General features: G+C 41.6%; 1 protein-coding gene across 3 annotated transcripts; it reads right to left on the minus strand.

Moving 5' to 3' along the window:
* Positions 1 to 14,795: 14,795 nt before the first annotated feature.
* SCN10A (sodium voltage-gated channel alpha subunit 10) lies at positions 14,796 to 120,483 on the minus strand. Of its 3 annotated transcripts, none has more exons than XM_045089153.1 (27): positions 120,217 to 120,483; positions 118,446 to 118,573; positions 115,349 to 115,429; positions 83,977 to 84,105; positions 83,335 to 83,426; positions 81,038 to 81,229; positions 80,548 to 80,614; positions 76,750 to 76,891; positions 76,411 to 76,608; positions 75,527 to 75,697; positions 72,073 to 72,366; positions 69,706 to 69,817; positions 57,674 to 57,912; positions 55,320 to 55,493; positions 44,616 to 44,975; positions 42,621 to 43,067; positions 41,136 to 41,273; positions 39,354 to 39,477; positions 38,144 to 38,298; positions 34,813 to 34,986; positions 30,441 to 30,563; positions 28,979 to 29,263; positions 28,211 to 28,264; positions 27,278 to 27,415; positions 24,884 to 24,988; positions 19,333 to 19,603; positions 14,796 to 16,564 (listed from the first exon to the last, which is right to left on the minus strand). In XM_045089153.1, the coding sequence occupies exons 1-27, from the start codon at positions 120,481 to 120,483 to the stop codon at positions 15,351 to 15,353; spliced, it is 5,874 nt and encodes a 1,957-aa protein (XP_044945088.1). In that variant the 3' UTR covers positions 14,796 to 15,350. The 3 variants fall into 3 exon arrangements, with proteins under 3 accessions (XP_044945088.1, XP_044945087.1, XP_044945089.1); XM_045089152.1 differs by having other exon boundaries at positions 41,136 to 41,276; XM_045089154.1 differs by lacking the exon at positions 72,073 to 72,366 and having other exon boundaries at positions 41,136 to 41,276.
* Between the last annotated feature and the right edge of the window lie 1,413 nt (positions 120,484 to 121,896).

The raw sequence follows: 121,896 nt of genomic DNA on the forward strand, positions 1-121,896 counted from the left end.
TTGATTTCTGCTCTAATCTTTATTATTTCTCTTCTTCTATTGGGCTTAAGCTTTATTTCCTGTTCTTTTTCCATCTCCTTTAGTAGGAGTAAGGTTAGGTTGTGTATTTGGGATTTTTCTTGTTTCTTTTTTTTTTAATTAAAAAAAAGATTATTCATTCACTTATTTGACACAGAGAGCAGAATAACTGAGAAAAAACACAAGTGGGGGGAGGGGCAGAGGGAGAAGGAGAAGAAGCCTCCCCACTGGGCAGGGAGTCTGATGATGTGGGGCTCAATCCCAGGATCCTGGGACCATGATGCAAGCTAAAGGCAGACATCCAATTGACTGAGCTACCCAGGCACCCCTAGACTTTTCTTCTTTCTTAAGGAAGGTCTGTATTGCTATAGACTTCCCTCTTAGGACCACCTTTGTTGCTTCCTAAAAGCTCTGAACTGTCATGTTTTCCTTTTCATTTGCCTCCATGTATTTTTAAAATTCATCTTTAATTTTATGGTTAACCCATTAATTCTTTAGCAGGATGCTCTAATCTTCATGTATTTGTGGTCCTTCCAAATTTTTTCTTGTAGTCAACTTCAGGTTTTAAAGCATTATGGTCTGAAAATATGAATGGAATAATATCAATCATTTCATACCAGCTGATACCTGGTTTGTGACCAATATGTGATCTATTCTGGAGAATGTTCTATGTGCACTTGAGAAGAATGTGTATTCTGCTGCTTTAGGATGAAATGCTGTGTATATATCTGTTAAGTTCATCTGGTCCAGTGTATCATTCAAAGCCCTTGTTTCTTTGTTGGTCTTCTGCTTAGATAATCTGCCCATTGCTGTGAGTGGGGTGTTCAAATACCCCACTATTACTGTATTATTATCAATGAGCATCTCTAACTTTGTTAACTGGTTTATATGTTTGGCTGCTCCCAAGTTAGGGGCATTAATATTTACAAATGTTAGAACTTCTTGTTGGATAGACACTTTTATTATGAAATAGTATCCTTCTTCATCTCTTATTGTAGTCTTTGGTTTAAAATCTAGTTTGTCTGACATAAGGATTGCTACTCTAGCTTTCCTTTGATGTCCATTAACATGATAAATTGTTCTTCATCCCTCACATTCAATCTGGAGGTGTCAAGGGTCTGAAATGAGTCTCTTGTAGACAGCATATTGAAGGGTCTTTTTATTTATTTATTTATTTATTTATTTATTATTATTATTATTTTAAAGACCCCATTCATTCATTTGACGGACAGAGATCACAAGTTGGCAGAGGCAAGCAGGGGGGGTGGGAATCAGGCTCCCTGCCAAGCAGAGAGCCCAATGCGGGGCTCAATCCCAGGACCCTGGGATCATGACCCAAGCCAAAGGCAGAAGCCTAACCCGCTGAGCCACCTAGGCACCCCTGAAGGGTCTTTTTTTTTTTTAATCCAATCTGATACCCTATATCTTTTTTTTAAATTTATTTTTTATTTATTTTCAGCATAACGATATTCATTATTTTTGCACCACATCCAGTGCTCCATGCAATCCATGCCCTCCCTAATACCCGCCATCTGGTACCCCAACCTCCCACACCTTGCCCCTTCAAAACCCTCAGATTGTTTTTCAGAGTCCATAGTCTCTCATGGTCCACCTCCCTTTCCAATTTCCCTCAACTCCCTTCTCCTCTCTAACTCCCCATGTCCTCCATGCTATTTGTTATGCTCCACAAATAAGTGAAACCATATGATAATTGACTCTCTCTGCTTGACTTATTTCACTCAGCAGAATCTCTTCCAGTCCCATCCATGTTGCTACAAAAGTTGGGTATTCATCCTTTCTGATGGAGGCATAATACTCCGTAGTGTATATGGACCATATCTTCCTTATCCATTCGTCTGTTGAAGGGCATCTTGGTTCTTTCCACAGTTTGGCGACCGTGGCCATTACTGCTATAAACATTGGGGTACAGATGACCCTTCTTTTCACTAAATATGTATCTTTGGGGTAAATACCCTTTGAATGGAGCATTTAGTCCATTTCCATTCAGAGTAATTATTGAAAGATATGAACTTAGTGCCACTGTATTACTGTCAAGTCACTGTTTCTGCACATCGTCTCTGTTCCTTTCTGATCTTTGTTATTTTTGGGCTCCCTCTCTGTTTAAAACATCCCCTTTAATATCTCTTTCAGGATTTTTTCACAAATTCCTTTAGTTTCTTTTGTCCTGGAAACTCTTTATCTCTTCTTCTATCCTGAATTACAGCCTAGCTGGATAAAGTATTCTTGGCTGAATATTTTTCCCATTTAGCATACTGAACATATCACGCCAGTCTTTTCTGGCCTGTCAGGTCTTTGTGGATAGGTCTGCTCCCAAACTTATGTTTCTACCCTTGTAGGTTAAGGACTTCTTGTCCTGAGCTGCTTTTGGTATTTTCTCTTTATCTCTGAAATTGCAAGCTTCACTATTACATGTTGAGGTTTTGACCTATTTTTATTGATTTTGAGGGGGTTCTCTGTGTCACCTGGACTGAATGCCCGTTTTCTCCACCAGATTAGGGAAGTTCTTGTCTATAATTTGTTCAAATAAACCTTATGGTTCCCCCCTCTTCATCTCCTGGGACCTCTATTAGCCAGATACTATTTTGTTTTATGGAGTCACTAATTTCTTAAAGTCTCCCTTAGTGATCCAGTAGTTGTTTTCTTCCACTGCTCATTATGTCCAAAAAAGAACAAAGAGAGAGAGAGAAAAAAAAAAAACCACCAATGCAACAACAGGGAAAAAACAAACAAACTAGAAGAAAAGAAAAACAAAACAAAATAAGAAAAAAATCAAACCAGAAACAAAACAGAACAAAACAAAATACTAGATCTTGGGTGTATTTTGGTCTGCTTGTTAAAAGAAATGATCCCAAAATAAGAATGAAAGAAACATACACACACACACAGATACACACACACACACAAAAGTAAAAAAAAAAAAATACAATGAACAGAAACCAAAAAGAAAAAAAATATAATGTATATATAAAAATAGTAGGTATTATAGAGGGCACGGATTGCATGGAGCACTGGGTGTGGTGAAAAATAATGATACTGTTATGCTGAAAATAAATAAATGAAAAAAATTAAAAAAGAATTGAAAAAATAAGAAAATAAGTTGAAATAAGCCTGAAAGGCCAATGAATAACTTAAAAACCTGCAAATGTTATATACTGTTTTCCCTAAGAGCTGAGGTTTCACAGTTCTCTATGTTTGGTAAACTTGGTGCTAGCAGGTTGTTCCTGCTGGTTTGTTGGGGGAGGGGCCTGTTGCACTGATTGTCAATTGGTAGAGTTGGGCCTCCTTTGCCAAGAGACCAGGCTCCAGAGGCTCCAGATTGCACTATGTGGCACTGTTTGCTCCCTGAAGACTTTGGACACTGATATGGGGGATGAGGAGTCAATCACTTTTGACCAGTTTCCCAACAGACTGGGTATTCACCCAGCCCATGATAGAACATTTTTATCTCAGGCACGTGACTGAATTTCACATTGCTAAACTTACAGACTCCTATAGCTCAGACCCACAGTGTTCCTCTCAGAGGAGGGAATGATGTCTCCCTGTGCTTCTTCCTTTTTCTGGGCTCCTGATGGGAGAGTGGTCACAGCTTATGGAAACACCAAGCAGAAAGCCGATGCCTAGACTTGCTATTTTCAGCTAGCTTCCCCACTTTGATGCTTGGGAGCTCTATCTCACTCAGGCACCCCTTTTCTACTTGTGACTTCAGGGACCCTGAGACTGCTCTGTGCCACATGGGATTCCACCCTGCTTTACCACCTGAGTACCATTAAGCCAGGAATGTCCCCCACTGTAGCACACTTCTAAAAGTTCCAATTTTGTGATCTGTTGATTCTAATATTTTGCGGTAGCCTTCTTAAGCTGTATCTCTCCCTGCTGCCATATCCTCCAGTTTATCACCCCGATTCAAGTCTCCGCACCTCCTACCTTCCAAAAAGTGGTTTATTTTCTATTTGTAGAATTGCAGCATTTCTTTTCACAGATCTTTGATTGATTTTGCAGGTGTTCAGAATGATTTAATAATGATCTAGCTGAATTTCATGGATTGGAGGAACTTAGGGTCCTCTAATCCTTTGCCATCTTAACTTCTCCCCTCCTGGATGTTTTGAAAGTAAAGTTGGCATGATTTGCTCATCTATTATTCAAATAGTCTTCAATTGAAGCTGGATGCAATAATTGGACAAAATTTTGGACTGCCTTTCTTTGGGAGGAGGGGGAGTGTATTTGTATGTAGGATAGTTACATTATGTTAGGAAGGTGTTTCGATATTACATGTCTGGAAAAAAGTGATATTGGGTGACTCATGTGTGGACAGAGTGGATGGTTTTTGTTTTAGCCTGTTCATCATCCTTTCTCTCTTCTTATGACCACAGAACTTTTCTATTTGGAAACCGATCCCAGCTCAGCTTGTGGCTTTCAGGGTGAACATATGATCTAGGAATAGTCAATGAGTTGCTTGTCTGGATATGGCATTTGCTTAAGGAAAGGGGTATGATAAGATCTGGGCCAGGGACATGCTTCCCTGGGAATTTTGCTAGAATTATTGGGAAAGAGTAATTTCCCCTCTTAGATCACAGATGTAATCTGTGACTTGCAGAATAATCTTTTGCCACTACATGGAGAGAGCATGCTTGAGAATGGAGCTAATATAGAAGAAAGCAGAACCCGGAAGGAGAGACATAATATCCTGATGCATCATTTGAGCTCCTAGATCCAGGTAGGCCTGGATCCAACTGTATCTCTTGCCTTCCTGTTAAATGGATGAAGATATTCTTTTTCTTTTCCCCATAAACTAATTTGGGTTGGATTTCTATCACTTGCAACCAGGGCTAATAATATTCCATCAGTATGCACAGGTAAAACAAAGTACTTCTGTACTGTCTGGTGAATAGCTGATGCCTTGGGTGCTCCCTACCTTTTCCCCAGCTTTCCTGGCCTTCTTTTGGGACCTCCCTCTAAACTTCTTCTAGATGCAACAACTGAAGGGTTAGTACCTGGCACAATAGCGGGGAGAGGGAGGGCCGAGTTGCTGCCAGAAGCCTGCTTTAGCAATATGGTCAGTCCTGATTGGTGCCCTATGCCAGGCAGGTTGTTAAGTATTTTAATATCACCCATGATACTGTAAAAAGAATTTATAGAGGTACAAAATTTTGTTCTCATTATGATCATATCACTCCTCCATTTCCTGCTGTGATTGGTTCACAATAGTTCAGTTACATTTGCTCAAACTCTTCATCCACTCACACATTTCCTTCATCTTTTGCTTTTGGTATTCCTTTTCTCTAAAATTTCCTTTTTTATTACTCATTATAGGCAGTCCTCAAAGACATTGCATGTTTGGTTCCAGACCATCACAATGAAGTGAATATAGTAATAAAGTGAGTAAAATTAATTTTTTGGTTTCCCAATGCATATAAACCTTATGTTTACACTATATTATAGTCTAGTAAGTGTGCAATGGGATTATGTCTAAAAAAGTACATATTTGGGCACCTGGGTGGCTCAGTGGGTTAAAGCCTCTGCCTTCGACTCAGGTCATGATCTCGGGGGTCCGCATCGGGCTCTCTGCTCAGCAGGGAGCCTTCTTCCTCCTCTCTCTCTCTGCCTGCCTCTCTGCCTACTTGTGATCTGTGTGTCAAATAAATAAATAAATATATATTTTTAAAAGTACATATTTTAATTAAAAATACTTTACTGCTAAAAAATGCTAACCGTCATTCCAGCTTCCAGTGAGGCATCTTTTTGTTGATGGAGGGCCTTGCCTCAATGTTGATGGCCACTGACTGATCAGGGTAGTGGTTACCAAAGGCTGTGGTGACTGTGATAATTTCTTAAAATAAAACAACAATGAAGTTTGCTGCATTGATTGACTTCCTTTCATGAATGGTTTCTCTGTAGTATGAAATACTGTTTGATAGCATATTATCCACAGTGGAACTTCTTTCAAAATGGGATCAGTGTTCTCAAACTTTGCTGCTGCTTTATCAACTAAATAAATATAATATTCGATATCCTTTGTTGTCATTTCATAAATCTTCACAGCATCTTCACCAGAAGTATATTCCATCTTTATTTTAAAATATTTATTTATTTATTTTAAAGAGAGAGAGAGAGTGCAAATGGGAGAGTGGGGAACCTTGACTCCCCAGTGAGTGTAGGGCCTGATGCTGGGCTTGATCACATAACCCATGAGATCATGACCTAAGCCAAAATCACAAGTCAGATGCTTAACTGACTGAGACACCCAGGTGCCCCATTTTTTTTTTTTTTAAGATTCATTTACTTATTTGAGAGAGAGAGAGTGAGAGAGAGAAAGAGAGACAGAGTTGTAGGAGTATATTTCATCTTAGGAAACCACTTTCTTTGCTCATCCATAAGAAACATCTCTTCATCCATTCCAGTTTTACCATGAGATTGCAGCAATTCAATTTCACCTTCAGGCTCCACTTCTAATTCCAGTTCTCTTGTTATTTTGACCACATCTGCAAGTACAACCTCCACTGAAGCCTTGAGCCCCTCAGTCATCCATAAGGAATCAGCTTCTTAAATTCCTGTTAATATTGGTGTTTTGATCTCCTCTTGTGAATCACAAATACTCTTTTTTTTTTTAAAAAAGATTTTATTTATTTATTTGACAGAGAGAAATCACAAGTAGATGGAGAGGCAGGCAGAGAGAGAGAGAGAGGGAATCAGGCTCCCTACTGAGCAGAGAGCCCGATGCGGGACTCGATCCCAGGACCCTGAGATCATGACCTGAGCAGAAGGCAGCGGCTTAACCCTCTGAGCTACCCAGGCACCCTGAATCACAAATACTCTTAATGGCATCTAAAATAGGTGAATCCTTTCCAGAGGGTTTTCAATTTACTTTGCCCACATCCACCATGGGAATCACTATCTATGGCAGCTATAATCTTATGAAATGTATTTCTTAAATAATAAGATTTGAAAGTCAAAATTACTCCTTGATCCATGAGCTGCAGAATGGATGTCGTATTAGACATGAAGACAACATTAATCTCATTGTCCATCTCCACCAGAGCTTTTGGGTAACCAAGTGTATTGTCAGTGAGCAGTAATATTTTAAAAAGACAGTTTTAAGTAGGTCTCAGCAGTAGCTCTCAATACTGGACTTAAGATATTCAGTAAACTGTGTTGTAAAAACATGTGCTCTCACTCAAGCTTGTTGTTCCATTTATAGCACATAGGCAGAGTAGATTGAGCTTTATTCTTAAGGGCCCTGGCATTTTTGGATTGGTATATGAGTATTGGCTTCAACTTAAAATCACTGGCTGCATCAGCTCTAAAGAGAGTCACCCTGTCCTTTGAAGTCAGGCACTGACTTCTCTCTCACCTTGGAAGTCCCAGTGGCATCTTCTTCCTTAGAAGGCTGTTTCCTCTACATAGAAAATCTGTCGTTTAGTGTAGCCACCTTCATTAATGATCTTAACCAGATCCTTAGGAGAACTTGCTTTATCTTCTACACCAGCAGAAGCTGCTTCACCTTGCACTTTGATGTTATGCAGATGGCTTCTTTCCTTAAATCTCACAAATCAACCTTTGCTAGCTTCAACTGCTCTTTTGCGGTTTCCTTACCCCCTCAGACTTCACAGTGGGTATTATAGAGGGCACAGATTGCATGGAGCACTGGGTGTGGTGAAAAAATAATGAGTACTGTTTTTCTGAAAATAAATAAATTAATTTATTAAAAAAAAAATAAAGAGAGTTAGGGCCTTGCTCTGGATGAGGCTTTGGCTTGATAGAATGTTGTGGCTGGTTTGATCTTCTGTCCAGACTCCTAAAACTTTCTCCATATCAGCAATAAGGATATTTTGCTCTCTTATCATTCCTGTGTTTACTGAAATAGCACTTTTAATACCCTTCAAGAACTTTTCCTTTGCTGTCACACTTGGCTGAAAGATCGGTGCAAGAGGCCTAGCCCATCTTGGTTTTCAACATGCCTTCCTCACTAAGCTTAATAATCTTTAGCTTTTGACTCAAAGTGAGAGATGTGTGACTCTCTGTCCTTTTCATTTGAACATTCAGAGGCCACTAAGCATTATTAATTGGCTTAATTTCAATATTGTTGTTTCAGGGAATAAGGAGGCCTGAGGAGTGGGAGAGAGGTGCGGGAAATGGCCAGTTGGTGGAGCAGGCAGAACACACACAACATTAATTAGTTAAGTTTGTCGTCTTATATGGGCACAGTTTGTGGCATCTTGAAACAATTACAATAGTAGCATTGATGATCCTTGATGACAGACCATTATAACAAATATAATAACAATGAGAAAGTTTAAAATGTGAGAATTACCACAATGTGACCCTGAGACATGAAGTGAGCAAATGCTATTGGGGAAATGGCGCCAATAGACTTGCTGGATATAGGGTTGTCAAAGAATTTCAACTTGTTAAAAAACGGTATTTGTGAAGTGCAATAAAGTGACACACAACAAACATGGCATGCCTCTATTGAACTCCTACTCCTCCTTTTATAATTCAGCTCAGATAATCCAAGTCCAAGATAGAAACACCATAATTCAGAGTAGCAGATAGTAACTACTTCTGTGAGAGGGAGGGGAATCTAAGCTAAGTCATTACTTTTTAAATTGCAATATATACACACAGAAAAGTACATTAGACATGTATGTTTATCTTCACATTTAGTTATAAATGCAACACTCATTAAGAGAACCACCTGTGTGGTGAATTAGAATGTTGCCAAAAACCCAGTCACAAATGCCTCTTTCCCCCTGGTGGGAATCTCTACCCTAATTTTTATGTGGTAATCTGTTTTTTATGTCATTCCTAAACAATATATTTCTTTTGCCTGTTTTTGAATCTCTTTTAATCACATAATATATGTAGTTTTACACCTGGCTTCTTTCACTCAATATTGTGCTTCTAAGATTCATCTGTAGCTATCTCTTAACCATTTTCATTACTGCATAAAATTACATTTGTGAAAACATACAACATATTGACTTATTCTATTGCTGGTGAACATGAGGTTCTGTCTAATTTGTGTCCATTATGAACAATGTTGATAAGAGGTTTTCTTGTACGTCTCCTAGAGTGTGTGTGCATAGATTTCTCTAGGTTTCCACTTAGAGTGGAAAACCTGAGTCATAGGTATAATGTATCTTTAAGTCTTCTAGTAAAGTGTTTCTCAGGATAATTGTGACAATTTAATTACTTTCCAGTGGTGTAGTTCTTGTTGCTCAACATCTTTGTCAACAGTTGTTATTTGTTAGACTCTAAAAGCTTTGCAGATCTGATAGATGTGTAGTGGTATTTCACTATGGTATTCATTTGAATTTCTCTGATTACTAATTAAGTTGTGTACCTTCACATTTCTTGGTTATTCAGGTTTCTTTTTTTGTGAAGAAACCATTTTGCCATTTTTTTTTTGCCATTTTTCTACTGTGTTGTGTATTGATTCATAGAAATCCTTTGAATATTACACTTTGACTGGGTCTAAATATTTTAAATATTTTTTTCCACTCTAAAGTTTACTTTTTCACCTTTTAACAATCTATTTTAATAAACTTTTTAATGATCTATTTTAATGAACCGATGTTCTAAATTTTAATGTGTTTAAATTTATCAGTCTTTTCCTTATTCTATGTCATGTAGATTTTTCCTGTATTGTCTTTTAAAAGCTTTATAGATTTGCCTTTCACATTTACGTACACTTGAATTTGATTTTTCAAGTACAGTTTTTAGTAGGGATCCAATTTTGTTTTATTTCTTGTGAAAACACTATTGTCCTATTACCATTTGTAGGAAGGTCATCTTTTCCTCACTGCTATGTTATGCCATCTTTGTCATATACTAAGTGTCCATATATGTTTGGTCTGTTTCCTTTTGTTATTGATTCTCAGCTAAATCAGATTATGGTCAGAAAACACACCATATCATTTTAATTTCCTGAAAACTTTAAAAATCTTATTCTATGTCTAGTTATAATGACTATTTTTTAAAATTATCCCTAAGAACTTGAAAAAAACCCATGTATTTTGCAGCTACATGTTTAATATTTACATGGTATATCTTTTCCCCTTTTTTTACCTTTTTGATAATCTTAGGTTGTAGTGGTGTCTTTCTATAAACATTATTTATTAGAATTTAAAAATTCTGTCTTACAATCATTGCTGATTTTTTGAAGCACATAGTCCATTTATATTTAATACAATTCTTGATATATTTGTGTTCAAATATATTACATTTCTTTGTCTTTTGAACTCATTCCTCTTGCTCTTTATTTCTCTTTTATCTTCTTTATTATCTTACTTTTTTTTTTAAAGGTTTTTTAAATTTATTTGACAGAGAGAGAGATCACAAGTAGGCAGAGAGTCAAGCAGAGCTAGAAGGGGAAGCAGGCTCCCTGCTGAGTAGAAAGCCCAATGTGGGGCTCGATCCCAGGACACTGAGATCATGACCTGAGCCGAAGGCAGCGGCTTAATCCACTGAGCCACCCAGGCGCCCCATTATCTTACTTTTTTGATTGTCTAATTATTTATTCATATATTTCCCCCATCCTATTTTGGAATATACTCTGTTTCTGTTCTGCTTGTGGCAATCCTACTAATTAATTCATGAATTCTTAACTTATCAAAGTCTAATAATAATGCAAACTTTTATTTTCCTTTTGAATAAAAGTAAGGCTTTAGAGCCCTTACTCAATTCACATCTTCCCAACTTACATATTATTTTAGTCTAGTATTTATCTATCATTTTCATTGTTTTCAATTGGAGGGGTGTTTCAAAAAACTTAGCTTGTAACTGCTGGAAATCTTGGGATTAAAAAAAATTTTTTTAAATTAATCTCAGCCTATGTTCAGCTCCAGGCTGAGGATGTGTCTTACTAATTTTTGCATCCCCAGTGCTTAAGGAAGTGGCCTTTTTTAAGGCAAATGCTCTAGCAGAGTGATTTCTGCCGACATCTTCCCATATGTGTTGGCTGAATGTTCCTGAATGCTCTTGGCCATCTATATCTGCGTGTTACACAGTTTAGTGGATTAAAAAGTCAGGGTAGAAATGTCTGTTCATGTCCTCTGCCCATTTCTTGATTGGATTATTTGTTCTTTGGGTGTTGAGTTTGCTAAGTTCTTTATAGATTCTGGACACTAGTCCTTTATCTGATATGTCGTTTGCAAATATCTTCTCCCATTCTGTCAGTTGTCTTTTGATTTTGTTAACTGTTTCCTTTGCTGTGCAAAAGCTTTTGATCTTGATGAAATCCCAATAGTTCATTTTTCCTTTGCTTCCCTTGCCTTTGGCGTTGTTCCTAGGAAGATGTTGCTGCAACTGAGGTCGAAGAGGTTGCTGCCTGTGTTCTCCTCAAGGATTTTGATGGATTCCTTTCTCACATTGAGGTCCTTCATCCATTTTGAGTCTATTTTTGTGTGTGGTGTAAGGAAATGGTCCAATATGGCCGACAGACACATGAAAAAGTGCTCCATATCACTCGGCATCAGGGAAATACAAATCAAAACCACAATGAGATATCACCTCACACCAGTCAGAATGGCTAAAATCAACAAGTCAGGAAATGACAGATGCTGGCGAGGATGCGGAGAAAGGGGAACCCTCCTACACTGTTGGTGGGAATGCAAGCTGGTGCAGCCATTCTGGAAAACAGCATGGAGGTTCCTCAAAATGTTGAAAATAGAACTGCCTTATGACCCAGCAATTGCACTATTGGGTATTTACCCTAAAGATACAAACGTAGTGATCCAAAGGGGCACGTGCACCCGAATGTTTATAGCAGCAGTGTCCACAATAGCCAAACTATGGAAAGAACCTAGATGTCCATCAACAGATGAACAGATCAAGAAGATGTGGAATACTATGCAGCCAATGGAATACTATGCAGCCATCAAAAGAAATGAAATCTTGCCATTTGCGACAACATGGATGGAACTAGAGCGTATCATGCTTAGCGAAATAAGTCAAGCAGAGAAAGACAACTATCATATGATGTCCCTGATATGAGGAAGTGGTGTTGCAACATGGGGGCTTAAGTGGGTAGGAGAAGAATAAATGAAACAAGATGGGATTGGGAGGGAGACAAACCATAAGTGACTCTTAATCTCACAAAACAAACTGAGGGTTGCTGGGGGGAGGGGGTTTGGGAGAAGGGGATGGGATTATGGACATTGGGGGGGGGTATGTGCTTTGGTGAGTGCTGTGAAGTGTGTAAACCTGGTGATTCACAGACCTGTACCCCTGGGGATAAAAATATATGTTTATAAAAAATAAAAAATTAAAAAAAAAAGTCAGGGTAGAGGTGTCTGGGTGGCTCAGTCAGTTAAGTGTCTGCCTTCTGCTCAGGTCATGATCTCAAGGTCCTGGGATTGAGCACTGAGGGAGCCTGTTCCTCCCTCTGCCTGCCACTCTCCCTGCTTATGTTCTCTCTTTTGCTTTCTGTCAAATAAATAAATAAAATCTTTTTTTCTTTTTTTTTTTTTTTTTAAGTCAAGGTAGTGTTTATGGTGGAGACATTTTAAGGATCCTGCAGGTTCCGGATATTTATACAGTCAACACCACTGTTCTGTCTCTTGTTTCCTTTCAGCACTTAGGTACACTCACATAATCTGGATCAGAGAGATTCCAGTGCCATCTCCTATGGGTGATGCTGAGGAGCTAGCTCTGACTCTCCATCTGCCCTGGATCTCTGAGATTTGCTCCTATCTTGTAATTGGACCACCAGGTGAACTTTGAAACTAGATCTCATGAAATTTTCGAAGGCTAAGCCTGAATTTGCACCGAATAAATTTCTGAAAACTGTGCAATGCACTCTGTATATATTGTATCACTTTTCCAGTAGTTCCCATCATAATTTGGAATATGTGTCTGAATGGCATTAAATGTGGGGTGTGTTAGTTTGCTAGGGCTCCTGTAAAAAAGTACTACAAACTAGGTAGCTTTATATAACTGGAGTGTGTTCTATCTCAGTTCTGGAGGCCAGAGTCTGAAATCAAGATATTGATAGGGCTGTGCTGTCTCTGAAGGTTCCTGAGAAGAATCCTTCCTTGCCCTTTTCTAGTTTTGGTACGTGCCAGCAATACTTTGCATTCCTTGGCTTGCAACCACATCACTCCAATTTCTGCCTCTGTCTTCACAAAGTTGCCTTCTCACTCTGTGTGTGTGTTTTCACATGGCATTCTTCTCCATGTGTGTTTATGTCCAAGTTTCCCTCCTGTTTTAAAGACATTCATCATTGGGTTAGGGCCCACTTAAATCCAGTATGACTGTGTTATAATTTGATTCATCTGCACTCTATTTCCAAATAAGACCACACTTGCAGGTACCATGAGTTAGAACGTCAACATATCTTTTCTTTGGCAGAAGGAGTGTGTGTGCACAGTTCAACTTACAGCCTGGGGCAAAAAATGTATCAAGAATATCTTCAAGAATAATATCATCTACTTAATAGAACTAGTCTGATGATTTGGTACATTTAATTCTTCCACATAACATAAAAATAAGCCAGTCTCCAAGCTCTCTGTCTATCCAGCTGTCTTAGATGGCATTTTCATTTACTGCATGGGATTTAGATGTTGAAGAAATGGCACAGTCAATATCTGTTCTCCCTTGTTCGGTGGAACCAGTGAGGAAGAGCCATTTTGTTGAACTCATCCTTAAGATACAAACCGTACATCTGGAGAACATCTGATTTGTACAAAGACAACCCAGCCCTCAGATATTCCATCATAGCCTTACTAACGTACATCTGTGGGTACTGACCAACCCCACAAACATCTTGACAGCCTCCTCAGCCTCTGAGGGGCTAACAGTGACAGAGAAAGGAAATCAAGATTTCAGAAAATCTGTACCAATGAGGCATGTATGGTGGACTAGTATCTAGGCTTTGTAATTATATAAATGGGAGCTTTTATGAAGTGACCAAATGTCAGTCAAATTGACCTGATCCTTGTCATTGTGGCAGGAAATGTCCCAAAGGCTAATGCAAGATCATGGCTGTCATTATGATCCTTTATATCCTATGTTGTCACAAAACTCCTTGCTCTCCTTCATCTTAAGACCCACCACATTCTTTGGCCTGAATATTATTTCCTGACAACAAATTCTCCACCTGCTGCATAAATCCAAGTAATCATATGGGGGCTTAGTTTCCATTATCTCTTGTGCTTAGAGCATGCTTGTCATATAATAGGTACTTAATAACATTTGTAGGATATATTTAAGAAAAGAGTGACCATACTTTTTATCTTTCAGACCATCTTTTTCAAAATGTCCCTTTTCTTTTGATTATACTAATTATGGAATCGTGGCCAAAGGGGAATGTGAAAACCTTCCTTATTAAGGTCTGACTATGAGATGTGAAACAGGTTCTGGAATGTATCCAAAGCTACCACTTTAGCTACACAAAAGAAAAGTCTGGCCATTATAACTTCAGGAGAGAGTGGTTTCCTTATTTAAATTGGTGCAAAGCACCACTGAGTTTTACAAAAAGAAATGCAAGGGCCATAGAGAATGTCCACTTTGTCTCCCACCTCCCACCACTTTTACAAGTGTGGAAACAGGTTCAGAGGGGAAAGAATGTGGTGCAGGTAGCATGCTGTTGGTGGAATACTTAGGATTAGAACAAACTTTCAGGACAGCGCTCCCTCCTGCTCCACCCAGATTCAAGCTCAAACTGCAAAAGAATAATAGGAACACTGAAAATGAAGAAGTGATTTATGACACATGTCAGTATTACATTAGATTTAAAAATGGTGCTTTAAGATGTAACATTGGTCTTGATATACTTTTAAAAATATTAATTTTAATGGATATCTCAAAGGCCTTTCATGACATAGACCACAGGTATTTCCTTGGGCAGGAGCAATTGTCTGGCAGCTGTCAACATGCAGTCATGCAAAATTCTAAATAACATTGTCATTCTCAGTGTGGTGTTTCACAGAGGAATAAACTGGACCTTCAGTAACATCCTTGCCATATATCTTTGGTAGTTCTGGTCCTGAGAAGTTTATCACATTAAATGTAAGCTCTGGGCACAATTAAAGTAAAAGGACCAGGGACATTTTCTGGAAAGTAAGAGAATACATCATCTGATATTGAAATTCAAAAGGATTGTCACAGTGGAGATGTTCTTGGCTTCTGACCCTGTTGGTTTTGAGGGCTTCTTCAAAGGTGGGCACCAAATGCATTCTCTGCCCAGTTCTGACACTGTGACTGGTGGCATGCATTGGTGAGGTGGTAACTGAGTGCCACCTTTAGTGGGAAAGAGTTATCACAGAGCAGAAGGTCACACCAGAACTGGTTAAGTCCATGCCATAGTGTCCTCACTAGGGCCCAGGGGCAGTTACTTTTTTACTGATAGCTTCCTCTTCATTCTGCATTGAGCTAGATGTGCTCATGTTGACTCGATCACTAAGGCCTCTAGTGACACTATCATAGGATGGTGGGAAAGATGTGGTAGATGCAGTTTCAGATTTGTCTGGGAGTGTGCAATTTTCATTTGCCATGAATGCAACAAAGGCTTCATCTGGGGGAGACATAGCCTCTTCCTCAGCCCTTGGCACATCTCGGGGGTTGGAGATTGTCATGGAGCGGTGTAACACATAGCTCCGATAGGCCTTTTGAATGACAGTAGCTGAAATGTCTTCCTGCTTCCATCGGAGGGTAGTTGCTATTGGTTCATAGGATGTTTTTGAAACATTAGTTGCCATAAACTTCTCTTCAATATTTGCCTTCAGAGAATCCAACTCCCCAGATTCTCCCAGAACATTCTTAGTGAAAGCAAAAAGAATGTCCAAACAGTGAATCTTATCTCCAGGGACCAAGGGTAGGTCCATCTGGATTAATATATTCTGATTGGGTTTTGGAATTCGCAGGGGGCCTGAAAGGGTGTCTGCAAAGTCTGAGAGGGCAGAAAAGGTAATAAATTGAGTGGCCTCTGGGTCGAACTTCTCCCAGGTCTCATAGAACATGTCAAAGTCATCCTCACTCAAAGGTTCACTGCTTTCCTGCGTGGCCACATTGAAGTTCTCCAGAATCACTGCAATGTACATGTTGACCACAATGAGGAAGGAAACGATGATGTATGTGGTAAAGAAGAGGATGCCCACGGCGGGGTTCCCACAGTTGCCCCGGGAACCATTGCTGTTGGGCAGATTGGGGTCACAGTAAGGGGGTCCTGTGTTGAGGATAGGACTGAGGAGGCCATCCCAGCCAGCTGATGTGGTGATTTGGAAGAGGCACAGCATGCTGTTGGCGAAGGTCTGGAAGTTGAACATGTCATCGATGCCAGCCTCCCAACTTACATGGGGGAAGCTGGCCATGCCAAAAATGGAGTAGATGAACATGACGAGGAAGAGCAGCAGCCCTATGTTAAAGAGGGCAGGCAGGGACATCATAAGGGCAAAGAGCAGTGTGCGGATTCCCTTAGCTGCTCGTATCAGCCTGAGGATGCGACCAATTCGGGCCAAGCGGATGACTCGGAAGAGTGTTGGGGAGAAGTAATTTTCAAGTGACGTAAGAATTGCAGAAAATACCAGGCCTTTAGAAGAGAGGGAAATGATCTAATTAGTACTTGCAAGCTTGAGCCCTGACAAAGCTGGCTGCAATCATACTCTCCAATCTCTGCTCTGTATGGATCCCCATGTGAGCATCTGTATTCAAGGACTCTGGGCCTTCTGAGTCTTGCATGGTGGCTGGCATAAAGTGGGGGCTCCGTATATGCTCATTGCATAAGTTTTTTCTCTCTCAAATAGGTCTCGTGCTTCCCACCATGTTCTTATGTTTCTTTCCCTCCACCCAGAATGTTTTCTTCTCAGTCTATGGTCAAAGCCCTGCCTTCTGCAGCCTAGTTTAATTGGAAGTGACTACACCATATTTTGCATGTACACAGCCCTTGTCTGCTTCTGTCTATGACACAGGCTCTACTCTTGCCTGAGAATTCAGCCTTGAGACATGACTTTTCCTCCACCTTTTCCTGGTCCTGTGCTCTGCAAAGGCCAGGATCCCCTGTGATTCATCTCCTCATCTCCTACTGTGAAGATTGACTCAGTTCCTGGCACATGGTCCTGGGAATAATTGTACAGAGCTTGGTGTTAATTATAAGGGGGTCTGAAGAGTCGGGCAACTTGCTGACAGCTAAAGTAGACTGGCTTTGAATGGCCAGCTGTCTGCATAATGGCTTTTATTTGTTTCTTTCATCTCCAGCTGTGTTTGAACTCTATGTTAGGGCCTGGAGATGGGCTTGTTTAGGGTCAGTTATGGTCCTCCCAATCCCCAACTATGAACAAAGTTGGAAAGATGAAGAATGTATATGTCTCTCTATATGATATTAACTTGAAGATTTGTTAAGCTTGATCTTGGGGCTGTGGATCCCTATAAGGACCATGAAAGATTAGGTGAAGTTAGGTCAAACAGGATTCAAAACCTCTCAAGACAAATGGTGAGGAGCGTGGTGGCAAACTCTCTCTCCTTGCCAGAGTTCCCTTGACCCTCTTCCCCTACTTGCCTTTCATCATATGAATATGGATGGTCATAGTATTGTGTTGGAAAGAGGAAGGAAATGGGAAGAGATTTTGGGAGTAATTATAATATTGTATTATTAAAAACTTTATGAAAGCCCCTCTCTTAAAGCAAATTTAATTAGGATGTATATGTCTATATAATCTACTAAGATTCTGCCAGCCAATGAGTCTACATAATACCTTAAGGGAGTATGAGTCTTTATACTTGTAATAAATTGTTACTCAGTACATGTCTTGCTAGTGGGAAGGGAGAAAGGGAGAGAGGGAGGGCAGAAGGATTAAGAGGTGGGTTCTTTCGCTTGTTTTCCAGCAGTCTCTATGACTGATTTCTATCCAGTGGATTGTGTTGCTGTGTAGGTCATTGGAACTGGTAGTTACAGTGTCGCCATCATAGAATGGAGTACTCTGAGTGTATTTTATTTCTATAGTGTTGATATGGCAGTCACATAAGCAGGCTCTTTTCTCTATTATAAAGTCAAAATGATCTTTAGAGTTTCTCAGTTTGGAAAGCAAACACACAAAACAAACCTCCCACAAAAAACAGCAGCAACAGGAAAACAAAACAAAACAGAAAACAAAAATAAACATAAACTTCCCAAACGAACAGTCCAAGGCTGTATTTCAGCAGCGGGGTGGAGAGATTAAGTTCTGCCAAGTTGTATTTAGATGCTATTAGCTCTTGATGGTAAATCAATGGAAAATTAAATCTACAGCAATGTTTTGACATGAAAATTAAGCAGGTCATGATATAATAGGTCAGGATATATTTATAATGCCAAGTAAATCCGGTGCACTGGGATTTGGCCTTTGTAGGGCCAGACTGTGCCTAAACTACAAGAGGGCTAAGGACATTCTTTTGGTTGTTGGTAGAAGGCAGCTAACTCATTAGAAGAACATTAGCTAGGTCTAAATTCAGCTCTATCCTTTACAAACTATATGACCTTACCCAATTTTATTAATCTGTAAGGCTCAATTTTAAAATGTATAAAATGAGGATAATGACATTCCTTCAGAGAGCTGTTGTGAAGATCCAAGGAACCCGGTCTAGACCTCAGAAGTCAGCAAACTCTCAGTTGTGGTGGCTCCTTTCCCTGCTTTAACATCTGACTTTATGAGTTTTCTCTGAACACCCATTGGCCCCCACAATACCGGGTCTATTCAACACCCAGACTAGGCTCTAAGAGCACTGATCTCTTGGCATTGATTCTTTGACTTGTCAAAGATTCTTTGACTCACATTCCCTAAGTAGATAGTTATATAAAGATTTAATTGCAGATTCTTGACTTAAGAATCTCCTTTGAATAGTTTTGGTTGAATACTCTTTGAATACTCTTAGTTTTTACTCACTCTTCTGGCAACCACCTTCTTTTCCAGAAAGCATTTAATGACTCACCTCAAATCATACCACCCATTCTCCTCTTTGAAGACCATCAAGATAAGGCCCACTGGAAATTCCATCATATATCATCTGGAGGAGTGATTGTCCCTATCAGCCCCAAAGTTCAGGCAATGGGGTATGCACACAGTGGGTGTCTAAAAACACTTTGTGATAGCATGGAGAAGGCCAATGGAAACTCTCCCTTTCACAGAGAGGATAGGGACATTTTAAATCTGCCGCTCTTGGAAAGCAGCAAATACTGGGCTCCTCTAACATATAATGTATATTGAAAAAGTTTGTTGGTTGTCCTCTTGGTTTTGAAAAAAACAAAAAACAAAAAAAAAACCAAAACCACCCAAACAACTCAAGCAGAGTTTGGGTTTCCCCACCACCTGTAAGCCCACTTACTTCCAATGGAGAGGACCACGACAATGAAGTCAAACACATTCCAGCCATTGGTGAAGTAGTAATGCCGCAAGGCAAACATCTTCATGACACATTCGCCCGTGAAGACAGCCACAAAGAACTGATTGATTTTGTTAAGGATTTTTGTCTTTTCTTCACTCTGCTCATCAGTCTCCACCATCATGGTGATCATGTTGAGGCAGATGAGGACCATGATGACAATGTCGAAAGCTTGTCTGGTCACAATGTCAAAGACAAAGCCCTGGTACTTGTTCTGGGAAAACAAGAGATGGTCCATCAGTGCCTTTCTGGCCAATATACAAGGGGCATCTGGAGAGGCTGCATTCTCCATAGAAGGCTTTCTGAAACCTGTCTCTTACCTTCTTCACACCACATCCAAACAGAAGCCAAGTCCTGTCCTTACACCTTCCAAAATCTTATTCTTAGTTGATTCTACTTCAACTCTTCAAGTCAAGTCCTCATTGCCTTTCCCATCCCCTTGAAGTCACCAGGCAATTTTCCTCATTGGTGGACCATTTGCAAGCTCTTCCCATTCCATCACTTGGCTATCTGAATTCCAATAGTCTTGAGTATCTATTTTTCTTAAGCCCCACTCCTTCCAGGGAGATCTCCCTAATTTCCTAATCACATCGCACTACATTGCCCATTTCCTCTCTCCCACAGCCTTTGGTCAGACTTGAGTTCTAGCATTTCGTGTGTGTTTCTTTTCTTCTCTACTAGAGAGTGGGCTCTTTGAAGATGGGACCATGTATTATTTAACATTCAGTTCCCATAGTTTCTACATAGCACAAGTTCAAGAACTGCAAACCCAGTGGCTGCTCATTCTCCCCTACCCTACGTATTCTAGGGCAGGAGGGTAGGCCTGGAGTCCTTCTTGTTTCCCACTATAACTTTCAGACCTTTGCTCCTCCTGCATCTTGCAAAACCCTTCCTCCTTTGAAGCTTGTGTCATCTAGGTAGTTTACCTTCACCTCTTCTTCATTGCTGCCACTTACCAACCTCCTGATCCTCTGGCTTCATTACTAAGGAATGAGGCTTTTAGCCAGACTTGCCCACTATTGGTTACTTACTCTTGGTTCCTTAGATAAATCTCTAATGACCTAGCTCTTCCTAGTTTAAAGAAAAAAACTTCCTGAACCTTACATCTCCCTCCAGCTACCACCCTACTTCTCCCCCCCACTTTCACAGCCGAATTCTTGAAGGCATTTTCTGTAATCACTGTTCCCACTCATTTCTCAATTCACTCCCCACATGGCTTTTGTCCACATTCTGTTACTGAGATGGTTCTCATTAAGATCACCAATGACCTCCAGAATTTAAGTACAAGGACACCTGTTTGGCATTGCTTGCCACACCTGCCACCCTGAAACTCTCCTTTCTTAGTCTTCAACATGCCTTACTTCCTTGGTTCTTTTCTTGTCTTTCTTTTTCTTTTTTTAATTAATTTATTTTCAGAAAAATAGTATTCATTATTTTTTCACCACACCCAGTGCTCCATGCAATCCGTGCCCTCTATAATATCCACCACCTGGTACCCTAGCCTCCCACACCCCCGCCACTTCAAACCCCTCAGATTGTTTTTCAGAGTCCATAGTCTCTCATGATTCACCTCCCCTTCCAATTTACCCCGACTCCCTTTTCCTCTCTAACACCCCTTGTCCTCCATGATATTTGTTATGCTCCACAAATAAGTGAAACCATATGATAATTGACTCTCTCTGCTTGGCTTATTTCACTCAGCAGAATCTCTTCCAGTCCTGTCCATGTTGCTACAAAAGTTGGGTATTCATCCTTTCTGATGGAGGCATAATACTCCATAGTGTATATGGACCACATCTTCCTTATCCATTCGTCTGTCGAAGGGCATCTTGGTTCTTTCCACAGTTTGGCGACCGTGGCCATTGCTGCTATAAACATTGGGGTACAGATGGCCCTTCTTTTCACTAGATATGTATCTTTGGGGTAAATACCCAGGAGTGCAATTGCAGGGTCATAGGGAAGTTCTATTTTTAATTTCTTGAGGAATCTCCACACTGTTCTCCAAAGAGGCTGCACCAACTTGCATTCCCACCAACAGTGTAAGAGGGTTCCCCTTTCTCCACATCCTCTCCAACACATGTTGTTTCCTGTTTTGTTAATTTTGGCCATTCTAACTGGTGTAAGGTGATATCTCAATGTGGTTTTAATTTGAATCTCCCTGAGGGCTAGTGATGATGAACATTTTTTCATGTGTCTACTAGCCATTTGTATGTCTTGATTGGAGAAGTGTCTGTTCTTGTCTTTCTATCTATTCTTTTTTGAGTCTTCTTCATGCAACCCTTAGATGTTGGAGCACCTCAAGGCTCAGTCCTAGGCACCCTTTGCTCTTCACTCCATTCTTTCTCTCTTAGGAATCTCTCCAACCTGTGAATTGGTATCTGTGTGATTTTTGCTAATTTTATTTCTATGTCACAGGACTATAGTCTCTGAGGGAAGGAATTTTTTATGTGTTACTCACTGCTCTTTCCTCAGTGTCTGCAGAGTACCTGGCATGCAATGGATGTTCAATAAATAGATGAATGAATGGATGACAGAATGGACAGCTCTGAATTACCCACACCTCATATAAAATTAGAAGATCACTCTATTGTATACAACAGGCACTTACTGAATGTATACTATGTGCTGGCCTCTGTATGAGTGGAGGCAGAGAGGACCCTGTTATGTGTCTCATCAGGGAGCTCATAGGAGCTGCAAAGCAGACATGGGAAGAAGGGCTGAGACAGAGAATGGGTCTCACTTTATTTTTCCTGGTGAGGAGAGGTTGTTACACTGTGGAGTTAGAGCAAAGAATCAGACACAGGTAGGCCTGGATCTGGGGATAGCTGATGTCCCATGTATTTTCCAGAGTAGGAAGGGGATTGAAGAGCTCCTAATAACTTCAATTTCATCACTGAAAATGGTGAAAAAATAAAGCCCTTTCATGACCACACAACATCTAATTAAACAGAACAGGTGACAACATTACTAAGTTGTGGGCATCCTGAGTATTTGGATGCTGGGGAATGGAGCAGCTTGCTGGCTGCTCTTGGCTTAACCTGTGAGCAGGGTTCACTCCTTTGCAACTCTCAGTGCTCTCAGAGATGTTGAAGTGGGTGACTGATGATGTGAGCCTATTATTTTCCTATATAGTGAAGTACGTGAAACCTGCTTTTAGTAATTTCTATAGCAAGGAATGTTATAGAATAAAACTTCCCAGTTTTGTGGAAGCTGTAGCCTTTGCTATGGATGAAGCATACAATTTAGAACTTGAGCTTTGCCAGTGGTGAGGTGGAGTGAGTATGTGTATGTGTATCCCAAGTTGGCCCTGCTATGAAATGGCACCTATGCTCCTGTGGGGCAGAACTCTTGTGTCAGTGCTCTGTTTATCTGACCAGCTCAACCTATTGGGGCCGCTAAGGGAAGAAGGTGAGTATTTCAGTGCCAATAATCTAGTGAAAAGAGAGCTGGATCTGGGAGGGTGAACCTTAGATAGGAGTGGGAATTTCTCTTTTTGCTGGTGTTTCTTTCTTGGCTCTGGACTTTGAGGAAGGCAGATGATCAGGCTTATCTGACAGGGTGGTGGCTGACAAGATGTGGCCTGCCATATGGCTGCTCTCCAGGAGCAAGGATGGGACGAGACTTGTGGACCCTGGAGAGCAGCCATATGCAGTTGCTGCTTGGGCCCCTGATCTGCTAGTTTTTTCTTTGGGACCCATAAGACTTTAAAGCCTTGTTTAAATGTTCCAGCCTTGTCTTGGCTATGATAGGGGAACAAAGGGAAAAAAGTGTTGGCTATGCTTGGAACAGAGTGTTAAGGAGAGAGCCACGTTCTTCCACTAAAGCTAGGGCAGTACTGATAGTTAATTAATAATATACCCCCTTCCCATCCAAAGGGATGATGACTCTCAGAAACACAGTTAGGTTGTGAGGTCTCACTTCCCTTATCCGTGTGGTGGGCCTGTCTCACTGTCAACCTTGGAGGGTCTTGGTAATGGTTTGATTAGGAGAAATGGTGACTGTCATGATTTTGCCAAGGGATGTCCATAGCACAGACTCCTTAGTGTCTGGTTCAAGTGTAGATTCAGCATTAGTCCAGCCACCAGTGAAGGCCAGCAGGGACTCATCTGCTTGTTTCTCTGTAAGTCGCAGGATTTTTCTTTCCTGAATTGATGCTGATTGGCTGGGCTCAGCCACTTACCTACATCTTTTCATTCTGAGCCTGTTCCTGCTCATTGGACTGGATGACTAAGGGGTACTTCCTGAGACTTAAGGCTCACTGAACCTCAGTTATCTTGATTTGATAGGGATTTGGAAGGAAACCTCTGCCCCTACAGAGGTCTGAACATCCTATCACCCTTCATTATAACACTTCTTATCGGAACCGAGCATACCAATACATTTATGACCACTGTTTCCAAGTAAAGTATATCCAAAGGTCATAGAATTTTCCCCCCCTGCGAATGTTTTCAAGACTATGTGCTCATGAAGTTTTTAGCAATTTATATAAATCCCATACCTTGACTTAGAAATCTTAAAGCCTTGGCCAACAGAATATGTCTCCTTAATTCTAGAAAAAGGTCCTCTCCTTTGTTGTAGGTCTTTAGGCTTTGCCCTGGTAGTGGTGGTTGGAGGGGGTGCCAATGGCATAGTGTCCTAGACACAGCTGTAGTTCTCTTCACAGATACTGCATCTTATCCACAGAAAGGTTATGTAAGTGAACAAGATGTCAATTCCATTCTGATGGCTCAGAAACTCTTGGAAGAGGTTACTGTACATTTCCTACATAATAATACTCCCACTGACAAACCTGTTCATCCACTCTCAGCAGAGGCTAACTAGAGGTTTGACATTTTCCATCTTCTAGTGGAGGACTGAGAGGAACTTAAGTGATAATATGTATGGTTTGGGTGTTGTGTTTCATGGGGTAATGGAGGGCATGTCTCTTAAGGTTTTTGTGAATAAAGAAATCAAAGTGGAGTATAGCTCTAAGTTTTGGTCAATCTTTAAACACAAGGATGGGATAATTTTTGACTCCTATTGACCATGACCATGACCATGACTGGGGCAAGGATTCTACGGGCTTGGGTTTTGGCCATTTCCTATCTATGTACTGTAGGCATGGGGTGGGATGTAGGATGAGGCTGGAGATTCATTGCCACCTAGATCCTGAAGCATAACCACAAAACCGCTTCATCTCAGGACTCTTACCATCTTTAGTATCATTTAGCCTAACCTGCTCCCAATCTTGTGAGTGAACCCTAAACTGGTTGGGGAACTCAGTACTTCCTTAAATAGATATATTTGGAGTACCTATGGAGATATACTCTCTCCAGAAGACCAGAGTTTTTTCTTTAATGCTTCTAATTCCTTGGGCCAGGGAACTCTCATTACATCATCCCCAAATTCAACCCAGTTTTCCCCGTTCACAGAGAGCACTGGCCAACCCCTACCCACCCACCATAGGCATAAGCTATTGGTTGGACTTCCAGACACATTCTGCTCCGGGGCTCACCAGGGGCCGTGGGATGGGCTTCTGGGGTTTCTTGGAGCCTAGCTTCTTCATGGCATTGTAGTACTTCTTTTGTTCCTCTGTCATGAAGATGTCCTGGCCCCCTAAGTACAGGAGAGGATAACAAACACCACTGTTATTAAAGTTACAGGAACTCCCAGGGCTACCAAAATCAGAGTATGCTGGAAAAGAACAACATCTCCACATTCTTCCTTCTCTGCAGAAAGACAATGTCAAGGCCCGAATCAAGCAGTGACCTGCCTAGGTGCCACAATCGGTGACAGAGTGGGTGGGACAGAGCCCCAGCTCTGTCTCCCTGCCTGAGTCTCTGGAACAAAACCTGTTTGTTTCTCTTCCATAAGAACCCAGAGGGGATGCTTGAAAAGAGGGTGGGAAGAATCTGGAGGCAGAACCTAAGGAGAAAGTAAATATTGTTTAAATCTGAGCCTTGCATCCAGCCTGACCATTTTAGTCAAATCCACTGGGCTTCTGGAATCTTAGTTCCTGCCTAGGACAGGATATTCTCTCAGGGCCTTCTGCAGCAAAGACCTTGAGATCCGGCCCCTTAACCCCTTCCTGGAGAGGAGGAGCTAAGGACAGTTACTGCCTTATCCAAGGGTCCTTGGAGAACTCTTTATTGGTTCTCTTGAGTCCCACCATTTGCATTGACTTCTGCTTTACAGTGTCAAAATTTTCACCATCAAAAATGCCTTCCTCCCTTAGTTTTGGGTTTTCTTTGAGGACCCTCTAGAACCCCTTCATTCAATACCTCAAATTCCTGGCCTAATTTGAATTCTTCCCATTTCCATACCATGTTTATGTAAAGTAGTTAATGCAAATGCTTGGGAAATGGTTTGAGATCTCTGGGATTTGAGAGGAGATTTTAGAAAATCTATGGATACAGAGAGCCTTCAGGGAGAGACCTCTCAGTGGGGCAGGGGCAGAGGATTGGGAACACTGGGTGGAGCACTGAAAATTCTGGGCAAGGAGTCAGCATATATAGCCCCAACCCCCAAATTCATCATTGGTTTATCTCATTCTGTTACCTAACATGACCCTGTCAAGGTCTCACTTAGTTTCCTCACCTATAAAATGGAGAATGGGTTGTTTGAGTGGTCTCAAAGCCCTCAAGGGTGTGGATGACATTGATCAGCACTTCATAGCTGTCTTGCTGAGCCCCTCTGGGGTGGAGAAGGGCTGCCCACTTCTTATGCCCAGAACTCTGGCAAGGACTTCCTATAGGTGGGAAGCCTATGCCATTAGTCTTTTATTCTAAAATATAATATAGTACAGTAGCTCCGTCCTAAACTAGGTACTTTTTTTTTTTGAAATTTGATTTATTTATCTGAGAGAGAGAGAGAGAAAACAAGCGAGCAAGAAAGGATGGGGGGGGAGGGGCAGAGGGAGAAGGAGAAGACTCTCCACTGAGTGGGGAGCCCAAAACAGTGGCCTGATCCCAGGACCTTAGGATCATGACCTGAGAAGAAAAGCAGACACTTAACCTACCTTCTTGTACAGGCTTTTACTTTAACCTCACCAGAATCTTATGAGCAGGTATTATTAACTCCACTGAATAGACAAGAAAGCTGAGGCTCAGAGAGTTTTCAGTAATTGCTAGGATCAGCCATCTAGCGAGTGGTTGAACTGGGAATGCAAGCCCAGGTTTGTATGATGCCAAAACTAATCCTGGGCTCTTGGTGCTATACTATGTGACTTATCCATAGGACCCTGTTTTTTCCTCTTGATCTCAGCTTACTTTAGTCTAAAGTGGTGCTTTATTTACCTCAAGGGAATGGAAGGTGTTAAATGAAAGGGTAAATAGAGGGTAACAAGAAAGCATCTTACACTTTTAATGCCCTAACATTTTAATGTAAGTATGAGCGGTTATTTGAGATTCAGTTCCTATTCATCAGAGTCAGCATCCATGGAGGCAAGGGTCTTCCTCCCCATCCCAGGGAGGATTGGGATTCTGCCAACACTGGATCTCTGGCCCTTGTGGAGGCCTCCTGACTTAGTGCTTCTGGGGGTCAGAGCTCCAGACAGAGGCAACAAGTTTTGGAGCCCTTTCTTTACCCTTTGATGTTTCCCAAGGGTTACCTGGGGCACACTCAGCATACCTGGTTCCAACTGGGAAGAGCCGGGCACTCTGGGAAAGAGGAAGGGGACCCGGACAGAAGTGGGGATGTTGTTGACACAGAGAAATGCAGCTCTTCCAGCAGCAACCCCAGGACACCAGGCAGGGGTGAGTGCTACAATCGGGGTGCAAAGGTGGATGTTGGTATAAAAGGCCCAAACTGGGCTTCTGGTCAGACATGAAGGCTAGGGAGTGTTGGCTTTAGTCATGAAGTCAGGTGACAGGGAGGGAAGGATTCATGGAAACACCCGAGCCCCACTTATCTTTTTTTTCTGTTGATTGAAGTTGTCAATTATGACCCCAACAAACAGATTGAGTGTGAAGAAGCCACCAAAAATGATGAAGATGACGAAGTACAAGTACATGTACACATTGTCCTCCCACTTAGGCTGCAAGTTCACCTGTGAATAGACAAGGGGAGGCATGGGGAGCAGGTGGGTATGTTTGTGTTCATCCCTGAGACAAGGACCTGGGTATAGGTGGGTGGTTTATTTGAGAGTCAGGAAGCAGGACTGAGGGATGGGGAGGGTAAACAGGAGATAAACCAAATGAAGTGTTGTTAAGCAGGCCATCACAGGGGGGCAACTGGTACTCTATCCTGTTGGGGTTCTCCAGTGAACTGCACAGAATGAACCTCAGAATTGTACCTCTAAGGGTCTGGGAAGCTGGAGCATTTATCTGCAGATTCCCCAAACTTATCTGTGAAGGTTGCCCCTGTGGACATTCAATCCTTTACCCTTGGGGGAGGGACTCTGAGGCATTGAAGAAAGTCAAGTCTTCGAGAATCAGAATCAGGGCATCAGCTCTGCCCCAGCAGCAAAGTGTCTTTCCTCAGCAGCACCCATCTCCTCCCCCTGATGCCATGACAATATCCTTGTTGTGGCCAGCACCCCACTCCTGCCTCTGCCCAGGGAGTGCTCTCACACACAGGCCTGGAGAGGTTATCTGATATTTTCCTCAGTGGTAAGCAGGAGAACTTGAAAAGCCTAGGGAGTGTGCCCGGTAAGGGAACAGGTGAGGTTGGCTTAAACATTCAAGAGAGGGCCAGCTGGACACTGCTCCAGGGAAGGATAAGGCCAGGCTATTGGGGGACTGCCGTTTTTGGTACCAAAGCCACCTTCATTCCATTTCAAACAGACTGATGTGAGTAGGATGGACCAAAGGGAAGGCAGTAGGCATGGCAGGCTGAGACTCACATCTCGGGCATCAACAGCTGCATACATGATGTCCATCCAGCCTTTAAAGGTTGCCTGGAAACAAGGAGCAGAGGCCACTCAGTGTCTGACCATAGTCTATGCTGAACTTTGTTTTGATTCACTTATTTGTCTGTTTTTCTCATAGAGCACGGGCCCCCTGGAGGCAATTCTCTATATCTGCTGGGGCTAAGCACAGCACCTGGCCCACCACAGCCATTCAGGGATTATTTGTTGAACCAATGCATGAACAAACAATGGGATGTAGGAAGGCGTGGGTAACTGCATGACAAGTGTATAAGCAATTGCATCAAAAACTGATGGATGAAGGCAAGGTATGAATGAATGAATGGCAGTGTGGATGTTTTTGCCTGTCATCGCCACCAACACTTTCTATCACTATAACAGACCTGGAATACAATTTATTACTGTCTAGGAGAGGATCTTCAGTAGAAGACTGAACAGGTGGCTATATCATGTCTATTTTGTACAAAGAGTAAATTCTCAGTTATCACCTGATACAGATGCATTGCAGGCTCATCCCTTTATTCTAGGCTGCCAGCCCACACTTGTCTAATTGCACCACTGTGACATCGCTTTCATGGGTAAGGCCCTGCAGCCTCATGCTCGTCTGTAGGAATGGGTAGTGACTTCAGCTCACACTGATTTCTACCTCTTGCAAAGTCTCTACATGGCAACTTCTGGAAGACCCCAGACCCTCCACATTATAAAATAGTCAAAGGAAGAGACATGGTTGATCTCAGAACTTACCACCTGCAGAAGTGCTAGGTAACCCATCGCAACATTATCAAAGTTGACTTTCACATTGACCCAGAAGAAGCTGCCAGTGTGGTTCTGATCTTTGCAGTCAGATATGTTATTCACAATAGACAAAGGCACAAGAGAAAGGTGTTCATTGGTTTTGTTGATGCACCGCCCAAACTTCCCCGCAAAGAAGTTCACACCCATGATGCTGAAGATGAGCCAGAAGATGAGGCAGACGAGGAGAACATTCATGATGGATGGGATGGCACCCACCAGGGCATCTACCACCACCTGGGGGGAAACGCAAAAGGATTTGCAACCCTTCTTGCTGAATCCTACTTCTGTCTACACTCACTCTGCTTCATGAACCAGTGGTCTTTGCAAGCAGTACGGGAAGTAGGTTAATTAGAGCCATAATTCAGACTCAGAAGACTGAGAGGTACTGGGTAGCTGAAGATGGGTTTAGATCTTCTCCCTAAATGTTCTGGGCAGGTTTTAGGTCTTTCCCCAGGATTGAGGAGATGGATGAACTTACATGCTCTTTTAGGGGTGTGAGTGGGTGTGTTGTGCTTGTACATACAGACCAAGGTGTGCCTTGGCCAAGAATCAGTGAAAATCAAAATCCATATTCACAAACATGCTTATTTGTAAAGCAGCAACCTAGAAATAAAATAAAACAAATTTCAAACTATTTCAATCATAAGTTTCTAGTGTTTGTGAAGGTACAAGTGAATTTTTATAGTCCACTTTTGTTTTTGAAGATACGATGTCTTCTTTGAGTCAATGGGGGAAGAAAACAAAACCTTACTTTCAGTACCTGGAGCCTTTTATAATTAGGAGGAAGGGGAGGGGGACAAAATAGCAATCCCTTGTCCCCCCAGTAATTCAAAGGCCTGGCTTGTGAGCATTCCATTGTGAGAAAGACAGTGAGGACACAGTGGGGGTGACAGTGATGGGCAAGGAAAAGTTTGGATGAAAGGGAAGAATCCATAGGAACCCATGACTACATTGTGTTGGGGAGGATGCATTCCAGTGGATGACAGCCATGGTGCTGAGCTGATGGTGCCACCACATTCAAATGGAGTGTCAGAGGAAAGATTCATTTGTCTTGGAAAAATGAATCATTTGGGGTGTTCTGGAGATCTTGGCAAAAAGGACATTAGGCAGGTTAGGGAGATCGAGGTAAGAGATGTTAAAGCACACTTCACTATAAGCAGGAAAGTGTGAGTCTGAGTGCTGATAGACATGATCTTTGAGTTGAGACGGGGGGGGTGTTCACAAAGAGACACGAAGGAAAACCAGAGTGTTAGGGTATGGCAGTGCTACCAAAATCCCAGTGGGAAACGAGTACCAAGAGCCCACCTGTTGGGGTAGGCCTAGAGCTCAGGTTCAGGGGCATGTGGGGCATGGGAAGCAGGGAAGGGGTACCAAATGCTGCGGACCAGAGCAGTCTGGAGATAGGTCTTACCCGCATGCCTTCGAATCGAGACAAAGCCCGCAGGGGCCTCAGGGCACGGAGGGTCCGAAGGGCTTTGATGGATGCCACGTCAGAATACTGCAGGATTTTTGCTATAAGGCTTGTCAGGGAGATCTGAAGGCAGGCAGAGAGCAAAAGCATTACTCTAGGTTCCAGAGGTCCTGGTAGAAGGAGACAGGAAATCCCTCCCAAACCACACTCTATCCAAGCCATCATCCTGGCTCCCATCTTATTTTGAACTCCAGTGGAAGTTCTAGGGACAGTTCCATTTCTTTCCCTTATTAAAGATTTCATTCATTACTTCTTGAACCTCTGGGAAAGAAAACCTCGGTCCTCCACAGCACCACGCTGTGTTGTGTGGGTGGTCAAGCTCCCAGTGTATTATATCAACCTTCTTTTTCCCCTCCAGAGGCACCAGCCAGACTTCAAAAGCATTGAAACTCTGACTTTCAGAGACTTGGAGAGATGATTTCCTTTGTGGAGGTGGTGCTGAAAGTCTATTTTGAAGAATGCAAAGTGAGTCTCAACTGTATTTGCCAAGAAAAGTAGATGGCAAAGAGTCCTGGTCTCTTTCCCTTCTCAACCCCTGATTTTATTTATTTATTTATTTGGCTTTGGGTCAGTGCTTTGCTAGTCCAGGTCACATTTTCGCCCTGTATAAAATGAAGGAGTCAAAGTTAGAGTGAGTGGCATGGATCTATGAAATCCAGCTTTGACAGGTGGCTGAGATACAAAGACTAGGTTGTATGATTCCCTGTTGGGGTTTTTGTTTTGTTTTTTTAAGTGTTGGACCGAGGGACATAAATCAACATGGACAAATGACCACACCTTCCAGGAGCTTTGAAGGTCCCAGCGTGGTACCATATGCATAGGCTTCAGCTTGCTGGATACTGTAACCCAATTCTGGAAGACCCCAACTGCACCATGACTGGTGGGCTAAATTCAGGCTGAGCTTCTTCTGGCAGCTAGGTCGGGAGATACAACAGACCTTCAGGAAGGAAGGGGTCTCCATTTGGTTGCTAGAGCCTCAAACAATGCCTATTCTCTAAATGCTTATTCCATTGGGACAAAGACAGGGAATGGAAAAAATACCTTTTCTTCATCCATGCAGGGCTCCAGACACCAGCATGTGGCACCCAGCTGTCTGGCTGACAGAGGGAGGGGAGGTTTGAAGCCAGTTTTATGCTGGACCCTATTCAGTCTTTTGCTCAGCCTCCTGGGAAGGCTGCCTCATGTGTAAAATCTATAGCTGGAGGAATCAGGGTCTGGGGTCAAAGCTCTCCACCAAGCCCAGCTCCACTCCCACTGCTCAGGCTGTTAGCCCCCCAACTGGTCTCTAGTATTGCATCCATTCTCCACTGCAAATTTGATTACAATCATGTGTGTCTCTTACTCCCAGAATTCACTGGTGTTTTATCATCCTCAGGTTAAGTCTTAGATTTTTTAGCCTGTATTATTTAGCTGCATACTACTTTTTCAGTCGTATTTCACTCATATATTCTACCTAAGTAAAATTGTTCCCTAAATTTATCTGTGTTTGTACTTTTGCTCAGGGTCAACTTTTAAATAAAATTGCCCCCCCATCCCGCAGTCCTCTTTGCATTTCAATGCTCCTGCTCATTTTAAACCCCACATTTAATGTCAGTTCCTATACGAAGCCTTCCCAACTACCCCACCCCCACAGGCTCTTGTCTCTGTGTCCCTAAGACAATAATTATTTCCAGCAGTGCTCACCACATACCACCCTTATAATAGGTTTATTTTTCTCTGTGTGTCTTATCTGCTGAAAGATTACCGCACAAACTCTTAGAGATAGGGGGTTTTTACTTCTTGGTTTCTGCTCATCCCACAGCACTGCATAAGACAATCCTATGTTCAGTAGTCAAAAATAAACATTTGATAAATTGAAGAAAGTATAGAGGCATGTTGGGATGGATGAAAAGAAGAAGAGAAAGAAGGAAGATGGATGGAAGAGTGTTTGGATAGAATAATGGATAGGACAGGCAGTTGAGAGGAAGGATGAAAGAAAGAAGGACAAAATATGGAAGTATAGCACACTGGATGGATGGAATGGATGAAAGGGAGTAGAACAGATGGCTGAGCGAAATGCCTGATGGATGAATGGAAAGAGATTTAGATAGAATAAATGAATAGGAGAGATTAGAGAATGGATGGAAGGTTGATTGGTTGAGAAGTGAAAGGAAAATGGATGAATGGGTAAATGGGTGGAAAGAAGGAAGGATGGGGGCATCTGGGTGGCTCAGTCAGTTACGGGTCTGCTTTTAGTACAGGTTATCCTGGGGTCCTAGGCTTGAGCCCCACATTGGGCTCCATGCTCAGCAGGGAGTCTGCTCCTCCCTCTCCCTCTGTCCTTCCCCCTTTTGTGCATGGGCTCTCTCTTATAAATAAATAAATAAATAAATAAAATCTTTTTTAAAAATTTTTTTATTTTTTATAAACATTATTTTTATCCCCAGGGGTACAGGTCTGTGAATCACCAGGTTTACACACTTCACAGCACTCACCAAAGCACATACCCTCCCCAATGTCCATAATCCCACCCCCTTCTCCCCATAAATAAAATCTTTTTAAAAAGAAGGAAGGATAAGTAGATGGTTAAAGGAAACATGGGAAGATGGAAGAATGAATGGCTAGGATGATGCTTGTATTAAAGATGCATGAATGAATGAGTAAAAGGTTAGATGATCAAATAGTCAGAGAGATGAACCAAAAGATAGAAAGACAGAAGGATTAATAACCAGTTGATAGATAGATGAAAGGAAGGTTAGGATGAATGGATAAGTGGAAGAGAAGAGAGAAAGAAGAATGAGAATGGATGGAAGGAAGGAGAGGACTGACAGGATAAATGGAAGAAGTAATGATGAACGGATGTTTAGAAGAGAAAAAGGAAGGGTGAATGGCTGGGTAGATGGAAGGAGGGATATGTGGACGGAAGGATGGATGATCAGAAGGAAGAATTAGGAGGAGGATGGATGGAATGAGAGGGTGAGCATTGAAGGTGATCAGGACTTAAATGAGTGAGACGTATGTAGGTAAGAGTGACTATGCCCCTAACAGAGGTGTGAAGCCAGAAGAAAACACTTTTCCTTCATTTGTGCATAATTATTTTATATGCACAAAGTTATCACCTGTGACTCAGATTTCAGGCCTCCCAGCTAATCCCTGCGGTACAGTGTCCTGATGTTGCCAGCGTCTTGGTATCAGGCAAGAAGAGAACTGAGTACACAGACCTGCTGTGGGGGACCTGCCAGCACAGGAGGCTGGACAGAATGTTCTGTACTGGACCCCATCCAGCTTCAGGAGGCGAGCACTGAATACAGACACATTTCCTGACACCTCTGATGTGCAGCCCTTGGTCCTGGTGGCTGCTGGAGTGTGGGAGGCAGAGACAAACACAGCATGAGCCTCCCCCTGCCTGTGGGGACCCTCAGCTGCACCACAGTGAGCAAATAACTCAGGCAGCCATCCTGCAAAGCCTAGAGGGCAAAGACCTGGACAGAGATAGAGGATCTTTGTGGGTAGGATGAGAGAGAGCGACCACTCCTGGCTTTTGGGGGCAAGGAAGGCTCTTAGGAGATTTCACTGAGAAAGGTCTCCTCACAGAAGTGAGGAATCCCAGGTCTAGCATGTGGGAGGCACTTGGTCAATCCCCTTGTGCAGTTGTAAGTGGCCCCAGGTTAATGTGAATTTGAACACATGTGCTTCAACTCAGCATCTCTCCAAAGGACCCTCTGTCCCTTTTAGTGCCACTGGGGAGAAGCTGGTGGGGCAAGCTCGGTGATTCTCCATCTGGCTGCACACATATTGGACGATGCCTAGGAGCTCCTATAAGATGTTGATGCCTGAGCTTCACCTAGGACTGGAGAGATCTGAATCTCTGGGAGTAGCAGTACTGGTTCACTGTACTTTTAAGAGTTCCCAGATGATTCCAAAGTATAGCCAGGGCTGAGGACCACTTAAGCAGAAGATGGGAAGATTCTCTGGGTGATGCAGTCATTGGCTCCCATTTGCCCAGAAGCCCTGTCAAGGGATGCAAGGTCCTAAGACCCTTGAATTCCTCCAGTGTCATCTTGCTTTGGATGTCAAATACGAAGGGCAGTCAGTGGTCTTGTGGGTGGAGGCCTAGGAACTGAGGACTTGACTGAGCATCACCACCGTGCCAGAGTCGTGCACTGTCTGATCTTACCATTCCCCAGTGTGCAAGCTATTCTCAGAGGCCTTGCTAAGAGCTCAAGACTATGGAGTGGCCCATGAGGTGAGGCCATCACTTTCTTGGTGCTAGCAACAGCTATCCCTCAGAGGTGAGGATCCCAAGCTCCATGTGTGCCCATGAGCCACTCACATTCACGATGAGAAAGTCCAGCCAGCACCAGGCATTGGTGAAGTAATTTTTGAAGCCATAGGCCACCCACTTGAGCAGCATCTCGAATACAAAGATAAATGTAAACACCCTGTCAGTATATTCCAGCAAGACCTTCACGGTGGGCTTCTGGTCAAGGTGATAGTCTTCAAAGGCCTGGAGGGAAGAAAGGGAGCAGAATGGTAGGCTGCCTGGACCCACAGCACTAGCGTCCAGTGATAAGGAAGGACCCTACCAACCCTGTCCTCAGCCCCTGGGAGGCTGAACCAGCTTGCCTGTATCATTTTGTTTTTCTGCTTAGGGTACATGTGTGTGGGGTAGGGTTCCGAGGGCCAGTGGAAGAGGCACTGTGTGATACAAACCAGGACCCCCTGGAGCCAATGAGGACTGAAGCCTGGCTTACTCTTTGCAGGGGAGCTGAAAGCAAAGGAGAAAAGAAACCTTCTCAAATTGGGGCTTGGAAGTGAACCAAAGGGATCCTAACAGCAACTTGGTTTAAAAATAAAAGCATCAAAGGATGTTCACAGGCAGCTCACAAAAATGAAAGTAAGAATTGTCCATGAACCTCTGAAAAAGAATGTTCTAGCTCACTGGTAATTAAGGAAATTCAAATGGAAAGAAGATGTCATTTTTCTCTTAAGAGATTGGTGGAGAGAGAAAAGAATGAGGGTAAGGCCAGGGTTGCTATGGCCCTGGGGACGTCCCTCCTCTCCTGCCTAACTGGGAGCTGCAAACCAGCTCAGTCTTCTGGGAGACCAATCTGGCATGAGGGCTCAAAGGTTTCGGGAGCCCAGCAATTCTGCCTTCATGGATTTAGCCTAAGGACACTCGATGTTCTTGGTGCCCCACCCAGACGCCCGTGGAGGGTCCAGGGCAGTCGTCCCCCAGCAGTTGTGAGGTTGGCTGCTAACGGCTGGTGGATGCCCCCTTTTCCTAAGGACCTCCCTGGGCTGAGGCAAACTGCTTCCTCCTGCAGAAATGCCTGGGAGGCCAAATGCCTGGTCTGGGGGCAGCCACAGCCAGTGACTACCCCCTTTGCTTCAAGGTGGCACAGCTCTGTGACAACTTTTTTGCTTCATAGCTCCCGTGGGATCAAGCTGAGGTGGACTGTGTGGGAGCCCTGTCTTCTACCTCCTCCCTTGGTCCTGCCTCCCTCACAGGCTTCCCCTCAGAACACGCCCTCCCTAACCTGCTTGCCCAGAAATCCTTGCTGCAGATTCTGCTTCTAACTGGACCCAAGACCGGAAAGAAGCCAATGTCCTCAAAGGAGTCGACATAGGCTATTCGGTGCTTTTTGGAAGTAAACAGCGGGATTATTTACATAAATGGTGGTGCATTCCCGTAATGGAAAGCAGTGCAGCCACTAAGTCAGATAGTAGGAGTATATTTACTGTGAGAATTTACTGAGAAATTACAGATTGCATAAATGTGGTTTCAGCTTTGTAATATTTATGTATTATATGCATGAGAGAGATGGGAAGGAAGTATACCAAAATGTTTTCAAAGTGAGATTCTCTTTGAGTGATAGGAAAATGGGTGATATTTTTTCTTTGCATCTTCCCATGATTTCCAAGGTTTTTTTTTTTTTTTTTGCACTTTACTTTGTCAGATGAAAACTCCCGTTATTTATATATTTATTTATTTTTTTAAGTACTCAAAGTAAAAGCATAAGGAAGACTAAATTTGGTGCCAGCCTGTTCAGTCCCTTGGGGAAGGAGATGGGGAGGTGAGGGCCCAGCAGCTGGTGCAGGATCTGTACTCCCTGCTGGGAGGGAAGGGAGCAGCTGGGGTGAGTGGAGTAGGGGAACAGAAAGAAAGGAAGGAGCAGGGGAGCATGGAGAAGAGAAATGAGGAGAGGAGGCCCATGGGGAAAGACAGGAGTGGAGGAGGTAATGAGGAAAGCACCTTCTCAACAGCAAATGTGACTATTGTCCTCGTCAAGGAGGACAGGAAAGAGGGGAGGGTGGGGAGAAATCACCCAGCCCCCTCTTGCCCAGCTATGTGGCCGGTGTACCAGAGCTGTACAGAGCCAGCTGGGGCCATGGACAGTCACCACCCTGTGCCCAGCAGTGGACCCTTTCAGATGTTGCCACACCCTCCCCTTCTCCCATGCCAGAGCAGCCTTTGTTCCAGAGACTCTCTTCGCCCTTCAGTCCCTTGGGGAATGGTGTAGTGCTATTGCCGACCTGCCCACCCCCTACCCCAGATCGTGTCTTCTCACCTGCCTTTGCTCCTCCCCGAGGCTGAACCTGTACACAGAGTGGCTTTGGTACCCTTCCTGGGATATCTGGTGTTTAAGTAGGTGCCCAGATATCCAATAGATTGTTTTTAGGGAGTAAATGACACAGGAAGAACAAACCAAGTGAAGACACTTGGAGCCATGAGTCAGGAGAGCGGGCTTCTCGTCCTCCTTTAACTAATTAGCTGGGACCCCAGGCAGGCCCCTTCATGTCTTTGGGCTGTGCCTTCCTCAACCGTAAGAGGCAGACACCTGGGGATGGCGAGTTCCCTCCTGCGTCTACAGCTATTTTGGTCCACTGGGAAGATGAGTTGAGACTGTGCAGGGAACAATCAGAGCCTCCTTCCTTGTCCTCCTTGGCCATTCAGCAAGGGGCTAAGGAAGTGGCTCCTGAGTCAGTATCTCTATGCCTGTAAGGCATAGAGTTATTTAAAGTGTGTTATTTAAAGTGTGGTCTTTGGCCCACGGCCTCAGCATCCCCTGGAGCTTGTTGGAAATGCCAATTCTCAGGCCCCACCCAGCTCTGATTCAGAATCTGCCTTTTAGCAAGCTCCCCCAGGTAATTACATTATGAGAAGTGTGGATATAATGATGTACTGTGAGCCTAGAATAAATAATAGTATTTGCAAGTGGCTTGATAAGACAGGAGGATGGCAATCTTTGCACTGGGCCTTTGGAGAAGGCCGGTGTTTGGTAGGCCAAGGGGGTGGAAAGCCAGGGCTTTGGGATCAGATGGGGGTAGAGGTAGGTTTTGCTACTGACAAGCTGGGTAAACATGAACAAATGCCTCAGGCCCTTTGAGTTTCCATTTCCTCATCTATAAAGTGGATGTATGCCCTCACTGCTTGAAATACTTGCAGCCAGGCTTCACAGGCCAGGACACATGGACCACAAGCATCTACCCTCCCCTGCGCCTAAAGGGAGCCCGTGTGCTGGGCTGCAGCTTCTTCTGCCATTGATTGGGGACTTTCAGGCTAGGAATCAGGGGGAGCTGCCTGCTTCAGCTCCAGGCACTTGGGATTGTGGGAGACCTGATCTGGAGAGCTTTGGGGCAGGGACCCCGCCTCCCCTTACCAGAGACCCACTGCTGAGCAGGATCATGAAGATGATGAAGCTCTCAAACCAGCTGTGCTCCACGATGCGGTAGCAGGCCTTGCGCACCTGCCAGCCCATGGCCCACGGAAACTTGCTTGTGTCCACTTTACAGCAGGGACAGTGGCGAAGGCAGCCTGTGGGGAGAGGTAACTGATGGAGAGGGATTTCCCCTGGGGAGAAAGGAACATTTTTGGTCTGGCCATGCTAGGAAAGCACTCTGCTGGGAAACCCACTTGCCACCCTGTAGGAAAGGAATTCTCCGGAATATGAGAGAAGCTGTACCCCTCTCAGGTAGCCTCTCAATCCTGCCCTTTGGGTGTTCCTCCCTACCACTGGTGTCACCCACACTCAAGTCCTCCCCAATTATCAACCTTCTTGGAGAAGATATGTGTGACCCCTGTCCTATGCCCACCCATTTCTGGAAGCCTGACAAGTCATGGGGCCTGGGTCTGGTACTGTCTGAGGGGCTATGCCCTGAGCCCTTGCTCACCTGAGAGGCCACCACATGGTCAATATGGGGCCTGGGTCCAGCCCAGCGCAGGCCTGTGTGGAACTGGAAACTCAAGGAAGTGTTGTTGCTTTTTAGTTTACAGATTTTTTTGTATTATTGAAGCCACAATGACTTTCATAGTGTGAACTATATGTCTACCCCCTTATTGCCAGCATATCTAGTGAGAAAACAATGTGCTTCTCTATTCTAGACATGGAGGGAAACAAAGAGTAAGATGTGTTTTATACCTTTAGGACAAGATGTGGTGCGTTCAGAGTGCTATGGTCGTGGACATTTGTTCTGCCTTTCAGAGCTACACCGAAGACTGAGGGACATATACATGGCCTGACCCTCCTCTGGTCCTTTATATCCACAAACAAGAGTATTTACCCTTTTCCTGTTCAACCTCAAGAGGCCTGGTTTATTACTCTGAGGTGTTTTTGAGGGTGAGGAGGAAGGCCTGTGCTGAGGTGGCTGGGTCTGACGTGGGCCCACTAGGCTGCTGTGACCGTGGTGCTTGTGTCAGATGCCGGCCCCCGACCCTGACTGGGGGAGGAGGCAGCAAGCAGTCCTGTGTGTCTGTCTTCCATGGACCCCAGGCCATGGCCCCGGACACACAGGTACCCAGATGAGAGCTTGTCGAATGTGATTCTGGCCCAAATGAATGTCAGCACAGGAGTCCTGTGGCCAATGCTTTACCTTCTGTGAAGCAGTCATCTGGCTCCTCAAGGTCGTCTGCCAGCTCAGGGATCTTCCTCAGGATCTCTTCAGGATCCAGGCAGTCCACCGTGCTGCCTTCTGAGGAGCTTGTGTCGTCCTCTCCCTGCAGGGCAGAAGCCCAGGGCAGCAAACTCAGCTCTCTGAGGGCCCCAGTGAGTCTACACATGGTTACTGCAGGTCTGCCCAGCCAAGGGCTCCGAGAGGCAGGGAGAGCCCCTTGGGGCTGGACCCACAGCAACCATCTTTGTGTGTTTGGGGCCTCGCCAGCTGAGGCCCAGAACAGTGATGCTCTCTACGGAGCCCCAGAGGTTTAGCTGTGCGAGGCTTTAAACCTCCAGGCCCCTGATGGAGTGCTGGCGAGAGCCCGAGACACCGTAATTACACCCATAAAGACTCGTGGCATTCACTGGGCTTGAATATTTAATCAGGGAGCAATGCTGTAGGGGCCCTGCTGCCCTCCTGGCAGCTCCAGCCCTATAATATCTCCAGATGAATTCAATTAGGAGTTGAAGCTGCTCTCATATTAGTAAACCTGATAGCTTGGCTAATGGACCCAAATGGTGGGGTGGGTCCCCATCTGTCACTGTCAGGCCCTTCTCTGCCTGGCCGGGGTCATGGACAGAAAAAACCAAACCAAACCAAACCAAACCAAACCAAAACCGATACCCAGCAGCTGTGTGCTGAAAACACTGAGTAGAGATGACTAGCCAGGGAAATCCTGAGAATGTTCTGAAGGAAACAATGATGTCCACATGTAGAAGGTGGCAACCTCACCCGGCAGGAACCAAGTGGCTTCTGTTCCGCCCTGGTCCCCCAGCCCCAGCTCAACCCACCTTCTCCTCTCACCCTGCTGTGGTCATCCCTGCCCAGGGGCACACAGCCAGTGGCTGACATTCCTCAGACTGAAGGGCACGATAACTTTGGGCACAAATGATGTCTTCCTTATCTTTGCCCAGCCCGGTGCCTGTCACGGCGTCAGCTCTCAGAGGCTAGGTGTCAAGTTAAATTCCTGAATTTAATGCCGTGGTACGAACGACACTAAACCTTTCTAGATGCCTCTTCCCTGTAGCTTATTTTCATCAAAGATTTGTAATGAAACCACCAAGTTTCCTTTTACCTCTTATATGACATTCCCAAACCCCAATTTTGCTTCCTGCTCAGGCTGCGTAAGGCTGTCAGTACACTACTCACTACGGACAGCCTCTGCAGAGCACCAGAATGTTTTTGGCTGGAAAAAATGATGTGGACAAAAGAGATTGGGGGTGGGGGGAGTCACAGGGAAGACTTCCTCACCCACAAGTGACTCTGACTTTCATCTGCTGTCTCAGAAAGACACTTTCTCTGTGCATTGTCTTTTGTTCCCTTTTCTCTTGGCTGTCATTTTCTGGGCACTTATTCCATCTCAGGCAGGAACTAAACACTTGACAAGCAGCATCTCATTTAAGCTTCAAAAGAATCCTCTCAGGTAGGCATTACCATTCCGTTTCAGAGAGGAAGACAAGAAGACTCAGAGAGGTTGAAGATCTCATCCTCATCACTGCCTACCTCCTAACTGTGGAATCCCCCTTCCTTCCACTGAAATCATGACGACCAGCCTGGAGGTGAGGACAGACCTTAATAATTCTCGCGCTGAGACGTGAGGCTATGTGCTGACTGTAGTCTGAAACACCACTTCCCCAGCAGCCCCATCCTCTGGCCCCTACCATCCCACCGGTCAGTATCTGGTGGGCTGTTCAACCTCCCAGAAGTTCACATACCTACCTCTGCAGGGACCTGGGCAGCAGCCTCATCTTTCCACTTCTCACCCGCGTGGGAAGCCAGGTCCTCAGAGGACATTCCAGAGCCTGGGCTCCTGGGTGCCATGTGACCCTCGCATCTCCCGACTTGCTGCAACTGCTCCTGCTAGTGAGAGAGGGTCCCATGTGGGCACCTGTGCCCACCCTCAGCTGATTGCTTCTCAGTTTGAAGAGATCTCTCCCTCATAGTCTGCCAGAGATAAGAACCTAATCTCTGCAGCAAAAATACTGGCATTCATACACACGCTTGTGTGAAGTCAGCCTGGAGTCTCTATAACTCTATAACAAGAGTCTTTTTAACTCTTGGCTCCATTACTTCCAAGCCATGTATCAACCTGATCTCCATTTCTCCCACCTGCAAAATTGAGAAGGCAAGATCTACTTTATTCAGTGATTTTGCTGACTAAATCCGTGAATGCTTGGAAAACACTTGGCATGAAGCGTTTGGCTCAATAGATGTTAACCACGACCATTACTACTTGTCCAGAAGTCAGAGAGATAGAGACCTTGGCCATCTGAAGTCCCCCACAGACCCTAAAGTATCTGAAAATGCCTTTGAGTGGAGACAGTCATCATGAAGTTCATGTCGTTTATTCCGGGGATGGTGATGCCCTGCCCTCGGCTGTCACCCACACAAAGGCATGTAAAATATGGCAGCTGATAATAGCAGCTGCTGGAACACAAGAGAAGTGACAGCTGCAGGGGAGGAAGGCTGTGGTAGAGCTACAGACTCAAAGCACAGCTGTCTGAGGCCACTTAGTGGCCTGGACAGCCACCCTGCCTGCCTCTAGACCCCACAGGACCCCTGCCTTCCATACCGTGCCAAAGTCACTGAGAAGAGGTCAGTGAGAGTTGATACAGCAGCTTAAGGTAGTAGGGAACTGTGCAAAGTATTTAAAATTATATATATTGCCAAAAGGCTTAAATGTGCTTTGAATTCTTTGGGGCCCTAAAGAACAAGTGTCATTTCCCTGTGACATCCTTTGTCTGGAAAATCTGGATAAATGAGTCCCATGATGATCAGGACTCCCTATCTGATGAAGATCAGATGAATCTCAGTCTTGGATAACATTTGTTCTTTGGGGAGTCTTGTTAGTTCTTAGAGGAGTCTCATTAGCATCTTAGGCACAGAGCCTGAGTTGGACAAAGTAAGAGGGACAGTTGCACAAAAGACAATCCCAAGAACCTCAAAGTGGTCTGAGACTAAGGTCCTGCCCCTGTTTTCACTTGCCTGGGGGATTCTGACCCTTTTTTCCAGGCTCTGCTCAAAGGCCACCTCCTCCAGAAACTTGGCATGGTATTTGCTTCCTGACATTGGGTGCCCATAGACTTGATTTGCCTGGGGCTCATCAATCTGTACCAGTCTGGATGTTGGGCAACCTCCTTATTCAAATTTTCCTTCTGCCCCTGTCACTCCGGCCTTCAGGCTGTCCCGTGGGAGGACTCTCACCTGCCCTTGAGGGATCACTTCCTGCTGGGAGCTCCGAGCATCCTCCTCACCATCCTCCTCCAGGTCATCAAGGTCAGATTCTCCTTCGGCAATGGGCACAGAGACCCATATGTTAGGGTTGGTGATGAAGTCGTTGTAGTCGTCTTTGGGGCCTCTGGACACTGGAAGCCCTCTGGGGCTCCCCACAGCTGCATCAGCAGCAATGTGGTTCTCAGCTTTGGAGCTGGAGAGTGGGAGTTTCACCACCAGCTGGGGCTCTGTCTTGGGCCAGGGCAGCAGGCAGGGCCTGGTGCAGAAGCTGCAGATGGCCTTCTTGGTACGATGGCCAAATGCCTGGATCCGTGCCAGGGCAACCTGTAGGTTGTTCACCTCCCCATCTTCATCTGGAGCTGCAAGGTTGTCAGCACTGAAGGAGTTCAGCAGCAGGGCGATGAACAGGTTGAGTACCTGGAGAGTAGGAGTGCAAGCAATGATGGCTTGACAAACAAGCTGAGTTCCTCCATAGTCTGCCAGGTTGGCAACCAGCCAGAGGGCAAGACAGCCACACCTGGGCCTCTCTCTGCCTACCCAACGTGCTTTCCTTCTGGGGGGGATGGACAGTTTGAGAGCCACTGAAGGGAGTCCTGGGGATGTCCCAAGCAAACTGCCTCATGTGGACAAGGCTTGGAAACACATTGTCTGCCATAGAGAAGGATCAGCCCTGCTGACCCCAAGGGACATTCAGGCATAGCAGAAAGGAACACGTACAGGTCTACCCTGGGACTGCTGTCATCTGCCAAAGCCCTGGGTTCTTTTCTTTGCCTTGGGGTCCTGGGTAATCTCCTTGCTGTTTCTAACTTCATGTTCTTCTCCAATGAACAGAGAGTGGGGACTCCCATCCTACTGGAATGGTCGTGAAGAGGAAACTACTTGAGAGCTCTAAGAGTGCTCAGAAAGAGAAAATTCCTGCCTGAGGGTTAGGGGCCCCTGTAGCTCTACAGGCATGCTGAGCTCAGCCTGGAAGAAAGGATCTTCAGCCAACCCCCTAACTTGGGAATTGTGGGGGAAGGCATCTTTGGCTCCAGGCCCCAGGTGGGAAAGACTGAAAAGTTTGGGTTTGTTGTTTCATCTCTTCTGGTTTAGCTTTCTTGTGTCTGTAAGACTCTCATAGAAAAGAATCCAAATTGGTTGACTTTCAGGGCAGTAAGAAAGCGGCTTCTGAGGGTCCACATGTCCCCCTACAACAGCCAGCACTGGTACAGCAAGGGTGCCCAGAACCGCAGTGGGTGGAGATAAGCTGAGGTCATGGAGCCAACTAGGATAAAGAAGGGGGGGGGTAATGCGGGCAATTGGCAGAAAGGTCTTCAGTGAGGTGCTCCCAAATGTGGGAGTGGATTTTGTTATTGACATTATGGCATTGCTTGTTGTCCATGACCCAGCTTCTCTCTTTCACCTTGTCTCATCGTGCCCGCCCTCCTGCTCATAGCTAGGATCAGTGTAGCTCAGAGAAATCAGTCAGCTCTCATGGCCCTAAAGAAAAATATCTCCTGAGATCCACTAGAGTGGGGAAGGAAATTTTTCTTCAACAAACAGCTAACAATTACTGAGTTCTTGTTGTGGCCTAGACAATGCATTAGGCAATTTGCATATGTCATCTCCTGTAATTTAATTCCCTGGGTAAACCTATGAATAAGCACTATCTTCTTGATTTGAAGAAGATTAAAGCTTGAGGAGATTGTCTCTTGTGCTGGGTCATCCAGCTTTACTAGTCATAGAGCTGGGATTCTAAACAGGTCTTTCCATCCTTCTCCGATGTGCTCATGCCAGTAAGTCAGGTTACCTTCCTATGGACAGTTCTTAGAACATGCCCCACATGACTTTGCAAAGTTTGAAGACTTACAGTCAGGGAGGTATGATGGGGGCATAAAAATGTGCAGCTTCAAAGCTTTTTAGGACAACCCAGAAGTCTTCTCCATTGTCCCCAAGACAGTGCCCCCAGGGAGGCTCAGCACTTACCACCAGGTTCCCCAGCACCATCACTGTCAAGAAAAGGATGAGGCATATGGATTTCTGGCCAACTTCCATGCAGGCCCACATGTTCTCGATCCACTCTCCACACAGGATCCGGAAGACGATGAGGAAGGAGTGGAAGAAGTCATACATGTGCCAGCGTGGCCATTCTTCATTGGGCGCGGAGATATTATGCCGATTGTCACGGTAATTATCCCCGAGTAGCTGCTTGCCAACCAAAGCGAAGACAAAGACAATGATGGCCAGGATGATGGTGAGATTCCCCAGTGCCCCCACCGAGTTCCCGATGATCTTGATGAGCGTATTTAAGGTTGGCCAGGACTTGGCCAGCTTGAAGACCCGTAGCTGCAGGGAAACAGAGACTGTCAGGTCCTGGCTACTGTTCTCATCCCTTTTACTCAAGCTTTGACCTGAAACCAAAGGTCAGGAAAAAGTACAAGGCAGCTCATTTTATTAAGATGGGGATGCTCCCAGGAAGCTGCTTTTAGAGACCTTTCTTTCTGTCATCAGTTACTTAAAAATATGACCAGCCTTCCATGGGTCCTTATGTATCAACATGCTTCAGCAACTGTGGAAGTTAGGAGTTTTATACTGAGGCGATGGTCTTACCATAGATATTCTATTCTGTAGCCACAGGCTTCCTGAATGTTGACCTATTCTATGTGGCATGATGGAGCTCACAAATAAGTGAGAATGACCCACTTTCAACCTGATGTAAGCTTAGCCTTTTGCAGGGAGGTCAGGACCCACTGTATTTAAGAAGTACTGGTGAATCATATCTTAGGGCAGTTCTCATCTTGGGGCCATGGACAGCATCTGCTACCACCACCAGCTCTGAAATGGCAAGTATATGATTTCATTGCATGTTTGTTTGTTTCACGTTGTTGAATGCTAGCCATGCAGGTGCATGGTGCTGTGTGAACTTGTGGGGTATACAGAGAGAGGTATATGGGCTCTTGCCCTCATGGAACTAGTGGTTTAGTTATGAAAAATAGGCAAAGACCCAAAAAGATTTCATTGTAAACCTGAACATGCTAAGTCCCACAAGGGAGCATAAACACTATGCATATAGATGTGTAGACTTTTAAAAAAATTTGTGTGTTTCTTTAATTTGTTAGAAAGAAATATCTGGGTTCTACTGTCATGGGTATTTATGGAGCACCTAGTAAAAATCGGACTCTGGCGTAGGGGTTAAGATGCAATGCCAATCAGAACAGTGCAACAATAACTTCAGCAGCCACACAACAGTAAGGCCCAAGGGAAGTTTAATCCTCTTATGCAGGAAGTTCCATTCCTATGGGGGAGGGGCGTGCAATGGCCTATGTTCACTTTAGACCCAACCTGAAAGTTATGCTCCTTGTACTGGAAGCAGAGCCTAAAACAACAGTTTTGTAGACTAAACACAGAGGCAGCATATAAGCTCAAACAAACACTGGGCACTGGAAACTAGATGGAGCTGTTTTGTGGAGGGTATTGGGAGAATGCCAAGTTTCCTTAGCAACATCATTGCCGCAGATTTCTACTCTCACAGTAAACTCTGGACAAGTGCAAAGGCAGAGACTGGAGTAGGGCCCTTGCGGGGCACCACTGGAGACAGTGAGGGACACACGGGCATGCTCACTGGCCATAAGCTAAGGACCAGACATGACTCTTGCCTTAATCTAATCCAAGTTTCCACTGGTTCCTTAGTTAGTTGGGGTGGGGGTAGGGAGTTTAGAAATTAATATTAGAATCCTGTTAGGTAGGAATTTGTAGTCCATAATTAAACTTTTGTTAAACTGCAAGCAAATCATGTGTAATTGTCATTAGGGGGCATGAATCGAGTGGTCCTCTATGAGTTCTTTTATTGTCTTTATGGAAGGCAAGAGAACAAGAGCCCTTTACTTGCTGTTCTAAAGATATCTGAGCTTGGGGGCCCTAGTGTTAGCTATCAGTCAACACACATTTACAGAGTGCCTGCTGTAGAGCCCCTGAATGAGCTGGCTGGCTCTTGCTGGTGTCTAGAGTGAGGGGTCCAGGAAAGCAGCCCCACATGTGTCCACGATTCCAGAGAATCTCACCTCTACCTCCATGCAAATGCTTTCTCTGCACTTTGCCCAGCTTAGCAATACATCAAAAATAATTTTTTTTTTTAAAGACTTTCTTTATTTGGGAGAGAAGAAGAAGCAGACTCCCTGCTGAGCAGGAACCCTGAGGCAGAGCTCCATCCCAGGACCCTGGGATCATGGCCTGAGTTGAAGCCAGACAATTGACTGAGCCACTCACGTGTCCCTCAAAAAGAATTTCTTTATAATATCACATAAGATTTATAAATTGTTGCTTTTAAATGCTGCTGAATATTGCTTTACATTTAATTAACCATTTCTCTAGTTAATCTCATAATATAAAAACATCTATTTAGAGGGGAAAAGACTAGAAGGAAATATACCAAGTTGATAACATAGGCATATTTGTATGGAAATATATCCAAATATCTTGGATGTTAGAGTTAAATTTTTCTCTATATTTTCAATTTACTTTAATTAGGATGCTTTACTTTTAGAATAGAGTGAAAAATAAGTCTAAAGGTAAGTCTGTCCTCTACCGGGGAGGTCACCACTTGATGATGAAGTGGACCTTATGACAAATATCAATAGACAAGGTAATATGGTAGACTACACTGGATTTCCCTTGGGTTTTCCTTTCCATCAAAAAGTTCTTTCGTATGCTGGATAGGGATGCCTGGGTGGCTCAGTCAATTGTTAAGTGTCTACTTTTGGTTTGGGTGATGATTCCAAGGTCCTGGGATGGAGTCCTGCATCAGGCTTCCTGCTCAGCAGGGAGTCTGCTTCTCTCTCTCTTTTTGCCCCTCCCCCTCTGTTCCTGCTCTATCTCTGGTTCTCTCTCTCAAATAAATAAATAAAATCTTTAAAAATGCTGGATAATAAAATCTAAAGTGTGTTGATGGTCTATCAGTAATGTAAGTAAATTCTTTAGCCAAAAATTAAATAAATATGGGAATTCAGATGTAGAAACAGATTGTTGAAGTTAGCTTTTTCTCTAAAGACATTTGCAAAACCGAGTGAATCTAGCATAGGTTTTAATGGTCTAATGAAGCATGGAGAGCAGGAAACTTATCTCTGTCTACCATAGAAGGTCTAACAGGAATTTCTTCCCCCTTTTAAGACTAGATCCCAAAGAGCTCTAACTTCCATGTAAAGACAAACCAGAAATAAACCCAGGGGAATGCCAGTAAAATTAAATGTCTAGTCCAGGTAGAAAGTGGGAAACTGACACTGAGAATTTAGATCCCCAATGTGGTGCTCACACAGGATTTTGGCTAAAATTCACACTACTAAGTTGTTTCAACCTGAGAATTTAATTTAGAGAAAAACTACAAAGTGCCTTGCAGAAGTGAATGCAAATACTTTCTGAAGAAACCAGTCTGCATCCCAGGTCTCAAAGCACCTCCATCCAAAAGTGTCAAAGAGTTGCAGTAAAACAAACAAATACATAATAATGAGGCATCATGAGGGAGAGAGATCCAGGATGTGTATGTGGAAACTGCCACTCAATTTCCTTAAGTAATAGAATTATTAGCCAGAGACAACAGTATAAGAAGATATAATATGTTTAAAGAAATAAACCACAAACTGGAAGATATGGTAATAGAACAAAACATTATAAATAATAAGTCTTGAAAAATAACCACATGGAACTTCCAGAAATGAAAAATATAACACAACATTTAAAAACTCTAGGAGGATGGGCACCTGGTGGTTCAGTGGGATAAGTGTCTGCCTTCAGCTCAGGTCATGATCCCAGGGTCCTGGGCTCGAGTCCCACTTTGGGCTCTCTGCTCAGCGGAGAGCCTGCTTCTCACTGTCTCTCTCTCTGTCTGCCTCTCTGCCTACTTGTGATCTCTCTCTGTCAAATAAATAAAAATCTTAAAAAAATCTATGGAGGAGTTTCACATAAGATAGATACAGTTTAGAAAAGAATTAATGAATTGCAGATATACAGAAGAAATTATCTAGAAGGTAGCCAGAAAGACATAGATGGAAAATTTCAAAAAGCCATAAAAACACAGGGAATAGAGTGGGAGAGTTTAATACATCTAATAAAAGTCCAAGAGAAGAAAAAGAGTGGTGTGGAGGCTAGATTTGCCCACATATTGTCTTGGAACTTTCTGGAACTGAAGAAAAGCACAAACCTGTAGATTCAAGAAATCAAAGAATCTTAAGCATTATAAATGAAAAAATAAATAAATGCATAGCTAAACACATACTAATGACATTACAGAGCAGCAAAGACAAAGTGAAGTATCCAGAGAGAAAGGAACAACAGTTAAAATCCAAAGCTTACTACTCATCACTGAGGAACTACTCACACTATGGAATAAATAAATCTTCGATGAACTGAAAAAAAGTAACTATTAATTATCAACTTTCTTTACATTCATTAAAAATTGTGCTTAAAGACACAGGTAAACTGAAGGGCCATCTGTACCCCAATGTTTATAGCAGCAATGGCCATGGTCTCCAAACTATGGAAAGAACCAAGATGCCCTTCAACGGACGAATGGATAAGGAAGATGTGGTCCATATACACTATGGAGTATTATGCCTCCATCAGAAAGGATGAATACCCAACTTTTGTAGCAACATGGACGGGACTGGAAAAGATTCTGCTGAGTGAAATAAGTCAAGCAGAGAGAGTCAATTATCATATGGTTTCACTTATTTGTGGAGCATAACAAATAGCATGGAGGACATGGGGAGTTAGAGAGGAGAAGGGAGTTGGGGTAAATTGGAAGGGGAGGTGAATCATGAGAGACTATGGACTCTGAAAAACAATCTGAAGGGTTTGAAGTGGCGGGGGTGTGGGAAGTTGGGGTACCAGGTGGTGGGTATTATAGAGGGCACGGATTGCATGGAGCATTGGGTGTGGTGAAAAAATAATCAATACTGTTTTCTGAAAATAAATAAATTGAAAAAATTAAAAAAAATGAGTAAGTTGGGAATTATTTATGATTGATTGAATCATATAGCTTGTTAAAAACAAGATAAAATTAAAATGCTTAGCACAGTAGTAAGTCGGGAAGGGGTATATGGAGTGAAAGTGGTCTTGGAAAATAGAGGTTTTAGCTAACTTTTGACTTTAATTAAATAATTCCTAAGGTAACCCCTCAAGAAATACATACAGAGAGGTTCGCAAACTAATAAAGGAGGAAAATGGAACAGGAAAAATTAAACAGTCCAAAATAAATCAAAAATTGAGGAAGAGAGGGGGTACCTGGGTGACTCAGTGGGTTAAGTGTCTGCCTTTGGTTCATTTCATGATTCTGTGCTCCTGGGACCAAGCCCAGCAGGGAGCCTGCTTCTCCCCATCTTTCTGTTCCCCCTCCCCCACGGCTCATGTGCTCTCTCTCAAATAAATAAATAAAATCTTAAAGAAAGAATTGAGGAAGACAGGGAACAAAAATACTAGGACAGATGAAGCAAACAGAAAACCCAAAATATGATAAGCACAAATCCAAACATATCAGTATGCATGATAAAGTAAGTGAGCTAAATGTTTTGGTTAAAAGACAAAGATTGGATTGTCAGAGGTAAATAAGAATCCAAAATCTGACTGTATTCTATTTATGAGACTCATATTAAAACCCTAAAGGTATACAAAAGTCATAGAAAAAAGGATGGGTAAAGATACATCATGCAAATTCTATATCAAAGGAAAACAGAGTCTTTTAATTTTAATATGAGGCAGATGAGGTTTTTTTTTTTTTTAGGCAAAAAACATTTTTTAGGGAGAAAGAAGGTCAATTCTTACTGATAAAAGTTTCACTTTACAGGGAAGATATAACAACTTAAAATATGTATGCATTTAATAACCCAGCTTCAAGATAGAACCATAAGGAGAAACAGACCATGCCATAATCATAGTGGGAGATATTTTTATACACTACCATCTCAGTAATTGCTAGAACAGGCAGACAAAAATAAGCAAGGATGTAGAATATTTGGACTGCACAATGAACTTTCTCTACCTGATGGATATATGCAGAGTATTGTACCCTACAACCGCAGAAGACACCTTTTCAAGTGAATAAGGAACATTTTCAACATGCTGGGCCAAAAGAAAATTACAATAAATTTCAAAGCATTGAGCAAGCTGTGTATGTTCTCTTAAGTGTAATACAATTGAGCTCAAATTTGATGGCATGAAGATAACTAGAAATTAAGAACTATGCTTCTTATTAACCTTTGAGTCAAAGAAGAAATCAAATTTGAAATTAGAAAATATTTAAAACCAAATAATAAGGAAAATTCTACATATTAAAGCAGTTCTTAGAAGGAAATGAAGTCTTCATTGAATATATTGGAAAGGAAAATAGGTTGAAAATTCCATCTTAAGAAGTTAGAAAAGTGTAAAACATGTAGGACGGAGGATGTAATTAAGATAAGATGCAGGATTACTTGAAATAGAAAACATCCATGAAGGAGAAGAGACCAATGAGCTAAAAGTTGGTTCTTTGAAAAGACTAATTAAATTGAGGACCTTTGGCAAGGCTAATATAGTAACAGATGAGAGAAAGCACAAATCACCATTTTTAAGGAAAGAAAAAGGTAACATAAGTGCAGGTGATATAGACCCTTAAAATATAATGGCATAGCACACACGACTTTATGCCAAAAAATTTGAAAATTTAGATAAGGGAAATTTTTAGAAAACTATAACTTACCAAAACCAATTTGAGAAACAGAAAACCTGAGTAGTCGCACAGCCAGTAAAAAAATTAAGTCAGTCATGAAAAATTTTGACCTCAAATGGCCTCATTGGTAAATTCTACCAACCCTATCAGGAGTAAGTAATTTCAATCTTATCCAAAGACTGGGTATAGAGGAAGAGGACTTTTTCTCACCTCTTTTTATGGAAATTAGTGCAACCTTGATAGCTAGTTGCTAACACCTGGCAAGTGCAATGTAGGAAGGAAAATTATAGACCAAATATTACTCATCAATAAGGATGCAAAAATTTTAAGCAAATTATAAGAAAACTGAAACTTCCATTGTATAGAAAAATGTATCATAATCAAGTTACGTTCATCCAAGGAAGGCAATGTTAATTTTACAGCAGAAAATCAATTAATATAATGCACCACTTCAATGCATTAAAGGACAAAAATCATTTGATTATCTTAATACATGGAGGACAGTTGTCTGATAAAATTAAATATCCATTCCTGATAAATATACTTAAAAGAGAACTTCCTAAACCCATAAAAGTTTTGTTCTTTATCTTTAAAAAAAAATAAACATTATACTTGGTGAAATATTGAAAGCAATCTCTTTGAGATCAGGAAAACAGCAAGGATGTCTGCTATTAACACTTTCTTTCAACAGTATACGGGTCATCTTAATCATCACAATAGTGTAGTTAAAAGAACCAAATGGAGAGGATGTGGAGAAAGGGAACCCTCTTACATTGTTGGTGGGAATGCAAGTTGGTGCAGCCACTTTGGAGAACAGTGTGGAGATTCCTCAAGAAATTAAAAATAGAGCTTCCCTATGACCCTGCAATTGCACTACTGGGTATTTACCCCAAAGATACAGATGTAGTGAAAAGAAGGGCCATCTGTACCCAATGTTTATAGCAGCAATGGCCACGGTCGCCAAACTGTGGAAAGAACCAAGATGCCCTTCGACAGACGAATGGATAAGGAAGATGTGGTCCATATACACTATGGAGTATTATGCCTCCATCAGAAAGGATGAATACCCAACTTTTGTAGCAACATGGACGGGACTGGAAGAGATTCTGCTGAGTGAAATAAGTCAAGCAGAGAGAGTCAATTATCATATGATTTCACTTATTTGTGGAGCATAACAAATAGCATGGAGGACAAGGGGAGATGGAGAGGAGAAGGGAGTTGAGGGAAATTGGAAGGGGAGGTGAACCATGAGAGACTATGGACTCTGAAAAACAATCTGAGAGTTTTGAAGGGGCGGGGAGTGGGAGGTTGGGGGAACCAGGTGGCGGGTATTAGGGAGGGCACAAATTGCATGGAGCACTGGGTGTGGTGCAAAAACAATGAATACTGTTATGCTGAAAAGAAATAAAAAATTAAAAGAAAAAAAAAGAAAAAAAAAGAACCAAATGGTATAAGCACTAGAAAAAAAGAAACAAAACTCATTATTTGCATATGATATGATTGTGTTAAAAAATTTGAAAGACTGTATAGATAAATCGGAATTAATGAGAAATTTCTGGATACAAAAGTACTATGTAGCAAAATGTTAATAAAAAACACTCAGAAAAAGACATTTAAAAAGAGATTTCATTTATAATAGCATAATGAACTAGAGAATATCTAGGAATAAATCTAACAAAAGATGGAGAAAATTCCTAATGGAAAAAAATTATAAAACTAGGGAGAGATTATACAACTATTGAAAGGTTGAAAAAAATGGAAAGTGTGCTGTTTTCATAGGTCTGAAGACTACATAATGTAAAGGTTGCATTTCTTCCTAAATTGATGTATAAATTATTACAGTCCCAATAGAAAAGAACAACAGTTTTGTGTGTATGTGGGGATGTAATTTGGCAAGTTGATTCTAAAATGAATACAGAGGTGCAGGGGCTAAGATATTCTTGAAGAAATAAGACGGGGTGGGTGACTTGCCTTATAGACACAGACATGCTCAAGGCAACTGCAGGACTTAAGACATGTGGTATTGCTAAAAGGACAGACCAGTGGATGCATGGAGCCAGGATATCAGTGATGGGAAGGGAGGCAATGCTACTTTGAAGGGAGCAAAAAGCAAAAAGGAAGACACAGCATTTTCATTTCTTCCTTCTGTCCTTATTTTCCTCCTTTCTTTCAATCAACAAGTGTTTACTGAGTTCCTACTATGTGATGGACATTGTGATAGAATAGTAGACAAGGAAACCCTGGTTTTTGTCTCACAGATGATTGCAAACTGTGTAAAACAGATTAATTTGCTGGGAGAATCCAACCTAAAATAATGTGGTCAGGAAGAACCTCTCTGAGGATGTGATGTGTGGGTTGAGCCAGGAGAAATGAGAATGAATGATCTAAGTAAAGACAGGGGAAATCATCCTGGGCTGAGGGAGTGAATGTGCAAAGGACCGGAGGCAGGAATAGTTCTGTTAAGTGTGAGGAGAGGGAGAGGAAGTCTCTTTGGCTGGAGTGAAGTGGGCAAAAGGAGATTGTTTGCAGAGGTAAGCAAGTCTTGATTTTGCCAACCTTGGAGACCATCAAAAGGACTCTGGATTTTGTCCTCAGAGCAATGGGAGACCACTGAAGACTTACTTGTAAGCAACAAAAGATGATAATACTAGGATAAACTGTGTGTCTGTGGTTGGCCAAGGGAGGTATATGGGAACTCTGTGTGCTGTCTGTTCAATTTTTATGAACAATCTGAAACTGTTCTAAGAAATAAAGTCTATTAATAAAAATGATGAAACTGACGATATGGGTTGTGTGAATTTTCTATGGTAATGTCCACAGCTCAGGGTTAGGCGCAACAGAGGGAATATTGGGTTTCAGCTTCAATATTTGATAGGGTTTTGCCAAATACAAAAATGTGAAGGGCTAGAGCCAAAATATTGGTCCTGGCCAATATTACCTCATTAATAAATAATAGCCGTTAAACTAGAGCAATAATAATAAATTTATTTGGCTCTAAATCACTAAAAAAATTGTTTTAATTCCTAACTTCTCAAGTTTCCACATTATGAGTACAGGGCTCTGTAGGCCCACTATGCCCTTCTTTCCATAGGACAATGAAAGACGTCATTTCAGACAGATGTCACCAACTGGTGGTATATGACACAAATGTGTCCCAGGATATGCTTCATTTGACTTTTAGAGTGCCTTTTAAAAAACTGGATTAGTAGCCCACATTAAAGTATCGATTTCTTGTTTCTTATGAAAAGCTGTAAACTAGGACAATAATGGATAGGGACACTTCCTTGGCATAAATCTCCGTGACTCCTATGTAAATGCCCCTCCCTGGAGTCAAGCATTGTGTTGGGTCTGCCTACCTGTGTATGTGGGACAACTATTCAGTGCCAAGATCTCTTGCTTGGCCATCTTTATATCATCATCTGCTTGATTCCTGCAGGCCTTTGAGTTTGCCATCCCAGTGCAGATAAACCAAGCCGGGGAGCTCAGTGCTGCTTTGCTGGCTGGCCCCAAGCAGACCTTCTGGCCTAGAAGTGGATGTTGTGAGATTGCTGGACATTCTCTCTTTCACTCTGTCCTCTCTCTCTCCAAAGATGGACACTGGACCTGGTTGGCTCTAAGAGAATACTGAGGATGTAATTAGCCCATCCTAACATGCCATGGTATGTCAAGGGGTTAGCTCTGTGCCTGACACATTATCAGTGCTCAAGAAACAGTAGCTGCTATGATTATCACTGTTATTGTTATTTGATAAGAGAGCAAGAGGGTACAGTTGAGGGGGACCAGGCCCAGAGTTGAGAAGTCATACCCCACTTTTGAGTAAATAAAAAGGACCGAGTCTTCAGCTTCCTGGAACCATGCCCTGCCTCCTCCACACAGGGACAGGAGAGAAAGAGATTGCTGGCTGCTGAGGTCCCCGAATGACAGCATCTGTTCCCAGAGGTGTGGCTCCATGAATGTGGAGGGAGTCTCCCCAAGTCGCCAAGAGAGAACATTACCAAGCGGAAGGTCCGCAGCACTGACAGGCTCCCCTTCTTGGCCGCACCCAACTCTATCAGGCTCACAGTGACAATGATGCAGTCAAAGATGTTCCACCTCTTCTGGAAGTAGTAGTAGGGGTCAAAGGCAATGATTTTGAAGACCATTTCAGCAGTAAAAAACACAGTAAAGACCTGTGGTTGGAAAGAAGAATCCATCTCAGTAGAGTCTGTGGAGTTAGGGGACAATCACAAGTAGGGCAACAGGGAAATGTCTAGTTTAAAATAAAATAACAAATTACTTGACTTTGTTTTCACTTAGGTTCCTAATACTCTGTGGGCTCTTGAATGACTGCGGATGGAAACACTCAATGTGACAGCACAGAGAGACTCTGGACCAGTGTTCAGGAGCTATGCATTAGAACCCAGGCTTTAGTGTTTTCATGTGAATGGTGGTAGAGGAGGAAGATCGTTAGGATAATAATTATTACATAATTATCTAAATGAGAAGTCAATCTGGTTCAGTTAGTTAAAATCTGGGATTGTGGGGCAACACAGACCCAGAGAAAAATCCAACTTAGCCATGTCCCAGCTTATGAAAGCAGACAGAGTCAATTTCCTCATCTGTATAATGGGCATAAAATGAGAAAATGCATACACAATTCTCAGCAAAGGTCCTGGCCAATATTACCTCATTAATAAATAATAGCCGTTAAACTAGAGCAATAATAATAAGTTCTAAAAGTCTTTCAGCTCCGGGTATCTTTAGTTGTAAAAAGGGCAGGGTTCTGACACTGAGAAAGGTCAAGCCCAGGCTCAGGTCGTGGGAAAAGCAGTAGGAAAGGGAGATAAGTAGGGAAGAAGGATCGGGTGCTATTCTCTCATTTGCTCTTAGCAATGTCTATCACTGGCCTGGGAAAGAGGTGGTTGCATTGCCTTTACACAGAAGGAAAGGCTGGGAGTTTAAGTGATCCGCCTGATACCACGGACTGCAACTCTCTAATTCAAAGCGCATGAACTGAGTGCATTTTGCAGACAAGTGAGGCGTGGTGGGGTGGGCTGAGGTCCTGTGTCCTACTGGGACTGGGTCAATGGGCTCCATCCTCATGGGCTGTGCCATCTTGGGCAAGATACTCAATCTCTCTTAGTCTCAGTACCTTCTTTGGGGCTGTGAGGGTGGTGATAGCCTCACAGCATTGTTGTGTTGTAGAGATAACACTGACAAAGCACCAAACTCTGCCTGCCTTTCTTGCTTTCTTTTTAAAACATGTCACAATGCTCTGTCCCAATGGTGAAGACCTTTTTCATTTCTTGTTACAGTTCTCCAGCTGCAAAATGAGAGTGTGGGCTCTGAGGTCTCTTCTGAAAGACCTTCTGTGGTTTGTGCTGACTTCTCGGAAATAGGATTTTCCTTCTCTTTCCACTTCCCCTCTTCATATCAACTTTAAAGTAGAATGTGGCCTCTCAACCCAGGTGCTGCCAAAATATAATGGCTAGCTATGATGGTTCTATAGCATCCCAGAACCTGCTGGAATCCTTTTCACATCACTGGATTCTGGGAGAAGGAGAGCTTTCTAAGGAAGAGTAGTCACATTTTCCAGAGACTTCCTTTCTACTTAAGTCTGCAGCCCACGAGGAGTTGGAGGAGCGGGATGATCCTGGCAGACCAAATAGGCTACCTCTAGTGGGGTAGACATTGCAGTAAACATGGAGGCAGGATCCTGAGCTTGTTACCTTCTGCTTACTGTGTAGTGAAGTCCAGTATGGATTTTATCTTGTTAAAAGCAAATAATACTAAAAAGAAATAATGAAGGACAACTCAAAGTAACATCCTGTCCAAACCAGATACAAAAGGAAAGTTCTGACTCCCTAGTGCTTTGGTTACAACAGCAACCACATTTCTATGTTCCCTCCCTCCCATTGCCTTCCTCGCTCCTCCCCCACTCTGTCTGCCCTTAAATGATGCCACTGAAAAATCCACCACCATTGTGTTTTGCAGTCATAAAAGCAATAGAACTAGGAGGAAACTTTGCAAGTCCATAGGCTGTCTTTAGATGTGAAAGTGACATTTATCCTAACTCCAATGGAGATGCAGCTGTGATCCAGAGAATTCAAGCGCCTGACCTAAGTTCTATAAACAGGGAGCTAGCTGCCTTTTGGTCAGGACTTTCCAGGTCCGTTTCCCTGTGCTGGTTCATCTGAAAGAAATTTGCACCAGCTCAGCCTGGCTCTCCAGGCTTGACTTCCTCTCTCAGTGCCACCACATCTCCAACACCTCCCATCTCTCCATCAACATCCATTGAATGAAGACATGCTGCCACCCCATCCAAAGCCCCCCACCACGACAGCTGGGCAAAGGCTGGCAGCACACTCACAATGTTGCCTATTTGGAGCATGGCTTCGAAGGCGGCACTCATTCCGTGGTGCTCCATGGCCATGAAGACTGTGTTCACCACAATGCACAAGGTGATGGTGAGCTCTGCAAAAGGGTCTGTCACAATCCCAAAGAGAAGTGTCTTGAGCTTCACCCACATGGGGCAGCACTCCCAGATCAAATACTTCTGAGCCAAAGTGGTCAAGCAGGGTGGGCACCTCCGTTCGGATTCCTCCAATTCTGTATCACAGGTGTGGTCAATGACAGCTGTCAGGCATGTATCCTCTTATGCTGGGAGCCCCTGGTCATCCCCTAAACCTTGTCAATACTAATACCACTGGCAGTTTCTGCCCCAAAACCCTGCTCATGACCTTTGCCTATTTTCTGAACTCCTTCATTCCAGGAAGTGCAGTCCAATCTCTGTCCCCATTCAGTCCCCCAAAGCATGGACCCTACACTTTTTAATTGCCCAACCCCCAAGTCATGTTCTTAGTTCTCCATTTACCTGGCTTAGATTTCATGTCCAGCCATCTATAAACCCCCTTGCAGACACCCTTAGTTCTCTTGCCCTTCTCCACTCCTCTCTTTCCCTGAACATGCAGATTCTTCTGCATCTATACCAACCAGGTAAACCTGGTTAGAAAAACTATACAACCATGCTGACTGGTCCCACTAGCAAGTTATGAGTCCCAGTTTGTCACAGTCCAGAAATCCTGCCATATTTCTCCATTTCAGTCTACTCCCTCAGTCTTCCAGGCTAACATTTCTCACTTCCCCACTATCCTCCAACCTTCCCCTATCTACTTTCTCGTTGCTGACCAGCATCTTTTGATTTCCCTCAGAATATAAAATCACTCACAAAAGAACTTCCCCTTCTTCTTTTCACTGAGTTTCCAAGGAATCTACAAGTTTATCACCATGTTCTGTACCTTATTCAGCACACGAGCTCACTCTACTCCTATTTGTGTACCTGCTCAAGGCCTGTGTCATCCCCTTTCTCTGCCCTCCAGACTATTCTTATCAGCACGTGAACATGCTTTAAGTGTATCTCCACTTTTCAAAAGATAACCCTGGGACCTTTGTAATTCTTCATCTACTGTCCCCTTAGCAACAAAATTCCTTGTAAGAGTTTTCTACATTTAACCTTCTCTAATATCTCACTTCTGTTTCCTCCCTGACCCCTGGAATCAGGCTTTTTACCTCTTCCACATTCAAATAATCAATTTCTAGTTATCCCCTTACTCTGCTCTCACAGCATTTGACAGAATTTGTAATGTTCTCCTCGAAATCCCTTCCAGGACATCATAACCTCTTGGTTTTTCTCCCTTGTCAGTGACTTCTTCTCAACTTCAGTTCCTGTCTCTCCCTTTCCTGCCTCTGAATGTTGGAGATCTCAAGCATTCTCTCCTTGATATTTCTTTTTTCCCCTCTCTAGGTAATCTCCCTGAGCCCCATGGTCTTAAAAAACCATCGCTATGTTATCTGCCACCAGATTATATGTTGAGTTTCTGATCTTTTCCTTAAGCAACAGGCTCATCTCTAGCTGCTTCCATTAAAGCTCCATGTGGATGTGCAACTGGGCCACTTCAACAGAGGGCAACTATAGAGTTCTATCTATAAATGCTCCTGTAAGATACACACTCTGCAGATATGCCAGCCCACGTGGCAAGGAAAGATTCTGTCCATTGATTATATTACTACTACTATTACTACTAGAAACAACTGATAAAATCCATTTTGAAAAACAGTGAGTTTGATTTACCTACAGAAATGTTAAAAAAAAAAAAAACACAACTTCATATATATGTGACCTGTGTGAGTGTGTGTGTGTGTGTGTGTGTGAATGCATGGAATGTAGCAAGAAGGATACATGAGAAACTGAGAGTGCACTGGGACACTGGGGAGCATCAAGTCTCTTTAGTATGAGACAGACATAGTTTTCTTTGTATATGCATCTGTAGTATTTGAATTTTTTTGCTATATATATTTTTCAAAAGAAAGGAACTTATAGAAGTAATATATGCTCCCAAATTTTGCTAAGTTTCATTTTCCTATACATAAATAAAAAATTATGTGTAGTCAAATTTATCCGTGTTGTTCTTTATGTTAACTTGTTTTCATGCCTTGCATTATAAGCCATTCTCATCATAAGATTTAAAAAACACCTATTCACATTTTCTCCTAGTTCTCTTGTAGCTTTACCTTTCCCTTAAAATTTTAGTGCATTTGGGGTTTATTTTCAGTAAGGATTAAGATATTAATCCAGTTTATTTTTTCCAACCTCTGGTTATTTATAAAAATGCTGTTTATTACATAATATCTAATTTTCCAAAGGATTTGAAATTTCATTTTTGTCATAAATTATTTCCATCTATGCCCATATACTTTCATATGCAAGTGTCCATTTCTGTTCCATAGATCAAACTATTTTCACTACCACATTGTTGTAATGATTTATAATCTTTGTAAGCCTTTAAAATCTTCCAAACATTTTGTCAAATAAAGTAAAAAAAAAAACTGAGAAAAAGTAAAGTAAAAAAAAACTGCGTCATATCATAGACAAAATGCTCATTTCATTAACATGTACGAACTTTTAAAAATCAATGAGAAAAAGACCAAACCAATAGAAAAATGATTAGTTTCTAAAAGGAAAATTCAAATGGTTTATAAATATTTGAAAAGATGTCCAATAATACTCAAAATGAAAGAAATGCAAAATAAAGCTATACTAAAATATTATTTCACGGATCAGATTTGCTAAGATAAGACAGTTTGATAATTATGTTTTGGAGGATGTGGGTTGAAAGACAGTATCATCCATTGCTCGGGTGGGTGCCAGTTGATATAGTTATACAGAGCATCCCTTGTTCAAAACTAAAAATGCTTACCCCCATGACAGAGCAATTTCACTTTGAAGCATTGAACCTATAGTGCATGTAGAAGGTGTTGTAGTGACCGTAGAATTTACTTCCCATCAAGAAGGGAATGGCTAATTAAATTATGGCACTTCTATATAACGTAATACTAACAGTTATTGGAAAATGTAAGAATACTTACCTGGAATGATTTTCAGGATATATTCATTAAAAAAATTATGACACAGAATAGCATATGTGATATGCTACCATTTTCAAGGGAGAAGAAAGACTATATATTTTTAATTGAGCATAACAAAATATTTTTGGGAGGAAACACAAGACAACAGGTTTGGACATTTTTTCTGGAAAGGAGAGGTGGGTAGACAGAAATAATTCTCTTTTTTAAAATATGCCCTTTAGTGTGTTTTAAATCTTGTATAACATATTGCCCATTCAAACAAAAAATGTTCTAAATAAAAATTTGATAAACAGATTTTATTTAAATAATGGAGCAAAGAAAGTGTTACTCTTTCCACTTCTAGGAATCAATGAAAGCATCCAGGAGACTGAGAAATAGAAATGCAAATTCTTGGCAATGATTTTGTGGATTTGATACCAAAAGCAAAGTCCACTAAAGCAAAAGTAAAGACACAAGATGACATCAACTAAAAAGCTTCTGCGAAGGAAACCATCAACAAAAGGAAAAGGCAACTTATGGAATGAGAGAAAATTGCAAGCCATTCATCTGATAAGGAGTTAATATTCAAAATATATAAATAGCTCCTACATATCAGTAACAAAAAATCCCCCAAATAATTTGATTTTAAGTGGGCAGAGGAACTAAGTAGACATTTTCTTTTCCAAAGAAGATGTACAAATGGCCAACAGATACATGAAAAGATGCTTATATCAGAAATCAGCAGGGAAATGCAATTAAAAAAGCAATGAGATACCACCTCACACCTGATGAGGGAGCAGGAGGCTGGCTGAGGACAAAGCAAAAGCTGGCGCCTTGCACCCCCCCTCCACCCGCTCCCCTCCATATGTGTAGCATTCCTCAGGCACCCCTGACTGCCATAAAAGGATAAATAGTTAACTTGCTGAGATCACAATCCTGCAAGACAGGAGTCTCCCTTGGTTTGCAAATGTCCTTGAGATTACAACAAAGAAGTTACCTTATCAATAGCCCAATTTCCAAAGACACAGATCTCAGTTCCTCAAGCCCTAATGTCACCCTCCCCTCCATAAAAAACTGAAGGAGGCGGAGGTAGAAGGAAAAGTAAATAAAGTTAAATTTCTTCTAAACCTAAATCTCATGAACAAGGATGCTTGATAGCAGGAATGTGACATTCCACCAGGAGACTCTCAATTGTCTTTACTTGATAGTAACCAAGCCTTCAATATCCTGATAGTATTCTTTGCCCCAATAGCCCTTCTGGACACCCCTTTGTCCTCACCTACCCAACTCCTGTGTATATAACCAACCACTCCTCACAACCCGGGGCAGCAGCTCTTCCTGCCCACAGGTCCTGTCCCCGTGCTTTAATAAACCACCATTTTGCACCAAAGATGTCTTAAGAATTCTTTCTTTAGTCGTCAGCTCCAAACCTCACCCCACCGAACCTGACTTAGGTTCTGGGACTTCATCACACCTGATAAAATGGCTATCATCAAGAAGATTAAGAGACAATAAGCATTGGCAAGGATGTGGAGAAAAGGGAACCCTGGTGTACTGCTGGTGGGGATGTAAATTAGTGCAGCCACTGTGGAAAACAGTATGGAGATTCCTCAAAACATTAAAAATAGAACTTCTATGTTAGTTCCAAAGGAAATGAAATCAGTATCTCAAAGAGACATCTGTTCTCCCCATGTTTATTGATGCACTATTCACAATAGCCAAGATATGGAACAATCTAAGTGTCCATCAATAGATGGATGGATATAGAAGATGTGAGACACACCCACCCGCCCATACACCCTCCTCACAACACGGGAATATTATTCAGCCACAAGAAAAGAAGGAAATATTGGTGTTTACCCTTAAACTTGAGGACATTATGCCAAGTGAAGTCAGTCAGACAGAACAAGGTAAATACTGATGTTACACAGTATCACTTCTACGTGGAATATTAAAAAAAAAAGAGATGAACGTGTGAGGTGTGAGGGATGTATTCATAACCTAGATAGGGAAAGTCTTTCACAATGTATACATGTATCAAATCATCACAATGTACACTTTCAATATTTTACAGTTCTGTCAATTATACCTCAAAAACTGAAAAAAATCTTCCAAAATAATGATAACATAAAAAAAGGATGTGCTGCCCCTCTACTTCCAGAAACCACTAAAGGCATCAAACCTGAGAGACAGAAATGCAAACTCTAATGAAACTAGAAAACATTTGTAAAAATCAAATCACAAGTTATGTGCAAAGGCTAGCAAATACAGGACAGGTCAATCAGAGTACAGGAGAATGCTCCGAAAGGACACTTGGAATGACAGCAATATAAACTGGCAAAGTAGGTTTTCTAAAGCAGTTCGCACACCCTGGAGGCAAAATCAACGATCTCTAGCTGAAACAAAAGCAAGCACTTCCCTGGACCTATTCTGGCACTAAAAAGCACAGGAAGCCGTGTTGCATTAAAAATCTTGCAGATGGGCCATTGTGTCAGGATGCGCATGTCTGTGAGGCAAGACAGGAAATAACTCTGCCTTGTAAACAGCCTTAACTGTTGCTGATCTTGAATGTTTGGGGAGACCCAGAGTCTAAGCGAATCATACACTTGCTAGCTTGGAACATGATCACAGCTCTTTCCCTGAAAGACTCCTACAGAAATTTAAGCCAGAAAGAACATCCTTCCCTTCCTTTGGCTACAATTAAAGATGCCATTTCTCCTATTAACATTCTTCACTTGTGCATCCTTTCCTGTTGCTTCAGGAATCTATTGAATATTCTCTCTTTCCTTTATCTTCAGTCTTTCCCATTGTCACAGATCCTCTCCATTAGCATGTAAATATACTTTTTAAATACTCCATACAAGAAAATAAATAAACAATGCTACTTACACCCTGGTGATGTTTTACTATCTCCTCCCTTTGGCAGGCAAACTTTTGAAAACGTTGTCTATAAACAATATATCCCTTCTCTCCCACCACATCTCCCTTCTTCAACCTCCTCCCATACCCTGCAAATCCTCACTTCTTAGATCACCGAAGACATCCCTATAACCAAAGCCCCTGGACTCTTTTCAGACTTAATCTTATTTGATTTTTCTACAGCATCTTTTGCTGCTTTTGACTTGTCTATTCTTCCTGAAGGAATTCAGACCCCAGGTCTGTATTGTATTCTTCTGGGTCTTCTCCTATTTCTGGACATTCCTTCTCAGCTTCGTCTGCTGAATTTGTCTCTTCTGCTCAATCACTAAACATTATAGTTTTCTTAGAAATCTGTCCCAGGTCTTCTCTTCTTACTCAATTCTTGTGTCATCTTATCCACTTGCACCTTTGCAAAATTGTCTACATTCAAACAGCTTTTAAATATGTATTTCTAGGTCATCTTCATCTTCTAAGTTCTAGACCCATTTATTGCAAATCTGACTTCCTCCTGGAAATTCTTACCTGAATGCCCCAAGGGCACCTGAAACCTGCTATATCCCAGACTCAACTCATGATCTTCCCTCTCATCTTTCCCCAGTGAATCTGAAGGAGCAGGAGGCTGGCTGAGGACAAAGCAAAAGCTGGCGCCTTGCACCCCCCCTTCATCTGCTCCCCTCCATATGTGTAGCATTCCTCAGGCACCCCTGACTGCCATAAAATGATAAATAGTTAACTTGCAGAGATCACAGTCCTGCAAGGTAGGAGTCTCCCCTGGTTTGCAAATATCCTTGAGATTTACAACAAAGAAGTTACCTTATCAATAGCCCTAATGTCACCCTCCCCTCCATGAGAAACGGAAGGAGGCGGAGGTAGAAGGAAAAGTAAATAAAGTTAAATTTCTTTTAAACCTAAATCTCATTAACAGGGATGCTTGATAGCAAGAATGTAACATTCCACCAGGAGACTCCCAACTGTGTTCAAACTATCAATCAATAAGCTCAGCCCCACCCGAAACTTGTTTGTATCTGTCTATAAAAATCCTGCACCGACCCAGCTCTGGACCTCTCGGTGTTATCGGCAACGAGCGCTGCAGAGGTCCAGGTTCAAACCTGCAATAAACGACCCTTGCTGATTGGCTTTGACTCACGTCTCTGGTGGTCTTTTAAGGTGGGGGTAATATTCAATTGGCATTTCAAATCCCACTAAAGTATTCCTTTTACAAGCTGTTGCACCAGTATCCCTTCAGTTGCTTATGCCAGAAACATGAGACCCACCAAGTCCTGAATCTTAGGTCCCTGGGATAGCTCTTAATCCTCCCAATTCCTACCACTCTTACTGTTACCACCACAGAGTCCAGGCACTGCCATCTCTCAGCTGGTTTCCTCCCAACTGGTTTCCTTGCCAACACTCTTCCCCTTTTAATTCCATTCCCTACACGAATTCAGAGTAACCTTTACAAAATGCAAATGTAGCTCCCTTGCCTCCAATCATTTAATGGCACCTTACTGCTCTTAGGATGAAGCCCCAAATCCTTAATTTGGTATAGGAAATTCTGTGGGTTTGGCCCCAGTCCATCTCTCCAGCCTTATTTTGAGCCCCTTTCCTCCTTGCTCTCTGTGCTTCCACCAACCACATCAGGCTTTTTCATTTCTTTAAATACTAAGCTCTCTTCTGCTTCAGAGATTTTGCTGTCCTTTCTGCTTGGAATACTTCCCTAACTCCAGGCTAAACTTACCATATTTCCTTTAGCATCCTGTACTTCTCCTTCGAGACACTCAGCACACTGGTAATAACTTATTCCAAGTCCCTGTCTCCTACTCAGCATGAGGGTAGAGACTGGGCTGTGTTGACTGCTATGCCCCTGCTTCTGGTCTAGTCTGGACAACTGTCCAATCTTAGCTTGTGTGCAAACATTGATGGTTCATGTGCCCTGAGCTCAGTGAATTGCCAAATTCTTATTGGGTTGGGCCAAACTTTCTCAGGCACAATCACTCCCAAAGAGGTGGCCTCTGTAAATTCCAACACAACTTGGACAATGCCAAGTACCCTTCATATATTGTGAGTGTTGTGGGTATAATGTCCGACCAGAGAAGATCAGAAGTCATCTGCACTATGCTCAAGCAACTTTGACCTCTTTGCCCTAATCTGAAGTTGTCTTTACCCAGATTGTCTTAAAAATATCAGTGAGTCTCCTGCTTTTCCTAGTCTATTCTTCCTTGAGAGGAAGTCTGTCCTACCTCAGGATATCTGACCATTCCTTATTCTCTTCCTATCTATCAGTTCAGGTCATTATAATAAGCATCACCCCCAAATGTCACCTTTGTGTGTCACTCTCATTAACCATTCATTCAACAACTGTTTGTTGAATGTCTACTGTATGCCAAGCACTGCTCTTTCAGGTTCTGGAATCTAACCATGAATGGAACAGGTACATCTCTGCCCTCGTTTACTACTGAGTAAATAAGAATAGCCAACATCTGCTGAACATTTACTAAGTGCCAGTTGTGGATCTAGACCCTTTACTTATGCTAACTCACTTAATCCTCAAAAAACATTACAAGATAAGTACATTTTCACTATTTTACAGGTGAGGCAATTGAAGCATAGAACAATTAATGGAGATCCAAAGTTGCACAGCCTACCCTGCATGGCAGAGCCAGGAAACAAACCCAGGCAGTCTAGCTCCAAGGTCTATGTTCTGAACTATCATGCTCTGTTGCTTCTCATCAATTCTGAGACCTCTTTTGTTCTAACCTGGGTTGGGATGTGTTTGGAACACTCTTTTAGTTAATTCTTGTCTCTTTCCTGCAAAATACATTGCATGTGACATTCATCTGTCTGGAACTCTCTCCCCTACTCTCTCTTAAGTCTGAATCCCTTACTTCATTCAGATTTCTGGTCTCCTTAGGGAGAATGGCTTTTTGCATCCACCTTATCTGAAATAGCCCCTCTGTAGTCCTATCATTCCTATCTCCTTCCCTACTTTATTTTTTCCCCTACTTCTTATCATTACCTGAAAATCTATTTTTTTTAAATTTTCTGGCTCCCAGAATGTAAATTCCATGTGTACTGGCTTCTATCTTGTTCACCACTGAATTCCCAGCACCAGAATAATGCCAGACATAAAGCAGGTGCTGAATAAATGGTTGTTGAAGAGTAAATAAATGAAAAAAAAAAAGAGGAAGAGGAAGCTTGAAAGTTTTGGGAAATAAATGAAGAAGCAAGCTGTTTGTATTTAACATTAACTGTTTGATGGCTAATAGCAAAAAGAAAAAAGAATCCAAGCAACTCACCAGGCCAGCAAAAAATTACAGGCATAGCAGCATGTTAACATCCTATGCAGCTATCAAAAATGCTAGGCATATTCAAATTAAAACCACATTGAGATATCACCTTACACCAGTTAGAATGGTCAAAATTAGCAAGACAGGAAACAACATGTGTTGGAGAGGATGTGGAGAAAGGGGAACCCTCTTACACTATTGGTGGGAATGCAAGTTGGTGCAGCCACTTTGGAGAACAGTGTGGAGATTCCTCAAGAAATTAAAAATAGAACTTCCCTATGACCGTGCAATTGCACTACTGGGTATTGACCCCAAAGATACAGATGTAGTGAAAAGAAGGGCCATCTGTACCCCAATGTTCATAGCAGCAATGGCCACGGTCGCCAAAGTGTGGAAAGAACCAAGATGCCCTTCAACGGACGAATGGATAAGAAAGATGTGGTCCATATACACTATGGAGTATTATGCCTCCATCAGAAAGGATGAATACCCAACTTTTGTAGCAACATGGATGGGACTGGAAGAGATTCTGCTGAGTGAAATAAGTCAAGCAGAGAGAGTCAATTATCATATGGTTTCACTTATTTGTGGAGCATAAAATATAGCATGGAGGACAAGGGGAAATGGAGAGGAGAAGGGAGTTGAGGGAAATTGGAAGGGGAGGAGAACCATGAGAGACTATGGTCTCTGAAAAACAATCTGAGGGGTTTGAAGTGGCGGGGGGGGGGGAGTGGGAGGTTGGGATACCAGGTGGTGGGTATTATAGAGGGCATGGATTGCATGGAGCACTGGGTGTGGTACAAAAATAATGAATACTGTTATGCTGAAAATAAATAAAAAATAAATTAAAAAAAATGAATAATATACTACATATTCTGCACTTTTTCCACTTTATGTTTCTGAGAATTGCTTATACTGATACATGTTTATTTTGTTTTTCATTTTCACTGCTATAGTGTAAGATTCCATTGTATGAATAAAGTGTTTTTGTTTTTTTTCATTTCTCTGGAAACAAAAACTGGAAAAAATACTATGATATTTTATTTCAGAATAAATTATTCTTAACAGAAAAAAAAATGCTAGGCATACAGACTCTATTACAATGAAAGTGATTTTGGAGGGGCAGGGGATGGGAGGTTGGGTGAGCCTGGTAGTAGGTATTAAGGAGGGCACATATTGCATGGAACACTGGGTGTGGTGCATAAACAATGAATTCTGGAACACTGAAAACAAATTTTAAAAATAAATAAAAATTAAAGAAAAGTGATTTTAAAATAATGATCAATGAGGGAAAATAATGAGAAAGAATATGTACAATATGTACACATGGTTTTTACTGAAATGTGTACACATTTCCCAAAACACAAACTCATGTATGCAAGAAATGTAACTTAAAGGTTCCCCCTCCATAATTGAGTTCAATATATACTGCAAGTCCCCAACCTGGGAATCTTGTTTTAGTTAATTCAATATCTGCTACTACTTCGCTATCTGAAGTTGTGTCTGAGTTCTGGAGGGCCCAGGGTTCACCAACAGTGGACTGCTGAGCTGGTCCTTGGTCATTGTCAGGTGTATTTTACAAGTCATTGTAGTTCCCATGTGGTCTCTGATGGGAGAGTCACCAAGATGGCCGTTCCTTCTTTGCCTCTCGCTCACTTCCTTCTCCAGCCCTCCAGCTACTCTCCTGCCATGCAGGCCACAGGGCACTCTCTGGGGCTGCCTCAGGCCCTCTCTACACAAGTGGGTTATCTGCCTGTTCTACTGTACAGTTTCTATGCCATATTGGGTATGTGGGTCTTTTCCCAAGACTTGCCACCCCTGGCTTCACCTAGAAAGTAAGGTATAGATTGGTTCTGTTTTCAAATCCCTCAAACTTTTGTTTTTTCTTATTTTGTTTCATCACGCCCTTCCTCACAGTTAGGATTCAGTCCAGGACTGGAAGGAGAGCACACAGAGAGCCCTTTCTCAGAAACACACCAGCATCCAAGCTTCCTCTCCCTCCCTCAGCCCAGTACATGTTAAATTTGTCTAGGGGAGGCAAGTAACTGGACAGGATGAAGGCCATATTTTCCATACGCCGAGGCAAAATAAAGGGTGGATAAGAAGACAGGCCTTATACTCAGGGTCAGGAGGATGCAGTCATGCTTTTTGGGAACTTGAGTGTCAGGTGGTCGTGAACAAGTGCCACTTTTCCTCCAGCTTCTGTTTTGGTGTAAGCAATCGGAATACAACCCTTAGGAGGCTAAGTGGATTCCCATCTGATTGATGGAGCCCTGAATTAACAAGAATTTAGTTAAATTGACTGATTAATTTACTTAAGTCATCTTCCAATGCTTAGCATAATGGGGGTTTGAGATAAAAATTAAATTATAATCATAAAATTACAACCATGAAAAATGACAGGATAATTTTGCTGTATTTAAAAATCAAGGACTGTAAGTTTTCTTGCATACCTGAGGTAGCTTGAAATTCTCTGGTGCCTGCCAGATCACTTTCTCAAATTTAGTTTTGTGAATGCATATGAAGCAGATGTAAATTTGAACAAGAGATGAAACGAGGGCATTAAAAACTCATTGGATCCTATTGTTTTTGAAAAAGTTGTCCATATTCTTAAAAAAACACACATTGATAAAGGACGATGGGATAAAGGGCATAAAAAGGATACTAAAAGTATTTAGGATCCCAGGACACAGATGGGTGACATCTTTGACACAGGTTTGGAACATCTCCTCTGCTGCTCAAATGCAGACTCACTGTAGCACCATGGATGGATGTTCAAATGAGTGATACTTACCCTCAAGGACAGAGGTCATGATGCTGACAACACTCATTGCCCTTTTGGCTCTGAAAGGTTCATCCAAATATTCTGCTGATAAAAAAGTCTTCTTCTGTCCTGCATCAAATGCCTGCTGGGACACAAACAATCAGGATACTCCCCCAACCTGAAGTCATCAGTGGAAAAGACAGGTCACTCAGCCTCTTACTGGCCAGTCTTTTGTGGTCACAAGTTGCCTGGTGAAGCTATGATCCTCTACAGTTATGCTTTGGGAAATGGGACTGCTTCTCAAACTTGGGATAAGAGCGTAGGCATGAAGATCAGAGTCTATGCTTGTAGCTAACACTATAATCTGGGCTCGCCTGAAGCTAGGTGCAAGCAGAGTCTAGGTTTTTAACTAACACTATAACATGGGCTCACCTGAGGCTCTGCAAACTCCTGCCTGAGGACAGGCCCTTGGGCTCCAGAGTGAGAGCTGCAAGAGTGGAGGACCGGGCAGTCATTCCAAGACTTTGTCTCTGCTGTGCATATGGGGTTCACAAAGAATTCCTCTCCAGGACAGGCTTTCTTGACCTCCTTTCTAATAGGCTCATTACTCTCCCAGCATACAACCCAGTTCCAAACTCCACACAGTCCTTTTCTTTCTAAGGAAACATTTGTGTGTCTTGATTCTCCAGTGTTCGTTGTCTGACACAATCCTTTGAGCCTTTCCTCTTCGGGTCTTCACTGGAAGTTACATCTGGGTTCTGTGCCCCTAAGTTTAGTCACACACTACCCTGGATATAGGGAATCCTGCACCCACAGCAGCTGATTCAGCGCTGCACACCCATTCCGAATCCAAATCTGACAAGCATTTATTGAGCACCTCCCATAGATGAAGCTCATAGGTTTACAGTAGAAAGTGCCTTAATACATATAAAGAACATTCAGAAAGTTTTCGATGATGAGAGCTCAACAAGAGATGCTAAAGCTATTGTTATTTGTCAGTTACCTGTGTACCAATGCAGGCACTTTATGATTCTATTTAACCCTTCAGGTACTTAGAAACTTTTTAAATGGGAGACATGGGGGATTGAAGAATTTAAGGGACTTGTTACAGGTGTCTCAGCTGGTAAGTGACACACCTGTCATTGAAACCCACTTCCATGTGACACAGAACAGCCTAAAGAGTTAATCTTGCACTAGCCAAGTAATTTAATTAAAATGAATCAAAAGTCAGAATATCTCAGAGAGTTAGTAATCTAGGGAGAAATTCTTTAATGAGGTGCTTTCTGTACAAGCAGCATCACCCTGGCCCTCCCGTTCTGGTTAGGTTTGTCCAATGCGAGGCACACACAGAAGATCAGAGTCTGGAAGGAGAGAGGAGTAGGCTGTCACCTGGCTTCTTCCTTGCTGAGCTGTGGCTGGGTAGTGGCTGTGATCTTCCACCTGGTTCACAAGTTCTGCTGGGCCACCCAGCTCTTGCTGGTCCTTCCTCTCACCTCTTCAGCCTGAGCATGTAACAGCTCTCCCTTATTGCTCATCTCTAGGTGTTTCCCTGTCCCTCCTTATTCTGAGCCCAGCACACACCTCTGTAAATGCTTCAATAAACTCTCCCCACTTGCCCATTGGAATGGTTCATCTGTATCTAGCTGGGATCACATGGCATCCAGTCAGAGATGGAACTAAGGTAACCTGGTAGGACTTATCCAAGTCGCAGAGCCATACATGGTCAGTTTACAAGTCTGTTTGCGACTTCTCTGTGTCCCTGGCTAGACAGAGAGGGCAAATGAAAAACACTAGAAGCATCATTACTGAAACTAAAGGGAGAGTTCAAATTAAATCACAGCTCTCAATTTAATAAGGAGTCCCTGGTTTGCTATTGTACTCTGCCATTATTCTACTAAGAGTGCTTGCCAGTTAGTCGCTGTTGCCTAATTTGTACATTTTGGCAAGTTATTGCTTCTCTGAGTAAAGCAAGGAATACTTTGCCTTTATTAATATCTGTGCAGGGCCCCTACCAGAATTTCACTGGATCCCATGTGCTAAGCCCAGCATAATTTGCACAGAGCTACAGGCAGAAAAAGAACTTTCCATTTTTCTCATATTCATGTCTCTAAAGCAGTGATAGTGAGTGGGGGCAGAGGAATACTGACAAAAAAGGGGGGGGGATCAATTGGGAAGTAATTTGTATTTATGTACAGCAGAGTAAACCAGAGAACCTGTTTGACCTCAGGTAAACCCAACCCCTCTCTCTGGCTCTCACCTTCCCTGCCTGTAAAATGAGGGTAGCTGGGAAATGTTGGACAGAGTGTTGCCTAAAGGACCCTTCCATGGGTGACACTCAGGGTTTCTTGGCCTCTACGTGGAGGGAAGCCCAAGAGTCTGGAACATTGACAAACTTACCGAGACTTCGATGCCCCCTGGGGCAAGCTCACCAGTGGACATTGTGGAGTGTCCGTCTTCTCCATGTCCTGGCCCAGGGTTAGAGGATTGAGGCAGTGGACTCCTAAGGAGGGGGCCTTGCTGGCCAACACCCCCACCCAGCAGCAGGGAGCCCCGATGACTCTCACGGTCTCCAGGAAAAACTCCATCTTCTGTGACTCCATCAGGGAATGAGGTATCCGGGCAAGGGGCACGGAAATGGAACACACTCCCATGGCTAGCCCGGCGTCTCCCAGAGGTGAGGCCTAGGAAAGACTGGGTATTGCCCCAGAGGAGCAAGAAATAAAGGCAGGCTGGAAGCTCAGCTTGCTGGCAAATCTGGAACCCAATACTTCCTCCACCCACTCCCTTTCCCCTGCCCTTATTCTCATGAACTTTCAGAAGAAACCTAAAGACACAGATCTAAGCCTAGTCAAGGTAAACATGGGAAGAGAATGAGGGAGAAGAATATTTTTGACATAGCCTGGGAAAAGGCCAGGAGAGGTGAGAGATTATAGGGTGCTTAAGACCAGCAAAGAGGTCATGACAGCCAAGAATGTCAGAAGACAACCTTGTCACCCAAAGGGATTAGTCTTCACCAGCATGTGCCATGCGGCTGGACAAAGCTGTCTTAAATTCCTTGTTCCACATGTAAAGCTGAGACCTGAGGAGATTATTATGCAAGCCTGGTAAATGGTTGTTGAATGAACAAGTGTATTTTATTGTCTGAAAATTAGGTTCTGCAATTCATTAGATCCAGCATATATAAACCTGAGAGTTTGTGTTGCAAAGGAGACAAGAGCTTTGTAATGTAATGAGTTTCAAGGATCCCTTGAGGCAAACTTTGAAATGGGGAGATTGAAGGGAGAGTTACAGCCTAATTTCCTGGAAGAATAATGCCATTCCTCCAAATCAATAAACATTTTCCATCAAAATCTACCACTGAGGGAACGATGAGGCTTCGAGTTTCCAGAGGAAAGGAGCTAATTCACAGGCCCAGAGCCCCTGGAGATTGGGTTGGGTAGTACCCATAACCACCGTGGGAACTTGACCATAACAAGTTATCAGTTCTGTCCTGAACCATCTGAGGTATTTCTGAAGATCTACACACTGACTTCCCAGTAAACTCTGATCACACTGCTGAATGTTTCCCCTACCCTTAATTCCTTCTGGTAACAAAACACTGAAGTTGGGACATCTTGTCCATTGGAGTCCTCCTTACTTATTCCCCTATACCACAGAACTGAAGTTTCCTTTCTGGATTATTTGGAGCCCAGTTCTGTTCAGCAACTATCACTATAATCTCAGTATTTTCAACAGGGCACTCTTTTCCTAGAATATATGTCCAAGGATTATGGCACTCATAAAAAAGAAATCCACAAATACTTCCCACTTTTGAAGTAAAGGAGCAGATCAGACAAATCTTTATTAAAAATGGGATGACTGAGTTACTTGCAGTTGGGCACTAAGCAAGCCAATGAAGAAACTAAGAAGATGATTTTGGTCCCATATTGGATATGTAGTGCTTCCCTGGCCACCAGTTAATATTTCAGAATTGACCTATTTGACAAATGGTAGGCAATGACCTCTGAATCTAAAAGCTAGAGTTGCCTTAAAATGCATCACCCAAGCAGACCAGCTGGAGTCCTGTGGTTTCCCTGAAACCCTTGCTGTGTCTCTCCTCATTGCTACCCTTGACCTCTCCCTCACAGCTGCTAGTTAGAAAATGGCTTTATGTAAAAACTGCTTATAGTCGCTTTATTACAAGAGCACACCTGGGAAAAGAGGAAGGGGAAGCCCTCTTGAGCAAATTCCAATCCATTAGTGAACAGTAAAGAAGTATCCAAATAGCGCTTCCCTGCCTTTGCACATACATGTTCTCTTTTAGGCCTGGAAAAGACTCATCTTCCCCTCCTCTGCAGTCTTCAATTACTGGAGGAATCCGTACTTACTATTTGATATTCATTTCAAATATCTCCTCCTCCATGAAGCCTTTCCTGATACACCTCCACCCCCATAAGAGAGGGTGCCTCTCCTATCCCCAAAACACCATGTGTGTTTCCCTTATATAGTATGTAGCACATAAGCTGTTTTTCTATTTGTCTCCTCCACCAAGTAGATGTCCTTGGGAAATGGACCACGTTTTAGTCATCTCTTTACACCACTGCACTTAGTATTATTGCATTACCAAGATGAGCTCCTCTTTTGTCCATCTGAAGGTAAATTTATTTGGAGAGATGAGCACATACACACCAATTACTGGACATCCAGGTGCTAATCTATGTGGGGCTGACTGAACGAGGGGAATTAAAGCCCCATGCATAGTATCACTGACATTTCCATGGAAGCTGTGATTCATCCTGGTCAAATCCCCTTTCAAACATCTGATCTGTACTTTGTGCATACCAGGTGCTGCTCAAAAGAGGCAGAGCAAGGAAGGGAAGGGCCCAGAATCTGGTCAATGCTGAGGTGTGTATATCCCTGAGACCAGTGTGCACATGAGCAGGTCTATGTACATATAGGCACACCATTAAGTCTGGGGATTGTAGAGACTGTGTTATAAGAAGTAGAACATCCTTCAGATGAGCACAGGAAGAGAGACTGAGAGGGAAGTGAAGGTCAAGAGGAAGTGAAGGTCAAGAGCCATGTTTATCCCCTTTCTCATACTGTTAATGTGGGAGCTGCTCTTCCACAAAGGGGTTATCATCTCTTAGGTCCCTGGAAAGAGCATATTTGGGGTACACAGGACTTTCAAGGGAGAGTGAGGTGGGGGGAGGAAACTTGGTGAGTATAGGGAATCTTGGAGTGGGATGTAGAAGGTTTGGGTGGTGAACGGAATTGTTACAGGGTCTGAAGGGAGGTACTGAAGTTACTCTTAGGCTGGACTGCATCACAGAGATGGGTCTGGAATCCTTCTTTCCAAGGTCAGAAAGAAGCTTATAAATGAGTTCAGCACCTCGGACAGAATTACAGATCAGAAAGTTTTATAAGGAAGCTAACCTTCGATGTCCACAGGTCCTTGGACAACTCAAGGTCAGCATGTCCAATATGGGCTCACCACTTTCCCCTACGAACTTAGGTTCTTCCTCCAGTGTTCCTGCCTTAGAATCACCACCCATCTAACTACACAATTCTGGAAACTGGGAGTCATTTTGAACTCCTATATCCTTTTTCCACATTCTGAAGTTCCAGTCTTATTGTCCCCTACCCCCAATAAAAGTCACAATCTGCTCCCTTTTCACATCCACAATGCCCCTGTCCTAGTTTAGGCCACCATTTGGTGGTGGAGGTGGTTGGTATGTTGTCTGGATTACTATAACATCCTCCTAATCTTTGTGTCTCTAGCTGTCTCCCTGCTACAAATGTCTTCCTACTCCAATCATTGTCCATGGCAGCTTCAAAGGTGGGTAATCCTTATAGAACTTGAGCACTTTACCATTCTGCGTTGGTTGTAAGGATCAGATTGGGGTGATTTGTTGTCATCTGTAGAGCCCTCTGACACCTTTGGTTTCATTCTGTGCTTTCTCTCACTGGCAGTTTTGGAAGCTAAAGGTGATCCATTGTGGGACTGGAGAGAGGCTGTGTCAATCCCCAGTGCTGCCAGCACCTGAAGAGAGAGAACAGCAGCTGCAGCCAACAACACGTGATTGAGCTTAGCATGAATGTGTCCCTTACCCATGCAGTGTCACAGAGGTGATGGTATCTAAAACAAAGGAGATCAGGATTAGAACCTGGGTGGTAGTGGGATTGAGGCATGGCAGGAAGAGCCACCTCTGGGTCATCCCTTTTATTCACACCCCTTAGTATGCCCTGCTGATGCCCTGCCCAAATCCATTTTCCAGGTCAGTATACTCATCTTCAGCTGCTTGAGTGTTAGCTTCTAATGGATCACAGCTACACTATTCTGTAGAGTATTTCCTTTGACTGTACATTTGGCTGGGGTAGGTATGGGGGTGTAAAAGGCCAGCCCTCTTGCCTCGAGGCACAGTTAACTTTGTGATACAAGCATACCACAGAGCTCCCCATGGGATCAGGGTGAAGGTCATCTCTAGCTGAGACCATCTTCTTGTTTAATTCTTCTCCTCCCATCCTACTTCCTTCTCTTTCATTTTCCTGAGAGCACCCCTCAATAAATCACTGGCACAGGATCTTCATTAGGTTCTTTTTTAAGAACACCTGACCTAAAATGGCCCTTCAGGTACAGTGAATCTTCTTACAGTTCCCTGGAATGACAGACTTAATTTAAGTGGCTCATCCAGAACTCTGCCCAAGAATGTGCAGCTTGTAATGGATTTCACAAAGCATCCACCCCTCACAGACCTCCTGCTCCTTCCGGACCATCTCAAGGGCCTCTTGGAACTTCTTCTCCTTGGCTTCAATTTCATCAATGGTTGCCTGGTTCTGCTCCTCATATGCCATGGTGACCACAGCCAAGATCAAGTTGACCAGGTAGAAAGACCCCAAGAAGATGACAAGCACGAAAAAGACCATATACATTTTCCCAGAAGCCCTCAGGGTCTGCAGATTCAAGAGAAAGGACATCTGTATCCAGAGTTTGAGGGCCCCTGATATTGCCCGTTTCCTCTAGGGAAAAAGTAGGCATGCATCTGACTCCCTAGCTTCCAAAACCAGTCTGTAGGGGGACATGTAGATCAATACCTGCTGGTAGAGGCGTTCCCAGGAATCCTGTGTCATCAGGCGGAACAGTGACAGGAAAGCCCAAGCAAAGGAATCAAAGCTGGTGTAGTTAAAATCTGGGTTGTCAGATGTCTTAAGACAGAGATAACCTTGAGGGCAGTGGCTGCAGCAAGAATAGAGAAGGTCATCAATTGCATAGTCTCTCTGCTCCTTTGGGTCAAGGCAGCCCAGGACTATAGGAAGACCATAGGGTTTGAAGTCAAAGATTAGAGTTTAAGACCTGGCCTCCCTCTTGTTAGCTGGATGACCTTCATTCCTTTAAGGTTCAGTTCTTCTTGCCCATTTATTTTTTATTTTATTTTTCTAAATATTTAATTTATTTATTTGAGAGAGAAAGAGAGAGAGCATGAGAGGGAGGAGGGTTAGAGGGAGAAACAGACTCCCCATTGAGTGGTGAGCCTTACAAGGGGCTCAATACAGGGCTCTGGGATTATGACTCAAGCAGAAGGCAGACATTTAACCGACTGAGCCACCCAGGTGCCCCTCTCTTGCCCATTTAAATGGGGATGATAATACTTTCACTTCAGAGTTTCATGCAGAGGGGATGGCCTGCCAGCTGACTGCCCACACACGATTCCGTAAGGTGGCAAACTCTTTGCAGGTTCACACCAGGGGAAGGAGAGTCAGTATCAATAATGCAGACTGAAAACCCGAGGCTTTTGGCGACATCTGCCAACCTGTCCATCAAAGGAGGACTCACATTAGTCAATTTTACTCACCAATTATATATAACAATAAAAACAACACTTTCCACTTACTGGGCACTATGTGTACCACTCTCTTCCTAAGTGCTTTACAAATGCTATAAATTAATCATTTGACCCATCCTTTCTTACATATGTGGAAACTGAGGTTCAGAGAAAAGAAGTCAGTTGCTAAAACCATACAGATGTCAATGTATTTATTCAAAAGGAGAAATATAAATGTCCAATAGCCTGTGAAGACTGAGTTATGATGGAAGGCCAAATTGAAGATGACCACATGGTGAGCATTGGGGTGGGCAAGGCAGGACTGACTCTTCACTCTCTCATGATAAGGGAATAAGTTGATGTCAAGAAGTATCTCTAAGCTAAAAGCATGTGAGGTGTTCACTTACCTCAGTGGGATGGCTTTGCTGAGAAAACAGCAATATTTTATTTGTAGTCTGGAATTCTACTACTCCAGCACACCTCCACTAACACCAGTCTCTGGGGCTGTACTTATTCCAAACATCCATGGAAACACACAATTCTGGGACCCATACAATTGATTAGGGTGCCAGCAACTTGACTAAAATTAATCCTAATTCTATCTTCAATCTTGATTGGAGATTTGTGAGTTCCTAGACTCTCTAGACCCACATTTAAAGACAGACAATCTTTTGATTTGCTTGCCAAAGGAGCTAGTTAACCCATTACCTATAGGTTTTCTAGTTAACTACAAAGGTAGCCTAATTTCCATGTCTTCCATTAAATCCTACTACAGTTGCTACACATCAATAATGAATTGCTCCAAGAATTAAATGAGATCACACTACAACACTTTTTGCATGGTGCCTTCAGCATGGTAAATATTATATGTAAATTGTAAATTAAAATTTCTGCTGTTTTTAACCTGAAGTGACCAAAAGAATGGACTGGAAGAGTACATGTGAAAGAATGCTGAAAATCATTACGTGTTTCGTAGTACTTGTTTTCTACCTTGAGACCCTGGACTTTCCTACTATAGTGCCACTGGTCAGTGAGGGTCTCAGGTCTCTGGATTCTCTGTGGTCCAGCACAGGACCCAGTTTTCATCTTCACAGTATGCCCTTCAGGACTTATTCTGCCCATCATCCTGAGTTGGCCTCCTTTGCCATCCCAGCCCTACCCACTTCTTTATTTCTTGGCCAAGACCTGCCCAGCAGGATGCCTGACCTCTTTTACAGCTGGGCTGTGGGTTGTGGGGCCATGCGTGGACACCATAACTCTACCACAGATAGTACTTAAGCTACTCTGGAACCATTGCCATGAGAAATGCCATTATCCAGATAGGAAAAAAGACATTGAGGAGGCCTTTGGTTTAGATTTAAGTCAAAGACAAACTGACATCAGAACAATCTGATCTCTGAACCAAAGAACCAAATGCCAAGTGCATTTGTGAAGAAAGGAAAAGGAGCCCATGTTGATCAAATTCTCAGCTCTATCTGAGATTGTTTGGCTAATGGGCTGATTAAGGCAAAGCTCCATACAGGTCCCACCCACCTCCATTTGGATAATCTAGGGTTGTTAGCCATTCAGGTAATGAGGTCATATGGGCTTGGGGTTCCAGATGCCCAAACATGGAGACTGGAAAGATTAGCCTTGCTGATCTGTTGCCTAAACTTTCTGTTCATGCCTGCTCCAGTGGTCAAAGCAGCAGGCAAGCTTGAGGGGACAGCTACCCCTTTGCTTTGTCTCACATTCTGTTCTGCCCCCTGGGATGGCCCCCGTCCAAACCATCTCTTATTCAACAAAACTGGCGACATCCTGCCTGTCCTTCAATGCTCACCTCAACCACAACCTCCAGGAAACCTTCCCTGACCTCCTGCCCTGTCTCCCACCATCACCTCACTGTGTCTTCTCAGCCCATGGAGCCTCTAGCAGAGCACTGCTTCTTCACAGGGAAGCATCCTTAAGTATATGCATCCGAGCTCACAAACTGGCAGCTTGCAGGCTGAACTTGGCTTGCAGAAATATTTTGTTTGGCCCACAATATGTAGACATTTTTTAGAATTGGTAGCCAATGTTTGTAGTTGGGAGATTTCACATAAAAATATGAATTCTTATCTTTCTTTTTTAAAAGTTAGAAGAGCTGGAAGCAGTGAACTCACATTTCCATGTGGCAGCTGGGCTAAGCAGTGGACTAGTCCTTTTAAATGGGGGTACAAACTGATATCACCTGGTTGCCCCCCAGCCTAATCCTCTCATTTGTTATGCCTCAAGCCACTGTAAGAATTTGAAATGGCAAAGATGGATGCACGTGTTTCTTCCTGTGTCATGTGTGGATAACAAAACCCATGTGACGGAGTTGTGATGATTAAATGTAGAACATTTGACATGGAATATATTTAATATATATTAGTTCCTTCCTGGGGTAGAATGCCAAAATGGCCACAACTGTTCTACCTGTATCCATAATACCCATTTGCCATAAAATTGCCATAGCTCCTCCAGTTAAGAGGTAGAGTTTATCTCCAAGTTCCTTAGATTTGTACTGGTCTGTGACTTGGCTTTTGTCAATAGAATGCAGCAGAAGTGACATTGTGCCAGTTCTGAACCTAGGTCTCAAAAGATCTTACACACTTTCACTCTTTCTCTTGGAACCCTCTCTCTGTCCTTGAGAACAAGACCAGGCTAGCCTGCTGGGAGATGATACCACATGGAACAGAAAAGCTGCCCCAGCTGAGACTGTCCTAGATCAGCTGGCCCCTTGCTAATCGGTTCATTGCTTGCAGATGTATGAATAAGCTCAGGCAATACCAGAACACCAGGCTGATCTCAGTTCAATATGCTAATGTGCAGAATCCTGAGCTAAATAAACGGCTAGTGTTTTAAGCCACAAAATCCTGGGGCTGTTGGTTACATAACAAAAACTAACTCCTACACTCCTTCCCCATGAGCCTGGGGATGGCTAAAGCTATGACTAATTCATTTCTACATCATCCTTGGGGTCTGAAAAACAGTCACTACCCAGAAAATGATAATGACAAAGAGAAAGGATGGCTGGGCATTGGTGCATCATCATGGGTTGGGCACTCACCCTGCATCAGATCCATTGCCACACAGTAAGGGATCTGTAGTGCCTGGCTTATAATAGTAGAAATCTGCAGGAGAAAGAAAAAAATGAAAACCATGAACATAGTTCTGAACCCTCTAGCTCAAGCTTTATGCAGTGGAGGCATCACCTCCTCAGTCTTCTGCCTGAGCAAGGCATGTTCTCTTGGCTATGTGCTCTCAGTAGGCATGCTGGGACTTTTGGAAAGGTGAAGTCCCATCTGGGAAGAGAAAAGCCAAGCAGTGACTTTAACTCTGAGCCTCCCCCAGCAGGAGGACGTGCCCCTAGATTTATAGCTGATTTCCTTGTAAAAGGGACATTGGACAACAGAAAATGGGGAACCAAAATAAAACATAGCCCAGGAGAAGCATTTTCACAGGAAAGAGGAATGAAAATATATTTCCATATAGGTATGTGGGGGCTTTACATCCCTGGCCAACCAGACCTGTGTCACTGTGGCAGTAATTCCACTCTTGCTTTCTGTAAGAGGAATAGTTGCCTGTTTCATTGAGAGCTGCACAATTCTTGACACATTTGTTCTTGAGGTTGCCCTTGAAGAGCTGTAGACCCACCAAGGCAAAGACACTCAAGCAGAAGACAGTGAGGATGGTCACATCTGCCAGTTTCCTCACTGAGTGGATCAGAGCTCCCACAATGACCTTCAGTCCTGTGGGAAGATGACAGCAACACTCCCATGAAGTACCAGCCACAGAGCACACATATATGCCTCACGTCCTGCATCTTAACTGTCCTATCCTTTCACTACATATAGGTGTGAGGTACTTTACAAACTTTAGGGCAGTTCCAAGTGCAGTTCCCCATTTGAACCTTGTAAAAACCCTGAGATGGAGGCAGAGATTATTGCTCCATTGTAAGGATGAGACACCTGAGACACAGGTGATGTATTTTTTTATCATTGTAAAGCTAATAAACTTCTGATAGTAGTAATTCAATTTAAAATATAATTTTTATTATATATTGCTTATGTTTCAGGCACTTTGCTAGATATAGACTACTAACTTGATTCTAGTAATTTGACATCTTTTTTTCTATACTCACTTCAGTCCTGGGAGGCAGCCTGAGGATGGAAACACATGGCCCTCAGTGTGTGTGTTGAAAGACAGAAAGAGAGAGAGAGAGAGAGAGAGAAAGAGAGAGATGCCGAGGAGATAGAATGAGACAGAGAAAGAAAGACAGAAACACAAAGACACGGAGAGACAAACACAGCAATAGAATGAGACCATGAGAGACACTGGGACTAGCACAGCTGGCAGTCTCTGCTTGTTTAAGGAGAGAGGATTTGTGTCTGTGGAGAATGATATTAGCTTCTTTCAGAGAGCAGATTCACAGATAAGCAGAAAGAGCTCCAAACAGGGAAGCAGTGTGGAACCCATCCTTGTCTTGTTATTTTAGTTAACAAATAACCTATTGAGCACTAGCTGTGTTGGTCCCTGGACTGGGAACTGAGCAGGGGGCTAAGGCAAGGGCATGTGATGGGGTTGTTTAACAACTGAGAGGAAATGCTATTGCATTATAGAGCAGGTAGGTGTATATAGAAGCAACTCCTAAATGAAGCCTAGGGTTGGGATGGGGTGGAGTGTGGGGAAGTTGGGAGAGAGCAAGGAGTCTCCTTGAGAAGGTCAAACCTTAGCAGAACCCTGAAGAATAAGTATGAGTTGAATGAAGACAGGAAGGACTCTCTTGATAGAGAAGCAGCCTGGCCAAATGCTGGGAGATGAGAAAAGGCAGGAATTATTTGTAGAATCACAGGTAGATTCTAGAACATGATGCAAAACAGGTAGAGGAGAGAGAAGAGATTGGAGAGGGAGTCTAGACAGGACAGGTCTTATAAACAAGACTCAGGGTCTTCCTGGCTAAGACTAGGTAAGAGATATCAAATGGCAGCATTGACTACCTTCTTGCTATGGCTCTCTTCATGAGGAAGCTTATACAGTGGAAGTTGGCAAAGACTATCTAACATTTCCTGCAGAGCCAGACATAGAATGGTTGAAAGGACTTCCTCCATGGCTTGAGTGTTTCTGTTTTCCAGATGAGAGAATGGATTCTCAGGGGTGAGGGAAGGGAGATAATCCACCAGGTCACAAGGTGGAAGTCACAACGGTTTGCCTGGTCTCTGGCCTCACCATTCTTTCCACCATCCCATTGTGGGGTAAGGTGTATCCCTGAGATACTGGTGACAACAGAAGTCTCAAGGGCCCAATAAGATAAGCTCTGGTGAAACACTTTTGTTTCTGAATTCTCTGTAATCAAGAATGCCCAAATCTTTTATCCTCTGTGGGTCCAAAGACAGGACTGAGGCTCAAGCTTTCAGATACATGGAAATGGCAAAGACACTCACTAGAGCCTAGGACTGCCTACTCCCTTCCTCCCTATTTCCAAGTTTATACATTTAGCTTAGTGTATAAAGGAGAAGCTCCAATTGGAATCTTGCCTGAACCCCACAACAAGAACATAAAATGAGGATATGACCTTTTTGTCATTTATTGATGGCGATGTTATGAGGTATTATGCACAGAGCATTAGCCTAGAAATTGGGATCCTAGGTTTCCAGGTCACACTTCACCTCATTAGTGGTGGGGACTTGGTATTGTGTTTTCTACTCTCTGGTCCTCAGTTTCTTGGTCTTTTAAATGGGGACAACAGTCCATGCCCTGGAGCTTTATAGGACTCTTGCAAAAATCAAAGTAGGACATTAGACTGTGTAAACCAGCATATGCTCTATGAATACAGGTAGTGATTAAAGCAACTTACCTGGGATCACAGAAACTGTCTTTAAAGCTCTAAGAACTCTGAATGTCCGCAGGCCTGAGATTCCTCGGAGATCTGTTGCTTCACCAATGTATCTGTAGGACCAGAAGTTGGTCAGTATCTCTGCAAAGAGAGGGTCCTGGGAATGTATGTAGCAAAAATAAGGACAATCTTGGGTAACAAGAGCCTAAGAAAGACCCAGAGTGGGCACAAAATCTAACGGCATTTCCACCTATAGACTGACACACTAAATTAACTGTTGAAATAGCCTTTAAAATGGCTCCCTTGAGAAGGTGTATTATGATCCTGAGGGCTCTGTGTGGATGGGTATTCAAGCATGTGGGCTTGGGTAACCTCATATACTGGTTCCTCAGGCAAAGTCCTTCAAGTCAGATAAGTACAAGGCTGAGCCTTCTCTGCTCACTTTGACAGGCCTGTTATTAACTCATAGTTGAGGTCTCTGACTTCTACCTGAAGGTATGGGACTAATCCTAAAGTAACTGTCTGCATAACACTTAGAAGCAGGGAAACCCCAGGCCATGCAGTTTCATATGAGGAAGCTGGATAGAGATAGGAAACATCCCCAGAGTGTGAGCTACCCAGAAGCCCATGCAGACAAACACATCAGCACAGAGAAATACTTACGCCAGGGTAATGACGCTAAAATCCAGCCAGTTCCAAGGATCTCGCAGGTAAGCAAACTCATTTAGAAAAAATCCTCTTGCCAGTATCTTTATCAAGGCTTCAAAGGTGTAAATTACAGTGAAGACATATCTGGGAGAGAAGGTGGAAAGGAGTGCCGTAGAGAGAGCTCAGAGGGGAGCTACTAGGATGGCTCCATAGGAAAATGTGCAAAAATCATCAGCAAGGTGGGAAAAAGGAAGAAGTAAGGTAAGGAGGCAAGACTGGGGAACTCAGAGAAGTCATACAAATGGGGGCTGATGTGTGCAGCTGAGAAGGGTGGCAGCATCTTGGTTTGAAAGGTGAGCAGAGGGCAATGGGAGGTGCAGAGCCACCAGAAGGTTCAGAACAAGGATGCTCCTCTTTGTTGAGGTGTCCAGAGGGAAGCTCAAGGCTCCTCTCCCAACCTGTTGTCATCTGACATGTAGAAGAGGTGGAGGCCCTTCTATGTCCCTCCTCTTCAAATTTCCTCTACTTCCAGCTGTCTTTTCTTCTCCCACAATCTTTGGTCCGCAAGTGTTTTGGGGCCCAGGAATCCCAGTCAAAGAGCCATTTAAGGCAGGAAACAGCTAGGTGTCATGGAAGAAAAGCACCTAACATAAACATTTTCTCTGGAGGTTGGATCTTGCCAGGGGAGGTCATCTCAAATAGTCCTTTGAGTTTGCTGGGCACTTTGTGGGTTTGTAGGTGAAGAGATGGATTTAGAGCTGAGGTTGAGAGTAAGGTAGTGTTTCTCAAATGTTCAGAATCACTCAATCACTGACGGCAGACGTTTTCAAACAATAGCAAGCATCTGAACACCTGGAGGACTTGTTCAAACATAGATTTCTGGGTTCTACTTCCAGGGTCTCTTATTTAGTAAATCAAGCATAAGGCCTAAGAATGCGTTTTTCTAACACATTCCCAGCAGATGCTAATGCTACTAGCCAGAGAGAATTACCCTTCCAGAACCAAAGAGATTCAGATGCACACAAAATTTTGGGTACCGTCAATTTTTTAAATTGTAAAATCATAAACATAAACACTGCTATTAAAAATGGAAAGACATGATTACATATGACAGATTGAACATATGTATTTACCTCTATCCTTCCTGAAATTCTTCTTAAATGTTAGTAGAAGGATTTTTCTTTTTTCTTTCCTTTTTTTTTTTTTTTTTTTTTTTAGAAGCATAAACCCAGTAGGAGGAAGATAATGGAGAACACAACAACAACATTTTGGAAACTAGGGAGCAGATGGATGGGTAGTATCTGACAGAGCAGACTCAAGAAAGCTAAAACCTGAGCTGGGAAGTGGGGAGTTCCTAGAAGTGAGACAACCCACACTGCAGGACTGCTTAGGGCTTAGAGACACTAAATACCTCTGAAAGTGGGGTTTGGGGAGAGGTGGTCAGATGGAGCTGGATACAGCTTGAAAGTCTTTATAAGAAACAGCTATTCAGTGAGAACCCCCTTCAGTGAAGAATTGCTTCCTCTGTTCCAGAAAGAGATTGGATGTTCATTCTTTCAAGAGTTGAACAAGAGGGAGAGACAGTTGCATGTGAAACAGGTTAAAGGACACTTCATACACTGAAAATCAGGCAACCCTCCCACCCACCTACTCTCTTCTGCCTTTCAGTTAGTTTCTAGAAGCCTGGCAGTCAGGTTAATAGCCCAAGAAGATGATATTTTTAATGTGAACCACTAGGGAACAAGCATCAGGAATTTGAAGGATGCTTCTAACACCAAAGACTAAAAAGACCAAAGAGGAAAGAAAGAAAAGCAAGAGGAGGAGGAGCAAGATGGCAGAGAAGTAGGAGATTGAAATATCATCAGATCCCAGGAGTTCAACTGGATAGTTATTAAACCATTCTGAATACCTACAAAATCAACAGGAGATAGAAAAAAAGAAGAGCAGCAATTCTAGGAAGAGAAAATCAACCACCTTCCAGAAGGTAGGATGTGTGGAGAAGTGAATCCAAAGTGTCAGAGAGATAAACCACCAGGTGCGGGGCCTGCTCCCAGCAAGTGAGAAAGCAGCAGAGCACAAAATCAGAACTTTTAGAAGTCTGTTCCACTGAGGGATGTCATTCCAGAAGCTAATTTGGCAGGGGGTTGGGGGGGATAGAGCCCTTGCAGGAACAGTGTGGTCTCAGGACCCGTGGGGACACAAAAACACCAGGGGTGTCTGAGGGTGACAGAGCTCCCAGGTATCAGAGTGGGAAAGCTGACTACAGAGACGGAGCCAAGCAATGGGCTCTCAGCTCAGGGTTACCTTAAACCATGATCCAAGGCACACTCAGACCACTGTTCTTTGAGCAAGGACCCCACAAGTGGCAGATCTGGAGAGACTCCCCCCTTCCTTCCTCCTCTGGGAGGAGCAGCGCAAAAGTGCACTGCAGAAATCAGCTGGGTTTGGAGACTCTAAACGGGGCTGTGCACCAGAGATAGAAATGCTCAGTCACAGGCTGGGTGAGCTCAGAGTGCGGCTGGAGACCAGAGAGATGGGAGTGACTGACTGCTTCTCTTTGAGGGCACACTGAGGAGTGGGGCCCAAGCTCTCCACTCCTACAGGGCTGGAGATTGGGAGGCCACCATCTTCATTCCCATCCTTCAAAGAGGTGTGGAAAGCATTCAGGGAACAAAAACTCCAGAGAGTGAACCCGAACGGATTACTTAGCTGGGCCCCTGGCAAGGGCAGTGCAATTCTGCCTCAGGCAAAGACATTTGAGAATCACTGCAACAGGCCCCTCCCCAAGAAGAGAGGCTTTGTTCTAGTCTCCAGCCTGAGTACATTCTTTCTTCTTCTTTTTTTTTTTTTAGTTAACTTCTTATCAATTCCTTATTTAGAATCTTTTTTAATTTTCATCTTTACAGTTGTATTCCATCCCTTCATCGTGTTTACCCTTATTTTTGTATATATATATGTATTTCTTTCTTTAAAATTTTGGGAGGTAGTTTCTTCTAACAGTATAAAATACACTAAAAATCAAGTGTGTGTCTCTGTTCTATTCACCAGTCATGTGTGTGTATACATATACACATACATATACACATACATATACATATACACACACACACACACACACACACACATATATATATATGCTTTTTTTTTTCCTCCTTTCTTCTCCCTCCAGTTTTGGGTCTCTTCTGATTTGGTTAGTGTATATTTTTCTGGGGTCATTGCTACCCTTTTAGTATTTTGTTCTTGCATTCATCTATTCATATTTAGATAAAATGACAAGGCGGAAAAACTCACCACAAAAAAAAGAAAAAGAGGCAACATCGACAACTAGGTAGCTAATCAATACCGACATTAGTAATATGTCAAAAGTAGAGTTCAGAATGATGATTATCAAGGTGCTGGCTGGGCTCAAAAAAAACATGGAAGATATTAGAGAATCTCTTTCTGGAGAAATAAAAGAACTAAAATCTAGTCCAGTTGAAATTTTAAAAAGCTATTAATGAGGTGAAATAAAAAATGGAGACTCTTGTTGCTAGGATAAATGAGGTAGAAGAGAGAATTGGTGATACAGAAGACTAAATGATGGAGAATAAAGAGTCTGAGCAAAAGAGAGACAAACAACTACTAGGCCATGAGGGGAGAATTTGAGAGATAAGTGATACCATAAGATGAAACAATATTAGAATAATTGGGACCCCAGAAGAAGAGAGAGAGGGGCAGAAGGTATATTTGAGCAAATTATAGTAGAGAATTTCCCTAATTTGGTGAAGGGAACAAGCATCAAAATCCAGGAGGCAGGGGAGGAGTCAAGATGGCGGAGAAGTAGCAAGCTGAGACTGCTTCAGCTAGCCGGAGATCAGCTAGATAGCTTATCTAAAGATTGCAAACACCTGAAAATCCATCGGCAGATCGAAGAGAAGAAGAACAGCAATTCTGGAAACAGAAAAACAACCACTTTCTGAAAGGTAGGACCGGCAGAGAAGTGAATCCAAAGCGACGGGAAGATAGACCCCGGGGGGAGGGGCCGGCTCCCGGCAAGCGGCGGAGCAACCGCGCACAAAATCAGGACTTTTAAAAGTCTGTTCCGCTGAGGGACATCGCTCCAGAGGCTAAACCGGGGCGAAGCCCACGCGGGGTCAGCGTGGCCTCAGGTCCCGCAGGGTCACAGAAGGATCGGGGGTGTCTGAGTGTCGCAGAGCTTGCGGGTATTGGAAAGGGAAAGCCGGCTACAGAGACAGAGCTGACAGTAAGCTCGCAGCTCCGTGTTACCTTGAACCGGTCGCAGGCTCGGTGAGCTCGGAGCGCGGCCGGAGGTCAGGCAGACGGGAGTAACTGGGCGCTGTTCTCTGAGGGCGCACTGAGGAGTGGGGCCCTGGGCTCTCGGCTCCTCCGGGCCGGAGACCAGGAGGCCGCCATTTGTATTCCCGTCCTCTGGAACTCTACGGAAAGCGCTCAGGGAACAAAAGCTCCTGAAAGCAAACCCGAGCGGATTACTCACCCCGGCCCCGGGTAAGGGCGGTGTAATTCCGCCTGGGGCAAAGACACTTGAGAATCACTACAACAGGCCCCTCCCCCAGAAGATCAACAAGAAATCCAGCCGAGACCAAGTTCACCTACCAAGGAGTGCGGTTTCAATACCAAGGAGAGCAGCAGAATTCCAGAGGAGGAGAAAGCCAAGCACGGAACTCATGGCTTTTTTCCTGTGATTTTTTTTTTAGTCTTGCAGTTAATTTAATTTTTTCTTTTTCATTTTTTTTTTTTTTTCTCGCCTTCGGGTAAAATTTTTTTTTTAACTGTTACCTTTTTCTTTTTTTAACGATTTTTTACTAGTTTATCTAATATATATATATATATTTTTTACATTTTTCTTAGGTGTTTTCTTTTTTTAAAAATTCTTTTCTTTTCTTTTCTTTTTTTTTCTTTTTCTTTTCTTTTTGTTTTTTTCTTTCTTTCTTCCTTTTTGAACCTCTTTTTATCCCCTTTCACCCACTCACGATTTTGGATCTCTTCTAATTTGGTTAAAGCATATTTTCCTGGGGTTGTTGCCACCCTTTTAGTATTTTACTTGCCCCTTCATTTACTCTTATCTGGACAAAATGACAAGACGTAAAAATTCAACACAAAAAAAAGAACAAGAGGCAGTACCAAAGGCTAGGGACCTAATCAATACAGACATCGGTAATATGTCAGATCTAGAGTTCAGAATGACAATTCTCAAGGTTCTAGCCAGGCTCGAAAAAGGCATGGAAGATATTAGAGAAACCCTCTCGAGAGATATAAAAGCCCTTTCTGGAGAAATAAAAGAACTAAAATCTAACCAAGGTGAAATCAAAAAAGCTATTAATGAGGTGCAATCCAAAATGGAGGCTCTCACTGCTAGGATAAATGAGGCAGAAGAAAGAATTAGTGATATAGAAGACCAAATGACAGAGAATAAAGAAGCTGAGCAAAAGAGGGACAAACAGCTACTGGACCACGAGGGGGGAGAATTCGAGAGATAAGTGACACCATAAGACGAAACAACATTAGAATAATTGGGATTCCAGAAGAAGAAGAAAGTGAGAGGGGAGCAGAAGGTATACTGGAGAGAATTATTGGGGAGAATTTCCCCAATATGGCAAAGGGAACGAGCATCAAAATTCAGGAGGTTCAGAGAATGCCCCTCAAAATCAATAAGAATAGGCCCACACCCCGTCACCTAATAGTAAAATTTACAAGTCTCAACGACAAAGAGAAAATCCTGAAAGCAGCCCGGGAAAAGAAGTCTGTAACATACAATGGTAAAAATATTAGATTGGCAGCTGACTTATCCACAGAGACCTGGCAGGCCAGAAAGAGCTGGCATGATATTTTCAGAGCACTAAACGAGAAAAACATGCAGCCAAGAATACTATATCCAGCTAGGCTATCATTGAAAATAGAAGGAGAGATTAAAAGCTTCCAGGACAAACAACAACTGAAAGAATTTGCAAATACCAAACCAGCTCTACAGGAAATATTGAAAGGGGTCCTCTAAGCAAAGAGAGAGCCTACAAGTGGTAGATCAGAAAGGAACAGAGACCATATACAGTAACAGTCACCTTACAGGCAATACAATGGCACTAAATTCATATCTCTCAATAGTTACCCTGAATGTGAATGGGCTAAATGCCCCTGTCAAAAGACACAGGGTATCAGAATGGATAAAAAAACAAAACCCATCTATATGTTGCCTCCAAGAAACTCATTTTAAGCCCGAAGACACCTCCAGATTTAAAGTGAGGGGGTGGAAAAGAACTTACCATGCTAATGGACATCAGAAGAAAGCAGGCGTGGCAATCCTTATATCAGATCAATTAGATTTTAAGCCAAAGACTATAATAAGAGATGAGGAAGGACACTATATCATACTCAAAGGGTCTGTCCAACAAGAAGATTTAACAATTTTAAATATCTATGCCCCCAATGTGGGAGCAGCCAACTATATAAACCAATTAATAACAAAATCAAAGAAACACATCAACAATAATACAATGATAGTAGGGGACTTTAACACTCCCCTCACTGAAATGGACAGGTCATCCAAGCAAAAGATCAGCAAGGAAATAAAGGCCTTAAATGACACACTGGACCAGATGGACATCACAGATATATTCAGAATATTTCATCCCAAAGCAACAGAATACACATTCTTCTCTAGTGCACATGGAACATTCTCCAGAATAGATCACATCCTCGGTCCTAAATCAGGACTCAACCGGTATCAAAAGATTGGGATCATTCCCTGCATATTTTCAGACCACAATGCTCTAAAGCTAGAACTCAACCACAAAAGGAAGTTTGGAAAGAACCCAAATACATGGAGACTAAACAGCATCCTTCTAAAGAATGAATGGGTCAACCGGGAAATTAAAGAAGAATTGAAAAAAATCATGGAAACAAATGATAATGAAAATACAACGGTTCAAAATCTGTGGGACACAACAAAGGTAGTCCTGAGAGGAAAATATATAGCGGTACAAGCCTTTCTCAAGAAACAAGAAAGGTCTCAGGTACACAACCTAACCCTACACTTAAAGGAGCTGGAGAAAGAACAAGAAAGAAACCCTAAGCCCAGCAGGAGAAGAGAAATCATAAAGATCAGAGCAGAAATCAATGAAATAGAAACCAAAAAAACAATAGAACAAATCAACGAAACTAGGAGCTGGTTCTTTGAAAGAATTAATAAAATTGATAAACCCCTGGCCCGACTTATCAAAAAGAAAAGAGAAAGGACCGAAATAAATAAAATCATGAATGAAAGAGGAGAGATCACAACTAACACCAAAGAAATACAAACTATTATAAGAACATACTATGAGCAACTCTACGGCAATAAATTTGACAATCTGGAAGAAATGGATGCATTCCTAGAAACATATAAACTACCACAACTGAACCAGGAAGAAATAGAAAGCCTGAACAGACCCATAACCAGTAAGGAGATTGAAACAGTCATTAAAAATCTCCAAACAAACAAAAGCCCAGGGCCAGACGGCTTCCCGGGGGAATTCTACCAAACATTTAAAGAAGAACTAATTCCTATTCTCCTGAAACTGTTCCAAAAAATAGAAATGGAAGGAAAACTTCCAAACTCATTTTATGAGGCCAGCATCACCTTGATCCCAAAACCAGACAAGGATCCCACCAAAAAAGAGAGCTATAGACCGATATCCTTGATGAACACAGATGCAAAAATACTCAACAAAATACTAGCCAATAGGATTCAACAGTACATTAAAAAGATTATTCACCACGACCAAGTGGGATTTATTCCAGGGCTGCAAGGTTGGTTCAACATCCGCAAATCAGTCAATGTGATACAACACATCAATAAAAGAAAGAACAAGAACCATATGATACTCTAAATAGATGCTGAAAAAGCATTTGACAAAGTACAACATCCCTTCCTGATCAAAACTCTTCAAAGTGTAGGGATAGAGGGCACATACCTCAATATCATCAAAGCCATCTATGAAAAACCCACCGCAAATATCATTCTCAATGGAGAAAAAACTGAAAGCTTTTCCGCTAAGGTCAGGAACACGGCAGGGATGTCCATTATCACCACTGCTATTCAACATAGTACTAGAGGTCCTAGCCTCAGCAATCAGACAACAAAAGGAAATTAAAGGCATCCAAATCGGTAAAGAAGAAGTCAAATTATCACTCTTCGCAGATGATATGATACTCTATGTGGAAAACCCAAAAGACTCCACTCCAAAACTGCTAGAACTTATACAGGAATTCAGTAAAGTGTCAGGATATAAAATCAATGCACAGAAATCAGTTGCATTTCTCTACACCAACAGCAAGACAGAAGAAAGAGATATTAAGGAGTCAATCCCATTTACAATTGCATCCAAAACCATAAGATACCTAGGAATAAACCTAACCAAAGAGACACAGAATCTATACTCAGAAAACTATAAAGTACTCATGAAAGAAATTGAGGAAGACACAAAGAAATGGAAAAATGTTCCATGCTCCTGGATTGGAAGAATAAATATTGTGAAAATGTCTATGCTACCTAAAGCAATCTACACATTTAATGCAATTCCTATCAAAGTACCATCCATCTTTTTCAAAGAAATGGAACAAATAATTCTAAAATTTATATGGAACCAGAAAAGACCTCGAATAGCCAAAGGGATATTGAAAAAGAAAGCCAACGTTGGTGGCATCACAATTCCGGACTTCAAGCTCTATTACAAAGCTGTCATCATCAAGACAACATGGTACTGGCACAAAAACAGACACATAGATCAATGGAACAGAATAGAGAGCCCAGAAATAGACCGTCAAATCTATGGTCAACTAATCTTCGACAAAGCAGGAAAGAATGTCCAATGGAAAAAAGACAGCCTTTTCAATAAATGGTGCTGGGAAAATTGGACAGCCACATGCAGAAAAATGAAATTGGACCATTTCCTTACACCACACACAAAAATAGACTCAAAATGGATGAAGGACCTCAATGTACGAAAGGAATCCATCAAAATCCTTGAGGAGAACACGGGCAGCAACCTCTTCGACCTCTGCCGCAGCAATATCTTCCTAGGAACAACGCAAAAGGCAAGGGAAGCAAGGGAAAAAATGAACTATTGGGATTTCATCAAGATCAAAAGCTTTTGCACAGCAAAGGAAACAGTTAACAAAATCAAAAGACAACTGACAGAATGGGAGAAGATATTTGCAAACGACATATCAGATAAAGGACTAGTGTCCAGAATCTATAAAGAACTTAGCAAACTCAACACCCAAAGAACAAATAATCCAATCAAGAAATGGGCAGAAGACATGAACAGACATTTCTGCAAAGAAGACATCCAGATGGCCAACAGACACATGAAAAAGTGCTCCATATCACTCGGCATCAGGGAAATACAAATCAAAACCACAATGAGATATCACCTCACACCAGTCAGAATGGCTAAAATCAACAAGTCAGGAAATGACAGATGCTGGCGAGGATGCGGAGAAAGGGGAACCCTCCTACACTGTTGGTGGGAATGCAAGCTGGTGCAGCCACTCTGGAAAACAGCATGGAGGTTCCTCAAAATGTTGAAAATAGAACTGCCCTATGACCCAGCAATTGCACTATTGGGTATTTACCCTAAAGATACAAATGTAGTGATCCAAAGGGACACATGCACCCGAATGTTTATAGCAGCAATGTCCACAATAGCCAAACTATGGAAAGAACCTAGATGTCCATCAACAGATGAATGGATCAAGAAGATGTGGTATATATACACAATGGAATACTATGCAGCCATCAAAAGAAATGAAATCTTGCCATTTGCAACAACATGGATGGAACTAGAGCGTATCATGCTTAGCGAAATAAGTCAAGCAGAGAAAGACAACTATCATATGATCTCCCTGATATGAGGAAGTGGTGATGCAACATGGAGGCTTAAGTGGGTAGAAGAAGAATAAATGAAATAAGATGGATTGGGAGGGAGACAAACCATAAGTGACTCTTAATCTCACAAAACAAACTGAGGGTTGCTGGGGGGAGGGGGTTTGGGAGAAGGGGGTGGGATTATGGACATTGGGGAGGGTATGTGCTTTGGTGAGTGCTGTGAAGTGTGTAAACCTGGTGATTCACAGACCTGTACCCCTGGGGATAAAAATATATGTTTATAAAAAATAAAAAATTAAAAAAAAAATCCAGGAGGCAGAGAACCACCTTTAAAATCAACAAATATAGGTCAGCCCATCATCTAATAGTAAAACTTACAAGTCTTAGTGACAAAGAGAAAATCATGAAAGCATCTCTGGACAAGAGACCTTAACATACAATGGTAGGAATATTTGATTGGCAGCAGACTTATCCACAGAGACCTGGCAGGCCAGAAAGGATGGGCATGATATATTAGAGCACTAAATGAGAATAATATGCAGCCAAGAATATTATATCCAGCTAGGTTGTCATTGAAAATAGGAGAGATAAAAAGTTTCCAGGACAAACAAAAGCTAAAAGAATTTGCAAACACCAAACCAGCCCTACAGGAAATATTGAAAGGGGTCCTGTAAGCAAAGACAGAGCTTCAAAGTAACCTAGACCAGGAAGGAATAGAGACAATATACAGTAGCAGTCACCTTACAGGCAATACAATGGCACTAAATTCTTATCTTTCCTTAGATACCCTGAATGCAAATGGGCTAAATGCCCCAATCAAAAGACACAGGATATCAGAATGGATTAAAAAAAAAAACAAGACCCATCCGTATGCTGTCTATAAGAAACGCATTTTATTTTTTTTTTTTTTTTTTTTTTAAAGATTTTATTTATTTATTTGACAGAGAGAAATCACAAGTAGATGGAGAGGCAGGCAGAGAGAGAGAGAGGGAAGCAGGCTCCCTGCCGAGCAGAGAGCCCGATGCGGGACTCGATCCCAGGACCCTGAGATCATGACCTGAGCCGAAGGCAGCGGCTTAACCCACTGAGCCACCCAGGCGCCCTATAAGAAACGCATTTTAGACCCAAAGACACCACCAGATTTAAAGTGAGGGGGCAGAAAACAATTTATCATGCTAATGGACATCAAAAGAAAACTGGGGTGGCAATCCTTATATCAGATCAATTAGATTTTAAGCCAAAGACTGTAATAAGAGATGAGGAAGGACACTATACCATACTTAAAGGGTCTGTCCCACAAGATCTAACAATTTTAAATATCTATGCTCCTAACATGGGAGCAGCCAATTATATAAAACAATTAATAACAAAATCAAAGAAACATATAAAAATAATACAATAGTAGGGGACTTTAACAACCCCCTTACTGAAATGGCAAGATCATCCAAGCAAAAGATCAACAAGGAAATAAAGGCTTTAAATAACACACTGGACCAGATGGACATCACAGATATATTTAGAACATTCCATCCCAAAGCAACAAAATACACATTCTTCTCTAGTGCACATGGAACATTCTCCAGAATAGATCACATCCTGGGTCAGAAAAAAAGATTGGGATCATTCCCTGAATATTTTCAGACTGCAATGCTCTGAATCTAGAACTCAATCACAAGAGGAAAATTGGGAACTCAAGTTCATGGAGGTTAAAGAGCATCCTACTAAAGAATAAATGGATCAACCAGGAAATTAAGGAAGAATTGAAAAAAATCATGGAAACAAATGAAAATGAAAACAACCATTCAAAATCTTTGGGACACACCAAAGGCAGTCCTGAGGAAAAAGTACAGCAATACAAGACTTTCTCAAGAAACAAGAAAGGTCTCATGTATACAACCTAACCCTATACCTAAAGGAACTGGAGAAAGAACAGCAAAGAAAGCCTAAACCCAGCAGGAGAAGAGCGATCATAAAGATCAGAGCAGAAATCAATGAAATAGAAACCAAAGGAACAGTAGAATAGATCAACAAAACTAGGAGCTGGTTCTTTGAAAGAATTAATAAGATTGATAAAACCCTTGCCAGACTTCTCAAAAAGAAAAGAGAAAGGCCTCAAATTAATAAAATCATGAATGAAAGAGGAGAGATAACAACCAACACCAAAGAAATACAAACAGTTATAAGAACATATTATGAGCAGCTATATACCAGCAAATTTGACAATCTGGAAGAAATGCATGCATTCCTACCCACATATAACCTACCAAAACTGAACCAGGAAGAAATAGAAAACCTGAACTGACTCATAACCCGTAAGGAGATTGAAGAGATCATAAAAAATCTCCCAAGAGCCCAGAGCCAGAGAGCTTCCCAGGAGAATTCTACCAAATATTTAAAGAAGAATTAATACCTATTCTCCTAAAATTTTTCCAAAAATATAGAAATGGAAGGAAAACATCCAAACTCATTCTATGAGGCCAGCACTACCTTGATCTTAAAACCGACAAAGACCCCATCAAAATGGAGAATTACAGACCAATATCCTTGATGTATACAGATGCAAAAATTCTCACCAAAATACTATCCAATAAGATCCAACAGTACATTAAAAAGTTTATTCACCACGAACAAGTGGGATTTACTCCTGGGCTGCAAAGTAGGTCCAACAACGGCAAATCAATCAATGTGATACAATACATTAATGAAAGAAAGAACAAGAACCATATGATACTCTCAATAGATGCTGAAAAAGCATTTGACAAAATATAGCATTCTTTCTTGATCAAAACTCTCCACAGTATAGGCATAGAGGGTATAAGCCTCAATATCATCAAAGCCATCTAGAAAAACACAGGGCAATTATCATTCTGATTGAGGAAAAACTGAGAACTTTTCCCCTAAGATCAGGAACACAGCAGGGAGGTCCACTATTTCCACTGCTATTCAACATAGCACTAGAAGTCCTAGCCTAAACAATCAGACAACAAAAAGAAATACAGGGCATCTGCGTCAGCAAAGAAGAAGCAAAACTTTCACTCTTTGCAGATGATATGATACTTTATGTGGAAAACCCAAAAGACTCCACTCCAAAACTGATAGAACTCATACAGAAATTCAATGAAGTGTCAGAATATAAAAATCATTCCACAGAAATCAGTTGCATTTCTATACACCAACAGCAAGACAGAAGAAAGAGAAATTAAGGAGTCGATCCGATTTACAATTGCACCCCAAACCATAAGATACCTATGAATAAACCAAAGAGTCAAAGAATCTGTACTCAGAAAACTATAAAGTACTTATGAAAGAAATTGAGGAAGACACAAAGAAATGGAAAAACGTTCCATGCTTGTGGATTGGAAGAAAAAATAGTGTGAAAATGTCTATGCTATCTAAAGCAATCTGCACATTTAATGCAATCCCTATCAAAATACCATCATTTTTTCATTTTTTTCAAAGAAATGGAACAAATAATCCTAAAATTTATATGGAACCAGAAAAGACCCTGAATAGCCAGAGAAATGTTGAAAAGGAAATCCAAAGTTGGTGGCATCACAATTCCAGACTTCAAGCTCTATTATAAAGCTGTAATCATCAAGATGGTATGGTACTAGTACAAAAACAGACACATAGATCAATGGAACAGAATAGAGAGCCCAGAAATGGACTCTCAACTCTATGGCCAACTAATCTGTGACAAAACAGGAAAGAATATCCAATGGAAAAAAGACTCTCTCTTCAACAAATGGTGTTGGGAGAATTGGACAGCCACATGCAGAAGAATGAAACTGGACCATTTCCTTACACCACACATAAAAATAGACTCAAAATGGATGAAAGACCTCAATATGAGAGAGGAATCCATCAAAATCCTTGAGGAGAACACAGGCAGCAGCCTCTTCTACCTCAGCTGCAGCACCTTCCTAGAAACATCACCAAAGGCAAGGAAAGCAAGGACAAAAATGAACTATTGGGACTTCAAAATCAAAAGCCTTTGCACAGCAAAGGAAACAGTCAACAAAACCAAAAGACAACTAACAGTCAGAATGGGAGAAGATTGTTTGCAAATGACATATCAGATAAAGGGTTAGTGTTCAAAATCTATAAAGAACTTAGGAAACTCAACACCCAAAGAACAAATAATCCAATCAAGAAATGGGCAGAGGACATGAAGAAACATTTCTGCAAAGAAGACATCCAGATGGCCAACAGACACATGAAAAAGTGCTCCATATCACTCGGCATCAGGGAAATACAAATCAAAACCACAATGAGATATCACCTCACACCAGTCAGAATGGCTCAAATTAACAAGTCAGGAAATGACAGATGTTGGCAAGGACGTGGAGAAAGGGGAACCCTCCTACACTGTTGGTGGGAATGCAAGCTGGTGCAGCAACTCTGGAAAACGGTATTGAGGTTCCTCAAAAAGTTGAAAATAGAGCTACCCTATGACCCAGCAATTGCACTACTGGGTATTTACCCCAAAGATACAAATGTAGTGATCAGAAGGGGCATGTGCACCCAAATGTTTATAGCAGCAATGTCCACAATAGGCAAACTACGGATAGAATCTAGATGTCGATCAACAGATGAATGGATAAAGAAGATGTGGTATATATATATATACAATGAAATACTATGTAACCATCAAGAGATATAAAATCTTGCCAATTGCACCAACATGGATGCAACTAGAGGGTATTATGCTGAGCGAAATAAGTCAATCAGAGAAAGACAGTTATCATATGAGCTCTCTGATATGAGGAAAATGAGAGGTAGGACAGGGGGTTATGGCGGGTAGGGAGGGAAAAAATGAAACAAGATGGGATCAGGAGGGAGGCGAACCATAAGAGACTCTGAATCTCATGGAACAAACAGGGTTGCTGGGAGGTAGGGGGTTAGGGAGAGGGTGACTGGGTTATAGACATTGGGGAGGTTATGTACTCTGGTGAGTGCTGTGAAGGGTGTAAGCCTGATGATTCACAGACCTGTACTCCTGGGGGAAATAATACATTGTACGTTATAAATAAATAAGTAAGTAAATAAATAAATAAATGAAAAGAGGCAATACAGGAGCAGAAGAAAAGTTAGGAAAAAGTTATCATGGTCTTCAAACTTTTTGTGTCTTCTTCAATTTCTTGAAGAAGACACGAAAAGATGGAAGACCATTCCATGCTCTTGGATTGGAAGAATAAACATTGTTAAAATGTCTATACTGCCTAAAGCAATCTATACTTTTAATGCCATTCCAATCAAAATTCCACTGGTATTCTTCAAAGAGCTGGAGCAAATAATCCAAAAATTTATATGGAATCAGAAGAAACCCCAAATCGCTAAGGAAATGTTGAAAAACAAAAATAAAACTGGGGGCGTCACATTACCTGATTTCAAGCTTTACTACAAAGCTGTGATCACCAAGACAGCATGGTACTGGCATAAAAACAGACACATAAACCAGTGGAACAGAGTAGAGAGCCCAGATATGGACCCTCATCTCTATGGTCAAATAATCTTCGACAAAACAGCAAAAAATATACAGTGGAAAAAAGGCAGTCTCTTCAATAAATGGTGCTGAGAAAAATGGGCAGCTTTATGTAGAAGAATGAAACTCGACCTTTCTCTTACACCATACACAAAAATAAACTCAAAATGGATAAAAGACCTCACCTTGAGACAGGAATCCATCAGAATCCTAGAGGAGAACATAGGCAGTAATCTCTTCAATATCAGCCACATAAACTTCTTTCAAGATATGTCTCCAAAGGCAAAGGAAACAAAAGCAAAAATAAACTTTTGGGACTTCATCAAAATCAAAAGCTTCTGCACCGCAAAGGAAACAGTCAACAAAACAAAGAGGCAACCCATGGAATGGGAGAAGATATTTGCAAATGACAGTACAGACAAAAGGTTGATATCCAGGATCTATAAAGAACTCCTTAAACTCAACACACACAAAACAGATAATCATATCAAAAATTGGGCAGAAGATATGAACAGACACTTCTCCAATGAAGACATACAAATGGCTATCAGATGCATGAAAAAATGCTCATCATCACTAGCCATCAGGGAGATTCAAATTAAAACCACATTGAGATATCACCTTACACCAGTTAGAATGACCCAAATTACCAAGACAGGAAACAACATGTGTTGGAGGGGATGTGGAGAAAGGGGAACCCTCTTCCACTGTTGGTGGAAATGCAAGTTGGTGCAGTCTCTTTGGAGAACAGTGTGGAGATTCCTCAAGAAATTAAAAATAGAACTTCCCTATGACCCTGCAATTGCACTACTGGGAATTTACCCCAAAGATACAGATAGTGAAAAGAAGGGCCATCTGTACCCCAATGTTTATAGCAGCAATGGCCACAGTTGCCAAACTGTGGAAAGAACCAAGATTCCCTTCAATGGACGAATGGATAAGGAAGATGTGGTCCATATACACTATGGAGTATTATGCCTCCATCAGAAAGGATGAATACCCAACTTTTGTAGCAACATGGATGGGACTGGAGGAGATTATGCTGAGTGAAATAAGCCAAGCAGAGAGAGTCAATTATCATATAGTTTCACTTATTTGTGGAGCATAACAAATAGCATGGTGGACATTGGGGGGTTAGGAGAAGGGAGTTGGGGGATATTGGAAGGGGAGGTGAACCGCGAGAGACTATGGACTCTGAAAAACAATCTGAGGGGTTTTAAGTGTGGGGGGGGGAGGTTGGGGGAACCAGGTGGTGGGTATTAGAGAGGGCACGAATTGCATGGAGCACTGGGTGTGGTACAAAAACAATGAATACTGTTATGCTGAAAATAAAAAATAAATTTTAAAAAGTTATAAATATTTTTAGAGAGTTAAGCAATGAAATGATATGGGATACTTAGAACAAGAACAGAAGGCTGTAAAAATGATTCAAAGAACAGAACAGAACTTGAAAATAAAAACATGATAGCAGGGGCGCCTGGGTGGCTCAGTGGGTTAAGCCGCTGCCTTCGGCTCAGGTCATGATCTCAGGGTCCTGGGATCGAGTCCCGCATCAGGCTCTCTGCTCAGCAGGGAGCCTGCTTCCTCCTCTCTCTCTCTGCCTGCCTCTCTGCCTACTTGTGATCTCTCTCTGTCGAATAAATAAATAAAATCTTTAAAAAAAAAAAAAAAAAAAAAAAAAACATGATAGCAAAAGTAAGACATTAATAGAAGAGGTGGAAATAAAATTAAAGAGATCTCCCTGGAAGTAGGACCAAAAGAAATGACGAGAGTTGGTTTATAAGCATGAAAATTAGAGTCAGACCAGTAGGTACAATGTTGACCAATAGGAGGTCTAGAAATAGACAACAAAACTAGAGAAAGTTATCAAAGAAATAATTCAAGAAAATTTCTGAAAACTGAAGGATCTAAGTATTCAGTTGGAAACACCTAGAAGTGTTCAGGAAAATGAATGAATTTCAAGGCATAACGTCACCACCAAATTTCAGAACATTGTACACAGACAGAAGACCATAACTTTTTTTGAGGGAGTGAAAATCATAGGTTACATCCAGAAAATTAAGAATCAAAGTATCATCAGATTTATCAATGGCAACCTTGGAGGGTATCAGACAATGAAACAAATACCTTCAAAATTTTTAGGAAAATAATTTCTAATATAGAATTTCTTCCTCAGCTGAACTGTTATTATGAGGGCAAAATAAAGATATTTACAGATATACCATGTCTCAGAAAATGTACTTTCATCTACCCTTCTAAGAAAGTGACCAACAAAGAGGAAGATCTGGGGATGCAGGGGAGAGAAATATGGATTCTAAAAGAAAATGGAGAAGGGGAAATCTCCAGCAAAGGTCTGTGCATCATGCCTTGAGAACACCTAGGCCACACTGAGTCAGGAGATGGAGGACTCCAGGAAACTGATGGATAGCCTGATACGTTTGACTAAATTGAAGCAATGAATAAACCTCTGGAGAAGAGTTTGGGAGAAAATTAGGGTAAAGACATAGAAATCAGAGCAAATAAAGTAATGAAATCTGTATTAACTCTAGAGAAAGCGAAAGGAGCATGTAATCAAAGGACACTGCATGACACAGCTGTCATGCCATTTGCTTGGCAATACTATTACATAATCGCGTCTGTAGTCAGGGGACGTATGCATCGTCTGATTACCTAACCCCAGATGATAATATAACTACAATATGAAAATAAGTGCGAGAGGAATTACGTGTGGGTACGTACACCTAATTCTTTTTTTTCCACAACAGAAAGCCCATAGATAACATCTAAAGTGGGAAAATAAAAAATACAGTATGAGTATCTTATCGGAGAGAGGGAAGTATCAGGATAAAAAGGTAAAAAAGCTGACAGCGCTCGCCTCTGGAAATACAGGATTAGCGACAAGGAGATGAGAAGCATGAAGCTGTTGTTTTGTTAGAATTTTTGTAGAACTCTGTGACCTTTTAAACTGTAAATCTCTGTACCTTATGTAAAAGTAAAAATCACATGAAAAGAGAATAGCGGTAATGTCTTTTCATATCTGTGAGAGGGAAATAGTGTTTGAAATTATTCACGAAGAAATCTATATCTGGCTGGATGGCTGCTTGAGCTGTCAGCTTTCATATCTTGTTGGTCCCCCGCCCCAACTCTTTATGTTTTCTAAATTAGAAAACCTTAACTCAGAATTATAGGTTGTTGGGAAGCTTTGACGGATATTTCTGGCTTTTCAGATCAAATGCAGATCCAGAAATTATGGACAGAGTTCTGAAGACTAATTTCAGTGTTTCACCAGAGGATGCAAGCCGAGGCTTTAACACCACCAGAAGCTGGAGGGTTAACGGTCTCAACTCGGGGGACAGTAGCTGACAGAGTTGTACCCTCTTTCTGGTGGCATTTGGCTCACAAGGTATTTTTTTATGTTCTGTTGCCATGTTTGGATGTGATTTTTAATATGCAAAGACACTCCTAATGGAGGAAGAAAATCACTGGGTATTGAGAAAGTCAAACTCTCAGCCATCAAACCATTTGCCCCACTGTTCAGTCTTAAGAAATCCTGGTGTCTGATCATCAAAAAATCCTGGTGTTTAGACCCTGAAGTCAAAGATCATACTGTTCAAAATCCTAAATGTATCGCTGAGACAGACCATGTGTATTAGTAGAAATGGCCATTTTAAAAGATTCTATTCCTTATTTTAAAACACTCTAAGTCTTTTCTGTTTGCCCGTCACGGCAATCCAGTGTGGGAAAGCAGCATCTTATACTCACTTTCATCCCAGCCCTGTCAGCTGTGGAGATTTAGGCTAAGTGACCACAGTCAGTTTGTACTCACAATTTCCGCTGTGCCCCTCAAAGGCAACTCAGGGTCTGAAGGCATGCTATGGACCCCCACTTTTTTCCACGAATGAGGGATGTAGTGCATTTGGAAGCAGTGTCTTTTCGTTTGTAGAGTGATGCCTTTCCTTGTTAACCATGTGACTGGAGCTTCTTCAGTACAAGTTCTGTGGGTCTTTCCCCCAACCCCCCAAGCAACTGTGGTGAAACATACATAACATAAAATTTACTGCCATCACCATTTTAAGTACGCAATTCAGTGGCATTAAGTGTCTTCACAACATTGAGCAACCATGGCCACTATCCGTCTCCAAAACTTTTTTAGTATCCCAAAAAGAAACTCAGTACTCATCAAACAACTCCTTAGTCCTCCCTGGGTTAGTCCCTGGCAACTTCGATTCTACTTTCTGTCTCCATAAATTCCTATTCTAGGTAACTCATATAAGTGGAATCAGACAAGTCATACAATTTGTCCTTTAGTATCTGGCTAATTTTACTCAGCATAATGTTTTTTAAGGTCCATCCGTGTTGAAGCATGTGTCAGAATCTCATTCTTTTTTTAAAAATTAACATACAATGTATTGTTTGTTTCAGGGGTACAGACCTGTACCCCTGAAACAACCATTTTTCATGCTGAATAATATTCTATTGTCCATCAATAAATCTATCACATTTTGTTATCTTTTCAGCCGTTGACAGACATTCGGACTGTTTCCACCTTTTGGTTCTTGTAAATAGTGCTTGTGAATAGCTAAGAACTTTGGTGCACACCCTAACATGCGTTTTTAAGTTTACAAGCTAATCTTTAATGAATTAAACCAGAAATCTCTTCTTTTAAAATTAGCTACATGATAAATAAGACCAAGGTCATTGATCACTTCTTTCTCACATATATGGTGAATGTATACTGAAAACTGGTATATCCATAGTTTCATTGAACTACAAAGTGGAATGTCTTCTTGTTTATATATGTAACAGTCATTGATTTTAAATGCCAGTCGCATTATAAGAAATGCAGTAGTTCTTATAAGAACTCCTATTGCACCAATTGCTTGTTGCTTTCTTTCCAACTACAATATTTGTCATTGATTTGGAAGCTGGTTTCATGTCTTACCAGCAAGGTTATAGTTGTATTTGTTTTTGCTGCAAGGAGGAATGAGGACACTACAGTTTTCATGTCTTTTCAACCTTTAACATCAAGTGTTGATCACTTTTAGTGGAAAGCCTAATTTTGTTTCTTGTTTTTTTTTTCTTCTTGGTGATTATTTTATTTATTAATTTTATTAACATATAATGTATTATTTGTTCCAGAGGTACAGGTCTGTGACTCATCAGTCTTATACAATTCACAGTGGTTATCACAGCACATCTAATTTTGTTTTTGTACTAGGAATAGTCAACTGGTTTAAAAGTGAGGTTGATAAGATTTGTTGGAAAATAATATGGAACTTTCAGTATTTTGGAAAATAATATGGAACTTTCAGTAGTATATTATTATTTGATGAAAATGTTATTAGTAGATAATAAAATAAAACTGTCCACTTGTCTCATGACTTGCCTCAGATTCCAGCTTTGTATTTATGACAGAGTCCATTCATTATTTATATCCGTGAACTTACTTCATATTGTGAGGTGTACTTTTTTATTTTCATCACCATTGTTGTATTTCTGCAAACCACTTTTGAAATGATTCATTTTTTTTGAACTGTGATATTATGCAATGCAAGGGTAACAGTGACAAATGCAAGTTTAAAAAATGTAAACAGGAACTGTTGGGTGACGATAAAGTACATTAGTTGGGATAAACTACACATGATTAACTTCATGTTAATCAGCATGAACTGTCAGTCTATGAAACATATACACTGCTTTTAAGAACATAAAAAGGTCAGAAATTCTATGAAAATTATGATCTAACATACATTTTAGATATTTAAAGTATGCATGAAAGAACTGCATTGCTTTTCCTTCTTATCTGTGAAATTATTTAGAGGCTACTGAGAAACTAGTGACCAACAGAGATCCTTGGGTAACTTGCTAAGGAACATTGTAGGGGAAGAAGATACTTGAATTACTATGCAAAACAGTGAGAAGACTTTGGAGTTCCCAGGGACAATACAGAAGGAAGATAGTGAGGCAGAGACGTGAAAAGCAGCCCAAAGGGACAACTTACGAGAGAAGATTATAAATCAGCCTCATTTACCAAGACAGAGCAAATGAAATACTGGCAAGTTGAATCCAGCAATGATCAACCTGGAACTATTAAAATTATATTGGAAAATTTATTAATGTAACCTACTTTATTAACAGATGAAAGATAATGAAATAGAAATATTGATAGAAACCATTCATAATGAAACTTTTAACAAGCCAAGAGTGGAAAGAAATTCCCCCAACTTGATAAAGGCTAATTATGAGAATCCTATAGTCACCCTGATAATAGTGAAAATTAGAAGCATACTCTTTAAAATCAATGGCAAAAGAAATATGCTTACTATTGTAGCTTCAGTTCAGCAATGTGCTGAATGTCCAGCCAGTTTGAAAAGATAGGAAAAACAAACAAGTCATATAAGACTCATAAAGAAAAAATTTCATCATTATTTGCAGATAATATAATTGCTTAAATAGAAAACTCAAGCTAATCTATAGAAAAATGTTGAGCTTGTTCAGTTCAGCGAGGTTGCTGGATGCAAAACCAGTATGTAGACATTATTTTATTGGTAAAGTAAAAATATATATTCAGAAGGATGACCAAAGTGATAATAATATACCTAAGGATAAGAAACGTAAGAATCTTACATAGAACAATGTTACAGAAGAATATAAAATAAGGCCTGTGTAAATTGGGAGCTACCCCACGCTGATATGAGGGAAGTCTTGATATTACAAATGTGGCAGTTCTCCCAGTGGTAATCAATAAATTCAGTGGATTTACAATCAAAGTTACAAGAGACTTGTAAGGAAAAAGCTTGAAAATATGACCCTTAAATTATAGAAAAGTAAAGAGAAGGACTAATGATTTTCAAGAAGGTAAATAAGGAGGGCAGTTCTTATCAACAGGTCAAATTTTATCATCAAACATTTAGACCTGTGTGGTCTCCTGATGGAGTAAGAAATCAATCAGGTTACTCCTGATGGAGTAACAAATCAATGCCCAGGAGAAACAGACCTGAGTATGCACAAGAATCTGGTGCATGACAGAGGGAGTAAGAGGAATCACTCAGGGAATGATGATCCATTAAAAATGGCGTTGGGATAATCCATACAGAAAAATATCAGAAGCCTATCTCAAGCCATGTGCACACATGTTAAAGTCTAGCAGGGGATGAAATATCTAAAGGTAAAAAGAAATACTAGGACTTTTAGAAGAAAATACAGAAAACCTTTATGGAATATTATATAGCAGTAACAAATGAATGAACTAGGTCTACATGTATCCACTTAAACCCATCTCAAAAACACAAGGTTGATTTAAAAAGTTTCAGCTAGAGCGTGCATACAATGTGATGCAATGTGATGCATTCGTGTACACCTGAAAATCACAAAACTGTACTTCATGCAGGTAACACAGGTGCCCCTCCCCTGTTCACCACAGGTTCCGTTTTATTTCATGTGTTTTTTCCGGGTGAGAAAACATTTATCTTTCCACTGTGCTTTTCCCTGCGACCAAATTGCTGTATTTTGTCAACTGCTTCTCCAGATTCTCAGTATGGTTAGTGATGGGTGTCCCAGGGCTGTTGAAGGACCCCTTTAGTGATTCTACGTGAGCTCAGAGGGTGAGGATGGTGGGACATCCTTCTGCATTTTTTATCTCCAGCAATCTGGGGCCCAATCTGATATATCCTCCCCCTCTTTGGCTTCAGTGAATCTCTAGTTTCTTTCAGAGCCCAAGAAGAGATTTAAAAATGAAATATGTATATGAAATCTTCTCACAGGCAGACAGATAGGCAGGCAGGCAGGCAGAGAGGTGGGGGCCTAACTTTGCCAGCAGGTAGCAGTGCAAAGCTAATGTTTCAGGGAGCTATCATGGCTGGGAGGGGAGATAAGGGATGGGAACTGCTTGTGTCCAAAACACTGTATCAAGAACATGGTGATAGGACTGGCTTCTGATTCCTCACTGGCTATGATCTCATTTCTACTCAAGAATACACAGCACTATCTTTGTAGTCCCAGGCTATGCCAGGGACATTTACCCTTTTCCTTTGGGCTCTCAGCAACATAGTAAACAACCAGTGACTGTTATCAGTTTGCCTCTCAAAAATAAAATCTGGAATCTGATCATCTTAATAGGGCCAAAGATACTGAACATCATCCCCTCCCTGCTCATTTCTAGAAATGAGATTTTTTTTTTCGAAGTGTGTTTATAAAGGAAGTTTTGTCAACAATGCAGTTCATACGAAATATGATAAAGAGTGAATTTAGTAATAGTGGGGATGGAAATTAGCACAGCTTTGAAAAACAATTTGGTAATATTTCAAAAATTAACCCAGCAACTCCACTTCTGAGAATTCATCTCTCACAGGTACCAGTGTTATGTGTTCAAAGATGTGTGTGTAAGGAAGGATACTCACTGAAGAATCAAGATTGCAGAATATGGAGATTATGTTGATTAGGGTCAACATAAGTGCCTATCAATAGGATAATAGTTAAGTAAATTTTGCTTCATCCATGTAAGCAAAATCTATTCAGTTCCTACAGAACTGCTAGGATTTTCATTGGGACTTTATCAAATCTATAGATTATGGATCATAGATCTATAGGTTAATTTGGACAACACTGGCATTTTAACAGCTGGTGAGTTGTCTAATCCCTGAACATAAGATATTGCTAAATTTATTTGATACTTTAAAATTTCTCTCAGTTGTGTTTTGTTATCCTTCAGTATAAAGATCTCACACACATATTTTTTAACAGCTTTTGGATTCATTATTTCTACTGTTTTTCTATTTCTTTTTTTTCCCCAAAGATTTTATTTATTTATTTATTTTAGAGAGAAATAGTGAGAGAGCATGAGCCAGGGGAGGGGTAGAGGTAGAGGCTGAGAGAGAATCCCAAGCAGACTCCACAATGAGCATGGAGGCCAAGGTGGGGTTTGATCCCAGGATCCTGATATCATGACCTGAGCTGAAATAAAAAAAACAGATGCTTAACTGACAGAGCCACCCAGGTACCCCTGTTTTACTATTTCTTAACTCGTTAAGTTTTTCTTTGAAGTTATTAAATTTTTTTCCAATTTTCCTTTCATATATTGTTCTTTTTCTGGTTTTATATTAGGTGCTTAAATAATTCTTTTCATTTTGTACTGAAATAAATATTCTCTGCTTTAATTCTATGGATTATCCCCTTAATATCTTTAACTATACTCTATAGGTTCTAAATAAAGTGCTTTTAAAATTTTTTCTTCCCTAGAAATTCTATAACTTTAGTTTGTACTATTTTTTTAAATATAAGAGTTGAAAGGTTTTTAACATTTCTAAATGGAAATGTCTTTTTTTCCCCCTAATTTTGTTTTTACTTTATTACTGTGTGATCAGAGGATGTTTCTCATCTTTTTACTTTTTGGAGCTATTTGAGGTTTTGTTGTGATTTAATATTTGGCCAATTTGTATGGAGGTATATTCTCTATTTTTTAGGGAATACAGTTTGATATATATGAATCAGATGTGTCTTATTAATTATTCAGGTCATCTATATATCTTTACATACTTTTTTATACACTTGATCTGTTATGGGCTGAAAGAATTAATTACACTTTCTAATCCTTATAACGTTTTTATTTCCCTTATAGTGTCATAATTTTCAATTTATGAACATTGTTGCCATATTAATTATTGCAAAGATATAGGTTACTGTTTTGGATTATTTAGCATTACAAAGTGTCATTTTTATCCTGTTTGATGACTTTGGGCCTAGATACCACCTTCTTTGATATTCACATCTGACTTCCTGCTCTTTTTGTGTGCCTTGGCTTATATCTTTGTCCATTCATTAATTTTGACCTTTCTGAAACACCTGGAGCAGTATATTTTATTCAACATAAACTTGGCTATTGCTTTGTTATATATGAATATGTGTGAAGACAACAGATAAATCCAATCCATTTATATTTATTAACATAACAGAGTTGTTTGATCTTTGTTTGTGTAACTTTAAGTTATGTATTTAATAGTTTTAAAAAATATTTCATTGTCTGGTATGTTTTATTTGCTTTTTGTGTGTGTGATTTGAAACTTAGAACAGTTTTTATTTTAAATCTAGCAGTTGCCTTTGTAAATTCATAATTATAACTGCAATGTTGTAATGTATCACCCTTAGTATGCTATCTCTTTACATTCCATTTGGCAATTTTCTTTTCCCCTCTGTTTTATGCATCATCTGATTGTACTTAGTTGTGTTTTTTTAGTGCTAACCTTTGTACTGTCAAATATAATTATTTTTCATTCCTTGATTTATCTACTTTAAAGAATACTCTTTAATTCCTTGCTATTACAGAAGCAGCAGTAAGTGAACATACTCTGCTCCCACGTTCTTTCTTTCCTCTTATTGCTATTTGTATCATGTTCACATTTTCAGGGCCTCTGAGGTTTTAGGGGTAAATGCCTTGATTGTCATTTTTATCCCTCTTTACAGTCACCTCGGTTAACAAACCCCGATGTGCTGAGTCATTTATCAGGCCTCCACCCACTTTTGGCCCTCTGAGATTGTTATGACATCTTTGTCCTCTGCACTTTTCTTTCTCCTTCTCTTTGTTCTTGTATATTTATACCGTTCTTTTCCCATGCTGTCATTTTATTGGCGTTCTGAGAGGGTTGGGGTAAAACATATGCATGCTATCTTCCATATTTAACCAGGATCCCCAAATAACTCTTACTTTTGAGAGAAAATGCTTTGCATTAAAAGTTCAAAATAAGGATAGAGATTTTACATGCTATACAATCTCAGCCTTGATATAGTTAAGAAAACTGCAGACCCGAAAGGGTGCCACTTAGACTGAGTTCCCAAATGGGGGCTTAAAATCCAATCTATTGGAAGTTTCAGCCTCCCCTGGAAATAGGGCCTTGACTGGTCAATCAGGAAATTGTTCTTTCCATTGGCATCTAAGAGTCTGCCACTTAGGTCCTCTTCATCCCCCAAAGAAAGATGAGGTATTCTGCATGAGAAGACACCTTGTTTTTTCCCCTAGCAAACTGCCCCCTCTGGAAGAATCTTTTGCCTTTGCTAATAACTTTCTTGCCCCCACCCTCCTATCTATGAAGACTTCCATTTTGTACAACTCCTCTCAGTGCCTCTCTGCTTGCTAGATGGGCTGCTGCCTGGTGCATGAATCATTTGATAAAGCCAATTAGATCTTCAAATAGATGTATATATATATACATATATACATATATATACACGCACACACAATAGAAAGAGAGAGAGAAAGACTAAGAGAGGGAGAGAAGATAATAACCTGAAATACCGACAGTGATTTCTCTACCTCCTCTCTTCTGATTTATATTTTTCAGTTGTCTGCATTATATGCAATGGCCATTTAAAAAAAATCATTTTGTTTTTAAGTTATTTATTGTGATATGTAATGTGCATAATACAAATGCACATGAATTATAAATTCATTATAAAATGAACACTTATGTATTAGCTCGGTCTACCATAACAATGTACCATAGACAGAGTGGTTAAAGTACAGAAATTGACTTCTCATGGTTCTAGAGGCTGGAAATTGGAGTTGAAGGTGCCTCTTGGAGAGGCTCTGGTGAGAACCCTCTTCTTGGCTTGTGTCCTCACTTGGCAGAGAGAGTTCTGGGCTCCATTCCCCTTTGTACAAGGACACCAGTTCTACTGGGTCATGGCTCTGCCCTCCTGACCTCTTTGAACCATAGCACTGTCCTTAAAGGCCCTTTCTCCAGTATATCACGTGGGTTAGGCCTTCCATGTGTGAATTTGGGGAGACATAATCCAGTCCATAGTGGCCGTGAGATAACTACTCATGTCGCTAAATGGAACATTGTAAACACCCCACAAGCCTCTTCCCAATTATGTCCTCCTTTCTCTGTCTTAAAGGTTTCATTTGTATTTTTGAGCTCCTAAGTAAGCATGTCTAAACAGAATAGTTAATTTCTGCTTGTTTATGAATTTTGTATAAATGGAGTCATACTTATGCACTCTTTTGTGTCTGGCCTTTTTCATCTTTGTTTTGTGGACTATAGTTTATTCATTTTCATTGCTGTACATTATTCCATTTTAAGAATGTAAGAGAGATATTTAACATATTCCAAAATTTTTGGACATTTAGGTTGTTTCCAATTGGGGCTTTCTATGGGCAGTGTTCATAAACTTTCTCATAGCTCTATCTTGGAGCCCACACATATTTCTGTTGAGCGTTTTATGTATCTAAGAGTTTAATTAATAATCACAGTCTATGTGTATCTGCACCTGTATTTGATGATATCCATTGATCTCCAAAGAAGTTGGACAAATTTACATTCCCAGCATTATATGAGTTTCTGTTATTTTATATCTTTTTTAATACTTGGTATTGTCAAAATTTTAAATTTCCCTCATCTGATGCATTTATAATAATCTCTCTGTGTAATTTTAAATCACATTTCCTTGATTAAGAAAAAGATTAAGAAAATTTTTATGTTAATTGGCCATTTGGGTTTCTGCTTTTGTGAAATATCTATACAAATTTTTTGCTCATTTCAAAGTTGGTTGCTCTGATGTGTTTCTACTTGATTTGTAGGGGATCATCTTCTGGATATAAACACTTTTTAGGTACACGTGTTGCAAATATCTCTTCCTCAGTAGGCTTGCTTTCATGCTCTTACAAAATTGTCTTCTGATGAACATACGTACTTAATTTTAGTGTGTGAAAATGTATCAGTTTTTTCCTCTATGGTTACTGCTTCTTTTGTCACATGTAATAAATCTCTCCCTAAACTGAGTTCATCAGAAATTCTCATTTTTCCCCTAAAATCTTTATGTTTCGTCTTTCACAAAGAAATTTAGATTTTAATCTACCTAGAATTGATTCTTGTATGTGGCATAAAGTTGGATGTTCAAAGTAATTTTTCTTTTTTAAAAAATTTAAATTCAATTTAATTAACATATAGTATATTGTTAGTTTTGGGGATAGAATTTAGTGATTCATCAGATGTTTCTCCAAAGAAGACATAAAAATGATTAACACACACACACACAAAAATGTTCAACATCACTTGCATCAGGGAAATACAAATCAAAATCACAAAAAGATACTGCCTCACGCTGGTCAGAAGGGCTAAAATGAACAACTTAGGAAACAACAGATGTTGGTGAGGAGTGAGGATGCAGAGAAAGGACAAACCTTCTTACACTGTTTGTGGGAACACAAACTGGTGTAGCCACTGTGGAAAACAGCATAGAGTTTCCTCAAAAAAGTTGTAAATAAAGCTACCTTATGACCCAACAATTGCATTACTAGGTATTTATCCAAAAGATACAAAAATAGTGATACAAACAGGCACAGGCACCCTAATGTTTATAACAGCAATATCCACAATAGCCAAAATATGAAAAGAGCCCAGATGTCCAGTGACAGATGAATGGATAAAGAAGATGATATATATGTATATGTGTGTGTATACACACACCACACACACCACACACACACACACACACACACACATACACACACACACACTGGAATATTACTCAGCCATCAAAAAGAAAGAAATCTTGCCATTTGAAACGATGTGGCTGGAACTAGAGAGTATTATGCTAAGCAATAAGTCAGTCACAGGAAGACAAATACTATATGGTTTCATTCATATGTGGAATTTAAGAAACAAAACAGATGAACAAGGGGGAAGAGAAGGAAAAATAAAATAAGATAAAAAATGAGAGGGAGGCAAACCATAAGAGATACTGAACTCTAGGAAACAAACTGAGGGTTGCTGGAGGGAAGGTGCATGGGGAGAAGGGCTTAATGGGTTATGGACATTAAGGAGGACACTTGCTGTGATGAGCAAAGTAATTTTTCTGTTAAGATTCCTAATTCTTCAGCATCATTTATTGAGAACTGCCTTTTCCCCACTGTTCCACTGTGCCACCATCAGCACAAATTCAATGTCTGTATGTGCACTGGCCTGTTGATGAGCCAACAATTCTGTCCCACTAGTCTGACTAATCCAACCCTAGTCACACACATTTTCAATGATTAGAGCTTTACAATACATTCTAACATCCTGAGGGCCAGTTCTCTTTTTCCACCTTGTATTTCTTCCTCAGAAGTATCCTGGTTATAATTTGCTCTTTGCAATTTTATATAAATATTTGAGTCAGGTTGTTGAGTAATATAAAAAAAGAAAAGCCTATTGGGATTTTGACTGGGCTCATATTAAATTTATTAGCTATTTTGGGAAGTCTTAAAATATTGTGACTTTAAATCCAGGAATGTAATACATCTCTCCATTTATTGGGTTTTCTGTAATATTACTCAATATTTTTCATAATTTTCTTTGTAGAGATCTTATTCATACTTTGATAATCCTCTTTCTAGATACTTGATATTTTAAAACAGCAGTGTAACTGATATTTTTAAAAACCTGGCTATTTTCTGTTTGTTGCTAGTATATAAATATGTAACTAATTTATGTATATTAACTTACCCAGCTACCTTTCTATACTGTCTTGTTAACTTTAATAGTTTATCTCTAGATTATATTGGCTGTTGTATCATGCAGTTGTATTATCTGTAGATCATGGCATCTTTGCTACTTTTCTTATTCTTATATATATTTTTTTCTTTTCCTTCCCTTACTATGCTGGCTGGGCTCTCATTTATGAAGTTAAATAGGACTGATGAAACTGACATCTTCCCTTTCTTTCTTTTTGTTTCTTATTTCAAAGGGAAAGCTAGCCATGTTTCACAATTAAGCATGCTGTTTGTTACTTCCTTCAAAGTAATTACCCTTTATCAGAGTGCAGCAATTCCCTTCTATTCCTTCTTTCCTTGGTATTTCTAATTATAAGCAGATATTAAACTTTATCAAATGATTTGTTAGCATCAGTTAAGGTGACACCTGATTAGCCTTCTTTAATCTATTAATAGAAATACAACATATGGTGGACCCTTGGAAAACTTAGAGGTTAAAGGTACTGACACCTCTCATACAGTAAAAACCCACATATAAGTTTTGCCTCCCCCAAAACTTAACTATTAACAGCATACTGTTGACAGGAAGCCATTCAATAACATCAACAGTCAATTAGCACATATTTTGTAGGTTATATGTCTTATATACTGTCTTTTTACAGTAAAATAAGCTAGAAAAAGAAAATGTTACTAAGAAAATCCTAAGGAAGAGAAAATACATTGATAGTACTGTAGTATACTTATTTTTATAAAATTCATGTAAAAGTGGATCCACACAGTTTAAACCTATGTTGCTCAAGGGTCAAGTGTATTTTCTATTGTGGCATGTATTAATGTTATGACCAGCAAAAATTTTTTAAAAAAATTTAGAAGTTCAAAAAAGAAATTTCTACAGAGTTCCTATTATTGAGGCAAATGTATGTCAGTCTTACGCTGAGCTGGGGGCACCCCTCCTGGACGTGTTGGTGCAGGAGTTTATGGAAAGTTCCTATGCTCCCAAACTGCAGGGGTTCCATCTGCTAACCCAGGGAAAGAGAATACTCTCAGGAATATTAAGGTCACTTTGAAGTATATGAGCCATGATAACATAAACAGCTTTATTCATGGGTAGTTTTCTGAATATGTTCCAGAATCATTTGTTCTTCTTTCTGTCTCAGTTTTGCGCCTGCCTCTCAGAGTAGGCCATCCTTAAACTTGGTTCATGTGTGCACCTAGCAGGGGAATGCAGCAGGTAACTGGGGAAGCTCATTTGCCCAGACCACCCCAGACCCATGAAATCAGACTCTCTGAGATGGAGACCCAGGCATTAATGTTTTTAAAATCTCCCCAGGGGATTCCGAGGTTGAGAACCAACAACTGATAGTTCTCCACAGTTGAAAACCACATGTGTCTTTATGCACCAAAGTCCACAGAAAAGGAAATATCTAACCACCCCAAAGCATGCAATACTCAAATGAGACCAGCAGGAAAAATAAAAGAAAAAAGCTGCCAAGGGAAGGAAGAGAAGGACAGAAAGAGGAGGCCCAGGTATGACAGTGACAGCAAATCTACTTACTCAATTCTTTCTGGAAGCTCAGTTTGGGTCATGCCCACACAATTGACCAAAATAGTGACGGTAATAAATAGACTGAACCACCTGAGCAGACTGTGTTAAGGAAAAGCTGAGAGTTGCCATGCTTCTCTGATGTCACCTATAATCACCTTGATGCTGAATTATTAAATTCATAGCTTTTAGCTAGGATCAGCTTTTTGAACTTGTCACATAACAGCTGCTAACATTTACTGAGTGCCTATGCCGGGCTGGTTACTTCATTCACATTATTTCTAATACAACCGAACTTGTATGTAAATATCATATCTATACTTTGTAAAACAGGCTGGAAAACTTAAATAATCTTTCCAAGGCTGTACAAGTTAGTTAGCTATATGGTGCTGAGATGTGACCTCAGATTAATAACAGAACCCTCAGCAAGATGGAAGAAAACAAGAATCCTTTCTCTAAAATGTCTTTCTTCCCTGACACCTTCACTTTATGATTCAATGTAGCCTGAAATTTTGTCCAGGAAGTGTCTCTTTTTTCCTAAAAGACAGATTACTTCTAGGAAGTTAGAGCTAAAGGGAGGGTTACCAGCTGTCATGGGAATTAGTTGAGTTGGATGGTTTTCCCCACTTAGCTGAGATCAGTCGCACTGAGGAAATGGGCCCCTGGCTAGAAATGGTGGAGGCAGGCACAGGGATGTAAAATGCTGCTGCAAGGAGAAAATTCCAGATAGAATTAGGCTGGGATGGAGAACTCTTTCTAACCAGAGATGATAATATTCAAGGTTGAACCACGGGATTATCACAAGGGGAAGGTGACACTGAAGAAGGTGAGTAGAAAGGGGTAACCTGATGGGAAGAAATGTTGGTGGAGAAAACCCAAAGAAAAATTTCCCCCACAGGACATTTTTCTCAGGACCAGCTTGGGTTCCTAACCATTACGTCCTAAAGAAAAACAAAGTCTGAAGATAAGCTTTATCTACAGAGAGAGTGAACCACTCATCTTTCATAATTTCAGTTTGAGCAGAAGTATTTAAATCTATTTTAGTTTTCTGTAAATGTCTTTAATGTGCCCTGTTTTACAGTTACTTAGGAACACATCTATTTTGAAAAGGGAAATTCTGCTAATTAAACCGCATTTTCCTGTTGACTTGCAATTAAATTAAGAAATGTGTTCACATGGGAGGAAAATGTTAACCCAAGGATTAAATTAAAATCATATCTCCAACTTCACAAACCTTTAAAGGTAATATATTACCTACACTATTACTTGTGGAAACATTCATAGCAAATTTGATTAGAATTATAATTTTGGTGAAATATTAGTAATAGGACACTGGGAATTCCAATACCTTGAAGAATATCTTTTGGAGTGGAGCTACCAAGTTCATAAGATTTAAATATATAATATATAAATATATAATATATAAATATATAAATACAGGCTTTGTGAGAAGGAGACACCTAAGAGCTTTTCTGTCCAGCTATGACTCCATCCAGCAATTATGATTCATCAAATTTCAAGATGAAAAGAATATTCACTGGTCACTTGATTCTTTAAAGGGATTTCATTTCTAATTAGCTGTTCCTTACAGATAATTAAGATGTAACTGAACCAGGATGTGTGGAGAGGAGTTTGTATATTTGCTGTTTTCCTTTATTGGTGATTTTTATGTAATTGGATATATTTTTTTAAAAAAAACCCAAGTAGAGATGACATACTGAGAGAATAAATTACCTCAGTTCATTTCCCTTAACGGCCTACTTCCTTATTGCTGATACTGTTCTAAGCAGGGTACAGGCTGGGCCTCTTAACTGACTCTGTGACCTTGGACAATTTATTTAATTCCTTTGAGTAACAATTTCATCATCTGTAAGATGGGGATGCAAATCTCTTCTTCAAAGGTTTCTGTACCTATGACAGTGATGACACTTAGGAGGTAGTTAGCAAATGGTAGCCTACTATTACCACTAAATATCCTTCTACAGGATCAGAAAATTCAAGATTGAATTAAGAAAATATAACTCCCACTGCTTGGTCATAAAGATAAAACACGTAAAAGGAAAATGTAGTGCAACTACATGGAGCAGTGCAGTTTCATTTTTGAAATGACTCTTTGCCAGAGCTATCAGCTCACTGAATGCTGTCCAGCAATCCAGCAAGCTGCCCCAGAGTGGGGGGAGAGAGCTCCTTTTACTGGAGCCTCCCCAGAAGAGGCTGGCTACCATCTGTCAGGCAGCTGAGGCAAGGCTGTTCTTGCAAATCAACCTCCTGGAAGCCAGGGCTGAATTTGTCATTAGGAACTTCCAATTTGGACAGTCACCAGGGAAGATCCTTGGAAACGAAGCCAAAGTCTCTTTTTTGTCCTAGTTTGGCTTGCCTTGAAAAACAAAACAAAACAAAACAAAAACTGGAGTCAGATTCTGAAGGTACCTAAAACTGTTATTATAATACAGACATTTGACCGATTTTTCTCTAATCATTACTATATTCCCCAATGGCATGAACCTTGAACTATTAACATTTTTTTGGACTACTGAACTTAGTAGCCTGCTAGTAGTTTGGGGGTAACTTGGGATATTGGCAGTGTCTGTGACCAGTGTGGTTCCACTGAGACAATCTAAGCTCTGCCCATTGTCGTCTGTCCTCTTTGTCCTCTGGCAGGTGCTGCTCTTTTGCCCAATGAACAGCCGGTCCTCATCATGGCTAGGGCACAGGGTAAGAACCCATGCCTATTTCAAAAGCCAAAGAAGCTTCGGTGACCTCTTATTGGTTATTATATTGTGAGATGAGCCCGTCTCACATGGTAAGAATGTGCCCTGTATATCAGCAAAGCTCATTCATAAGTAGGGCATTTTTTTAGGTGGTACATGCCCAGGTGTGTCCAGACTAGTCTAAACCCACCTGTGGCTTGCACAAGCACCTCCTCTTTCTTGGGACAGCTTTCAGATGTTGAACATATTAAAGCCACAGACATTTTTCTCTCAATGCAATGTTTTCGTTGTTTCAGGATTCAATTAGAGGACACCCATATTGCTAACCTCTAAAGAAGGTGCTGAACACAGTGGCAAAGCCTGATTTTAAAGGAATCATGTGGAAGAAGCAACAGTGCAAAGGATATGAGTGGACAGACACTTTGATGGCTGTTCTTCTGATCAGGTTGAAAGGACTGAATAACCACAGGGCCCGAGTGGCACTAAACCGTGAGATGGTCCTCCCTTTGTTGAGCACCATAAACGTCTACAACAAAACAAAGCAGAAGGTGGACCTGAAGTGAGAAGTATGCATCCTCACACAATCATGGTTTGGAGTACAAATGGTATCATTTCAGGCTTATGAGCAAGACGAGGTCTGGGAACCATGCATCCATTAGTGGAGAGCCAAGTGGAGGGGCAGAGGTAGTGGGGATCAAGGACTGAGGGCCACATTCTCACCCTCCTCGCAAGACCTCAGGCCCTGTCAGTGACTGACTGTGCATCAAGATGAGCCCACTGAGAGTGCCCAGTGGGCAGGAGTCTGATCTGGGGCTGGTGGGATGCTTCAGCCCCAGGGCCAGGATTCTGGCAATTGGAGGATATGGTTCTGGCTGCATTAAATTCCTCTTCTGATTAGCAGATCAACCCTGGTGTGGGGATGCTCCCTCTGCTCTCTGCCTCCTAGGTCTCCCCTCGCTACTCCTTTAGCCCTCGCTACTCCTTGCCTCTGAGCATCTAGGAAGGTGAGGGTTCTTGGCCTGTGAGAGGAGGGAGAAAGACATTTTAGTGTCTTTTTATTTTCTCTATAAACCATATTTGAGATGGCTGATTCCTGTCCTTCCCAACTCCCAAACATGCACACATCATTTTGGGGGCGGGAGGTTGCTGTGTGGAACATCTAAGACACAATACAAATAGGGAAATTGTCATGAAGCAGCTCTCATTTAAACTAGTGGTTCTCAAATGTTATGACTTCAGGAGACTTTTATACTCTATGGAATATTATGCCTCTGTCAGAAAGGATGAATATGCAACTTTTGTATCAACGTGGACTGGGACTGGAGGAGATTATGCGGAGTGATATAAGTCCAGCAGAGAGGGTCAATTATCAGATGGTTTCACTTACTTGTGGAGTATAAGGAATAACACGGAGGACATTGGATGAAGGAGAGGAGAAAGAAGGCTGTTGGGGGAAATTGGAGGGGGAGACAAACCATGAGAGACCATGGACTCTGAGAAAACTCTGAGGGTTTTAGAGGGGTAGGGATGAGAGGATGGGTGAGCCTGGTGGTGGGTATTAAGGAGGGCACATATTGCATGGAGCACTGGGTGTGGTGCATAAACAATGAATCTTGGAACACTGAAAAAATAAAGTTAAAAGAAATTATTGAGGACCCCAAAGAGTTTTTGTTACTATTTATGCCCTTTTGCTTATACTGTGTGTGTGAGACAGAGATAGTATAGAAGACCTCCTTCACCCACTAAAAGAGTTTAAGGAACGCCAGGGATTCTGAGATCAAACTTTGAGGACCACTCATTAAATCATCCTGATTTCTGATCCCCTTGTCTACTCTACCCCCACCCCAAGACTCAGGATCCCTGCCCCCTTTTGCAAAGACAGCCAACATCATGGGAGATCCTAGGACAGTGGTCATCCAAGAGAACAGCCAACTTCCTCTTAAAATTTCATAGCAGCTGTTGTTGCTTTTGAGGATTTGAGTTTAATTGGTCTCCACCATAAATATAAAAATATGAAGACAGTACCAAAGAGGGAGTTGGATACATTTGTCATTAACTGAGTCTAGCTCACAGCCACATCACCCAGGTCAGGAGAACGCCCTAGGCTGAGTGGAGCAGAGGCTTCCTCTGCCAGAGCTCAGAACAGCCTTCCCAGCCAATCACCCTTACCCGGTGTGTGCTGTAGAAAGGGTCCAGATCCTCCAGGGGCTCCCCAATCAGCTCTGCTGGGAGCTCACCATAGAACTTGGGCAGCTGGTTGCAAGCTTTCAAGTCTAGCTGGGGCCGAGGCTTCTCTTCTTGGTCCTTCTCCCTGTGCTTATCTTTGGCTTTCTTTGCTGCCTGCGTGGCAGCAATTCGCTTTTCAATCTCCACCAGTGACTCCGGAGTGAATCGACGGAAATTGGTAGTTTCCAGGGACCCAAAGGGGAATGCCATCTTCTCATTCTTCTTCAGGAAGAATTATACTCTTATGAGAGTGGACATCACAACAGAGAGGTAACAGCTTGCCCATTGGCCCTCTCCCTCCATTTCTTTCCTTAACTCACACTTCCTTGCTGGAACAGCAACCCCCTGCCCCAACTCAGTTCCTTCCTTAACTCACACTGAGCTCTCCCCAGAGCTTTCCCCAGAGTTTCACTGTCCCTGTGGCATTCTCTGGAAAGGGTGTTTATTCAATCCTCCTCCAGGCCCCTCAGGGTTGAGCTATGTTCTCCATGAGCTTCTAAGACATGGCTCCTTCATCCATTGCTCCTTCACCACCACCACCACCACCACCAGATTTAGCCACTCTGCCCTCTCAATTCTATGACCACTGAGCAACAGGTTCTCACTTGCATTCATCAAATACTGGTTCATGTGGTCTGTGGCAAAAACAATGCTAGTAAAATTTTCCCCATTGAAAAGCATTTGTTAAAAAGCATGGAAGGCATTAATATTTTTTGTTGTTCTTTTATTATGCAATGATATGCTTTTAAGAAGTGACAGCCATTCCTGGACATGACAAGAGAGAGGAGGCCCACTACCTTGAGCACATGGCTGCACCTGCCAGCCAAGAGTGTGCTGTGTGCCTAATGCTCTAAGCTTGGCAGCATATTTGTATTTTTTGTTCTTAATAAAGTACATTATTTAATTTTCCTATTTAGTTGTTTTTTTCTTCTAATGTAAAGTTTTTCTTTAAAAAACTCATATGAGTAAGATTTTGATTCTTTCTTCAAATGATTGATTCATGAGCCCATTCTTGCTGTTTATTTTAATCTAAGTGCACCCACATTTCCTGACAGTGTATTGATGACTTAAATACACCACAATGATTTAAAAATTGTTCATAAGTTTATAAAATCCTGATCTAATTCATGGTCTCTAATACTGCCAGACTCGGTCTTTGGGACTCTGGGTTCACCATGGTCCATAAAAAGCCTGGAAGGTACTCCAATGACTAGATTTCCCTTCTTTTTTTTTTTTTTTAAATTAACATATAATGTATCATTAGCCCCGGAGGTACAGGTCTGTGAATCCTCAGTCTTACACAATCCACAGCACTCATCATAGCACATACCCTCCCCAACGGCCATCACCCAGTCCCCCTATCCCTACCCCACACCCCCCAGCAACCTTCAGTATGTTTCGTTTCCTGAGATTAAGAGTCTCTTATGGTTTATGACTAGGTTTTCTATGAGCTACAATATTCTCAGGAAATTTATCACCCCTAGCACTAGCCTAGAAGCAAATAGGATGGCTTGCTATCACAGAAAGATAGAGCATTATCTATGTGGCATTCTCCTGACTTACTCTAGGAAAGCTACATCTGAAGCCCTGCAACAGGCATCCATCCTCTTAGTTCTCTGCAGT

This window comes from Mustela putorius, unplaced genomic scaffold (assembly GCF_011764305.1).
Source record: "Mustela putorius furo isolate JIRA1106 unplaced genomic scaffold, ASM1176430v1.1 tig00003834_pilon_pilon_pilon, whole genome shotgun sequence".
NCBI lineage: Eukaryota > Metazoa > Chordata > Mammalia > Carnivora > Mustelidae > Mustela > Mustela putorius.

What these genes read in the sequence shown, in the direction of transcription:
- SCN10A (XM_045089152.1), bottom strand. Translation starts at nt 120,483, where the DNA reads ATGGCATTCCCCTTTGGGTCCCTGGAAACTACCAATTTCCGTCGATTC. An exon ending in CAGGGGGCATCGAAGTCTCG is followed by an intron (nt 69,818 to 72,072) that starts GTAAGTTTGTCA and finishes GTGTCCCAGCAG; the next exon opens with GCATTTGATGCAGGACAGAA. An exon ending in TCAATCAACAGAAAAAAAAG is followed by an intron (nt 24,989 to 27,277) that starts ATAAGTGGGGCT and finishes CCTCTCCTGTAC; the next exon opens with TTAGGGGGCCAGGACATCTT.